Here is a 144179-nt window from a genome sequence, read left to right as displayed (position 1 = left end):
TCTCTTTCAGACTATTTTCCCACATAGATTATCACAGAATGTTGGGTAGAGTTTTTTGTGCTATACAACAGATCCCTTTTGGCCAATAATTCCATATACCTCAGTGTGCAATATGCCAATCCCAAACACCCAGTCTATCCCCTCCCATCACCTGCCCCCTTTGGTAACCATAAGTTTTTCAAAATCTGTGAGTCTGTTTCTGTTCTGCAAATAAGTTCATTTGTATCCCTTTTTTAGATTCCACATATAAGTGATGTATAATACTTGTCTTTCCCTCTCAGACTAACTTCACTTAGTATGATAATTTCTGTATTCATACTTATTGCCATGAATCATTATTGTTCAAAGCTGTCAGTAACTGGTATTTTTACTTCATAGAAATGAAGATAATAAAAAGGTAGGAGTTATTCTGCTTTACTTTGGGTCATGTGGTTTTGAAAAGGGATCTGGCATGGCAGCCCTCTCTTCTTGATCTTCCTTTTCAAGTACTTCAATAGATCCTACAGATTTTAGTCTACTCTACTTTGATTGTAGGTAATTTTTTTTAATGTACCCTCTCCCAGAAAGTGTACTTGAACCTCTGAATAAAATATTGCTGAAGAACGCACACATTTGTACCGGAAGTATATTCTCCAACTGGAGGTCTATTTTACTCACCTGAAAGAAAATTAACCTTTTTTCTGAATGCAGCTAGCTCTCATCCTGAAGTTTGAAGTGCAACTCCATGTGGAGCTAGTGTTGCAAGACCTCCTCTGTTCTTGCCTAGATTTTGATTTTTCTACCTTCTGAATTTATCAACAAAACCTTTCTAGGCATGAAAATTCTTACAGTGAGTCTTCAGCCAAAAGAAAATGATTCTTCCAAAGTGTAGAGAAAAATTGGCCAGGTTTGAGAGTGTTTTGGATTAAAAGTGGCAACTGTGTGCCAGAATCATAAAGAACATACACATCTCCCAAACTTGTACTCGTTTGCACATAAATTACAGAACTATGGCTGTGAATGAGTTGAACAAACAGAAATAAAGCACAGCTTCTCTGGCACTCTGTGTAAGAGGCTAGCTGCTCACTTACAGTAGCTACATTTTATACATAAGAATTTCCCTTCATGTTTTGTAATTTATCTACAGCATTTTGAACATCAAAACACATCATAATTTTGAAGCCATTCCATATCACCACTAATAATAGTTCTTTGTTTCTTATGCCAGCAGTTCAAGCTCCTGTTTAATAAGATCTCACAAACTGGTTGATCATATATCAGGGTAGAAAGACAGAATGGTTTCAGTTTTTACACATGGTCTTTTCACTAATAAAGAACTCTGAAATAACAGTCTTTAGAAAACCACTATCAAGACATCAAAGTTTAGAAAGCAATTCTTTTTTTGTGTGTTTTATGTGTATAGTGTTTTCAACTTAACAAAATTCAGTTACATTGAGGGAGTCCCCTGGTGGCACAGTGGGTTAAGGATTTGGTGTGGTCACTTCTGTAGTATCAATTCCACCCCTGGCCCTGGAACTTCTGTATGCCTTGGACATTGTCGAAAAGAAAAAAAAAAATTTGTGACTTGGAATAGCCCTAGTATAATAGTTTGCATTAGTATAATTTTGAGTGTCTAGTTTTAAAATAATCATTGAGCTAGGCTCATGTAATCCTCACTACAATTACATGAGGCAAGCTGTATTATTTCTTGTTCTGTGAAGAGAAAACTGAAGTCCATAGAAGTTTAATTGTATGACCAAAGTCACACACAGCTAACTGTAGTTACAAACAGAGCTTGACTATATTTTTATTCAAAATTTGATAACCTGTTTTTTTTTTTGACATTTTACCGCTATTCTCCAACTAAATATAACCCCCTTAGGAATTAATGCCAGTCTTATTTACAGCCAAATTATTTAGTAACACTGTAAAACATAATCCCTCCTAAGAAGATCTAAGAATTTCCCAAAGTGAGCTATTTGAAAAATTTCCAAATTATTTCTAACTGCTATATATTGAGCAATAAAAGGAATTAATTTCTTGTATGTTTTCCTTTTGTGTTTCTATACTTGCTCACAAAAATCCTTGCATACATAATTCAATGTAATAAGCTACAACTTGTAATGGCTACAAAGCTTTGCCCATGTGGAAATAGAACTGGAAATCCATTACTAGCAACATATCTTTCAAATGCAATTCAAGTTTGACAAGCATCAAAAAATTTGGACAGGCACTTGCAACCAATATTTCCTCTGAGTGCTTTTTAGGTGTTGTATTGTCATGCTATTATTCTAAAATGCTGGGGAGATTTAATGATTTCCTTCAGGTAAATCACAGTGGATTGAAATGACACACAGATGTAACCATTGTCGGTATTCTAATGGGGGAAGATAATGTGAGCTCCTGATTAACTTTTTTTTTAATGCTGGTTTTCCTGAAGTTCCATTTTCTTTGTAACTCCTAAAACTATGTTACCATTTGATTGTAATTTCAAATAAAATTGGTATTTTCCCTGTAAATAAACACATTATCACTTACTTATGAAAACATGTAATTGCTTTGTGGATCTGTTTCCTTGGGTATGTAACAAAATATTTTGTAGCTATCAAAGGATTTGAGGTTATTTCCTTTGCCAAAGAACATCTCACCTAAGAAATTAAAGTACTCTGCTTCCACAGACTAGTTTTATGTTCATTAAGAGGCATTCTTTAGGAGAATCTAAACAATCTGTTCTTGAAGTCTTCTCAAAGTCTTCTCTTGCTACTTCGTAGTGGAAGAAGTTCTTAGAATCTATTCTTCATTTCTTAGGAAAAAGAGCATTTATGATTGTCACATTTTTATCTTTGAAATGCACAGTGAGAGACCTTGGTTTTACCACTATTATCACAGTGAGATGATAAAATTTTTGATCTGTGTACAGGACATAACTAGGGAGATTCAAGAAAGGGATTACAGTAGAACATCGTCTCAAAAAGTATATATGTCTTAACCACATTTATTTATTTAGTGAGAAGAATTTTTCTTTCCTCTCCATCATTGCTCTATAGTGCTTTCCATATTCCAGATTTTGCTATTGCTTCCTTGTGATGTTGTTTACTATCTTTCTTCACCCCTTCATTTACTGTAGATTGATAGTTTGATATAGAGGCTTAGTTAGAATTCTTCAGCAGTTGTCTACTTTTTATTCGATCAGATCACCAGGCACATCCGGTTGTCTTTCCCTTTTTTGTGATGTTGCAGTGGATCCTATATTCTTCAACAAATAATCGCTCTCCTTGTGCTTTCTTCTCCCCACCCTTCATAAGAAGAGTGTACCTCCCATTCCATCAGTTTTGAGTTTAGCCATCTGACTTGCTTTAGTGTATGCTTTTTTTTTTTTTTTTTTTTTTTTTTTTAGGGCCACACATGTGGCATATGGAAGTTCCCAGGCTGGGGATCAAATTAGAGCTGCAGCTGCCAGGCTATACCACAGCCACAGCAATGCAGGATCCAAGCCATGTCTGCAACCTATACCATAGCTCATGGCAATGCTGGATCCTTAACCCACTGAGAGAGGCCAGGGTTTGAACCCGAATCCTTATGGATACTAGTTGGGTTCATTACCACTGAGCCACAGCAGGAACTCATGATTTAGCACATGGAATGTGAATGGACATGACATGTACCACATCTGTGCCAAGGCATCAAATATATTTGCAATGTCTAGCTTAGCTTTGTAGAATTCTTGCCTTCTGCCAAGAACATCATATGTTTCAAATAGAGCCTGCTTCTTTAATTTCTGGTTGCAGATTGTGAAGACAGATTGGACCTGAAAACAACTCACCATTTGTTGTTTAAGGCTCAATTTAACATCAGTTGACGTACAGATCCAGTCATTTCATAACCAAGAAAGGACTGTTTCTTATATGCTACTGAGATTCGTGATAATTTTAAAAAAATTATTGCAACAAAAGCTTAATGATGTAGACATAATATTGTTCAGTGGGTTGAATTGTTACAAGTCCTATGTTGCCATATTTTAACTTTGGGGACCATTGATGATTATTGCTTAGATCATTTATTTTATTGTGCTTTGCAAAGTAGTGATGTTTTAAGTCTTCTTTCCTTATTTGTGTATTACTCCCAGAAGGGTTTCTGAGGAGGTATTCAATTAGTTTATAAAAGAATGTCAGAGAAAAAATTTAATTCTTTCACTTTATTTGCTAACTTTAGGAAAAATGGACTTGTTCTCTAGCATCCTCTAAATTTGACTAATGAGATTTTGTTTTGCTTTGTTTTGTCTTAATATTATGTACTTATGAATTTCATCACTAAAAAATACATCAAACACTATTGGATGGATTTCCACCAACTGTTGATATAAATCTCTTTGATATATACTCTTAAAAGAGTATTTCTATTTAAATATTATTTTGTCTACTCATAAAATATTATTTCTACGTCAATCCAATATTGATAAGCTTCTTAAACCGTAGAAATAGAACCCTTCGCTTTTACTTTTCTAATGGAGCTACTTTTCCTTTCTCTAAAACTTAGAAAACACTAGTAGAACTGAGGGAGGGAGGAAAATTGCTGACAATAAAATTCCTTAATGGACTGATCAAAGGCAGGGGTTGATGCTCATTACAAAATCCCTATAGTGAGGTGCATTGTGTTGTCAAATATTTCAGAGATGCATTATTTAAGATTTAGGAATCTTACAGTTTATGAAGTTCTATTGGTAGGGGATCACTGACATAATGATGGCATCCCAGTTAAGTGATCTTCAATAAATGACAAATAAAGGATTAACTGCCTTGAGTATTAATCTCACTAATTCTGTATTTATAGCAGTTCAAGTTATTAGCTTTTTAATTAACACTGAAAGATATGAAAGTACTTAATTGTATTCCACTCTAATTATATTAACAAATTATACACACAAAAATTAAAATTCTGTTTTTCTAATATTCTCTTTAAGAATGTGCAAATAGATATTTTCTTAATAAATGTTATTATGTTTCTAAACAGAATAGAAAAAACGTCAATAGTGCTCATTTAAGTATGTTCCATTCAGTTGGGATTATAGAATTAAAACAGGCTTTGCACAAGGGTATTAGAGATATACCACATCCATTTATTTAATTCACTGTAATTATAATCTTCTCATTGAATTATTTAGCACATCTTTTTATAAAGGGCTTTGCACATTCCAGTTTGAATGTGAGCAAATTAGATTGTTACATTTAATTCCTTTAAGACAAAAATCAACTGGAACGGCTATTTCAGAACCTATGGAATAAACTTGATATAAAGTAAATACAAATTGAAGAGAAGACTCCTGACTCCCTGATTGCTCACTTGGGTTCAGCTTTAATGAAGTAGGTTTAGAAATTTTACTGAGTGAAGCCTCTAATCCTGAAATCTTTTAGTTCCTTTATTAAAATGTAAAGATAAGTTCTTGTTTTAAGATTGTTCTTTATGGTGTGTTTTATACCTTGAGGATACAAGCTGTCTGTGCTGGTAATAAAGTCTAATGGATATTTGATATCATAATCCAAATATTGGGTCAACTCCAGTGTGTAAGACCTGGGGGAAGCTTTCTGGGTTTGAATAGTTTGTTGGCTCAAGAGGATTTGTTATGACATGTGCCTGGTCTGAAGAGATGTGGCAGGATAATATGTTAAGTGTTAATGATGTTGCCTTTCTACAGCAGACTTAACAATTTTCTACTCTCTATCCTCATCTGAGATATGATATAAGAAGCCTGCACTTTTCTGCAAAAGCAGTAGTCACATAGTTAGAGAAGAAATAGTGTTTTAAAATTCAGAATCTTAATTCTCATAAAAGACAGAACTACTCAGGAAGAATCTTTGTAGAGTTAATCATCCCAACCTATTCTCAGTTACTGCCACCATTCTATGTTGAGAAGCAGGAAATGGGGTAGAGACAGAGGGTCTTACAATCCTGTATATTCCTTTAAAAGACCCCTACACCTTGCCTTCCTTACCCAATTAAATATATGCACTATTTGTTGTTGTAATAGTTTTAACTCTCTATTATTGCATGGCAAACCACCCCCAAATTAGTGTCCTAACACACCAACCGACTTACATTGATCTTAATTTCTCATTATTCTATACATTGAGTGGGTTCAGCTGGATAGTTTTATGTTCCATGTGATATTGATTTGGGCTGAAATTATCCATGGGTTCAACTGTGCTGAACCATCCAAGATGGTTTATTCATATCACTGGTGTGTTGACAGACATAAGACTAGGCTTAGGTTGGCTAGGGCACTAGGATGGCTAGGCATCTCTCTCTGTCCCTCTTTCTCTCTTAATCCCTCTCTCTCTACCTCCCTCCATATCTATCTACCTGTCTATCAATCTATCTTGATGTCCTTTTTTTTGCCCCCCATCAAATTAGCTGGGCTTCTACTATGGCAGCTTGAGGCTGCCAAGGAGATAAAAGAAGAGAATTCTAGTCAGTGACACTTTGGTGTCCATGCTTTGAAGAGGACTTCCAGAAGGGCATGGATGCAATATGATTCATTGGGGGATCAGCTTTGAAGAATAGCTACCATGGTAGTGGAAACCATCTTTAAATTTAAGGATCTGAGAATAGAAACAGCAGCACATGGCAGTCCCCACATTACTTCCACCCTGGGAATGTACAACCTAGATTTATGGATTTATTGGGCAGATGGACCTGAGACCTGAGTTTTGCCTCAAAGGGAGTCAGTGAACCAGAAGAGGCTTGCAGTCTTGGTGAAGGGATGCTGGATGCTGCATCTGACAAATAAGAATTTATACAGATAAATTTCTTATGCCTTGGTGGAAAGCTCATAGGTTATAAATGCCCACAAAAAAACATGTATTCTATCTCTCTCTAGAAGCAGAATTTGAGAAGGATTTGGAAATTGAGAAACTGATGTTCTATATAACTTGATCTATAAAGCTAGTCACAAATTTTAGATAATATACTTTTTTAATATCAACATGCTGGAAAACATAACTATTAAGACAGTTTTCTATCAAAATTAATTTATTCATTCAATATATTTCCATGGAGACCTTAGGCACTGCTTTAGGAGACACAGCAGTGCAAAGAATTTACTAAAGCCCAGACAATACCAAAAAAAAAAAAAAATACATATTATGTGTGTGATACGTGATATTAAAAAAAACAAAGGAGGGAAAAATTTGCAGTGTATGTGTGTGGAAGGATAGCAGATAGCAGTGGGGGCACTAAAATGTGCCTTGCTGAGATTATGCAAGAGGGAGGGGAGCAAGTCATTCAGATATCCATGGGGAGGGCATTGCATGTGGGAGGGTGGGGCAGCAAGTGCAAAAACCCAAAGGTAGAGCATGCCCAGTTTGTTTTTGGAATCAGAAGACAAGAGTGGGCTAGTATCAGCAAAGAGGAGAAAATAGAACAGTATGAGTTATGAGAGGTAAAGAACACAGTTGGAGGGTAAAAAGTCTGGCAGCCTCTCTCAACTCTGCAAGAGAGCTACACCATATAAAATGATTTGAGTGACTTTTTTGGTCAATTGTTTCTAGGATGGCACAGAAATAATATATTTCAGATGCATGAAAGTAGTAAAATATTATATGCAGTGGATACCTTACAATAGCTCAGTTTGCTCAGGGAATCCCAGTTGAGAAAGTCTGGATTTCTCGGCCATAACAGAAGGTCTTGATTTGTGAGTTATATGGAAATCTATGTTCTTTAATGTACATTTTAAGATCAGTGTGGATGTTTGCTAGAGTAAAAAAAATTTCCCAAACCTTTAGTCCTGTGTTTTAATGAAGTGGAAGGACATCATGTTTTCTCTACCTTAGTCCTCAACATATCTCAAAGTTTTTAAGAAAATTCATTAAATATGATTCTTTGTATGTGAATATGTTCAAAGAAAAAAAATATAAGTTTTGATCTAAGTTTTTGGTATGTATAGAAGCTTCTGTGGGAATATGTGAGAATAAATTTCTACATTTTAATAGTATTTTAGAATGTCATGGATCTAATTTATTTATATGCAGAATAATGGATATCCATTGTGCTAATTTATAGTATTGTACAAAACAGAAATGATTTCTATAGGAGAGAGAAAGAGAGAAAAGGAGTCTTTGTTCCTGCTCTTGGCTCCCATATTTCCATGTTTCTTGTTGTTTATATATATATATATATTTGATCTCTTAGGTGTCCCAGTGTACTTTGGATAACTTTGCAGTTTTGATTACTCTAATTTATAGTGGGTTATTTTTCTTACCCATGATACACTTTTGGGGAGTGGGTGAACCTGTGGCTTATGGAGGTTCCCAGGCTAGGGGTCCCAGGCAAGGGGTCAAATTTGAGCTATAGCCACAGGCCTATGCCACAGCCACAGCAATTCAACCTACTCCACAGTTTGTGGCAACATCAGATCCTTAACCCAGAGAGTGAGGCCAGGGATCGAACCTGCATCCTCATGGATACTACTCAAGTTCTTAATCTGCTGAACCACAACGGGAACTCCCCAAAAGTTTAACTCCAAAGTTAAAGAAAAGAACTCTTAGTTGCAACTTTCATTCTTGCAGAGCCACACATTTATGTGACTTCTACTTGTCATGCTGTATAGATAGAAAGGAGTTGACTGGGTGTGTTATTGTCTTCAACCCATTCATTCGAATGTAACCTAATTCCATAACAAGCTAATTGTGTTTGTTGGGTCTCAAATCACCATCAGCTGCCTTCTTTGCTTTTTAGATATTTGGAGAGAAATTTTCTTTGAATGGATTTCAAATGTTTGTTGGATTTTTCTTCTCAATCTTGAGTGACTTCTGAATATTGCAGTCATGATCACCTGCCAGGCCATGATAGTTTGTCATTATGAAGAAGGAAATATTTTGACATTAATTTAAATGATTATGCAATGCACAGATCCACTGAAGTGTACTATTCACTACAAAATGTTTGCCTGTTGTTCACATTTGGGGTGATGATGGCTGGGCTTATGATAAACAGCAGGGATATTCTACTTCTGAATTTTTTAAAATGCCTTTACAACTTTAAATTCTGGAGTCATTTTATTTTCATGCATTGTCAAGTTTTGTTTTGTTTTTAGTCAGTTTTAGTGGAATATAATTTACCTGCTAGAAACTATACAATCATGAGTGTACAGTTTGATCACTATTCATAAACACATTTGTATAGCCAGCACCCAGATGGGGAAACATAACATAGCCATTACTTCTCCCTCCAAGTGTAATCACATGTCTGTGTTCTAACACTTTAAATTAGTTCTTCCTGTTTTTTAACTTTGTATAAATATGGCTACACCCACAGCACATGGACGTTCACGGGGCAGGGACTGAATCTGAGCTGCAGATACAACCTATAACACCGCTGCAGAAATGCCAGATCCTAACCCACTGCACCAGGCTGGGTGGGGATCAAACCTGTGCTTCAGCAGTGACCCAAGCACAACAACAGAGACAATGCTGTTTCCTAATCCACTGCTCCACAGTGGGAAATCCAAGATGCACATTTTACTTTGCATCGTATAAATAGAATATTTTGTGTCTAGATTGTCTCTCATTAATAATTTATGAGATTCATACCAGTTGTTTTATGTTGTCATCATTTGTTTATTCTGATGTCTATATTCATATAGTATTCCATTGTTTGAAGAGGAAAACAATGCTGTGGATTGACACTTGATAAGTGTTATAAATAAAACACACTCGTGTTTATCTAGTTTCAGTTCACTCTTCTTCCAACCACAATAAACATTCTCTCCATAAAATGGAAGAAAAAGAGCATAAAATATAGCAGTAGAGCAGATGAGTACTTTGCCATTACTTTCAACCAGATGTGCATAAATTAAATTCAAATAACCTGGAGTTAACTTACACAGTGTCTTTTTTCCCAACTTTAATGCTGATTTTGTGTGTAATGAAACACATGTAGTGCACTTGCCCACTATAAAATAAGCCCCATGATAGGGACTTCAGTCACATTCATAGCCCCAGCACCCAAAGCTGGCTCCAGGCAGCTCAATAAATATTTGTTGATTGAATAAATGTATTTGTCAGCTTTCACAGTTATGAAGCACTTAAATAGTAACTGATATGCACTCAATAAAGCCAATCAGTTATCAATAGATGTGAAATATTGAAATTATTTGTACAAACTTAGAAAGCAACTCAGGAGTTTCTCCATTTTCAGAAAACTCTGAAGTTGTAGTGTCATACAAGATCACATACTTATGACAGATTTTTTTTTTTTTAATGTAAGGAACCCTTTTAAAAATGGAAGGTAACTTTCTGTTTCCTTTTGTCTCTCTCTGCTTTCTCACCCTTCCTCTTTTCCCTTCATCACTTATAAAAAATATGGTGGGAATAACTTCTGAGAGAATAAAACACCAAAGGAGTAAGAGACAGAGACTGAAGGGGAGAGTAAGAACCAGTCATGGTAACATTTCAAGGGGTGGCAGCCAAGGAGTAGCAGCCAGTGAAGAATTTATTTATTGTTAAAGTAGAGTGAACAAAAGGCCCCTTGTGAAGATGTTGACTGTGACATTTTTGTTTTAAGCAAGTGGAATAAATAATACACATACCCCAAACAGGAAAGAACTGAACTTAGAAAATCTCTTTGAGGATCAAAAAAAAAAAAAAAAAAAAAAAAAAAGTTGTGAAATTATGCTGCCTGGTACTTTCCTGGTTTTTTTTTTGTTTTGTTTGTTTTTTTTTTTTGCTTTTTTGCAGTGGCAAAAGTAATTGAATCCCATGGTCCTCAGCTTATGAGCATCTCCAAGGACCTCATAAATATCAAATTAATTTGCCTGCAGCCATTGCCATATAGTAAAGAAAACTGATGTCATTGATTCTCTACTACTGGATCATAGGACAGAAAACTGATCATTACTACAAAAAGTTTGCTTTGCTTTCTTTCTTTAGGGTTTAAGACCAAGTTAAATAACTACATAGGCACAGTACTTGCTAAGTTTTATCATGCCTAGAAGCTGGAGATGACCTAGCTTTCCACACTACTCCCTTCAAGTGTTTCTATAGCCTATGTTGAGAACTTCAGAGTTAAGTCAGAAATCCACTGCATCTTTTGGACAGCTCTCACAGTTGGAGGTGAGGCATTAGCTTATATTAAGCAAAAATCTGCTTTATCAGAAGTAATTTGAACCTACAGGTTCTAGTTCTGTCGTCTTGTAAATTTGTAAGAAGATTAATTCCATTTCCAAAACTAGTCTTTAAAATAATCAGGGTAAACTCTTCTTTTGGCTAAATAGCTAAATACTCCTTAGTTGCATTAACCATTTCAAGATTGATAAGGGCCACTCTATTCTGAAAAGGCATTTGTCAGCATCATTTTAAACTTATGGCTCTCAGGTAGGTCTAAATTCAGTGTCAGAGTTGGGCTAGGCAAGTTGTCTATACATATTTTTGCTTGTATACCTTATAAATATTAATTAAAATAATTGTTAATCTGAGTTCCCTCCATGGCACAGGAGGTTAAGAATCCAACTGTAGCAGCTTGTGTTGCTACAGAGATACAGGTTTGATCCTTGGCCCAACACAATGGTTATTTCCACAGCTGCAGCATAGGTCACTGCTGTGGTTCAGATTCAGTCCCTTGTCCTGGAACTTCCATATACCATGTGTGCAGCCATTAAATAAAATAAAACAAAAAAAATGTATTCCTTCACACATTCAAGATGACATCTAATTTAATGTTTGCTGTCGTGGCTTTATTAAATTAACATTCTTAAGTAGAACCTCTGGGTATCTGATGGTGAGCCGTGGTTCAACAACAACAATAGAACTACAGGGAATTGAGATAGAGAAGTTTATTACTCACAGGTCCTGGAGGAAGTACATGACATGCCTCTAGATGCCACATGGGGAGGTCAGAGAGGGTGTAGGTAGAGAAAGGGGAAGGACTTGGGACCCATGCATGTATTAGTATCCCTAGGTAAAGAGCTTTTGAGTTCCTGGTATAACAGTGAGTTAGTCAATGCATACCAAAAGGAGTGGGGTTTTGGTAAACTTCATAAGGGTCTTATCTAGGGGATGCACGTGGGAAAAGAGGATGCCTGGGAGGCAGAGATGCTTTATCACAGGGTCTTTGGTGACAACATATTAAGAACTACTCATGATTCCGTAGGCAGTAATCTAAAACATGTGCTTGCACAAGAGGCTAATGTCAGTTTAAGGCCTCCAAAGGTCACATGGCCAAATAAATTTATGCTGAGAGAGAAATGCCATAGAGTAACTCACTTAACTCTCAATATTTACAAATGGTAGTATTTAATTCCTAGTATATTGTTTATATTTGTTAAAAGCATCTTTTTTTAAAACTTTTAACTCTATGCTTAACTCATTCAGTTTATGGAAAATATTTACCATATGAATCTAAAGAGAAAAAAAAGCCAGACTTAATTGGCCAACCATTCAGCCAAATTAGTCCTTTTCTAACTGTGTTCCTTTTTCAAACCAAATAAAGGTGTCAATATGCCTCTCCTTTGAAAATAACCTCATCATTCATTTTTTTTTCACTGTATATTATCACTTTTATGTGGGATCTAAAAAACAAATCAAATGAAAGTGTGTAACATGGAAAACACAAAAAAAAAACAAACCACAGAAATAAGAAGCAAAACAGTATATACCAGAAAGGGAAGGCAAGATAGGGATATGGCACTAAACAATACAAACTACCATAAGTAATATAGATAAGAAAAAAGGATACAGGAGTTCCCATAGTGGCGCAGTGGTTAATGAATCTGACTAGGAACCATTAGGTTGCAGGTTCGATCCCTGCACTTGCTCAGTGAGTTAAGGATCCAGCATTGCCATGAGCTGTGGTCTAGTTTGCAGGCGTGGCTCAGATACTGCGTTGCTGTCGCTGTGGCTGGCAGCTACAGCTCCGATTCGACCCCTAGCCTGGGAACCTCCATATACTGCGGGAGCGGCCCAAGAATGGCAAAAAGACAAAAAAAAAAAAAAAAAAAGAAAAAGAAAAAAGGATACACTGTATAGCACAGGGAATTTTTTTGTTTATGTTGTTTTTGCTCTCTATTTTTTAGCTGACAAAATATTATTGAAAACTTTTGTTTTCAAGATATGCCAGCATAAAATTCTCATCAAGAAGCTAAGTCAAGAAATATGAATTTTGTTTCCATTTATTTTAGCTTTGTATTTATTAATAAAAAATCCTTATGTCAGGAAAGGTAACACACTTTAGGAATTATAATAACTATTCTTTTAATTTTTGTATATTTTCTGAGTATTTTGGGAAGTAACTCTTCTTTCTGACCATCAATGTTTTATTAACTGCAATTTTCAAAATTTCCTAGAAAAATAATGCTCAAAATTTAGCTATATATATAATGACTTTTTTCTATTTTGTCTGGTTAAAATCTTATGAAAACAGACTAGTAGATCTTCAACCAAAAAAGATTTCTAGAGCTGTCATGCTGGTCTTGTTCTTACATCTAGTAATAAGCTAGGAAAACCCAGACACTAAATAAAGCTCATGAGCATCAGGAATTTGCCACACTGCTTGTTAATATGATTTTTCCTTCTTATTGCAGTGTATTTTGCCTCAGATAATGAAACACTCACTCATGACGTTCCCCTGTTTTAACAGTTTTTTATTTTTTCGATTACAACTGGTTTACAGTGTTCTGTCAATTTTCTACTGTACAGCAAGATGACGAATTATACATATGTGTCTACATTCTTTTTGCTCACAATATCAGGCTCCATCATAAGTGACTAGACATATCTATACAGTGCTATACAGCAGGACCTTATTGCTTATCCATTCCAAAGGCAATAGTTTGCATCTATTAACCCCAAAGTCCCAATCCATTCCACTACATCCCCATCCCCGTTGGCAACCAAGGTCTGTTCTCCATGCAGGAGTTTCTTTTGTGTGGAAAGGTTCATTTGTGCCGATTATTAGATTGCTGATGTAAGTGATATCAAATGGTATTTGTCTTTCTCTTTCTGACATACTTCACTTAGTATGAGAGTCTCTAATTCCAAACATGTTGCTGCAAAGGACATTATTTTGTTCTTTTTTATGGCTGAGTAATATTACATTGTGTATATATACACCACTTTTTCTTAATCCAATCATCTGTCAATGGACATTTGGGTTTCCATGTCTTGGCTATTGTGAATAGTGCTGCAGTGAACACACGGGTGTATGTGTCTTTTTCAAGGAAAGTTTTGTCCGAATATATGCCCAAGAGTGGGAGTGCTGGGTCATATGGTAATTCTAGTGTATAGATTTCTAAGGTACTGTTCTCCATAGTGGCTGTACCAGCTTACATTCCCACCAACATTGTGGAAGGGTTCCCTTTTTCCCACAGCCACTTCAGCATTTGCTAATTTTTGACTTATGAATGATAGCCATTCTGACTGGTGTGAGGTGGTATCTCATGGTAGTTTTGATTTGCATTTCTCTGATAATCAGAGATGTTGAGCATTTTTTCATGTGCTTGTTGGCCAACCTCATATCTTCCTTGCAGAAATACCTATTCAGGTCTTTTGACAATTTTTCCATTGGGTTGTTGGCATTTTTGCTGTTGAGTTGCATAAATTGTTCATATATTTTAGGGATTAAGCCCTTATCTGTTGCGTCATTTGTGACTTTTTTCTCCTATTCTGTAAGTTGTCTTTTTGTTTTTGTCTTTTCATGTTTTCCTTTGCTATGCAAAATCTTGTCAGTTTGATTAGGTCCCATTGGTGTTTTTTCTTTTTTTTTCTTTTTCTTTTTTTGCTTTAATTTTTGTTCCCATGGGACATAGACCTAAGAAACAATTTGTACAGCTGTTGTCAGAGAATGTTTTGTCTATAATTTCTTCTAGGAGTTTGATGGTGTCCCGTCTTACATTTAAGTCTTTAAGCCATTTTGAGTTTATTTTTGTGCATGGTGTGGGGGTGTATTCCAGCTTCATTGATTTACATGCGGCTATCCAGGACTGCCAGCAACTCTTGCTGAACAGACTCTTTTTCCTGTTTTATATTCTTCCCTCTTTTGTTGAAGATTAATTGACCATCAGTGTCTGGGTTTGTTTCTGGATTCTCTATTCTGTTCCATTGGTCTGTCTGTCTGTTTTGAAAAAGTACCACACTGTCTTGATGACTGTGGCTTTGTAATATTGCCTGAAGTCTGGGATAGTTATGCCTCCTGTTTGGTTTTTTTTCCCCAGGATTGCTTTAGCAATTCTGGGTCTTTTTGTTGCTCCATATAAATTTTTGGATTGTTTGTTTTGGTTCTGTGAAAAATATCATGGGTAATTTGATAGGGATTGCATTGAATCTGTAGATTGCTTTGGGAAGTATGGCCATTTTTACAATATTAATTTTTCCAACCCATTAACATGGAATATCTTTCCATTTCTTTGCATCCTCATTAATTTCCTTGATTAATGTTTTAAAGTTCTCAGCAAATAAGTCTTTCACCTTCTTGGTCAGGTGTATTCCCAGGTGTTTGATTTTTTGAGGTGCAATTTTAAAAGGTATTCTTTCTATATTCCTTTTCTAATCTTTCATTGTTAGTATACCAAAATGAGGCTGATTTCTGAATGTTATTCTTATATCCTGCTACTTTGGTGAATTTGTTGATCACTTCAAGTAGTCATTGGGTTGAGTCCTTGGTGTTTTCTATACATAGTATCATGTAATCTGCATAGAGTGACAATGTTACTTCTCTTCCAATTTGGATACCTTTTATTTCTGTTTTTGTTGTTGTTGGATTTCTGTGGCTAGGATTTCCAATAGTATGTTAATAACAGTGGTGAGAGTGGGAATCTTGTCTTAATTCCTGGTTTTAGTGCAAAGGCTATCAGTTCTTTTCCACTGAGTATTTTATTTGCTGTGGGTTTGTTGTTAACAACTTTTATCATGTTATGGTATGTTCCCTCTGTACCCACTTTAATGACAGGTTTTATCATGAATGTATGTTGGACTTTGTCAAATGCTTTTTCTGCATCTATTGAGATGATCATGTGGTTTTTGACTTTTCTTTAGTTAATGTGGTGTATGACATTGATTATTTGCCTATGTCGAACCATCCTTGTGAAGCTGGGATGAATCCTATTTGTCTGTGGTATATAATCATTTTTATATGTTGTTGGATTCAGTTGGCCAAAAGTTTGTTGAGAATTTTTGCATCAATATCCATCAAAGATATGAGCCTATTGTTTCCTTTTTGGTGGTATCTTTGTCTGGTTTAAGTATTAGGGCGATTGTGGCATCATAGAATGTCTTTGGGAGTGTGTTCCTTTTTCCTCAACCTTTTGGAAAAGCTTAAGGAGGACGGGTATGTCTTCCTCTTTGTATGTTTGATAGAATTCACCTATAAAGGCAGCTGGCCCTGGACTTTTATTTGTATGGAGTGTTTTTATGACATATTCAATTTCATTTCTAGCTATCAGTCTGTTCACTTGATCTATTTCTTCTTGATTCAGTTTTGGCAGGCTGTAAGTCTCTAGAAAGTTGTCCATTTCTTCTAGGTTGTCAGATTTGATGGCATACAATTGTTCATAGCATTCTCTTATGTTTTTTTGTTTTTTTGTTTTTTTAATTTCTGCAGTATCCATTGTGATTTCTCTGTTTTCTTATTTTGTTTATTTGGGTTTTTTTCTCTCCTCTTCCTGGTGAGTCTAGCCAGAGGTTTGTCAATTTTGTTTACTTTTTCAAAGAACCAGCTCTTGGTTTGATTGATTTTGTCTATTGTTTTTTTTTTTCTTTTTTTTTTTTAAGCTATGTTTACTATTTTTTTTTTTTTTTATTTTCCCACTGTACAGCAAGGGGGTCAGGTTATCCTTACATGTATACATTACAATTACATTTGTCTATTGTTTTTTGAAACTCTATTTTATTGATTTCCTCTCTGATCTTTATGTTTTCCTTCCTTCTGCTGACTTTAGGTTTTGTTTGTTTTTCTTTTTCTAATTCATTTAGGTGGTGGGTTAAGTTGTCAATTTGAGATTTTTCTTCTTTTTTAAGGGTGGCTTCTATTGCTATGAATTTCCCTCTGAGCACTGCTTTTGTGACATCTCATAGATTTTGAGTGGTTGTATGTTCAATATCATTTGTCTAGAGGTATTTTTTGTTATTTCTTTCTTGATTTCCTCATTGACCCATTGGCTTTTAGTAGCATCTTGTTTAGTCTCTATGTAGTTAGTTTTTCTCTCATTTATTTTCCTGTGGTTGATTTCTAATTTCATACCATTGTGGTCAGAGAAGATACTTGAAATGATTTCTATACTCTTAAATTTGTTGAGTTTAACCTTGTGCCCCAGTCTGTGATCAATTCTTGAGACTGTTCCATGAGCACTTGAGAAGAATGTGTATTCTGATTTTTTTGGATGTAATGTCCAGAAAATGTCGATTAAGTCTAACTTTTCTATTGTGTCATTTAGGATCTCTTTTGCCTTAACAATTTGTGGTCTAGAGGATCAGTCCATAGATGTGTGTGTGATATTAATGGCTCCTACTATCATTGTTTTCCTATAAATTTCTCCTTTTATGTCTGTTAGTATTTGTTGGAGATATCTGGGAGCTCCTCTATTAGGTGCATATATATTGACAATTGTGATATCCTCTTCTTCAATGGATGCTTTTACCAATAAATAGTGTCCTTCTTTGTCTTTCTCTTTGGCCTTCATTTTAAAGCCCATTTTGTCTGATATGAGTATTGTGACTCCTCCCCTCCCGGCTTGTCCATTGGCATGAAATATCTTTTCCTCACCCCTCCCTTTCAAACTGTAAGTGTCCCTTGCCCTAAGGTGAGTCTCTTGTAGACAGAAGATTGCTTGTTTTTGCTTTTTTATCCAATATTCCACTCTGTGTCTTTAAATTGGAGCATTCAGTCCATTGACATTTAAGATGATTATTGATAGATATGAATTTATTGCCATTTTAAACTTTGTTTTCCAGTTGATTCTGTTTTCTCCATTCTTACCCCCCCCCCTTTTTTTTGGCTTGTTGATTTCCATTTATTTTATGCTTAAGTACTTTTCTTTTTAGTTTTCGTGAATGATATGTTTGGTTTTGATTTATGGTTGCACTAATTTTTAAATATGTTAATCCCTTCCTGCATCTGCTTGCTTTAGCCTCATGGTCATATAGGTTCAAACACATTATTAAAAAAAAACAGAGGCTATATTTCTGTACTTTCCTTCCCCACATTGTGTGATTTTGAAGTCTTTTTTTAACATCTTCATGTTTGTTCTTTTGCTGTTCCTTGTATTTATCATTGATTTTACAATACTTTTTATTTTTCCTTTTTTAGATCTGTATGCTGGTTTATTTAAGTGATTGCTTTCCAATTATGGTTCCCTCTGTCCTATTTCTTCTTACTTTTTTTTTATTTAGAGAAACCCTTTCAGTATTTCTTTCAGAATGGGTTTAGTGTTACTGTACTCTTTTAGCTTTTGTTTTTTGGAAAAAATCTTTATTTCCCCTTCTATTTTACATGATATTCTTGATGGATAGATTATTCTCAGATGCATTTTTTTTCAGAACTTTAAATATATCTTGCCACTATCTACTAACCTGTAATGTTTCTGTAGAGAAATCAACTGATAGCCTTATCTATGTTCTCTCATGATAGATGCTTGTTGTTCTCCTGCTTCCTTTAGAATCCTCTCTTCATGCTAACTTTTGCCATTTTTGTTATAATGTCTTGATATGGACCTTTTGGGTTCAACTTGTTTGGGGCCCTCTGTGATTCCTTAACCTTGATATCAGTTTCCTTCAAATTTGGAAAGATTTTAGCCATAATTTCTTCACATAAATTTTCAATCCCCTTTTCTTTTTCTTCTCCTTCTGGATTTCCTATTATGCATAGATTGTCCTGCTTTAGATTATCCCATAGATCTCTTATATTGCTGTCATGTTTTTTTATTTGGTTTTCTGTCCATTGTCCTGATGGGTGATTTCCATTATCTATCTTCCAAGTCACTAATTCGTTCCTCTGCATTATTCATTCAGCTCTTTAATGCCTTTAGCTCAGTTTATATCTCTGCAAATGAATTTTCTAATTTTTCTATGTTACTCCTTATAAATTCTAGTTTCTTTCTAAAGGAATCTGCATTAGTTTTTATCTTTGCTCTTAATTTGTTGATATTCAGCCTTTATTCCTTCAGTATTTTTGCTATCTCCCTTTTGAACTCAATGTCTGTCAGACTGCATAGGTCTGTTTCATTGTTTGCTGCTTCATGTGAATTTTGTTCCTTTAACTGGGAATGTTTCTGAGCTTCTTCATCTTGCTTGTGTTTTTCTGTGAGTTTAGGGAAGCCAAACTCTAGTTTTGGAGGGCTACCTCTATGCAAGTGGACCACTTTGTATTTTGCAGGGGGTTACTATTTATTTTTGGTGTGGGAGTTTGAATATTTGCTGTCTCCTTCTTCTGTGTGAGCAGGCTGTTATCCCCAGAGGGCTGAGTATGTTTTCAGGGATAATGTGGCAATGAGTAGGGCTAGTAGATAGTGTCTGGTTGGTGGCTTCTCAACAGCAGCAATTATCTGCATCAAGGTAACACAGGCTACTCCTAATTGTAGGGCCCTGGGAAGTGGTAATGAGCCTTAGGCAGATTTACAAAGTGCCCTGAGCATTTGGCTGTGGCAGCAGCAGGGTGTGAGTTCACAGGGGAGTGAAAGCAACAAGAGGTATTTGTTCGATTGCAATGCCCACCTCTGAGGCGATTGGAGCTGCAGGTTGTGCATGTTCAGGGATCCCTAGTTGTAGCAGGACATGCCTATGTCTGGAGTCAGTGATAACTGTGGTGGTTTGCCCCTGCCACTGCAGTCTATACAAGAAGAACCCTATCTCACTTTACCACACAGGGCATGCTGCACAGGCTGCTTCTAATTGTAGGATCCTGGGAAGTGACAGAGATCAAGGATGTGGGCACTGCCGAGAGTATCTGGCAGTGGCAGCAGCAGGGCCTGTGTGCTCCCAGGGATGCAAGAGCAACAAAAGGTGTTCAGTCACAATACCCTCCTCTGTGGTGCCCTTGAGATGATTTGGGCCATGAGTGGTGCCTGTTAATGGACCCTTAGTGTTAGCAGGCCATGCCCACCTCTGGAGTCAGAGATAACTGTGGTGGTTTACTCCAAACACTTGTAGACCATGTAAGAAGAACCTCCTCACACTTTGCTCCCACAAGATATGCTGCACCAGCTGCTACTAATTGTAGGTTCTTGGGAAGGGACAATGATCAAACATCTGGGCACTGCGCAGAGCATTTGGCAGTGGCAGCACAGGGTGGGTATGCTCCCAGGGAAACAAGAGCAACAATAGGCAGTTTTCCATCACAACATCCTCCTCTGTGGTGCCCTCTGATGTTGTTGGGGCTGCAAGTGGGTCTTGTTCAGGGATCCCCAGTGGTAGTGGGGCATGTCCACCTCTGTAGTCAGAGATAACTGTGGTGCTTTTCCTCCACCAGTTGCAGACCACTCAAGAAACACCTGGTCCTGCTTAGCTCACTCAGGTGGTGCTGCACCAGCTGTTCCTAGCTGTGGGATCTTGGGAAGCGACAGTGATCAAGTGTCCGAATGCTGCCCAGAGCATTTTGCAGTGGCAGCTGCAGGGCGGGTATGTTCTCAGTGGTGTGAAAGCAATAACGTGTGGTGCTTGGTTGCATTGCCCCCCCTTTTTTTCTTTGCTGATCCCTGAGGTGACTGGGGCCATGAGTAGAGCCCACTCACAGGCCCCTAGTGGTGGCAAACCCCCTCTGCTTCTGTCCTCTGAGATGACCCCATGGTCTGTCCCTGCCACCTGTAGATCATGCAAGAGGCACCATGTTGCACTTAGCCCCCACTGCCCTTAGCCCACACAAGAGTCTCCCGGCCACCTACAGCCTGCACAAGAAGCACCCAGTCTCTCGTAGCCTGAGCAAGGAGCTTCTTGCCACCTGTAGCCAGTGCCAGAGGTACCCTGCCCTTTGAGAGCCCACACAAGCCTGCTCAGGGAGATTCTGATACCATTCTTCCCCTATTCCTCTTGCCTTCCCCAATAATTGTGTCTTCCTTCTCCTGCAGGACCAGACCTTCTCCCAGATTCCCTCTGCCATGGTCTTCTACTCCCCAGCCCATAGCATACTGCTCCCCTGCCCACAGCCAACCCTAGTATTTTCCTCTGGGACTGACCTCCAGAGCCTAAGTCTCAGCACTCAGCACCCATCTCTCACTGGATTGTCTCAGGCTGTGTTGTCCAGAGCAGTGGTGCAGATGATCTGTGTGGCTCTCACTCTACTTTGCCCTCCTCAGTCCAGCTACTGTGCTTTTCTTGGCAACTTTGAGGTCCCTTCATCTCAGCTGGTTTCCTGGCCAGTTAGGTCACTTTCAAGGGTGTGGGTTCCTTTTCTTTTTCACAGTTCCCTCTCAGGAATGCTAGTCCATCCTGATTCCTTTTTTTTCTCTCTCTCTTTTAGTTTTGTTCTACCCAGCTATGTCAAGAATTTCTTGACCTTTTCAGAGGTTTAAGTTCTTCCACCAGCATTCAATTGATGTTCTGTGCAAGTTGTTTTACATTTAGATTTTTTTTGATGTGTTTGTGGGAGAGGTGAGCACAACATCTTACTCCTCCATCTTGATCTGCCTCAGCTCATCATTCAAATTTAACTATTAAAATAGCTAGGTAGAAAAGACCTAGAGTCTTGCCCTGTGTTTATCATGTGGCTGAAATAAGATACTACGATTGAAGTATTTCTTACCTGAATTTACTTTACTTTGCTTTTTTTTGGAATTTCTCTCAGAAGCTGTGTACTCTTGAATTGTTCCTTCATTTAGGATCCACAGGTTTTTCTTTTCAGGGTAGGACCCCACAGTAAATTTAAATTCAAGAATGTTTTAGAGGGGAATTTCCCTGGTTGTCTAGTGGTTAAGGGCTCCACATTGCTTCTACTATGGCTTGGGTTCGACCCATGGGCAGGGAACTTCTGCTTGCCATGGTCATTGCCAAAAAAGTAAAAAATAAAAACAAAAGGTAATAGAAATAAAAGAATGTGTGGGAAGAACAGCTCTTTCTATTAAGTGTGTGTGTGTGTGGTGTGTGTGTGTTTGTGTGTCTGAAAAGGATGACTAATCAGCAGATTTCAGAATATTACAATACCACATTGTAAGGTAGCATGTGTGCTCCTACTAGCCTAGATGACAGGACAAATAGGGGGAAAGGAGAAAAATGTGTTTTTGTTCCTACAACCTGAATAGTAGGGAAATGTCTCATTGCTTCATTCTATAGGAAACAATTTGTTCTTTGAATATTTGGAGGTGTCACATAGCAAGTCTGCCATATTTAAGTAATGTGGATCCAAGTGTGAGGCTCTAAGGAGCCAAGTATGAACATAAAACATTCTTTCTTCTGAAGAAGCTCAGAATCTAAGGTGAAAGAAGGGGTTCTATGAAGCTACTTGTTAGATCTAGGCCGACAAGAGTGTGGTGAGATCACAGAATATGAAATAAGATGAACCTGAGTCTGCCTCCCTGTTCTGCTTGTGTAGCCTTCAGATGTTTCTTTACATTTGTGGGCTTCTATTTATTTATATATAAAATGAGGTTATTAGTATTTTGTAGGTTAATAAGTGAGCTATACAACTTAATATATAAGTTCCTGGAATGTACTATTAATGTACTTGTTGTGTCATTGAGTGATTTTGGTTATCAGGGTGATGGTGGCCCCATAGAATGTACTTGGGAGAATTCCAACCTTTGCAATTTTTTGGAATAAATTCAGAAGGATCAATGTTAATTCTTCTCTAATTGTTTGATATGATTCACTGGTGACACCATTGAGTCCTGACATTTGTTTGTTGGGAATATTTAATCAAAACTTAAATTTGGTATAGTATCATGTCATCTGCAAATAGGGGTAGTTTACTTCTTCCTTTCCAATTTGGATTCCTTTTGTCTCTTTTACTTCTCTGATTGCTGTGGCTAGGACTTCCAAAACTATGTTGAATAGTAGTTATGAGAGTGGATATCCTTGACTTGTTCCTGATCTCAGAGGGAATTTTTTCAGCTTTTCACCATTGAGAAAGATGTTAGCTGTGGGTTTGTCACATATAGCCTTTAATATGTTGAGGTAGGTTCCCTCTATGCCCACTTTCTGAAGGGTTTTTGTCAGAAATGGGTGTTGGATTTTGTCAAAGGCTTTTTCTGCATCTATTGAGAGGATCATATGGTTTTTATTCTTCAGTTTGTTAATGTGGTATGTCACACTGATGGATTTGTGGATATTGAAGAACCCCTGCATTCCTGGGATAAATCCCACTTGATCATGATGCACAATCCTTTTAATATATTGTTGGATGTGGTTTGCTAGTATTTTGTTGAGGATTTTTGCATCGATGTTCATCAGTGAAATTGGCCTGTAGTTTTTGTGTTTTTTTTTGTTTTTTTTGTTTTTTTTGTTTTTTTTTTTTTGTTTTTTTTGGTGGAGTCTTTGTCTGGTTTTGGTATCAGGGTGATGGTGGCCTCATAGAATGAGTTTGGGAGTATCCCTTCCTCTGCAACTTTTTGAAATAGTTTCAGAAGGAGAGGTGTTAGCTCTTCTCTAAATGTTTGATAGAATTCACCCTGTGAAGCCATCTGGTCCTGGACTTTTGTTTGTTGGAAGTTGTTTAGTCACAGTTTCAATTTCAGTTCTTGTGATTGGTCCATTCATCTTTTCTATTTCTTCTTGGTTTAGTCTTGGAAGATGGTACTTTTCTAAGAATTTGTTCATTACTTCTAGGTTTTCCATTTTATTGGCGTATAGTTGCATATAGCAGTCTCTTATGATCCTTTGTATTTCTGTGATGTCCATTGCTACTTCTCCTTTTCCGTTTCTAATTTTATCTATTTGAGTCTTCTCTCTTTTTTTCTTGATAAGTTTGGCTAAGGGTTTATCAATTTTGTTGATCTTTTCAAAGAACCAGCTTTTCATTTCATTGATCTTTGCTATGGTTTTCTTTGTTTCTATTTCATTGATTTCTGATCTGATCTTTATGGTTTCTTTCCTTCTACTAACTTTAGGTCTTGTCTGTTCTCTCTCGAGCTGCTTTCAATGGAAAGTTAGCTTGTTTATTTGAGCTTTTTCTTCTTTCCTGAGGTGGGCTTGTATTGCTGTAAACTTTCCTCTTAGAAAGGCTTTTGCTGCATCCCATAGGTTTTTGAGTGTCGTATCTTTGTTGTCATTTGCTTCTAGGTATTTTTTTAATTTCCCCTTTAATTTCTTCAGTGATTCATTGGTTGTTTAGTCTCCATGTGTTTGTGTTTTTTGCATTTTTTTTTATTGTTGTTGATGTCCAGTTGTATAGTGTTGTGGTCAGAAAAGATGCTTGATATGATTTCAATTTTCTTAAAGCTACCAAGGCCTGATTTGTAGCCCAGGACGTGATCAATCTTAGAGAATGTGCACTTGAGAAGAAAATGTATTCTGTTGCTTTTGGATGGAATGTCCTATAAATATCTATTTAGTTCATCTGGTCTAATGCTTCATTCAGGCCTGTGTTTCCCTATTGATGTTTTAACTGGATGATCTGTCCATTGCTCTAAGTGGGGTGTTAAAGTCCCTCACTGTTATTGTGTTACTGTCAATTTCTCCTTTTAAGGCTGTTAGTAGTTGCCTTATATACTGTGGTGATCCTATGTGGGGTGCGTAGATATTTAAAATTGTTATATCTTCTCAGATTGATCCTTAGATCATTATGTAGTGACCTTTCTTGTACCTTAAAATATTCTTCATTTTAAAGTCTATTTTATATGATATGAGTATTGCTACTCCAGCTTTCTTTTGATTCCTGTTTACATGAAATATTTTCTTCCATCCTCTCACTTTCAATTTGTATGTGTCCCTAGAAGTGAAGTGGGTCTCCTGAATACAGCATATATATGGGTCTTGTTTTTATATCCATTCATCCTGTCTATGTCTTTTGGTTGGGTGTTTAGTCCATTAATATTTAAGGTAATTATTGATATGTATGTTCTTATTGCCATTTTATTAATTGCTTTGGATTTGTTTTTGTTGCTCTGTTTTCTTCCCTTCTTCTCTTGTTCTCTACTCTTCTGGTTTGATGACTATATTTAGTGTTATATTTGAGTTGATTTTTCTATTTGTTTGTATATAAATTGTAGATTTTTGGTTTGATGTTATTATGAAGTTTTTATGAGTATATATATATATATATATATACATATGATTGTTTTAAGTTGTTGGTCTCTTAATTACAAGTTCATCTCCAGTGTCCTGCATTTGTACCCAGGTCTTCTCAAGATTTCTGATTTTGTGGCATAATTTGCATGGATGATTTTGTATATTCCTTTACAGGTGAACCTTGTCATTTGTGATTTTTTTTTTTCCTGTTGCTGCCTTTTCTTTTCTGCCTTGAGAAATTCCATTAGTATTTGTTGTAAGGCTAGTTTAGTGTTGCTGAATTCTCTTAGCTTTTGTTTATCTGTGAAACTTTTGATTTCTCCTTCAAATCTGAATGAGAGCCTTGCTGGGTAAAGTAGTCTCAGTTGGAGGTTTTTTCCTTTCATCATGTTAAGTATATCATGCCACTCGCTCCCTTCTGGGGAGAGTTTCTGCTGAAAAATCTGCCAATTACCTTATTGGGGTTCTCTTGTATGTTATTTGTTTCTTTTCCCTAGTTGTTTTCAGTATTTTCTCTTTGTCTTTAATTTTGACTGTGTCTCAGTATATTCCTCCTTGGGTTTATTTTATATGGTGCTCGTTGCACTTCCCGGATTTGAGTGAGTGGTTCCTTTCCCATGTTAGGGTAGCTTTCGGCTTTTATCTCTTGGAATATATTTTCTGTCCCCTTCTCTCTCTCTTCTCCTTCTGGCACCCCTATAATACGGATGTTGGTGCGTTTCATGTTGTCCCAGAATTCTCTGAGGCTCTCTTCATTCGTTTTCAATTGTTTTTCTCTTTTCTGATCCGCATCCGTAATTTCTACTAATCTGTCCTCCATCTCACTTATTCGTTCTTCTGCCTCCTGTATTCTGCTGTTAGCTGCTTCTAGTCAATTTTTTATTTCAGTTATTGTATTTTGCATCTCTTCTTGTTTAAGTTTTATATCTTGTATCTCTTTGCTCAGTGTTTCCTGTAAGTTATCCATCTTTCCTCCAGTTTATTTCCAATGTCTTGAGTCATCTTCAGCATCAACAATCTGAAATCTTTTTTCTGGAGGCTTAAAATCTCCTGATCACTTAGCTGACTTTCTGGGGTTTTTTTCTTTCTTCCCCATCTGAGTTATAGTTCTCTGTCTTTTCATTGTTATAGGTTTTTGGTGTGGTGACCTTTTAACAGATAATAGAGTTGTAGCCTTGTGGCTGAATTTGGTATGGGGGCTTGCTGTAGGCTTCCTGATGGGAGGGACTGATGCTTGCTCACTGGTAGGTGGAGCTAATTCCTATCCTTCTGGTGGGTGGGTCTTTGCTCTGGATGGGAATAGAGGTGGTTGTCTTTAGGCAGCCTATTTATTAAGGGGTGGGCCATGATCCCCCCTGGATTGTTGTTTGCCCTGGGGCTTCTCTATGCTGATGGGTGAGGCCAGATTTTCCCAAAATGGCCACCTCCAGAGAAAGGCACACTGCTGAATATTTCTGAGAGCTTTGCTTCCAATGTCCTTCCCTCACAACAAGCCACATTCACCCCTGTTTTCCCAGGATGTCCTCCAAGTACTGCAGTCATATTTTACCGAGATTCCTCTGGAGACTTTGCTTTGCCCTGGGATCCAGTGCACATGAAACTCTGAGTGTGCCTTTTAAGAATGTGATCTCCTTTCCCCCAGTCCCATGGAGCTTCAGCAAGCTCCACTGGCCTTCAATTCCATATGCTCCAGGGGTCTTTCTCCCAGTGTCAGATCCCTACATATGGGAGTTTGATGTGGGGCTCATAACTCTCACTCCTCTAGGTGAGCCTCAGTGAATCAGTTACTTTCCCCTCTGTGGGGCTTCCCACCCAGGAGGTATTGGGTTGCTTAGAGCACATAGTCACCCCTCCTACCTCTTTATGTGGACTCCTCTTTGTCTTCTGGAGTAGGATATCTTTTTGAAGGTTTCCAGTCCATTTGGTTGAAGATTGCTTAGCCTTTAGTTGTGAATTTTGTTGCTTTTAGGAGGGAGGTTGAACTCCAGTCCATCTGTTCCACCATCTTAATCCACACTATACCTAGATAATCCTAAAGACTCTACCAGAAAACTGTTAGAGCTGATCCACAAATTTGGCAAAGTTGCAGGATACAAAATTAATACACAGAAATCAATGGCATTTCTATATAATAACAATGAAAGATCAGAAAGAGAAATTAGGGAAGTAATCCTGTTTACCATCATATCCAAAAGAATAAAATATGTAGGAGTAAACCTACCTAAAGAGACAAAAGACCTGTACTCTGAAAACTATAAGACATTGATGAAATAAATCAAAGAAAGAAATCAAAGATGACACAAATAGATGGAAAGACACACCATGGTCTTGGATCGGAAGAGTCATTATCAAAGTGACTATACCACCCAAGGCAATTTACATATCCAATGCAATCCCTACCAATTTACCAAGGACATTTTTTGCAGAACTCAAACAAAATATTTTAAAGTTTGTTTGGAAGCACAAAAGACCCAGAATAGCCAAAAACATCCTGAAAAAGAAAAACAGAGCTGGAGGAGTCAGGCTCCCTCACTTCAGACTACTACAAACCAACAGTCATAAAAACCATATGGTACTGGCAAAAAGACAGAAATATAGATCAGTGGAACAGGATAGAAAGCCCAGAATTAAAGCCATACCATTTCATCAGAATTACCTACAGCCAATTCATCTATGACAAGGGATGCAAGAAGATACAATGGAGAAGACAGCCTGTTCAAGAAGTGGTGCTGGAAAAAAGGGCAGCTCCATGTAAAAGAATGAAATTAGAACCCTCCCTAACACCATACACAAAAATAAACTCAAAATGGATTAAAGACCTAGATATAAGACCAGACACTAGAAAACTCTTAGAGGAAAACATAGGCCAAACACTCTCTGACATAAATGACAGTAACATCTTCTCAGACCCACCCCTTAGATTATTGACAGTAAAAACAAAAATAAACAAATGGGACCTAATCAAACTTCAAAGTTTCTGCGCAGCAAAGGAAACCCTAAATAAAATGAAGAGAGAACCCACAGAATGGGAGAAAATCTTTGGAAGTGAATCAACTGACAAGGGATTCATCTCCAAAATTTATAAATACCTTCTGCAGCTCCATACCAAAAAAAACCAAAAAAACCAAAAAACCCATCAAAAAATGGGCAGAATACATACAGATGGCCAAAAAAACACATGAAAAGATGTTCAACATCACTCATTATTAGAGAGATGCAAATCAAAACCACTCTGAGGTACCACCTTACACCAGCCAGAATGGCCATCATCAGAAAGTCTACAAATAATAAGTGTTGGAGAGGGTGTGGAGAAAAAGGAACCCTATTTGGAATGGTGGGAATGTAAATTGGTGCAACCACTTTGTAAAACAGTATGGAGATTCGTAGAAAACTAAATATAGAACTACTGTTTGATACAGCAATCTCACTCCTGGGCATCTATCCAGAGAAAACCATGACATGAAAAGACACATGTACTCTGATGTTCATTGCAGCACTATTTGCAATAGCCAAGACATGAAAACAAACTCAAAGTCCATTGACAGAGGAGTGGATCAAGAAGATGTGGTACCTACACACAATGGAATATTACTCAGCCATTAAGAGGAAAGAAATAGTGGTATTTTTAGGAACATGGATGGACCTAGAAATGATCATGCTAAGTGAAGTCAGCCATATAATGAGACACCAACATCAAATGCTTTCACTGATGTGTGGAATCTGAAAAAAAGGACAGAATGAACTTCTTTGCACAACAGATACTGTCTCAACAGATTTTGAAAAACTTATGGTCTCCGGAGGAGACAATTTGGGGGGTGGGGGGATGCACTGGTGTTGTGGGTTGGGAATCCTATAAATTTAGGTTGTGATGAGCATTGTGCAACTATAAATGTAATAAATTCATTGAGTAATAAAAAATTTAAAAAATAAAATAAAGTTAAAAAAATTCAATTTGGAACTTGTGATTGGTTCAGTCATATTTTCTATTTCATCCTGATTTGACTTTGGAAGATTGTACCTTTCTAAGAATTGATCAATTTCTTCCAGGTTGTCCACTTTATTGGCATATAGTTGTCTCTTATAATCTTATATTTCTGTGGTGTCAGGTGTAACTCTCTTCATTTCTAATTTTATAGATTTTTTTTTATATGTTTGAGCCCTCTCTTGCTATATCTTGATGAGTCTGGCTAAAGGTTTATGAATTTTGTTGATCTTATAAAAGAACCAGCTTTAAGTTTCATTGATCTTTTCTATTGTTTTCTTTGTTTTATCTATCTCATTTATTTCTGCTCTTATGATTTCTTTCCTTCTACTAATTTTGGGTTTTGTTTGTTCTTCTTTTTCTAATAACTTTAGGAGTAAGAAGAAGTTGTTTACTTGAGATTTTTCTTGTTTGCTGAGGTGAGATTTATTGCTATAAATTTCTCCTAGAACTGCTTTTGCTATGTCCAATAGACTTTGGATCATCATGTGTTCATTACTATTTTTCCCCGAGGAATTTTTGGATTTCTTCTATGAGTACTTCAGTGATCCAGTGGTTGTTTACTAGAATATAGTTTAGCTTCGTATTTTTTAGTTTTTTTTTCTTGAAGTTATTTTCTAATTTCATAGTGTTGTGCTCAGAAAAGATGCTTGATATGATTTCAATTTTCTTAAATTTACTGAGGCTCGATTTGTGGCCCAGCATGTGATCAATCCTGGAGAATGTTCCATGTGCACTTGAGAAAAATGTATATTCTGCTGCTTTCAGATGGAATGTTCTATAAATATCAATTTAGTCCATCTTGTCTAATGTGTAATTTAAGGCTCATGCTTCCTATTGATTTTCTTTTTGAATGATCTATCCATTGATGTAAGTGTGATATTAAAGTCCCCCACTATTATTGTGTTACAATTTATCCTTTTATGGCTGTTTTCTTTTGCCTTATATATTGTAGTCCTCCTATTTTGGATTCATATATATTTACAATTGTTATTTCATCTTCTTGGACTGATCCCTTGATAATTATGTAATGTCCTTCTTTTTCTTTTGTAATAGTCTTAATTTCAAAGTTTATTTTGTCTGACATAAGTATTGCTATTACAGGTGTTTTTTTGTATGTGATATTTTTCTATCCCTTCATTTTCAGTCTACATGTGTCCCTAGATCTGAAGTGAGACTCCTGTAGACAACATATATATGGGTCTTATTTTTGTATGCATTCAGCCATCCCATGTCTTTTTGTTGGCACATTTAATCCATTTACATTTAAGGTCATTATTGATATGTATGTTCTTATTGCCGTTTTGTTGATTGTTTTGTATTTGCCTGTTTTCTTTTCTTTTTTCTTTTTTTCCTTTTTTTTTTTTTTTTTTTTTTTGTCTTTTTGCTATTTCTTTGGGCTGCTTCCGGGGCATATGGAGGTTCCCAGGCTAGGGGTCTAATCGGAGCTGTAGCCACCGGCCTACGCCAGAGCCACAGCAACGCAGGATCTGAGCCGCGTCTGCAACCTACACCACAGCTCACGGCAACGCCAGATCGTTAACCCACTGAGCAAGCACAGGGACCGAACCCGCAGCCTCATGGTTCCTAGTCGGATTCGTTAACCACTGCGCCACAACGGGAACTCCTCTTTTTTTCTTTTTATTTCTTTTTATGGCTGCACCTGCAGCTTATGGAAGTTCTCAGGTTAGAGGTTGAATTGGAGCTGCAGCTTCTGGCCTACACCACAGCCACATCAATACCAGATCCAAGCTGCCTCTGGGATATATGCCACAGGTTGCAGCAATGTTGGGTCCTTAACCCACTGAGCAAGGCCAGGGATTGAACCTGGATCCTTAACAGACATTATATCAGATTCTTAACCCTCTGAGAAAGAACTCCTGGATTTGATATTTTTTCTTCCTTTCCTTTTTTGTTTTCTTTTTCTATGGTTTGATGGCTATATCTAGTGCTGTGTTTGGATTACTTTTTCTTCTTTGTGTGTGTATCTCTTGTAAATTTTTGGTTTGGGGTTGCCATGAGGTTTTGATACAGCAGTATCAAGATTGTATTAAGTTGCCGATCTCCTAATTTCAAATTTATTTCCAATATCTGGCATTTGTGCTTTCTTCTCATGATTATTTGTTTTGATATAATAGTTGTCTGTGGATGATTTCACACCTTTCCTTTATGTTTGCCTTTTCTGGTGAGCATTCTCATTCATAATTTTCTTTTATCTATTTGTGGCATTTTCTTTTTTATCTAGAGAATTTCTTTTAGCATTCGTTGTAAACTCCATTTGGTGGTGCTGAATTCTCTTACTTTTTGCTTATCTGTTAAGGATTTGATTTCTCTATCAAATCTGAATGAAAACCTTGCTGGGCAGAATAGTCTTGGTTGTAAGGTGTTTTCCTTTCACTACTTTGAATATATAGTGTCATTCCTTTCTGGCCTATAGTTTCTGCTGAGAAAAAAATCAGCTGATAATCTTATGGGGATTCTCTTGCATGTTATTTGTTGATTTTCTCTTATTGCTTTTAATATTTTTACTTGTTTTTAATTTTGGTCAATTTGATTAATATGTGTCTCAACATGTTCCTCCTTAAGTTTATCTTATGGCAGTTTGTGCCTTGTGGACTTGAGTGAGTCTTTCCTTTCATATATTAGGAGAATTTTGGGCTATGATTTCTTCAAATTTTTTTTCAGGCTATTTCTCTCTCTTCTTCTTCTGGGACCCTTATAATGCAAATATTGGTGCATTTACTGCTGTCCCAGAGTCTTTTAAATCACCCTCATTTCCTTTCATTCTTTTTTCTTTATTTGGTTCTAAGACAGTGAATTCCATCATTTTGTCTTCCATCTCACTTTTCTGTTCTTCTGTCTCATGGATTCTACTATTGACTCCTTCTAGTGTATTTTTTATTTCAATTATTTTATTGTCCATCTCTGTTTTTTTATTTAAATCTTCTAGCTCTTTCTTAAACGTTTGTTGTAATTTCTCAGTTTGTGCCTCTATTATTTTCCCAAGATTTTGGATCATCTTTGCTATCATTACTCTGAATTCTTTTCCAGGTAGATTGCCTATATCCACTTCACTTAGTTATTCTTCTTGGGTTTTATCTTATTCCTTTGTTTGGAACATATTCCTCTGCCATCTTACTTTGTCTAACTTTATGTGTTTGTGATCTCCATTCCAGAGGCTGCAGGATTATAAGTCCTTTTTTCTTCTGGTGTCTGCCCCCTGATGGGTGAGGTTGTTTCAGGAGCATGTACAGGCTTCCTGGTGAGAGCGACTAGTGCCTGCCTGCTGCTGCTGGTGCTGAGTCTTTTTCTTCTGGTGGGTAAGGCTGTGTAAAGGGGTGTGTTTAGAGGTGTCTGTGTGCCTAGGATGACTTTTAAGCAGTCTGCCTACTGATGGATGAGGTTCTGTTTCATCCATGTTGGTTGTTGGTCTGAGGCATCTCAGCACTGGAGCTGCCAGGCTGTTGGGTGGGTCAGGTCTTGGAGCCAAAATGACAACCTCAGGGAAAGCTCACACTGGTGAATTTTTCCCAGGGCCTCCACCACCAGCGTCCTTGTTCCCATAGTGAATCATAGCTGACTTCTGCCTCTTCAGGAGACCATCCATGAGCCACAGGTAGGTCTATGCCAGGCTCCTATGAAATCACTGCTTATCCTTGGGGCTGAGTGCACATAAAACATTGTGTGTTCCCTCTAAAGTGGAGTCTTTATTTCCCCCAGTCCTGTGGAGCTCCTGAACTCAAGCCCTGCTGGCCTTCAAAAAAATGCTCTGGGGGTTTCTTCTCCTGATGCTAGACCCTCAGGCTGGAGAGCCCAGTGTGGGGCTCAAAATGATCATTCTCGTGGGAGAACTTCTGTGATATTATTATTTTCCAGTTTGTGGGTTGCCCACACAGTGGATATGGGATTGTTTATATAATGAAAGCACTCATCCTTCCATCTCAGTGTGGCTTCTTCTTTGTCTTTGGATGTGGAAAATATTTTTTGATAGGTTTCAGTCTTTTTTGCTGACGCTTATTCAGCAGTTATTTGTAATTTTGGTGTTTTCATGAGAGGAGGAGAGCTCAAGTCCTTCTACTCTGCTATTTTGTTATCTAGAGGCGTGGACCATATGCTATGTGAGAAGTTCTTCCCAACATATTTCATATCATTGGACCCATATAAAATGACTGCCTTTCTATGGCCTGCTGGAGTACAGGATAACCTGGGTTATCAATTGCAAACAACTGAATTTCCAAGAACCTGAAAAGTTTGGACGTTTGGATTTAAAGGCAGAGCAAGAAAGAAACAGAAGCCTCTGTGTTAAATTAAGTTCTGCTTTTTGAAATGCTCAGTTTTCCTCTTTTGGTTTGGTATTTTTTTACTATTAAAGCAAACATCAGTAGAATGCCTCTTTTCTCCTTCTACTTCTAACTTCCTCAAAAACATATTTGCCATCCCACCTGCCCAACCAACTATATTGTTATTATATTCCCATATTCTACCAGATATTGCACTTTTAAACAGTTACTGAAATTAATAATTATGTGAATAGTTATGTGAGTATCAAAGAAAGAAAGGAGAATCCTAGAGAAATACCTGTATATAGAAATGTGGGATGAGGGCAAGGAGAGATCATGAGAAACAAACAAACAAACAAACAGAACAGAAACTTCCATTGCAGTCCTCCTTGTCAAGCACTTTTAATAAGTTATAGAAAGGTGTCTGTCTTTCCACTGGAATTTTACTTTCATCCCTGAATCAAAAACATAGTGTGATTTAAGACTATACTACCATGGATCTTTCTGCCTTCTTAAGGATTCAAATATAAATACATCTCCCTTCCACCCCATCCCCATATATGACCATTTAAGACTCAAGTACTTTTTCATATAGGAAATATTTGAAACCAGACATATTAGACAAGTTAAAACCTGTTTTGACACTTAAGGAAAACAAGAGTGTTAATCATCTCTCTATATTTTAAATTCCCAACTCTGAGATTTAACTAAGAGTATTTTAAGCATTTGCACTTTTGACTTACACTATAATAAGGCAAAAACAAGGTGAAAGGCCTCATTCCATTTGAAAATCATGTAAACTTTTAAATGTGTCCTAGGATTCTTAATATTAAAAGTGTATGAATTGAAATATTCAGCCTTTTCCAGTGAGGTGAGTAGAGGGGGGAGGTCACTTGACAAGAGAAATTTATGATAATTTATATATTCCTTGACTTTATAAAAAAGGAAGCCCTTGGAGCACACTGCCAATACAAATTTATGACATTTAGTTTAAAATCATTTCTGGTTTTAGCTTTTATCTGAGTTATACCAAAATTCCTTAAATAAGATGTGTATGTTCAGCTTAGTGACATAAGTGAATTATCCCAAATTTTGAATAGGTTGCATGAAATCGACCAGCAGTGCCATATTATAAAGAATAAAGGCTGGACTCTGGAATCAAAAATACTAGTTTTGAGTACAAACAGTATCACCCTATTGGGCAAGATCACTTCAATAGATTGCTTCTTCATCTTTAAAGCAGTAAGCATTTAAACCTCTACTGCTTAGGATAATTAGAAACCCTGAAATATATGCCTGGCCTATAACAAACACAGAAAATGTTAGCTATTATTAGTCTAGCATTTGATAAAATGCATAGTATATGAGAAACTCAGTAAAACTACAATTCAAAGAAAATTATCTAACATTTACTGTATACTTGCTGTAAGCCAGACACTATTCCAAGCATTTTATGTATAATAATCCATTTAATTAATTAGATTAATGAATTAAAATATATTAATCTATATTAATAAAGTGTTCTTATCTTTGAGCTATTCTTAATTTAAGGTGTCTGTGATACTTCAGCTATCTATGAAGTTCCCATTATGGCTCAAAAGAAATGAATCTGACTAGTATCCATGAGGACACAGGCTTGACCCATGGCCTTGCTCAGTGGGTTAGGGATCCAGCATTACCATGAGCTGTGGTGTTGGTCACAGATGCTGCTCACATCTGGCATTGCTGTGGCTGTAGTATATAGGTCAGTGGATACAGCTCTGATTTGACCCCTAGCCTGGGATCCTCCATATGCCACAGGTGTGGCCCTAAAAAAAAAGACAGGGGAAAAAATGAATCTACCAAATCCTTGAACATTACATAATTTTTCAGTTATATGTGTCTATACCCCTTTTCTGGAAAAAGAGGTAATACAGTCAGATTTTCAAAGAGGTTCTGTTAATCTCAAATTTGATAAGAATCACTGATACAGGTTATTGATTTGATGACCTCTTCTAATTGTGTGGAACAAGATGTGTGAAGTTCAGGAAATGGCTAATTAACTCCTAAACATGATCAGTTTCCTGGTTTCTGTGAGTAATATCACAAACACACTAACTTGTCTCTGAAGATTTTTCTCCCATTGTAGTTTGGTATTCACCTGAGTGTATTTCCCACATCTATCTCAATGTCTGTATAAAGTGGGAGATTTTAAGAAGAAAAGTAAAAGAAATCCTTCACTTTCCTGAGCATTTGCCATGAAAATGGAAAGTTGTATCAAAAGATATGACAGGTCAAGTCAGTATGTTTTCCATTCCAGTCCTTCATCTTTGATCCTTGTTACAAGGAACATTTGGGGGAAAAAACTAGTGGTTGCTCAAGTTGCTTTTCATCTCATACAGTTCTTGTCACATATAAGCTGCTCAAGAATTATTTATTGAAGAAATTAATGACTAAATAAGCCCTTAAATTGTAGTAATCCTATATAAATATCACTGTTAACATGTACCATTCCATTTGGGGGAAGATCAGGATTTATACAATTTTCTACTTACTGTGTTGATAATAACTGATACTAGCTGAAGAGAACTGAAATTGAGTTTGAAAGTTTTGACTTTATTTTTTTCTTTTTCTTTCTAGGGCCACGCCTGTGGCATAAGGAGGTTCCCAGGGTAGGGGTTGAATCAGAGCTGCAGCTGTTGGCCTACGTCACAGCCATAGCAATGCAGAATCCAGGCTGTGTCTGTGACCTATACCACAGCTCATGGCAATGCCAGCCACAGTGAGAGGCCAGGGATTAAACCTACATCCTCATGGATACTAGTTGGATTTGTTACTGCTGAGCTGTAATGGGAACTCCTGCAAAAAGGAATTGCTAAGTGGCCTGGTTTGGCTAGTTTTTCCTACCTTATAATACAACCTGTTTTATCATTCATTTCTGATTTTGTCATTGTAAACATAAATAATCTGTATAGTTATGTGAAAAAAAGAAAATAAAAATCACTTGAAATTCAATGAGTGGCCTCCATTAACACTTTAAAAATTGAGATATAGTTCACAATCTGTAAAATTCACACTTTAAAGTGTGTAGTTCACTCATTTTAATATATTTATAAGGCTGTGCCACCATCACCGCTATATATTCCAGAGCATTTTGATTACCCTCCAAAAAACTCTATACCCATTAGTCTTCACTCCTCCCCCTCCCCTTCCCCAGACTTTAGCAAAGATTACTACTTTCTCTCTCTATGAGTTGCCAATTGTGGACACTTCATATAAATGGGATCATACTATATGCAGCTTTGGGTTTGGCTTCTTTCTCTTAGCATAATTTTTTCAAGGTTCGTTAATATTTAAGTGACACATTTTAAAGGCATCTCTATGAGCTTAGGTGCATCCCTGTTTTAAAGAATCAGCTGAGCCATATTTAATATTGCTCTTGCAATAGACAAAACAAAATAGGACATTATAAGTGTGAATTGATAAAAATGTTCATCACTGACCTGAGAGTTCTACCTGACAGTTCAGGAGAATACAACTGGATACTGTTAAACCTACTGAAATGGTGTGTATCACTTACTTGAGTGAATTTACCAGGTCTGTCTCTTAGTCTTTTAGACTCAGAAACCTGATTCAATCTTTTCATGAAAAATAAACCCATTTCACAGGCAAAGGTTCATGTCAAGTGATCTCATAAAACTTATATTGAGACATAATGAAAATGTATAAATTCACATTGAGAATAAACTATCAAAGGGTTGGAAACATTTTGATTTATGTGTGGTCTCACTGTGGACACACTTAAATGTAAAACTAATTTTCTTTTTTTTTTTTTTTTTAACTGCCAAACCTGTGGCATATGGAAGTCCCTGAGCTAGGGGTCAAATTGGAGCTGAAACTGTGGTCTACACCACATCCATGGCAACACTGGATCTGGGCTATGTCTGTGACTGATGCTGCAGATTGTGTCAATGCTGGATCCTTAACCCACAGAGCAAGGTCAGGACTCAAACCCGCATCCTCACAGACACTATTAACATGCTGAGCCACAACAGGAATTCCTATAAGGCTAAATTATAATAAGAATATTGCTTAAAAAGAATCAGAGTAAAAGAAATTAAACAAATTGAATATTTAGTGGCTTAATACATGCACCTCACTAAAACAATAGTTTTACTTGTAAAATTAGCTAGCTAAGTTTTTATCTGCTTCTGGATGGATTTGAGGTGGACACTGTTGATCTCTGTTGCTTTCCTTGAGGCAGGCTAACATCCTCTTCCAATTGACATATTTGAAGAAAAAATTATCACAGTCTATCATATTATTGAGGAATCTGTGGCTTGTGAATTTTTGTTTCTTTAAGTTGGTGTTTGCTTATCTTTATGCTTGCTCACTGCCTATTATTTAAGAGAATGCAATCAGAGTTTTAAGTACTTAAGAAGACAATTCCCTATACCTTCCCAGTATCATGGCTACAACAGATGTCTGTCACAAAATGAACAACTCAAACCTGTAATTGCAAAGTATTTTTCTTCCAATTATAGCATCTCTGTGGCTGCAGGGGAAAAAAGTGTGTGTCTGAGAAGTATTGTAAGATATATGAAATAAACATCTGTGGTGGTGCTTGTGTCAATGCTGTATTTATATATATTCTGAAACAAATTGTTTGACTCTCAAATGTGTTAAATGACACTGAAGTTATCTCAAAAGCTGGTTGATATGAGGTAGACTTTTTAAATTAAATTTTTGAAAATAAAAAATGACAGTTTTTGCTAGGGCCATCTTTAACTTGATTAGATTCCACTAACAATCCTCTTACCGTTTTTGATTTGTTACCTGTCTGGTAGCAAGGATTAGGTCTCAGTAAATTCTCTTTCTACATTGCTAAGCCCAATGCCTGCAATATCATTTGTTCATATATGAATAAATGAAACTATAAATCAGTCATTACATGTTTGTGATGTCATCATGTAAAGGAACACTCCTAATTCTTTTTTAAGGAAAATATTGTTTATCTGTTTACAAATCTAGATTTTCATAAGGAAACTCTGTTATTTACTCTTATATTGGAAAGAGTAGTCCCCCAGCATTTATGTAAAAGAAGAATTAAGTATATATTCTATAATAAACTTGGTAATTTTCAAAATAATAATAAGAAAGGATTTAATGTAAACGTTACATAAAATAATCATACTTTGATCTCCAAGTAGACATTTTATGATTATACTATCACTAATATCAGCACCTATATGATTATATCATGGAAATGCTTAGTCAAAGACAGTTCTGAAAAATAGAGTGCTGACCAACAGGACATTTAAAGGATGACCAATAAAATAATCAAATGATTTCCAGTTGTAGAATGCATCAGAATCGCTTGAAGAAACTTTGTCTAGTCATTCTGAAATGGAAAGTTCTGGATGGAGAGGTGTATCAACTTCCATCTGAAAAGTCCAAGTGATGAGGAGGATAGCCTTGTGGGAAGACAGAGTATGTTGGCATTTCTATGGAACTAGAAAAGTATACTTCTGCACTTCTGAATCATAATAGTTTAAAAAATTATCAAAATAAAAGACCCACATTAGAGAATCCAAGTCTTATTCAGTGATAAAATTATTATTATTATCATTATTATTATTATTATTTTATGGCTGCACATGCAGCACATGGAAGTTCCTGGGCCAATGGTCAAATTGAAGCTGCAGCTGAGGCCTATGCCACAGCCAAGGAAACACCATATCCAAACTACATCTGCTACCTACCCCACAGCATGTGGCAACAGCAGATCTTTAACCCACTGAATGAGGACAGGTATCAAACTCACATCCTCATGGAGACAATGTTGGGTCTTTAAACTGATGATCCACAATGGGAATTCCAAATGGTGAGTCATTTTATTTTCAGAAGACTACCACAAACTATGTGATCAGTGATTCATATAGAATGTTTCAGAAGCTGTATGGATTTGAAACAAGTGATGAGGGGGATAGCCTTGTGGGAAGATAGAGTAGGTTGATGTTTCTGTGGTACTAGAAAAATCCAACAGTAGAAAAGAAACAGACATTGCTCACTTCATCTACCCACTGAGGTTTGAAATTCATATTCTAGGGAAAATTTTCATTGTACAATTAGAAATAACACTTAAACTCCTCTTCCAGCTATGAGAGAGTAAAAAGCCATATTTGTATTTCCAGCTCAAACAATTAGAATACTAGGCAAAATATATGAAATTGTTTTCAGACATTGAGACACAGGTTTTGCAAGAAACAGATCCTTGAGAAAAAGTCCCAAAGAAGGTGAGCCCTGTGATTATCCCAGTTTATACCTTGGAGTTTTCCAAACACAATTCAGGGTGAGAGAAGCCAAACGAAGTCTAAAGGTGGTCTGGCTGAGTTGAGAAAACATAATTTGGAGTTTGAGTGGGCCATTGCAGCTAGAATTTATAGATAAAAATCATCAGAGAGTAAAGATGTGGAAAACACACACAGAGAAATAGATAATATTGGAGATCTTCAGAGTATTGCTCTTGAGTCTTTGAGAACTGATGTGTACTTGTTAAGTGGAACAACCCTCAGAGTTCACACTGGGCTGGGAAAAGTTCCTAAGCTCATCATCCAAAGTGGGAAGAACTCATGTTCTATGGAGAATTAGATTCCTCAGAAGAGTATTCTTAAGTAAAAGGCTAAATTAGCCATGGGCTAAAATCTTCCCTGGATCTGTTCTAATAGATCTGAAACACAAACCTCAATATGGTCCAACTGGTTTGAAATATGCCAGAAAAAAAAGTATAATATTTTTTAAAAGTCCAACACTCAAATATGTAGAATTCACAATGTGTGTATCCAATCAAAATTTACCAGGCATTCAAGGAAACAGAAAATATGGTCCAGAGCCAGAAAAAATATCGATCATTGGATACAGATCCAGAAGTGTCATGGATGATAGAATTAGTAAACATGGGCATTAAAATCGCTCCCATTTCAGCCATCTAATTATACCTGGCTATGATAAAGTGTAGAGATACCAAATCATAGATGATACCAACTGTATACTTGGAGGAGTTACCAGCAAGAGCAAGGCAAGCAATAGGTAAGAGAGACTGTCTATACCAGAAGACACAGAGGATATCACACCTGAGGATTCTTTTTTTTTCAGGCTGCATGTGCAGCAAATGGAAGTTTCCAGGCTAGGGGTCAAATCAGACGTGCAGCTGCTGGCCTATGCCACAGCCACTACAATGCAGGATCTGAGCTGAGTCTGTGATCTACACCACAGCTCATGGTAACGCTGGATCATTAACCCACTGAGGAGTGCCCAAGACTGAACCTACATCCTCATGGATACTGGTCAGGTTTGTAACCTGCCAAGCAACATGGGAACTCCCATACCTGAGGATTCTGACTTTCTTTACCACCATACATTATCTAAGAAACCACATTCTTCTTTCCTCTTCATGGGAAGAAGGAGGGCATCTGAGAAATTTATACCCCAGAGACTGAACATTACCTGAAAGAGATTATTGTGATTTTAGAGCTAATGAAGATATTTCTTTTCTTTTTTTCTTTTTGTTTTTTTTTTAGGGCCACACCCATGGCATATGTAAGTTGCCCAGCCAGGGGTCAAATCAGAGTTGTAGCTTCCAGCCTACACCACAGCCACAGCAGTGTGGGATCCAGGCTGCATCTGTGACCTATACACAGCTCACGACAATATCAGATCCTTAACCCACTGAGCAAGGCCAGTGATACCTGTCCTCATGGATACTAGTCATGTTTGTTACCACTGAATCATATCAGGAACTCCTCTAATGGAGCTTTTTTAAAATAAATTAGAGTAAAATAATTGACAAATATTATATTAGTTTTGTATACACAACATAGTGATTTGATATTTGTATATATTGCAAAATAAACACCACAATAAGTCTAATTAATATCCATTACCACACATAGTTAAATTTTCTTTCTTGCATTGAGAACTATTAAGATCTACTCCCTTAGGATTTCCTGTTGTGGCTCAGTAGTTAACAAAACTGACAAGCATCCATGAGGACGCAGGTCCAATTCCTGGCCTCTCTCACCGGGTTAAGGATCTGGCACTGCTACGAGCTGTGCTGTAGGTCACAAACTTGGCTCCTATCCTTTATTGCTGTGGCTGTGGTATAAGCTAGTGGCTACAGCTCTGATAGGACCCCTAGCCTGGGAACCTCCATATGACATGGAGGCCCTAAAAAGACAAAAAAAGGGGAAAAATCTACTCTTTTAGATGGAACTTTAAATTGTACTGGATATTCATTGTGTTCCCTTCCCCCAAGCTAATCATTTCATAGGTAGTTGTGATAGTAACCAGCTTATTTATAAGGGGAAAGTAAAGAAGCTGTATTTTCTCTGCATATCCCCAGTTATGTTTGAACATTTGACAGCAGAGGTCATGCTGTTTCTCTTAAGTATGATCAATTCTGTTCAGATTGACTCTTTGCTTTGATGTTTTATTGGTGGAGATTCCTTGAAATTTTTTGTACCTTATCTCAGTTATTTTTATTTCTTTCTGACCTATAATTATATGTGTTGCTTTTTTTCCACTGTCCTATAAAAATTGTACTATGGTTAGTGGTGTTGTGAATAGGAAGTGGGAACCAGAGCTAGACTGATCCTTTATGAGATATACTACATTGCGGTCATCACACCTTCCTCCTAACTGCAGGGTTTTCTTACTCCAGGAAGCAGGAATACTTGGGTTTATGATCATTCACCAGTTCAGTGTGGTTTCCTAGAAAATCATGGCTATTTTTTTCATACTACTAATTGGACTTTACACTTAGGACTTGTTCCCCTTGAAATCAAGGACCAGTCATTGGACTTTTCATGATTTCTGCCTTGGGTTTTATTCTCCTGTATTTCTTTTGGACTGAGGTAGTAGAATTAAGAAAATTGTCAGAAAATTCTGTTTATTTCCTTGGTCACCACTTTTTAATTTATGGCAGAGACTGAGTTCCTTTTCTTGTTCCATAGCCACTAATAAATTGCTTTTTGAGTTTCAGTAATTTTTTTATTTACTTTATAATAGAATGATCATATTTCATTCTTCTATCTTTACCTATAATCTTTATTCTACTGTCTTTTGTTAAATGAAAGAGTGAAAGTTCTTTAGATGTAATTTTTGATATAGTGTAAAATCATTTCCAGAAAAGCTATGATGGATATTTATCCAACATCTGCTTTCACTCATGAAATACCCAAATGTTCCTTGCTGCATAAAATGGAACAGAAAATTCTTCTACAGTAGTTATGTCCTATGTTAAATTGCCTTGAACACTGAATTAGCCAATACTGAATCATCACTCCTAAGTGAAATAATATAGGTTAGATTTCCATCAGTCTCTGGCCACACTTTTAATTGATCAACATGTACATAGGCTTGCTTTATGTCTGTGTTATTTTTTAATACACATTTAATGTATATTCTTTATTCATTAACATTGAACTTATTACTCATGCCTAAACAAAACTCATCCAATCCACATATTTTCCCCTAACAAGAACTAAGATGACAAGTCACAGTCTTCTTAGGCTTAGGAACAATTTTAAACAGTAAAATCACCATTTAAAAATACACACAAAAAAAGGAGATGAGATTAAGATGGCAGATTAAATGGACTGGAGCTCACTCTCATAAAATCAACAAAATTATAACTAACACTGAACAACCTTCAACCAAATGGACTGCAACCTTTAAAAAAGATATCCTAACGCCAGAAGACAAAGAGAAGCCACATCAAGATGGTATAAGGGGCCATTAAGTGAAATAAGTAACCCTATACACACCGGGTGGGCAGCCTACAGACTGGAAAGTAACTGTATCACAGAGGCTTACCTATGGGAGTGAGATTTCTGAGCCCCACATCAGGTCCCCTTGCCTGGGGATCTGACATTGAGAAAAGAACCCCCAGAGCATCTGTCATTGAAAGCCAGTGGGGCTTGTGTGGAGGGGTTCCATGGGACTGTGGGAAACAGAGACCCCATTCTTGAAAGGTCCACACAGGCTTTCTCCAAAGTGCACACATTGTGTGCCAAGGCAAAGCAGAGACTCCTTAGGTATTTGGGTCTGACCTGACTGTAGTTCCTGGAGGATCTCCTAGGAAAACAGGGGGTTATTGTTGCTCATTGTGAGGGAAGGACATTGGAGGCTAAGTTCTCTGGAACATTCATCAGCATGTGTTCCTCTAGATGTGGCCATTTTGAGAAAATCTGGCCTGACCCATCAGCACTGAGATGTCCCAGGCCAAACAATAATCCAGGTGGGATCACATCCCCTCCCATCAGTAAACAGGCTGCCTAAAGACACCCCAGGAACACAGCCACATCTATTCTCACCCAGAGACAAAGCCCCACCCACAGAGAGATAAGAATCACCTCCACCTACCAGTGGGAAGGCACCAGTCCCTCCCATCAGGAATCCAACAGCAAGCCCCCATGCCAACTTTACCCACAAGGGAGGCAAACATCAGAAGCATGAGAGGCTACAACTCTATTTTCTGCAAAAAGGAGACCACACTAAATCTCTTTACAAAATGAAAAGGCAGAGGACTATAACACAGATAAGGGAGCAAGAAAAAAAATCCCAGAAAAACAGCTAAGTGATCAGGAAATTATCAGCCTCCAGGAAAAAGCTGTTAGACTGATAATAGTGAAGATGTTTGAAGACACTGGAAATAAACTGGAGGCAAATATTGATCAATTGCAGCAAGCATTGAGCAATGAAATACAAGATTTAAAGCTTAAGCAATCAGAGATGCAAAATACAATAACTGAAATAAAAAATTGATTAGAAGCAACTGATAGGAGAATACAGGAGGCAGAATAACGAATAAGTGAGATGGAGGACAGACTAGTGAAAAATCACTATGTGGAAGAGTAAAGAGAAAAAAAAATTGAAAAGAAATGACCATCTAACAGAATTCCGGGACAACATTAAACACACTAACATACGTATTATAGGAGTTCCAGAAGATGAAGAGAGAGAGAAAAGGACAGAAAAAATATTCAAAGAGATAATAGCCAAAAATTTCCCTGACCTGGGAAAGGAACCACACACTCAAATTCAGGAAACACAATGAGTACCACATAAAATAAACCTAAGGAGGAAAACCCAAAGACATATTAATCGAACTGAACAAAATTAAAGCAAAGAGAAAATATTGAAAGCAGCTAGGGAAAAGAAACAAATAACACACAAGGAGACCCCATAAGGTTACTGGCAGAATTTTTTCAGCACAAAATCAGCAGGCCAGACAGTGGCATGATATACTTAAAATGATGAAAGGAAAATACCTCAAACCAAGATTATTCTACACAGCAAGTCTTTCATTCGGATTTGAAGGAGAAATCAAAAGCTTACAGACAAGCAAAAGCTAATAGAATTCATCAACATTAAACCAGCTTTATAACAAATACCAAAAGGAACTTCTTTAGGCAGAAAAGAAAAGGCCACAACTATACACAAAAATAGTACAAATGATAAGGCTTACCAGTAAAGGCATATACACAGTGAAGGTAGGAAATGATCCATTCACAAATATGCTACCAAAATCAGAAATTGTGAGAATGGGAGGATAAAAATGAAGGACACTGGAGATGTACTTGCAATTAAGAGACCAATAACTAAAACAATATCATATAGAGAGAGACTCCTACATCAAAACTTCACCATAAATGCAAAAAAAATTCTATAATAGATACACAGACAAATAAGAAAAAAATCAACTCAAATACAACACTACAGACAGTTATCAAACCACAAAAGGAGAAAGCAAGAGAAGAAAGAAAGAAAAAAGAGTAAAAAATACAAACCCAAAACAGTTAATAAAATGGCAATAATTACTTTAAGTGTAAATGGACTAAATGCTTCAACCAAAAGACATAGACTGGCTTAATGGAAAAAAAAACAAGACCCATATATATACTGTCTTTAAGAGACCCACTTCACCACTAGAAACACATACAAATTGAAAGTGAGAGGATGGAAGAAAATATTTCATGCAAACAGGGATCAAAAGAAAACTGGAGTAGCAATACTCATATCAGACAAAATAGACCTTAAAATGAAGAATATTTTAAGAGACAAGGAAGGACACTACCTAACAAACAATCAATCCAAGAAGAAGATATAACAATTTTAAATATCTATGCACCCAACATAGAATCATCACAATATATAAGGCAACTGCTAACAACCTTAAAAGGGGAAATCAACAATAACACAATAATAGTGGGGGACATTAACACCCCACTTACAGCAATGGACAGAAAATCCAGACAGAAAATCAACAAGGAAACACAGGCCCTAAATGAAGCATTAGACCAAATGGACCTAACAGTTGGACCTATCCAAAATCAGCAGAATACACATTCTTCTCAAGTTCACACAGAGAATTCTCTAGGATTGAATCACAGTCTGGACCACATATCAAACCTTGGTAAATTTAAGAAAATTGAAATCATATCAAGTATCTTTTCCAACCACAATGCTATACGACTGGAAATCAGCAAGAACAAAACTGCAAAAACACAGAATGTGGAGATTAAACAACATGCTACAAAACAACAAATGGATCACTGAAAAAAGAAGAAATTAAAAAATAGCTGGAAGCAAATGACAACAAAGATACAACACTCCAAAAGCTATGGGATGAAGCAAAAGCTGGTCTAAGAGGCAAGTTCATAGCAATGCAAGGCTACCTCAGGAAACAAGAAAAAGCTCAAATAAACAACCTAAATTTGCATCTAAAGTAGCTAGAGAGAAGAAAATATGTAAATTTTGCAGAAGGAAAGAAATCATAATGACCAGAGCAGAAATCAATGAAATAGAAACCAAGAAAACCATAGAAAACATCAATGAAACTAAAAGCTGGTTCTTTGAAAAGATTAACAAAATTGATAAACCCTTAACTTGACTTATCGAGAGAAAAAAGAGAGAGGACTCAAATCAATAAAAACAAAAAAGAAAAAGGAGAAGTTAAACAGACATCACAAAAATGCAAAGGATCCTAAGAGACTACTACATGCAACTATATGCCAATAAAATGGACAACCTGGTAGAAATGGACAAATTCTGAGAAAAGTACAATCTTCCAAGACTAAATTAAGATGAAATAGAAAAGATGAATATACAAATCACAAGTACTGAAATTGATACTCTGATTAAAAAACTGCCAACAAACAAAAGTCCAGGACTAGATGGCTTCACAGGTGAATTCAATCAAACATTTATAGAAGAGCTAATATCTATCCCTCTGAAACTATTCCAAAAATCTGCAAGGAAGCAACATTCTAAAACTCATTCTATGAGGCCATCTTCACCCTGATACCAAAACCAGACAAATATACCATGAAAAAGGAAAATTACAGGCCAATATCACTGATGAACACAGGTGCAAACAACCTCAACAAAATACTGGCATACCAAATCCAACGACACAGTAAAAGGACGTACATCATAATCAAGTGGGATTTAATCCAGGCATGCAAGGATTCTTCAATATCTGCAAATCAGTGGGATACACCCCATTAACAAACTGAAGAATAAAAAACATATGATCCTCTCAATAGATGCAGAAAAAGCCTTTGACAAATCCAATATCCATTTTTAATAAAAACCCTTCAGAAAGTGGGCATAGAGGGAGGGAACCTACCTCAACATAATAAAGGCCATATATGACAAAACCAGAGCTAATATCATTCTGAATTGTGAAAAGTTGAAAGAATTCCTGCAGAGATCAGGAACATGTATCATATGTATGGAAGTTCTGTCCATGTCAATCAGAGAAGACAAGGAAATAAAAGGAATCTAAATTCAAAAGGAAGAAGTAAAACTATGGCCAATCAGAGAAGACAAGGAAATAAAAGGAACCTAAATTCAAAAGGAAGAAGTAAAACTATCACTATTTGCAGATGATGTGACACTATACCTAGAAAATCTTAAAGATGCTATCAAAAAACTGTTAGAGCTCATCAATGAATTCAGCAAAGTCACAGGATAAAAAATTAATACACAGATATTAACAGCATTACTAAACACTAACAAGGAAAGATCAGAAATAGAAATTAGGGAACCAATCCTAATCTACCATTGCATCAAACGTAATAAATATTCAGGAATAAAACTACCTATAGAGACAAAAGCCCTGTATTCTGAAAACTCTAAGATACTGGTGAAAGAAATCAAAGATGACACAGATGTAAAGACATAGTATGCTCTTGGATTGGAAGAATCAATATTGTCAAAATGAATATACTACACAAGGCAATCTACTGATTCAATTTAATCCCTAACAAATTAACAAGGACACTTTTCACAGAACTAGAGCAAAACATTTTAAGGTTAGGAAGCACAAAGACCCAGAATAGCCAGTCATCTTGAAAAAGAAAATGGAGCTGGAGGAATCAGGCTGCCTGGCTTCAGACACTACTATAAAGCTACAGTCATCAAAACCATATGGCGCTTTCACAAAAACAGAAATATAGATCAGTGGAACAGGATAGAAATCCCTGAATTAAGCCCACACACCTACAGTCAACTAATCTATGACAAAAGAGGGAAGAATGTAAAATGGAGAAAAGATATCCCCTTCAATATGTAGTGCTCTGAAAACTGGACAGCCCCATGTAAAATAATCAAATTAGCACTCTTCCTAACATGATACACAAAAATAAACTCAAATGGATTAAAGACCTAAATATAAGACCAGATACTCTAAAACTCTTAGCGGAAAACAGGCTAAACACCCTCTCCTACATAAACCACAGAAATATCTTCTCAGGTCCATCTCCTGCCTTTATGACAATAGAAACAAAAGTAAACAAATTGGATTTAATTAAACTTAAAAGTTTCTGCACAGCAAGGGAAACCCTAAACAAAACAAAAAGACAACCCACAGAATGGGAGGAAAATCTTTGCAAATGAAGTGACTGACAAGGGATTAATCTCCAAAATTTGTGAACACTGCCTGCAGCTCAATACCGAAAAAACAAACAACCCAGTCAAAAAAATCGGCAGAAGTTGTAAACAGACAATTCTCCAAACAGACGGCCAAAAAACACATGAAAAGAGGTTCAACATCACTAATTATTAGGGAGTTGCAAATCAAAACTACTATGAGGTACAATATTACACTGGCCAGAATAGCCATCATCAAAAAATCTACAAACAGTAAGCGCTGGGGAGGATGTGGAGAAAGGGAACTCTATTACATTGTTAGTGGAAATGTAAATAGTTGCAACCACTGTGGAAACCTGTATGGAGATTCCTCAGAAAACTAGAAGTAGAATTACCATTTGATGCAGCAATCCCACTCCTGGGCCTCTATCCAGAGAAATCCATGACTTGAAAAGACACATGTTCTCCAATGTCCACTGTAGCACTATAGACAATAGCTAAGACATGGAACGAAGCAAAATGCCCATTAACAGAAGAGTGGATAAAGAAGATGTAGTACATGGAGTTCCTACTGTGGCTCAGTGGCTAACGAATCTGACTAGGAACCATGAGGTTGCAGGTTCAATCCCTGGCCTTGCTCAGTGACTTAAGGATCCGGCGTTGCTGGGAGCTGTGGTATAGGTTGCAGATGTGGCTCAGATCCTGCTTTGCTGTGGCCCTGGTGTAGGCCGGTGCTGAGACCACCTCAGCAGGATGGGGCTGAATAATGGGTGCTGTGGAACTTAAGAAAAAAAGTTAACATGAAACAAGACACAGAGACATTTACCTTAAGTAAAAGTGGGAACCAGGGGACTCAAGGTCTCAGGGACCAAGAGCCCTGCCTCAAGAAACACGCACTGCTTTTATTGTGCTCTTGAGGATTACTTCAAGTGAAAAGGGGGTTGTAGGTGCATGATATAGGTTTTTTCTTAATCATTTTATAAGTTCTTTTATTATTTTAAAAGTCACTTAGCTGGTAGATGGTTAAACTTTTACTCTAAACTTTAGGCATTTACTAATCATTAGCATTTGAGTTAGCTATCTATGCAAGCATTTCAGAGAATCCTCACTGTGCTTCCACAAATGGCATGCCTATTTGCAGCAACCCTGTGTGCCTAGGTTTGCATCTTGGTTCCCTTTGCTAATACATGTTCTGCTAATGACCACTCATAAACCACTTGGCCATGAGGGTCCTCTTTATCTTATTCTTTAGAGGACATATCATGCTTGTGCAAATGGCATGCCAATCTGCACAGGTCTGGCATGCCTAGACCAATGTGTTATGTCCTCATTCAGCTGACCCCATGAATAACCCATTCCTTTAGGTCTTTGTTCTTAAGCTTTGTCATTTACCATCACCGTGACTGTTTCTCAAGCAGTAAGACGGGACAAAGTAAGGAAGGACAAGATGGAGTTTTTAGCAAAGACGCTAAGAGAATATTATAAAAACATGTCTCGCAACAGGCTGGCAGCTATAGCTCCAATTTGACCCCTAGCCTGGGAACCTCCATATGCATTGGGAGTGGCCACAAGAAAATGGCAAAAAGACAAAAAAAAGAAAAAAAAAAAGACAATGTAGTACATATACACAATGGAACATTACTCAGCCATTAAAAGGAAAGAAATAATGGCAATTGCAGGAACATGGATGATCCTAGATATTATTATGCTAAATGAAGTCAGACAGACAATGAGACACCAAAATCATACTTACATGTGAAATCTGAAAAAGGGACAGAGTGAACTTATCTTCAAAATAGATACTGGCTCGTAGACTTTGAAAAACTTATGATTTCCAAAGACAGGTTGGGGTGGAGGTTTGGAATGGAAATGCTATAAAATTGGTTGCTATGATCATTGTACAACTATAAATGTGATAAAAATCATTGGGTAATAAAAATAAATATAACAAAATAAAAATAAAACCACACACACCCAAAGAGAAAGTTGACACTAAATAGCCAAAGAATAGTAGTTTTATAAGAGCTTTGCTTTATGTAAGCTGATATTTTGTACCTCAGGTATATTGAATTTTCACTGTTCTGTGAAATGTGGGTGTCTAGGAACAGCTGCAAAAAATAATGTTGATTTTGAGGTTTCAAATAAATGTTTGCAAGTAGGCCTATCTGTAAACACAGCGTCTGCAAATGAGCATTGTCTGTATATTTATTTGCAACTGGATGAACAATGAATGATAGAATTGTGAATAGTTTTGGTTTAAAAATATGTGTGAGTTGATAAATTTAAAAAAACAGCCTAATTACATACTTTAATGTATTAATATTTATTAATTTGTTTTAGAATAAAATTAGTATAAAAGTATGTCTCTATATGATTTATATTTTGCCTTTTAATTTAATACATTGACTAGATAAAATAACTTTTTAGAAGTATATGAAAAATGTTATTTTTTACATTTATTATATTTTAATAGCATATATTAAATTTTACCCTTTAAATACAATTCTATTTCACTTTTCACTATTTTTATTTAACATTGTGAATAATTTTGTCATACTTAAAAGTACAAAATAGGACTTCAGAAAATAAATTTTAAAGAACTAAAGATAAATACATTATTACTGTTGTCAATGTAGTTGTATAGAACATATTTAATAGCTTGTTTGCTTGATTTACAACCTCTAAATAGTCAATATGAAGTCTCCACTTATACTCATGTTCTGGGACCCACACAAGTTAGTGGTTGATCTGCAGCCTAGAGAGAGGTGATGGTGGTGAAGAACGTGGAAACCTCCACAATGATTACCCTTCCTGTATATGGGAACTACTGTAGTGGCCATGGGAATAGCGAGGAATGGAAATTGGGAAAGCTGACATATATGGATGAAGGCTTTCAGGAAGGGGAGATTTGGAAGAAATGAAGGGAAGAAACTTGAAAGAAGTTCATATAACTATGCAAATGAGTTGTAAATTTAAATGCCTTATTACTGGGATTAAAAAGGAATTATCTTCAGAAATTCTACTCCAATTTCAGGGGCTTGTTATTTATGACACAGTTTAGATTAGCAGAACCATGGCAGAGAGCTTGCTTTCATAAAATGCTAATGAGTAATAATTGCTATCATAAGTAATACTACTCTTCATAATGACACCATAAAATACCTCTTTATCACATCTATTTATGATATCAGTGGACAGAATATAATGGGAAACAATTTTATGGTGAGACAAGAACACATAAACCTTTAAAGTGAACTGTCACAGTAGTGATAGAAATAAAACTATGTGAATAACAATGAAGATTTTGCCAGCAGATATACCTGAGATCTGCACCTAGGAATACCATTTGTTAGTAGGGACATATATTCAACCTTTGTGAGACTCATTTTCTTCATTTGTAAAAATGGGGATAATAAAAGCTATTTTACAGGGCTTGTAAGAATTAAATGATGTATAGAAAGCACTTATTATTGTGCCAAGAACAGAGTACTCAGCAAATCGAGGTAACTTTGTATTATTAATCTGTTAAAATAAAAGTCATATGATGTTACTCCTTTGCTCAAAGGCTTCTAAGGGGGCTAGTGCCTCATCTCAAATAGAGGAAAATTCAAATGCCGGAGGCCAGCTCCGGCGGCCAGGGAGCATACGCTTTATCCTGATCAGAGAGGGATGTGGCATTGGCGAATGTACAATTACAGAGACAGCCTCTTTGTCCCTTCTTTCAGGGCACTGGACTGCTCAAACTTTATTGGCAACAGTGGTTGAATATATAGACAGTTTTTCACTATAGATTACATTACAGTGTTAAAAGTACATTGGTTAACTATTACATGGTAGGGCAGATATGCATCCTGTTTTAAGATCTCTATCTTAACTAAGCTTAGTGCGTACTTTGAAGAGGCCATAAAACACAAGAATTTTGCATTTACAAACTTTGTTTGTAGACTGGTGTTTATCTTCAAAGCGTTATGGCAGGGAGACAGTGTGAATAAATATAAACCAACTTAATTAAACTAGCTATCACTAAAAATCTTTTAAAATCAAAGGCAAAACTCACAGCTAGGTTTTTTTGGATAAGATATGGCTAAATTCTATGGACCTCATTAAAATCCTAACTCTAAAGTTACTATATAACTAGTTAATAGATAAACACTAGGTTTTAACTAAGTTGGATTTAAATAGGGGAAAAGTCCTTCAGGATGAAATTTTTATTATACTATTGCTGTAATTTTGTTGTCACAAATCACCATAGGACAATAAGAATGGGAAATAAGAATAATAAGTAAATAATCAGGAAAGGCTGAGAAAAACTGAATAACAAATAAAACAGCAGGAAAGACTAAGTCACCAGAGAAACAATCCATGTTCTCCAGTGCAAACATGGAAATTGTTTTCCCAGGAAAGCCCCAATTCTTCCCCATCAACATCAAAGTGAGAGCTGTGTAAACTGAGGCCTGCCCTAGGCTTGTATCCTGCAGGCAGGCTTTTATCCTGATCAGAGGCCCACCTTTGGCATGCACCATTCAGGTGAGCTATTTTCCTGAGCAGAAGCCTACCTTCGGCTTGGGCTTGTACCATTCAGGTGAGCTCCCTTTCTTGGTTAAGAACCTGCCTTCAGGTTTTTCTGACATCAGACAAGGTCCTTTTTTTGAGTCTCTGCATTTTCTCGACTCCCCACAGTCAAAGTCTTGACAATGCCTGGGAGACCACTTACACTCTGGCCTCCATGACTTCTGTCCCCCTCTACCATCTCTGAAATCATAGCCTCCTCACTCACTGCTATGTCCATGTAGACCTCCCCACTGTTCCTCAACAAGACCAGGGCATATGCATTTGTTTTTTCTCTCTTGGATCCTTCTCCCCCTCCCATGCTTCCTGCAGGTCTTTTCACTTGCATATCCCCTCAATGAAGTCTTCCAAGACCACTTTATTTAAAATTGCAACCTTCCTCCTGAGAAGGCTCTATCCATTTGTCTGCCTTATTTTTCTTAATGCTGTTTTGGGGTTTTTTTTTGGGGGGGGGTGGAGGGAGTCTTTTTAGGGCTGTACCCACAGCATTTGGAAGTTTCTAGGCTAGGGGTTGAATTGGAACTGTAGCTGCCAGCCATAGCAATGCATCTGCTATCTACACCACAGCTCACTGCAATGCTGGATCCATTAACCCACTGAGTGAGGCCAGGGATTGAAGCTACATCCTCATGGATACTAGTTGGCTTTGTTACTGCTGAGCAATGATGGGAACTCCCTCAACACTGTTAATCATGTCATTTTCATGACATATTTCTTATCGTTTCCACTTTTTGTCTCTCTTCATTGGAAAATAAGCTCCAAGTCATAAAAGATTTGTATTTGTCTTTGATTGCTGTTATATTCAGAGTTAATAGTATACAGTCTGGCCCATACTAGGTACTAATTAACTATTTATTGGATGACAATGATGATATGTTTGATGAAGATGTATAGCCACAGCATCCACCACATTTGTAAACGTTATGTCTTATTCAGGAGATGAGAGGGAGAAATTAATGCTCCTGACTATTTGTTAAGGCAAAGTGGAAAGCAAAAAGAGTGAGACAATCTGAACTTTCACCTTGGTGATGCCATTATATAACCATATGTTTTGCATATTCACCACCACTTTGGGTTTTGGGTGCCACAGCAGTGGATAATTTGGAAATCAGAAGTCTTAGAGTCCTTTCATTCACCAGCATAATGTGAGCCTATTGTTTTGTTGTCTTGTGTTGCTGCTGACAAGTATATGTATATTACTATTTAAAATTTTTAAATAACTTTTATTTGTACTAAATATGCTTCTTAAATTCCTCACCTCATCTTTTCTTTCACTCTCCTGTTTTAGCTTAAAGCATTTCAAATCAGGTGTGTAGAAACTTTCTATCTCCTCAATATTCATTCTTCATTTTCTTTCTATAGTAATAGAACTTTAATCTGGCACATGGCTGCCCAGGGAAAGAATACATTTCCTCCTATTCTTTGCTGGTAGCCATGGCCATGGAACTAGGTCCAAATTCTAGATAGGGCAATGTTAATGAAACTGATAGGTTCCACATCTGGGTCTTGGCCTAGAGGGGAAATGCTCATGGAAGTGCATTATGGATGAGAGTGATTTATTTTGTGAACAGCATTCCAGGTAGGAGCAGCAAGTGCAAGGTCCCATTGCAAAAAGGAGCAGGAAGAATAAGAGATTAAAAAAGGTTACTGTAGCCAGACTATCATTAAGAAGATTGTGGTGGGAGATACAACGGAGAAATAAAAACCTGTATCTACTGAGTCCTGAATGAGATAGTAAAGAAGTGTACCTTTGAGTAATTAAAATGCTTTAAGAAAGGATTGTATAAAATCAGATATGCATATTAAAATGACCGTTCTGGTCTAAAGGTGAGAGTGAGATAATTGAATACAGTTGGTCCTTCAACCATACAGTTTTGAGCCACATGGATCCATTTAAATGCAGAATTTTTTTCAACAAATGCATACTGAAGTACTACTCAAGTTAATGTCGATTGAATTTGTGGATATGGAACCACATATATCGAGGACTGACTATAAAGTTACAAGGGGATTTTCAACTGCAGGGAAAACCCTAACCCTAGCATCGTTCAAGAGTCAACTGTATATTGGCTTCTGCCTTAGGTTCCTGGTAGAGAGCTTCTAAAACCCTTGTAATTCCCTAAGTGAAAAGAACATGAATGGGATCTCTTGTTCTGGTGTTTGGTCTTTGACTTGTGACAAACATAGGGCTACTAAACCTTGTAAACTCCTAAGTGATGAAAGCACTAGGAGCATCTTTTGTCCTGAGTGGGATACTGGATGGGGGCTGGTCACAGGGAAGACTAAATCATGATTAGAAGCTTGGAATTTTCTGCTCCAAATCTCATTCTCAAGAGAAGGAAGAAGGGCTAGAAATGGAGTTAGTTATTGACCATGCTTGTGTGAGGAAGCCACCATAAAATCCCAATGGTAGAAGGTTTGGAGAGCTTCCACCCTGTTGAATACATCTACACTGGGAGGGTGACACAGCACAACTCTATGGTCATAGAAGCTCCTGTGTTGGGACCCTCCCAGACCTTGCTCTCTTTATCACTTCACCTAGCTGCTCACTTGTATTCTTTATATATCCTTTGATTAAGTGGTAAATGTAAGTAAGTGTTTCCCTGAGCTCTGTGAGCCACTCTAACATATTAATCAAACTTGAGCAGGGAATCATTGGAACCTCTGATCTGTAGCCAAATTGGACAGTCCAACTTATGATTGGTATTTAAAGTGGGGTGGGAGCAATCTTGTGGAACTGGCCTTTAATATGTGGGACTGGTCACTATCTCCAGGTAAACAGTTAGAATTCAGTTAAATTTTAGAATACCCTGCTGGTGTCACAGAGAATTACTTAGTGTAACACACATTTGGTAACCTGAAGTAAATGATGTGCTTTATGAGTAAGGAGGGAAACGTGGTAGCAAAGAACTAGGTTTTTCCCTATATAGGAAGGAAAAAATTAAGTTTTTCCTTTACAGGTGAGATAATGGATTTTAGAGGTAAATGGCATGTTAGAAGACATTAAAATAAGATATGACAATAACTTGGATTAACATATTCTCAGCAGATATAAAGAAAAGAGGACAGATAAAAGATATTCAGGAAGCAAATTGAGATAATTTGATGAAGGCCTGGGAGAAAGTCTCAAGGTCTCTAGAGGTCTTTCCTTTGGAGCATATTACTACATTACTTACAACAGAAATAATAAACCATAACAAACAACACTGAAGTTGATAATAAATAAAAGTCATAAAATATAATAGGCACATTCATGAATTTTTAATAGGGATCAAGAAAATATCACATGTATAACTGATTCATTTTGGTGTACACCTGAAACTAACACAACATTGTACTCCAATAAAATTTTTTAAAAAGCCAATATCACAATAAAAAAATCATAAAAAATTGTTTACATTAGAACTGAATTTTAAATGATGCAGAATTTTGTTACTTGACAGGGTAAGAGATGCCTAAATGCTCCTCTTTGAGAAATCCGTAGTGGCTTCCATATTGTCTTCTTCCTTCTCTGCCCATAGGTCACCAGGCTTGGTTTATTAAAATACTCCTACCTTGACCCAAAGTGACTACATCCAAGAGCCTGACACAAAGGCCACCTGTAATGGCTTTCTTCTGATGTCTGGCCAACAGCATATAAATTGGTCTGGTGCCACCTTTGATCTAGTTCTGCATGAAAACTGGCTATACCAATTAGAATATCTCAACCAATTAGTCATTAGTGGCTGGCACATAGAAGTAGGTTGAAAATACCTCAGTCATTTTAATGGTGGAGTTTTAGGGTAAGGAGAACTGGATGCCTGTTATTAGTGACTAACTAGATAGCCAGGACTTGAGAACAAGCCTGGATGCTCTATAACATTCACTTCCCCATGAGGACTGACTTTGTAGTACTTCAGAATTTTTCCCACCTGACTTAAGTGTATATCTATTCCTCAGAGCAAAGTGACTAAGTTGATTCTGAATACCAGTTTTTAACCATTTTAATAATGTCTCCTCTTTTTCAGAAAATGCAAGATGTAAGAAGCTTTAAAAATGTCAAATATACTAATTTATTTTTAGTAGAATCATTTCAATATTTTAAAATTCAAAAATATATAAATTCATTTTAGCATCGACATTATAAAGTTTCAGAAATGATTTGAATGTGTGAAAATGCTGAAATTTTATTTTTTCCTAAGAATCCCTTGGTTACTGAGTTTCAATAGCTTGAATGCTGATAGAAGGAATCTGTACCTTCTAATCTGTTTCAGTACTTTGATGTTATACATTTCAGTGAGACTATCTAGCTTTTCAAATTCAAATATCTTATTAACTGTTTTAAAGAAATTGACTTTTCTAAAAAAATAAAGCTTTGTTCACATATAATTAATCCTCTACAAAGTATAATGTTTCCTTTGATATTAGGGCTAAATACTTCTAATTTTACCAGAAGTTATCATTATATATTTTCAGATTGGGGAAAATCTAAAATTATAGGAGTAAAAAGTTCCTTATCATTAATAACCAGAAACTATTTTATATATTAAATTTCCTCTTTGACCAATATTTTCACCAAGTTATAGCAAGATAATAATTGATATTCCAATGATCTTCTGAGTACTGAAAGTTATTAAGATTTATCATGCATGAGCACAAAGAATAAAGCTCACAATCTTAGCTGTGCTTTCATGCAGAGTCCACACAAAGTTAGGATGTTAGAACCTGGGTTTAAGAAACTAAGTCTTGGGGTTTCAGTTGTGGGTGCACTGGTTAACGAATCTGACTAGGAACTGTCAAGTTGAGGGTTCAACCCCTGGCCTTGCTTAGTGGGTTAAGAATCTGGCATTGCCATGTGCTGTGGTGTAGGTCACAGACACAGCTTGGATCTGGCATTGCTTCATCTGTGTGTAGGCCAGAGGCAACAGCTCCAATGAGACCTCTAGTCTGGGAATCTCCATATGCTGAAGGTGAGGCCCTAGAAAAAGACAAAAAAAAAAAAGAAAGAAAGAAATCAAGTCTTTTGTGTACCAATCACTTTTGTTATTAGTAGGTTATTATTTTGTCTGTATTTTGTCTATTTATATTTTCTTCCCTTTATAGAAAAAGGTAAAGAATCTCCCTTATTACCCTGTATTAGGTAATTCGTTGAAAGTTTCTAATAGAGAAGAAGTTGCTGTTTACACATTATTTATATTTCTTCATAAGTTTCTTTAATTTTTTCCTGTATTAAATTTATCCATATACAAGATTTAAGAGTTCAGATAGACATTAAAAAATGACACTTTGCTGCCTCACCCTTTGCAAGCCCCAATTTCTGCCCATTGCCTACCTACCAGCCACTTTGTTCATTTAATTTTTTTTTGGCTATTTTCTGTCTATATTTTGTAGATAATACATTCATATTATCATTCCTTGATTTTTTTCAATAGTAGACAGTATCTCTTGCCAGGCTTCCATTGGGGTTTTGTGCTTACATACAAACACTGCATACTCTTGCACATACATCAGCATTTCCTTTCCTCCATTTCTCCAATATCATTCTATGACACTTTGATTAAATCATGATTTAATCAATTATGATTTAATCACTTATGATTTAATCAATTATGATCATGATTTAATCAGTCATGATTTAATCATCAGTCATGATTTAATCAGTCATGATTTAATCAGTCATGTTTTAAGCAGTCATGATTTAATCATCAGTCATGATTTAATCAGTCATGATTTAAGCAGTCATGATTTCATCAGTCATGATTTAATCATCAGTCATGATTTAATCGTCAGTCATAATTTAATCAGTCATGATTCAAGCAGTCATGATTCAAGCAGTCATGATTCAAGCAGTCATGATTCAATTAGTCATGAATCATGATTCAAGCAATCATGAATCTTGATTTAATCAATCTTGATTCAATCAAGCAATCATGATTCAATCAATCATGATTTAATCAATCATGATTTAATCAATTGTGATTATGATTTAATCAATCATGATTTAATCAATTGTGATTATGATTTAATCAATCATGATTTAATCAATTATGATTATGATTTAATCAATATGATTTAATCAATTATGATTTGATCAATTATGATTTAATCAATAGTTTGCTAAGATACTTTACAGTTATTACATAAATAGTTCTCTCTGTAAATCTTTTTGTTTTTCCTAGAGTAAACAATTACTTTTTGTTGCTTAGTTTTTTATGGACTTATCATTAATTCTCTTAAATTCTTTGCCAAAAATGCAAAACTTATTTCAACATAGTCAAATACATCAGATATTCTATTACTTCATTTTCCTCTTGGAAATATCACTCCTGGAGCCCTGCATATCCTTGTTCCAAAGCAGATAGATTAGCTTCTGTGTAGCTATCATCCCAGGACCTGTTTTCACTTTCATCTTGGAATTATCTTCACTGTCTTTTTTGCAAACTATAAACTTTGACCATACCTCATGACATATACAAATATTAACTTTCAATAGTTCATAGACTTATATGTGTTAAAATTGTAAAGTTTCTGGAGGACAACATAAAAAAAGCAATTGTGACTTTGAGTTTGACAAAGAGTTTCTTACTTGTAACCTGTCACAAATAAGAAAATAAATAAATTGAAATTCATCAAAAAAAAGTTCTTGGAATTCCCTGGTGGCTCAGTGTCAAAGATATGACATTGTCACTGCTGTGGCATAGGGAACTTATACATGCCACAGATGTGGCCAAATTCTTTTTTCTTCAAAAGATACAGTTAAGAGAATTAAAATGCAAAGCACAGTATTTTGCAATATATCAATAAAAGAAAGTATAAGGAATTATTACTACTAAATAATAAGAGGACAGGTCAATTTGTAGGACACAAAAATTTCAATGACACTTAACCAAAGAAGATATACAGATGACAACAGTTATTCAAACATCATTACTCATTAAAGAAATGCAAACTAAAACCACAATGAGCAAGATGCCACTGCTATGCCAGTTATTAATTATTACTTCTCAGCTCCAAATTTGCCCTTCAAGTAGTTCCCCTCATGACACAGCAGAAAAGAATTGGACTAGGAACCATGTGGTTGTGGGTTGGATCCCTGGTCTCGCTCAGTGGGTTAAGGATCCAGCATTACTGTGAGCTGTGGTGTAGGTTGCAGACACTGCTCAGATTTAATGTTGCTGTTGCTGTGGTGTAGGCTAGCAACTATAGCTCCAATTGGACCCCTAGCCTGGGAACCTCTATATGCCTTGGGTACAGCCCTAAAAAGCCAAAAAGAACACAAAAAAAAAAAGAAAAAAGAAAACAAATTTGCCCTTCAATACCTATTCTGTGATAATGAATTGGATTCCTGTAATATTCTTGCTCTGCAATGAGCTGAGCATTAAGCTTGCTCAGTAGTGGGCTCTAGAGGTAATTTCAGGAGGAAGGGTCCTTCTTTTGCTGGTTCTAGCTGTTGCACTGTTGTTCAGTGGTACAGCCCTGGGCCCAAACTGTTTAAGCCCAGGTCTTAAACAGACCTGGAAATGTGTATCAAAATCAGTAATAAAGACAAAGGAGGAAGAGATTAAGTATTAGGATCTGGAGGAGTTCCCGTCGTGGCTCAGTGTTAATAAATGTGACTAGGAACCATGAGGTTGCAGGGGATCCCTGGCCTTGCTCAGTGGGTAAGGATCCAGAATTGCCATGAGCTGTGGTGTAGGTTGCAGATGTGGCCCAGATCCTGCTTTGCTGTGACTCTGGTGTAGGCCTGTGGCTACAACTCCAATTCGACCCCTAGCTTGGAAACTTCTATATGTCATGGGAGTGGCCCAAGAAATGGCAAAAAGACAAAACAAAACAAAACAAAAACAAAAACAAAAACAAACAAACAAAAAAACAAAAATGGATCTGAACCAAGAGGAACAAATGCTAGGTTAAAACTAGTATCTTCTATAGGAGTCAGTGAGTGCAAAAATCTCAGAAATTACCAGATGTAAGAGATTTTTGTCCCTAACAGATTATTGCATGTTTCTGACTATATATGTTAGGTGGGCCAAAACCATTTAAAGATCTTGGGTAGAATAAGACAGCTTAAGTGACTTAGATTCCTGCAGCAAGTGTGTAATAAAAAATTGGATTTGAACCTAGGTCTAGTAGTCTATGAAATCTGTCAGTATCACATGAAACTTGCCAGATTGTTTTTTCAGACACTTCTACTAAATGACAGTAGTCATTACATGGCAGGAAGAGAGATACCATTAGCAGCTAAGTTTAGGAAATGCTGATAAAATAGCTATCTTTACTTTTGGCTTTTTTTAGGAATATACTGGTTGCTAAAGAGGCCACGTACACAATATGTATTTCAATCTCAAACTTCTTTCATTAAAGGAGCATCTCTTGGAACTGGTGTTCTTCAGAACATAATTTGGAAATATTGCATTACAACTTGCAACCCATGATGATGTCATAAGTTAATTCTCCTTTCATGCTGTAGAGACATGTTCTCAAAACAATTTCAATAAGAAAACCAACTATCTGCTTATCCTGAGTATATGGTATTATACTCCAGCCTCCCACGAACAGGCAGGAGAATGAAGCTAATTTTCGCTTGGAGAAAAAAAAATAAACCTACAATGCCTATGGCTACTTGATCATTTGCTAATTACTATTCCTTGTGTAGGTTTCCTGGATGCTTAATAAGATATATACTGAATGCTATAGATGCTTTTATCTTATTGGTGCTTTATAACTAACAGCTTCAGATATTTCTAAGGATTGATAAGTCCACTCCTCTTCCAGTAAATATATATATTTTTTAAACAGCCACTTCTCCAGACCCTTATAAAGGTTTTCTACAACAGTTACTTAAGCTGGCTTTTCTATTTTCCTCTCAGTAGTTTCCAAGTACTTAGAGATACAACCTTTAACTCATAAAATCCTTTCAAAAAGTAATAGGTTTCAAAAGAGCTGGTAGGACATTGAAGAGTGTTGAGAAACAGCTCCAAAGAAGTGCAAACTCTATCTGATGTAGAAGGTGGTGACAGTATTTTAGCAATTTTTAAGCTTTGTTTTATTTTATAAAGTAATATAAATCCATTGCAAGCAATTTGGGAAATAGAGGGAAAACATATAATTTTGTTACTTTGAGTCAACTATAATTAGTGTCTTTGGGTAATACTTTTTTCCCTGTCATTTTTACCCTTGTTCTTAGCTGTGTTCCCTTCCAGTATTACATTCTGCTATTTCACCAATAAGTACATAAACATTTTTGATGCTGGTTCATGCTCTTAATAACCAGAACTTTAATGAATCAAAAATATCTCAGTAATTTATTAAATTATTCCCTTTTGAAGAATATTCAGATTATTTTATTTTCTCTGTAAATACTTCTGCAATAAATATATGGTGCATAAAATGTTTTCCCCATATTTTGAACACTTATGATAGTTTCTCCTAAGTGAAATTACTGGGTCAATGGACATGAACATTTTTATAGCTCTTATGCCTATTGTCAAATTATTTTATAAGAGATTATACCAATTTACAATGCTACTAACTATGTATAAAGCTGAATTACTTAAGAATAATCTTACTATTAAGGCAACTGTCAAGGATGATAGTTTATGCATTTCTGTACTTCCACATTTTATTGATATTAGGGGATTAATAGGGGATAGTCAAAACATCAGTAAATAGACCTCATTATATTCTTTTCTTTCCCTCCTCCAAGTCTGTAAAATAAATACAGTTAAGGGGAATTCCCTTCATGGTGCAGCAGAAAGGAATCTGACTAGGAACTATGAGGTGGCAGGTACAATCCCTGGCTTCACTCAGTGGGTTAATGATCCAGCTTTGCTGTGAGCTGTGGTGTAGGTCACAGACATGACTCAGATCTTGCATTGCTGTGGCTGTAGCATAGACCAGCAGCTGTAGCTCCAATTAGACCCTTAGCCTGGGAATCTCTATATGCTGTGGGAGTGCCCCCTGCCAAATAAATAAATAAATAAATTAATTAATTAAATAAATATAAGCAAAGCATTTCTACACACTCTTTTAAATGTTGGTTCTCTGAGAACTGCCACCCTGAGCAGGTAAATGTGTGGATTCTTCTTCAAGTCTTGTTTTGCTACACTGGCTCTCTCCTTCCTGCCAAAGCTTATGGGAGCAGAGAATGCTACCTGACCCAAGTAGATTTCCTCTTTCAGGACATGACTTAAGAGACCCAGAAGGCTTCATTCAGGCAGCATTTCCATGGAAGTGACAGTATATGAGGACTTGGGAAGGAGACTACTTAGTCCTTTGGAGGTCCAAATAGCTGATGAGCAGCAAGAAGAGGGTTTCTTCAGATTGAGAAGACACACAGCAATAAGATAAATGTTTTCTTTGTTTTTTTTGGCTTTCTAGTTTCCATGTTCAGTCCTTAGTATGACCAGGCTATTATGCCTATTTAGTTTTGCATGACACAGTCCTGTATTAGTTTAATAATTTTTTTTGCTTAAACAAGTTTGAGGTGTTATCTGTTACTTATAACCAAATGATCTTTGACACAGTGAGGCAGATAATAGACTGTGAAAGAGAGGATTCCTCTGCCAAGTCAAGGTGCCTCCCACAGAATTGAGACAGGAAGGAAGGGGGCAGGGCACAATCTTTAAAAGAATGAGGAAGGGGTAAAACCATTCAGAAAAACAGATACCACAAAAACTACCTGAACTGGGTAAAACCAAGATGACATCAAGGATGTCCTAGTTGGTCATTAGCTCTTTATACCTTCATTATATACTAAAAGTCACTCCCTCTCATGTGATGATAGTTCCAAGGATGACCGTAAAAGGCCAAAAAGTAATGATGGCCCAATTCCTGAGAATCCGCACCCACCCATATTAGAAATATTGCAATACTAGAGTATTCCTCTCACTCCCTCCTGTCATATGAAATCACCCAGCTGAAAAAAAAAAACTAACCACCCTCATACTCTGAGGCCATTCTCATACCCTTCAAGAAGGTGTAGTTTCTGCTTTTGGAAAGCATATATTCCCTTAAATAAACCCACTTTTTCTTATTCTCAAAAATCTTTCCTCACTTGGCAGCCTGTCCCAGGGATTCACCTGATACATGGGATGTGACCATTCTCTTGATTCTCCTTCTCTTGAAACAAAGTCAGTCTACTACCCACACCCCAGCACAGCAGTCAGGAGCCAGGGACAGCTTGGTGTTCTCTTCCCTTCAGGGACACACATTTTGGGATATAGTTCCCTGTATGATCAGGCTGAGGCTGAAACTTCCTCTGAAATTGCAAACTTCCTTGGCATATCCTTTTTTTTATATCCTTCTTTGCCCCTGTCCCCTACCAACCTTATCCTCCTTATAGGAGCATTTATAAATCTCTAGAACTCAAATCATTGGCTCAAGGTCTGCATCTGGGATAATTCATCCTAAAACAGTGGGTTGTCTTTCAAAGTCTAGGGACAGGGTAGATAATTACACAGTAAAGTGAATCAACTGCCAACTATCATAATGCACCGTTTGGTTTTCAGGGATGAATTACCTTGTTCTAAAGCTTACATTGGAAGACTAGCAATTAAAGCTTTTAATCTGAAAACCAGATTAAATTTTATGTATTAATTATAACCAGGCTTCTTAGTAATAAGTAAATTCGTGCCAGGATTGTCCATCGTGGCTCAGTGGAAATGAATCTTACTAGCATCCATGAGGATGCAGGTTCAATCCCTGGCCTCTCTCAGAGGATTAAGGATCAAAAGTTGCTATGAGCTGCAGTGTAGGTTGCAGACACAGCTTGGATCCTGGATTGCTGTGGCTGTGGCATAGGCCAGAAGCTGTAATTCCAATTTGACTACTAGTCTGGGAACTTCCATATGCTGTAGGTATGACCCTTAAAAGATAAAAAAAAAAAAGAAAAATTAAATTCTGTGCTATATGTTTTCATGGACATATGCATCTCTTTTGGGACCAGAATAAAATTTGATAAATGATGTATCCTGTGCTCTAATTTAACCTATTATACAATAACTGTAATGTTATCCATACTAGCAAAGGGCTAGCTAAGTTATTTCAGTATGTATTAGACTATTCATAACAAAACATATATGTATATATTATATATATATATATATAATATATATATTTTTCTTTTCTTCTTAGGGCTGTACCTATAGCATATGGAAGTTCCCAGGCTAGGGATCAAATCGGTACAACAGCTGCTTGTCTATGCCATAGCCACAGCAGCACCAGATCCGAGAGGCATCTGTGACCTACACTGCAGCTTACTGCAATGCTGGATCCTTAACCCATCTGACCAAGGGCAGGTATCATACCATGCATCCTCATGGATATTAGTAGGGTTCTTAACCTACTAAGCCACAGTGGGAATTCCATATCAACCTATATTTTTTAAAGTACTCTCTCTTATGTCATCACAACCCTGTATTATAAATTATTTTGCAGAAATAAAGATTGTGAAATAACTGATAGCCAACAGAATGTAAGTATTTTGAACTTAAACTCTTGGATTATTGCTCTAAATCATGATGTAGATTGATAAACCTGATCTTTCCTGTTACAGGTGTTGTATCACAAATAATGGGTTCATCAGGGAAGAAAACTGTTGATGGTCTCAAGGAAAGCTGGATAATACATGAAAAGAGGGGCATGTTGCTTGCTTTTGAGCTTACAATATAATGAAGACAGTCATTTTATTCATCTTAGTTGTATTTATTTATGTGTTCACTTACACCTCAATGAATTTCAAATCTTTCTTTGGGTAGTTTTTTCTCAAGAAATGAGAATCTGCCATAGTAAGATTTAAAGGCATATTCCCATTTTAATACTGTATTTAAGCATTAGTCTTCTATTCTGAGTTTCCACTTGCCTCCTACTTAGATAGGCATAGTTATATTGAAGGTTTCTATACTTCCTTAATCTCATAAGTAATTGCTGTCACATTCTCTCCAGTCAGAATAGTGACCTAGACTAAATAAGTAGTTAAATATATATTCTATTGGGAAAAAGCTTGCTTCTAGAGAAGTCCAGATTTCAATAAGTTTTCAAACTTTCTAGCTGAGTCTTTACCTTCCAAGCCTTAAAGACCTGTAAATAAATACTACAAGCTTTCATGAAAATACAACCCTCATTAATATTAAGAGAAGATGATACTTTAAATCTATTTCCTCTTCAAGTTTCTCTCCATTTTATTTTTTAACTGCACTTGCAGCCTCCCTCTCAATGCATTTTCTTCTATTTAATCTCTATTTTACCTCTAGGCTGTTAATTTGAAATACACAGTACCTGGAAAAAATGGCCTCAAGAGAAGATATGGTTCCTCAACATATTTTATGAATTTATGAATGATCTACAGGAGGAAGAAATAAAAATAAATTAAAGCTGAAGATTTAATGAAAATGAGAACAAATCATAGTGGAATACAGTCTAGGTATGAGCTACAAGCACATTAAGGAAGATTGAAGTTAAGTGTGCTTTATATTCCTAATATCTTGAGCACACTGTGATTTACAGTTGTATTAGAGATTATGCAAAATATGCAAAATTAATGTGCATTGAATTTCTTTTTGGTGGGTCTCCATTTTTTTTATTTTACTGTTTTCTGCCTCTGGTCTTAATTTACCTGTGCTGTTGGTTAGCTTGAGTTCAGAAATAGCAAAGTCAACCTAATTGACCTTATGATGGCTGAGTGTAACTCATTAATAGAAACCACATGGCAGACTGAAAAGCAATAGACTTTGGAATCATAAAGAAATGAGTTCATATTCTAGCTCCATTACATTCAGTTTTTCCTTATAAAAATCACCCAACTCTTTGGATCCTCAGGTTTTCATAGATAAGTATAAGTAATACCCCCTTATTTGTTAGCAGCTATTCTGATATGCAGTGAGATAATGCATGTAAATCATGTGAAATGCCTTGGACAGAGCCTAGAGTCTGAAGTATGATTGTCCTTTAACATCATAACAGAATGTTAATAATCTTTTTTTGGCCATGCCCTCGGCATGTGAAAGTTCAGTGGCCAGGGATCAAACATGTGCCACAATAATCAAAGCCACATCAGTGACAATGCCAGACCCTTAACCCACTAAGCCACCAAGGAACTTCAATTTTTAGTAATTTTTATAGTTCAGTTACTTATGATTCAAGATAAATAATCCCTACAATTTACAAAATATATAAGCATAAAAGTTAAGGGAAAGGGCTGCATTGTCCTGTGTATCTTCTCCATTCCTCAGAGTATTCTAGTCATACATTAGAGGCCTGATAAATAAGTATTGAACAAAATTTGAACCATAAAAAGTAATCATAAATTGGAGATGTGTATTGGATTTTTGTATTGTAATATTTTTATGCATTGGAAAAATGATACACAAGATTAACAATTTGAATCATTGCAAAAATATAAAGTAAAAATGAAATCACACAGTAAAGGGACGTTAGTGAAAAAAAACTATGAGATCTGAGTAAAATGGAACTTAGTTAATAGTAATGTACTGATGTTATTTTCTTAGCTATGACAAGTGTACCATTTGCGATAAAAGATGTTAAAAATAGAAGCCCATCAAAAATAGGAAACAAAATATTTGCAAGAATGTAGAGAATTAGAATTCTTATGAATTACTAGTGGGAATATAAAAATGTGCAGTGACTATGGAAATTTTCTCAAAACTTTTAATAGAATTACCATATGATTTAGCAATTTCACTTCTTGATAAATACTCCAAAGAACTGAAAACAGGAATCCTAAGAGACCTTTGTACACCCATATACAAAGCAACATTATTCACAATAACTAAAGCATGGAAGCAACCTAAGTGTCCATCAGAGAATGAGTAGATAAGCAAAATGTGGCATCTTAATATAATGGAATATTATTCATCATTTAAAAGGAAAGGTATTCTGACACATGTCACCATAGAATGAACCTTGAGGACATTATGCTAAATGAAATAAGCCAGTCACATAAAGACAATATTGTATGATTCCACTTATATCAGGTACCTAAAGCAGTCACGTCATTGAGACAGAAAGTAGAATTGTGGTTGCCAGGGACTGGGGAGATGAGGGAGTAGGAGATTGTTGTTTAATTGGTATAGAATTCAGATTTGCAACATGAAAAGAGTTATGGAGATGTATGGTAGTGATGGCTGAGCAATGCTATGAGTACGTTAAATTCAACTGAACTGTATATTTAGAAATAATTAAAATAGTAAATTTTGTGTTATATACATTTTGCCACAATAAAAAATTTGGAAAAAATAGGGGAAATTGGATGAGGGGTATATGAAAACTTTGTATTACTTTGCAACTTTTCCTGTAAATCTGACACTATTGCAAAATATAAAAGTTCATTGTAAAAAAGTAGCCTCCTTCCCAACCAAAATTCTAAACCCTCAGGCAAACTCTTGAGAAGTAACTACTGGAAACATTTCCATAAACACACACACAAACACAGTGAGAACTTTCAGGAAAATTCATGAATGGATCTGAGAAACCATTCCTTTATTACTACCAAAAGCCAGACAATGATGCTTCCTTCTTGTAGACAAGATACGCCAAACAAGCTTACTGGACATTTTCCTCTAAGTCATCTGCATAATGACATGAAGAAGATTTGTTTTAAATGTATTGTTTATATATTTTATTTGCAATGTTGTGTTAGTTTCAGGTGTACATATATCCATGCTTTTCAGATTTTTTTTTTTTGCCACATAGTTTATGACACAGTGTTGAGTATATTTCCCTGGCTATGTAGTAGTTCCATGTAATATCTATTTTATATCTAGTAATGGTATATATTAATCTTAACATCCTAACTAATTCCTCTCACCAATATTTCCCCTTTGGTAACAGAAGTTCAGTTTTGAAATATTTAAATCTGTTCTGTTTTGTGAATATGTTGGTTTGTATCATTTTTTATTAGATCCAACATATAAGTGATCACATATGTATTTATCTGACTTACCTCACTTAGTATGATAATATCAAGTTTCATCTGTATTGATGCACATGGCATTATTTCACTTTTTATGGATGAGTAACATTCCATTGTATATATACACCTTGTCTTTATCTGTTCCTCTGTTGATGGATATTAAGGTTGTTTCCATGCCTTAACTATAGTTAACAGTGCTGCAACAAATATTGGGATGCATGTAGTTCTTTCAAATTCTGATCTCTTTAGATATATAGCCAGAAGAGGGACTGTTGGATCATATGGCAATTCTATTTTTAGTTTTTAAAGGAAATTTTACACTGTTCTCCATAGTAGTGGTTTCAACAGCTTACATTGCCACCAACAGTGTAGAGGGTTCTTTTTTTATTGATATCCTCTCCAGCATTTGTTGCTTGTAGAATTTTTTTTATTATTGCCATTATGATTTGTGTGAAGGAATACCTCATTGTACTTTTATTTATTTTTATATTTTTTTAAGATTTTTTTCCCCACTGTAAAGCAAAGGGATCAAGTTATCCTTACATGTATATATTACAATTACAATTTTCCCCACCTTTTGTTCTGTTGCAACATGAGTATCTAGACAAAGTTCTCAATGCTACTCAGCAGGATCTCCTTCTAAATCTATTCTAAGTTGTGTCTGATAAGCCCAAAATCCTGATCCCTCCCACACCCTCCCCATACCATCAGGCAGCCACAAGTCTCTTCTCCAAGTCCATGATTTTCTTTTCTGTGGAAAGGTTCATTGTGCTGGATATTAGATTCCAGTTATAAGTGATATCATATGGTATTTGTCTTTGTCTTTCTGGCTCATTTCACTCAGTATGAGAGTCTCTAGTTCCATCCATGTGGCTGCAAATGGCATTATGTCATTCTTTCTTATGGCTGAGTAGTATTCCATTGTGTATATATACCACATCTTCCGAATCCAATCATCCGTCAATGGACCTTTGGGTTATTTCCATGTCCTCTCTATTGTCAACAGTGCTGCAATGAACATGCGGGTGCACGTGTCTCTTTTAAGTAGAGCTTTGTCCAGATAGATGCCCAAGGGTGGGATTGTGGGGTCATATGGAAGTTCTATGTATAGATTTCTAAGGTATCTCCAAACTGTTCTCTATAGTGGCTGTACCAGTTGACATTCCCACCAGCAGTGCAGGAGGGTTCCCTTTTCTCCACAGCCCCTCCAGCACTTGTTATTTGTGGATTTATTAATGATGGCCATTCTGACTGGTGTGAGGTGGTATCTCATGGTAGTTTTGATCTGCATTTCTCTTATAATCAGCGATGTTGAGCATTTTTTCATGTGTTTGCTGGCCATCTGTATATCTTCTTTGGAGAAATGTCTATTCATGTCTTTTGCCCATTTTTCCATTGATTGATTGGCTTTTTTGCTGTTGGGTTGTATAAGTTGTTTATGTATTCTAGAGATTAAGCCCTTGTCAGTTGCATCATTTGAAACTATTTTCGCCCATTCTGAAAGTTGTCTTTGTGTTTTCCTTTGGGTTTCCTTTGCTGTGCAAAAGCTTTTCAGTTTGATTATCTCCCATTGGTTTATGTTTGCTCTTATTTCTATTGCTTTGGGAGACTGACCTGAAAAAATATTCATGATGTTGATGTCAGAGAGTGTTTTGCCTATGTTTTCTTCTAGGAGTTTGATGGTGTCCTGTCTTTTATTTAAGTCTTTCAGCCATTTTGAGTTTATTTTTGTGCATGGTGTGAGGGTGTGTTCTAGTTTCATTGATTTGCATGCAGCTGTCCAGGTTTCCCAGCAATTATTGCCGAATAGAGTTTCTTTTTCCCATTTGATGTTCTTGCCTCCCTTGTCAAAGATTAATTGACCATAGGTGTCAGGGTTTACTTCTGGGTTCTCTATTCTGTTCCATTGGGCTGTCTGTCTGTTTTGATACCAGTTCCACACTGTGTTGATGACTGTGGCTTTGTAATATTTCCTGAAGTCTGGGAGAGTTATGCCTCCTGCTTGGTTTTTGTTTCTCAGGATTGCTTTGGCAATTCTGGGCCTTTTGTGGTTCCATATGCATTTTTGGAATGTTTGTTCTTGTTCTGTGAAAAATGTCATGGGTAATTTGATAGGGATTGCATTGAATCTGTAGATTGCTTTGGGTAGTATGGCCATTTTTACAATATTGATTTTTCCAATCCAGGAACATGGAATATCCTTCCATTTCTTTACATCTTCTTTGATTTCTTTGATTAAAGGTTAATATTCTCAGCATATAAGTCCTTTACCTCTTTGGTCAGGTGTATTCCGAGGTATTTGATTTTGTGAGGTGCAATTTTAAAAGGTATTGTATTTTTGTATTCCTTTTCTAATATTTCATTGCTGGTATACAGAAGTACGACTGACTTTCGAATGTTAATCTTATATCCTGCTACTCTGCTGAATTTGTTGATAAGTTCAAGTCATTTTGGGGTTGAGTCCTTAGGGTTTTCTAGGTATAGTATCATGTCGTCTGCATACAGTGACAGTTTTATTTCTTCTCTTCCTATATGGATGCCTTTTATTTCTTTTGTTTGTCTAATTGCTGTGGCTAGGACTTCCAAAACTATGTTGAAGAGCAGTGGTGAGAGTGGGCATAATTGTCTTGTTCCAGATTTGAGTGAGAAGGCTTTCAGTTTTTCCCCATTGAGTATTATATTTGCTGTGGGTTTATCATAAATGGCTTTGATTATGTTCAGGAATGTTCCCTCTATACCCACTTTGGCGAGGGTCTTGATCATGAATGGATGTTGGACTTTGTCAAATGATTTTCTTCGTCTATTGAGATGACCATATGATTTTTGACTTTTTTTTTTTTTTGTTAATGTGGTGTATGATGTTGATTGATTTGCATATATTGAACCATCCTTGTGAACCTGGGATGAACCTAACCTGGTCATGGTGTATGACCTTTCTGATATGTTGTTGGATTTGGTTGGCTAAGCTTTTGTTGAGAATTTTTGCATCTGTATTCATCAAAGATATTGGGCGATAGTTTTCTTTTTTGGTGGTATCTCTGTCTGGTTTTGGAATGAGGGTGATGGTGGCATCATAGAATGTCTTTGGGAGTATTCCTTCTCCAACCTTTTGGAAGAGTTTATGGAGGATGAGCACAAATTCCTCTTTATATGTTTGATGGAATTCACCTGTGAAGCCATCTGGTCCGGGATTTGTATTTGTAGGGAGTGTTTTTATGACCTCTTCAATGTCATTTCTAGTGATCGGTCTGTTCAGTTGGTCTGATTCCTTCTTGATTCAGTTTTGGCAGACTGTAAGATTCTAGAAAATTGTCCATTTCTTCCAGATTGTCAAACTTGTTGCCATATAGTTGTTCATAGTATTCTCTTATGGTTTTTTGTATATCTGCTGTATCCATTGTGATTTCGCCTTTTTCATTTATAATTTTGTTTATTTGGGTTCTTTCTCTCCTCTCTTTAGTGAGTCTGGCCAGGGGTTTGTCAATTTTGTTTACCTTTTCAAAAAACCAGCTCTTGCTTTTATTAATTTTCTCTATTGTTTTTTTGAATCTATTTTGTTGATTTCTTCTTTGATCTTTATAATTTCCTTCCTTCTGCTGACTTTAGGTCTTTTTTGTTCTTCTTTTTCTGATTCGTTTAGGTGGAGGGTTAAGTTGTCAATTTGGGATCTTTTTCTTTTTTGAGAAAGGTCTGTATTGCTATAAATTTCTGTCTGAGCACTGCTTTCACAGCATCCCATAGATTTTGAGAGGTTGTGTTTTCATTTTCATTTGTCTCAAGGTATTTTTTAATTTCCTTCTTGAGTTCCTCATCGACCCATTGGTTTTTTAGTAGCATGTTGCTTAGTCTCCATGTAGTAGGTTTTTTTCTCACTTCTTTTCCCATGGTTGATTTCTAATTTCATGGCATTGTGGTCAGAGAAGATACTTGAGATAATTTCTATGCTCCTAAATTTGTTGAGGTTAGCTTTGTGTCCCAATATGTGGTCGATTCTCGAGAACGTTCCATGAGCATTTGAGAAGAATGTGTATTCTGATTTTTTTGGATGTAGTGTCCTGAAGATATCAATTAAGTCTAACTATTCTATTGTTTCCTTTATGATCTCTGTTGCTTCATTGGTTTTCTGTGTAGAGGATCTGTCCATTGATGTGAGTGGGGTATTAATGTCTCCTACTATAATTGTATTCCCATCAATATCTCCCTTTATGTCTGTTAATATTGGTTGTATGTATCTGGATGCTCCTGTATTTGGGGCATATATGTTGACGATAGTAACATCCTCTCCTTGGATGGATCCCTTAATCATTAAGTAGTGTCCTTCTTTGTCTTTCTTTATGTCTTTTGTTTTAAAGTCTATTTTGTCTGATATGAGTGTTGCGACTCCTGCTTTTCTGTCGTGTCTATTGGCGTGAAATATTTTTCCCCACCCTTTCACTTTCAATCTATATGTATCTTTTGTCCTAAGGTGAGTTTCTTGTAGGCAGCATATTGAAGGTTTTTGCCTTTTTGTCCACTCAGCCACTCTGTGTCTTTTGATTGGGGCATTCAGTCCATTGACATTTAAGGTGATAGTTGCTAGATGATTATTTATTGCCATTTTGAACCTCGTGTTCCAGTTGATTCTATAGTTATCCATTCTTCCTTTCTTTTTATTTTTTTTTTCATTTTTTGTCAATGCAATGTTTGGTGTTGGCTTGTGGTTGCCCTGGTTTTTAAGTATGCTAACCCCTTCCTATAATTGTGTGTTTCAGCCTGATGGACCTGTAGGTTCAAACACTTCCTCCGGTTCGTTTGATCTTTCCAACAAGTTGGTGACTTTCCAAAGTGCAGGATCCCTTTCTCCTCCACAGTTCCCTTTCAGGAGTGCCTGTCCAGCTTGGATTCACCTTCTCTTACTCTCCTCTTTTCTCTTGTTTTATCTAGAAATGTCACAAAATTCTTGCCGTTATTGGAGTTTAGGTTCTTCTGCCAGCGATTGCTTGCTGTTCTGTGTGAGTCATTTATCCTGTAGATTTTTTTTTCTTGTTGTGTTTGTGGGAGAGGGTGAGCGTGTCCCCCTACTCTTCCTCCATCTTGCCTCCTCATTGTACTTTTGATTTGTATTTTTTGAATAATTAGTAATGGGCATATTTTCATGTGCTATTTGGCCAACTGTATGTCTTCTTTGGAGAAATGTCTATTTCTTCTTTTCTTCTGGTCACTTCTTTTTTTTTTTACTAAGTTGTTTAATATTTTTTCTTATAAAGCCATATGAGATGTTTGCATGTTTTGAAGGTAAAATCCTTTTTCCGTCACTTTGGAAAGATTTTCTCCCATCTGTGGATTGTCTTTTCAGTTTTTTTAATGATTTCCTTTGCTGTGCAAGAGGTTTTATGTTTAATTAGGTCCCATTTGTTTATTTTTGTTTTAATTTTCATTACTCAAAAAGATGAATCTAAAATGATATTATTGTGATTTATGTCAAAGATTGTTCTTCCTATGTTTTCCTCAGAGTTTTATAGTATCCCAGCTTACATTTAGGTCTTTAATTCATGTTGATTTTATTTTTATGTATGGTTTTAGAGAATGTTCTAATTCATTCTTTTACATGTAGATGTTCAGTTTTCCCAGTGCTACTTACTAAAGAAACTGAGCTTTCTCCATTGCATATTCTGCCTCCTTTGTTATATATTAATTGTGCATAGATGTGTAGGTTTATGTGTGGGCTCTCTATCTTGTTCCACTAATATGTATTTCTGCTTATGTGTAAGAACTCTACTGTTTTGATTATTGTAGCTTTGTAGTATAGTCTCAAGTCAGGGAGCCTGATTTCTCAAGTTCCATTTTTCTTACTCTGGATTGCTTTGGCTATTAAGGGTCTTTTGTGTTTCCATACAAATTTTTAATTTTGTTGTTCTAGTTCTGTGAAATGTCATTGGTATTTTGATAGAGATTGAATTGAATCTGTAGATTGCCTTGTGTCATATAGTCATTTTGACAATATTGATTATTACAATCCAAGAACATGGTGTGTCTTTCTCATCTTTACTTGTTAGTGTATACAAATGAAAAATTTCAATGTATTAAGTTTTATCCTGAGACCTTACCAAATTCACTGATGACCTCTAGTAGTTTCCCGGTTTTATCCTTTGGATTTTCTACGTGTAGTATGATGTCTTCTGCAAACATTAGATGTTTTGCATCTTTTCTAATTTGGATTCATTTTATTTATTTTTCTTCTCTAATGCCATGAATAGGACTTCCAAAACTATGTTGAATAAAAGTGGTGATAGAGGAAATCCTTGTCCTGCTGTCTTCATCTTTTGTTTTATTTTATTGTGATTTTGTGACTATATTTACTTTTTCTTTTTTTTTGTACGTTTGTCTCATAAATTCTTGGTTTTCAGTTTCTATGAGATTTTGATATAGCAGTTGCTGTATATACAAAATTGTTTTAAGTTGCTGGCCTCTTAATTGAAAATACATTTTCAATACTGTGCATTTGTACTTTCCTCACAATTGCTGGGTTTGATATCATATTTATATAATTTCCTACTTTTAATTTATGCTTTCTTTGCAGGTGATATTTCACACTCATAATTTGCTTGTTTCTAGTCATGACCATGTTTTCTGCCTGGAAAAATTTCTTTAGCATTTGTTGTAAAGCTTGTTTGGTGTTGCTTAGTTTTCTTAACTTTTGCTTTTCTGATAAGCTATTGATTTCACCACTGAATCTGAATGAGGGACTGTTGGCTAGAGAATTCTTGGTTATAAGGTTTTCTCTTTCATCATTTTAAATATGTAGTAACACTTCCTTCTGACTTTCAGAGTTTCTGCTGAAAAATCAGCTCACAACCTTATGGGGTTCCCTTACATGTTTTGCTTTTGCCTTTTTGTTTTTAATATTTTTCTTTTTATTTAATTTTTGTCAGCTTGACTAACATATGACTTGGTGTGTTCCTCCTTGGGTTTACCCTGCATAGGACTTTCTGTGCTTTCTGGATTTAGTGACTCTTTCTTTTCTCATATTAGGAAAGTTTTCAGCTATAATATCTTCCAATATTGTTTCAAGTCCCTTCTCTTTCTTTTCTCCATCTGAGATGGGTATAATAAGAATGCTTTCATGCTTAATGTTCTTTTAGAGGTCTTTTAGACTGTCCTAATTTATTTTCATTCTTTTTTCTGTTTTCTTTTCTGTGTCAGTGATTTCCACCACTCTCTCTTCCAGCTCACTTTTTTCATTCTTCCACCTCAGTTATTCTGCTATTGAATCCTTCTAGGATTTTTTTTTTTTTTTTTGTCTTTTAAGGCTGCATCCATGGCATATGGAAGTTTCCAGGCTAGGAGTCAAATCAAAGCTACAGCTCCCAATCTATACCATAGCTACAGCAATGCCAGGTTAGAGCCATGTCTGCAACCTACACCACAGCTCATGGCAACATCAGATCCTTAACCCACTAAACAAGGCCAAAGATCAAACCTGAATCCTAATGGATACCAGCTAGATTTGTTACTGCTGAGCTACAAAAAGACAACTCCCCCTTCTGGTATATTTTTAATTTCACTTACACTATTCTTCCTCTTTGTCCTTTGACTCTTCTGTGTTAAACATGTTTTGTAACTTCTCAATCTGTGCCTTCATTCATTTCCTGATCCCTTGGACTACGTTTACTATCATTATTCTGAATTATTATTATTATTTTCTGTCTTTTGTCCTTTAGGGCTGAAGCTGCAGCATATGGAGGTTCCCAGTCTAGGGGTCCAATCTGAGCTGTAGCTTCCAGCCTATGCTATAGCCACAGCATTGCCAAATCCGAGCCACATCTGTGACCTACACCACAACTCATGGCAATGTCAGATCATTAATCCACCGAGTGAGGCCAGGGATTGAACCCACAACCTCATGGTTCCTAGTCAGATTCATTTCCATTGCACCACAATGGGAACTCCTACTCTGAACTCTTACTTAATTCCTCTAAGTCTGAATTTCTTCATCTCCAAAATGATGATGGTGTTATTTACCTCATAGTTTTTGGAAAGAGGATTAAATGAGTTCTGCATTTTTTTTAGTAGCCATATGGTCTTTTATTTATAAGAGTATACTTTTTATTTCTCCAACAGAACATCTTGGAGTTTGCAATCACCTTTAGTGTCTTGGCCCTAACATAGTAAATATTTAATAACTCTTCTCCACCCCCCAAAAAGCTTAAGATTCTGGAATTATTCTCTTCAGGACTAAACAATTGGTTCTGTTTGTTTTAGAAAAATAAAAGCATGCATCACAGAAAGAACATGTCTTTCAGATATGCCCATTTGAACAATAAGAAATTTGAATATTGACATTGAATTTTCCTACTGAGATGAATAAAATACACAAACAGAATCTAGAGTTAGAACATTTGAGGAGTTGCTGATGGAAATTTCATAGGTTGATGCTATGTGGGTAAAAATTCCTTTTGTATTAGGTGCAAACTCTACAGGAGCAACTTGGGGAAAGCAGAGAGCTTAGTAGCAGTTGTTGATAAGGGGCTAAGTATCCTTCCCACACACCTTGATCTGTTCCAGGTCCAATACCTGTGTGATGCTGAAAAAGAAACTGTGTATACCTCAATATTAGGAATATATTTGATGTCCATATCACTTTTCTAGATCAGATCCATTTCAAACCTCTACTTAATTTAGAGCCTCAACCTAGAAGCTCTTTTCTTGTTTTGTTTGTTTGTTGTCTGTTTTAGTGTATGGTCTTATAAGAGGCAACATTTTCTTAATTAGAATAGAAAATAGATCCCTCCAACCAACCTTGGGAATTCTCTAAAAGTCCTCTGAAATATGCAGATATGCATTTACCTACACCACATGTATTTATACTTTCCTAAGATAACTAATAATAACATATATGTGCAAAAGAGTATAGAGTTGTCAAAGCATTTTATAATGCTTACATATCTAATTTCCTCCATGCTGGTCTCAAGACAGATTAGAAAGTTATTTTTTTTTTTGTATTTGACAAATGAGTAAAACTGAAAATTGTAAAGAATGGATTAACTTGCCCTAATTCATATAGAGCATAATATAACACTCTTTTACATTCTATTGCTTTTTAAAGTAACTTCATCCCTATTATTTATTTGATTTTTTCATTAATCCTTTTGGATTGTTACTTACAAAATATAATCTCTATTATATAATTCCTTGAGAACTGTTTTTACTTTCTAAACTAATTATTTTTCATCCTCCCCACTCCCCTACTCAAAGAACTCTCTGCTGATCCATAATTGAACTATTTACACAGGTAGAAATATTCAGTAATCAGGAAGCTTCACACCTGTGTTTTTTCACATTTTTTTTTCCAGGCTTGGATAACTCTTCCATTACTGAAAGGAGTCACTTATGTGATATGTCCACTGAACACCTTGTTTAGATTGCAAGCAGCTGTTCCCTAAGCACTTAAATTATGCCATTTACTTGAGTTGTGGTCCAAAGTTCTAATGTAAAGGCTTACTCTGTTAGCCTTTATATTATACTTTTCTTATCAATTAGATCTATCCCTATTCTATATAACTTCAACTCTTATTTTACAGACACAAAAATTGAGTTCCATTGTGGCCCAGTGGGTTAAGAACCAAACTGGTACCCATGAAGATGTGGGTTTGATCACTGGCCATGTTCAGCGGGTTAAGGATCCAGCACTACTACAAGCTGCAGTATAGGTTGCAGATGAGGCTCAGATCTGGCATTGTTATGTCTGTAGCTTTGGCTGTGGCTGGCAATTGTAACTCTAATTTGACCCCTAACCTGGGAACTTCCATATGCTGCGGGTGACTCCCTGGAAAAAAAATAAAAATAAAAACACAGAAATGGATAAGATAGCCATAACCTGAAGGCATAAATAAGTGTGAATTGGATGTTTAATTTGATGATATGAGGAAAAATATTAGAAGACATTTTTTCATTCTTGTTTGTTTTTCATATTTGGTCTTGGAAAGGCCCAAATTCAGTGAGATAATGTGTAAATTTTGAGCCATTGTGAATAAAAAACAGTAGCCCATGTCAGTGTACCTATCACTTGTGCCAAAAGCTTGAACCATTTTCAGAGATGTATCCCATTATCAGCTATGGCACACTTAGGTCCCCATCCTCAACAAGGGACTCTTACATTATTGATTTCAAACAATCAGAGAGAAGGACACCTAACCTCTATCAGTCTTTCATAACTATGAGTAGTCTTTGGGGCTAATCATTTAGACCTCAACATTTGAAGATTAAGAGCAGATAGTCATAACAAAGAATCTTCATCATAATAGCTGATACAGTATAATGCACAGTGCTTCCATGTGCATTGTTTATGACATTTTTACAACCCTAGCTAACTGGTAAGTAAATAGATTTGGGAGTAAAGTGCTTTGCCTGCAGAGATTGCTATAGTTAAGACAGTCTAACCACAGCCTGAATGGTTATTGTCCACCCATAGAGACAGTGCTTTCTTCTTATCAGAACCTACTCCTAGGGAAGGTGGTATTGTTTTGAATATCTGTACGTTCCCACTTTAAGAGATATTTCAATTTTAATCTATTCATATATTTATTCAACAAGTAGTATTGGTTAACTACATAATAGAGGCAGGAATATAGCAGTAAACAAACAGACATGTTTTTCCCAAATAATGTGTTGAAAAATCCTCAAGAGCAATTGAGGAAAAGACTAAAAAGGGGGGAAAATTAAGATGACACAAAGGGGTACAATATTGGACTCTATTCTTGACTCAGCAGATACGTTTGAGGCTTTAATATTCACATTGGGACTTAAAATATATGTAAATGTTTAATAGGCAAAGAGGGTGTGATGGATAGAGAAATATGCCATTGAGGCATGGGAATGTTGGGATTAGAGTCCCAGAAGTATATCCTGTGTAATAGTTTGCATTCACTCATGTGTGTGCGTGTCTTGGGCAATAACTTCTTTCCTTGGAGAGCACTTTCTACTCACCTCGAAGTTTCATGCCTGTCTCTTTCTAGAGCTTTGAATAGATGTAAAAGGTAACAGTTTTGACACAATCTCTGCCAAAAATTGGAATACAACATCTGCTCTGGAACAGGAATCCAGATATAAAGAAACAAACATGTCAAATAGTAGGAAGACTAGTGTATAGGCAAAGCACATAAGAAACTCATACTTGAATATTTGGACTCAAACCTTTTGCCCCGTACCTTCTATGTATTACTCCATGAAACTCCAAGATGATTATCATGACTTATTAATCAGATCTAGGACCCACTCTAAGACTACTTGACACATTGCTTATACCAGCAATAGCAATGTCATATAGATATAGAGCAAGGCTCATCTGAAGTCTCCAAACTACCAAAGAAGAAAGCTATCAAGTTTGAGAAACTTTCTATCAGAAGAATCAAGGAAAAGGATACTGGAGTAGAGAAAGAGTACAATGAGTAAATTATGAAGTTATTCAAGGAATTCAAGAAGTTCTAAGTAAAGGAATTAAGTGATGGATAATACATATTTTCTAAAAGCTTTTGCATTTAATTTCATAGCTTGTGATCTTCCATAACTGTGGGCAAGTCTGCTTTGCTGCAGGATGGTATTTTGTAGTTTCTGTGACTTTAACATAAGAGCATATATCACCAAGTAATTTTTGGATTCAAACAGACTTGAGGCTTCTGGAATTTCAGATTTCTCATCTAAAATCAATTTTGTTATTTTTTTTTTATGTACCATAAACACTTCTTACTACTGTTATATTTCTCCTCTTAAGTAAAGAAAAATCAAACCTCAATCTCTGCAAAGAACTGTTTCGTTTTCTTTTCACTCACAGAGTCTCCTTGCCTAACTAAAATACTGCATACTACTGCCACCAAAGAATTATTTTTTCATTCCCAAAAATTCAGCTGAAAATGTTATTTCTTTGTAATGAGTGAAAGGTAGTTTGGTATTAACTCAGACCTCCAACACCAGCTAGTCACTTGCACATGAAATGGAGTTTCATAAGCTGGAAAGGCCAGGAAATCCCCAGGCCATTGCCTCCCTTGGTCCAACAGGGGGATCCTTGATTTTTAGTCATTGTTTTGGGGCCATTTTATAGAGTGACAGATCTCTGATAAGGCCCAGAATCCAGTGACCTTCATTTTTTATGCCATCAATCATGTGCGCTACAGTTAGGTGGCAATTCCATTCCATAAGCATGGTGAGCAGATGCTGCTAATGGATTTTGGCCCTGTGTTGTAGCCACCAGAATCACTGAATAATGACAAGCATTTGAACTGTGTGTGTTAATGGGAAAAATCTTCCCATGTGAATAATCCATATTTTCCTCTCCTCAACTGCACAGAGTTGGCTAATTTCCTTAGCACAAAGCAAGTTTAATTAAAGCCAGTGGAGCAAGAGAATGCCACTGTCAAATGAATTTTTATGTAGCTCACACCGTCGGATCCATGTAAAATGTGAAATGTGATGATATAAGCTTGGTTTGGTAAACAGTCTCACTCACTCCAGGCATTTCCCTCAATCCCTGGAGCACTTTGAAGTATTTACTGACTAGTATTTTAGCTATTCCTCCTCTTATTTGCTGCCCCCAGTCTTTCTGATGTGTTAGCAACCAAACTATGCTTCCAAGAAGCATCAGGCAGAGGCAAAACTCAACAGGGAAAGTGGTTCCATCCTTGCCTTTGACAAAACTCTGGGCTTTATCTGTTCCAGCAGCCCCTTCTCTCTTGTTCCAAGTAAACAGGTGATTTCAGAGACTTTCAGGGATTTCCAGACCTACTTTGGTGTCCAGGCAACAGTGCTTGCCCACTTGCAAATAGGTCTTTTATTTTTCTTTCAGTAGCACCTGTCCATCTGGAAAGAAGAGGTATTTTATTAAGGTTAGAAAACAATAAATGGAGTTTATGCTTAATTCTATAGAATGGGATGGCTTAAAAGGAGAAAATATAATGGAAGTTTTCATTCATCATTATCTTTTTTCATATTCTATACTATTTATTTTGGCCATTGTATCAATTTTCTGTTTACTAATAATATTGTATTTCTAAATAAATTCAGACTCTCTATTAAAAATTTATTTTAATTTGATTTGGAAATGAGTAGATTTTTGCTTGTTTAAGCCATATTCTGAAATCAACTGGGAGTTCCCATTTTGGCTCAGCAGATTAAGAATCCATAAAGATGTGGGTTCCATTCCTGGCTTTGCTCACTGGGTTAAAAGATCTGGCGTTGCTGTGAGCTGTGTGTGGTGTGTGGTGTAGGTCACAGATGTGGCTCAGATCTGGCATTGCTGTGCCTGTGGGGGTAGGCATGTAGCTGCAGCTCCAATTTGACCCCTAGCCTCCTGAGTATTTCTGTATACCACAGGTATGGCCCTAAAAAAGCAAAACAACAACAAAAAAGAAAGAAACCAAATATTTCGGACACTGATGAATTCAATGTTTGGCAAGTATTTATTGAACACTAACGATGTGCCAGGTACTGCTCTGGACTCTGAAGATTCGGCATTAATAGAGGAACTCATGGAGCTTATATTCTAATTAGGAGAGACAGACGATAAAGAAAATAAGTGCTGTGGTAGGAAGAGTAGGGGGAGTGTGGGTTCAAGGTGGTGATTCTTTAAAAGTTGGGCAGACATCTCCTTCTGGAGAAAACAGTATATTCATGAAGACTTAGTGAGTTGTAGAGTAATGGAGATATCTGGAGTAAGCTCTTTTTAGGAAGATAGAAACATTCAGTTCTGGCCCTGAGGCAGAAACACTCAAGACATAAGTTCTAGGACTTGCATGAAGGCTATTAGGCCTGTGTAGAGGGAGTATTATGGGCTGAATTTTGTTCCCTAAGAAAGTCATATGTTGAAGTCCTAATCTCTCCTACCTCAGAAGGTGATTGTGTTTGGATATGTAGTCTTTAAAAAGGTAATTAAGTTAACATTAAATTGTTAGGGTGGGCCCTGACCCAATGAACCTGGTATTCTTATAAGAAGAGTAGATTAGGTTACAAATAAAAAGAGAGAGAGGGCTATGTGAAGATAAGGAAGAAGACAGCCATCTCTAAGTCAGGGAGAGAGGCTTCAGAAGACATCAACCCTGTTGACCTCTTGATCTCAGACTTTTAGCCTCTAGAACTATGAGAAAACTTATTTCTGTTGTTAAGCCACCCAGTCTCTGGTGCTTTGTTATGGTAGCCACCGTAAACTAATGCAGTCAGCAAAGAGTTATGTATAGGAAATGAGATCCAAGAAATCAAGGGGATGTGAATCAATTCAGGCCTTGAAGATCAGGTCATTGTCTTTCAGGAATTTGTGCCACATGATTCAGATATAATATAGAGCTTATGGAAGATGATCTTGGTTGCAGAGAATTAGCAGAGCTCTCACAGTGCCCTGAACACTTATTATACACAGAATGGGCCAAGCATAAATGTTTTATATGTACAAAGGTCCCAGCAGAAATGGCCTTCCCTAGCAAACAGTTTGGATATGAATCTGAGATTTATGAAAGGGAGAAGGGACCTCAGCTCTATAACTTGTTATGTATTTGTAGATTAGCCTAAAAGAGGCTGGGGAAGCCATAGTCTCTCTAAGTAACAATAACAAGGAATACCTCAAGGAGCTTTCTGACCAGAAACAGTGCTAGGGATTGTGTATGCAAAGTGCTAAGATCTGCACACTGAGGACATGGGGACAGTCTTACATTCTGGGAATTCAGACCATTCTAATCTCAGGGAATCTGGTTGTTGAACTACTACCAAAGTTAGAAGGACATGAGCCTCTAGGACCATTTGGATATTTCTCTTTCCAGAGTTAAGGATGAACCAAGGATTTTCTTGTGAACAACTAGAATTATATATTTGGTATTAGATCAAGATTTGTTTTGGATGTGGTAGATATAAAATGCTTGGTTAGGCATCTGAGTAGAGCTAGCAAGAAGGGAGTTAAATATAACAGCATAGATTTAGGGGAAAAGTTTGGGTTGGAGATTAAATTTTTGGAGTCATCAGCATAGAAATTATATTCAAATCATATGATATTAGGAAAATTATTGCAAAAAGTGTGAATATAAATGGGATAAGATGTCTAAAGGATGAACTTTTGATCACTCCATCATTAGGAGGTCTGGGAGAGGAAAAGAAGCTAGCAATGGAGACTGAAAAGGAACAGCCAGTGCATATGAGGCAAAGGAAAATATCGGGTCCTGAGAGTCAAGTGAATAAGATTTTTTAAGGAGGAAATTGATCAATGTTACATAGAATTAAAGATCTGGATTTGACTATTGACATCGCAGTGAGTCTGTCATAGGTGGCTCTGACATGATTGGATTCAGAAGAGAGGGGAAAGCAAACTTATTAGAGAAAGTTTAAGAAATAATGTGAGATAAGTACCTTGAGACAGAATATTCTTTCTACGAGTTTTGATATATGAAGAAGAGCAGACCAGTTGAGTGGTGGTGGGAAAGTGAGTCTTTGCCTGTTTATGGCCATGATATGGAAGCAGAAGGAAAAAATGATGCCGGAAGAGAGAAATGATGAAATGATGTGCTTAGGAGATGAAAGGGGCTATGGTTTGTTATGCAATTGGAGAAACATGAATGTTCCCTTCACGGCCACAGAGGTGCATCTCTAGAAATAAGATCCAATGATCAGTCTTGTTTAGATATGAGGGAAAGAATAACAACTTTTATTCCACTTAAAATAAATATTAGCCTTGGGAAAGAGGACAAGATGGCGGAGGAGTAGGGGGACACGCTTGCCCTCTCCCACAAACACAACAAAAAAAGCATATCTACAGAATAAATGACTCACACAGAACAGCAACCAATCACTGGCAGAGGAACCTAAACTCCAATAATGGCAAGAAGTTCGTGACGTTACTGGGCAGAACGGGAGAAAATAGGAGAGTGAGAGAAGGTGAATCCAAGTGGGACGGGTGCTCCCGAAAGGGAATTACAGAGGAGAAAGGGATCCCGCACCCTGGAAAGTCACCTACATGGGGGAAAGACCAAACGAACTGGAGGAATCTCCAGATGCAGAGAAGAGTGTAGCAGTAAGTTGGAGTACAGAAAAGCCGATCAAGAACCGAATGGACCATCTGAACTACGGGCACAGTCACCAAAAACTGAGACGCCTGGGTGGGGGTTGGGCACCAAATCCTCAGCTCCAGAGGTTAGTCACCGGGAAAGGGCTGGGGGACGCCTGGGTGGGGGCTGGGCACCGAGACCTCGGCTCCAGAGGTTAGACCCCCGGCTGGGCGGGCGGGGCAGAGCGGAAACTGCTTGGGAGGTCTAGAAACCATTTGATGGGGCAGAGATTGCCTGGGAGACAAGAAAACAAAGCTGTTGCAGAGGAAGGGAGCAATACTCTAGGGGCGGGGAAGTGGAAAGCCACATCAGAGGGAACCTGGGAGAAGAGCCTGGTCTGCGCCTGTGATGGGGAGGGGAGAGAAGAAGGGGTGGGTCCCCATAGAATACCCCCCATGCCACAGCAAGCTTACAGGCCCGCTAGCTAGCTGAAAGCTGTGCTTCCCAGTGCATCCCCTCCCCCAACCCCTGCCACCCCCTATGCTCTCGCTGAACCTGGGGCTGCCTGCCATCCAGGAGGGTTGGCCTCAACAATTGCCTGAAGCCTACCACTGCAGGGGCTGTCCCTACATAGGCCTGCTTGCCCTTTGGAGGGGCTACACTTCCGCAGAGCAGCATCAAACACCACCAACCCCTGAGAAAAGGCCTGCAGCCCAGAAAAGCTAGAACAAGCCTAGCCAGGCTGTGAATAGATCTGCCTAATTCTTGAACGGTTTTTCTGAGTCGGGCTGCCCCAGGGAGGAGCCTCTTGGATTTCCAGTGGCCCTGCTACCCGCCCAAGCCCCCAGGGGGTGCCCTAGTGGATCAGCTGCATAGGACTGCCAGCTCCAGGCAGAACCCCCTGCAGCCCAGAAAAGCTGCAACAAACCTGGCCAAGTCGGGAAAAGAACTCAGATGGTTTTTCTGAGTCAGGCTGCCCTGGGGAGGAGCCTCTTGGGTTTCCAGCAGCCCTGCTACCCGCCCAAGCCCCCAAGGGGTGCCCCACTTCTGCAGAATAGCTGTTCAGCATCAACATCCCCCTGGAAGAGCCCCTGCAGCCCAGAAAAGCTGCAACAAGCTTGGCCAGACTGTGAAAAGATCCGCCTACATTCTCAGGCCGTCCTTCTGAGTTGGGCTGCCCTAGGGAAGAGCCTCTTAGGTTCTCAGTGACCTAGATAGCTGCTCCAGCCCCCAGGGGGTGCTGCACTCCTAAGGAACTGCTGCCCAACACTGCCAACCCCCTGCAAGAACCCCACAGCCTAAAAACACCAGAGCAAGCTCTGCATGACCAAGTGAAATCTGCTACCATTGTGGTGTGGACCTCCCAGTCCTGTCTGCCCTCAGGAAGTCCTCCTTTTCTTCAAAGAAACACTGTTAGCCCCATCAACACTCCATAAAAGCCACACTGCCTCAAAAAAGATTGACCAACAATGCCAGCCCTCAGGAAATATTCCACGGCAGTGACAAGGCAAACACTGCCCGATCACGGAGAGTACAACTCCCTCAGGAGAAAGAAAACAACAAGCAAGATGAAGAAGCTGAGAAACCACCCCCAGTCAAACCAACAGGAGAACTCATCTAAAACAGTCAACAATGAAACAGATCTCTGCAGTCTGACAGACCTGGAGTTCAAAAGAGAAATAATGAAAATACTGAAGGAATTAAGAGAAGATATGAACAGTAATGCAGATACCCTCAGAAAGGAGCTAGAAAATATAAGGAGGAGCCAAGAAAAACTAGAACATTCATTTGCAGAGATGCAAACTGAACTAGGGGCAGTAAAAACCAGAATGAATAATGCAGAAGAACGAATCAGTGATATGGAAGATAGAATAGTGGAAATCACCCAATCAGGTCAGCAGACAGAAAACCGAATCAAAAAACTGGAAAGCAATATAAGAGACCTATGGGATAATATAAAGCAGGCCAATCTACGCATAATAGGAATTCCAGAAGGAGTAGAAAAAATAAGGGGATGGAAAATATATTTGAAGCAATTATTGCTGGAAACTTCCCAAATCTAAAGGATACTGGGTTCAAGATACAAGAAGCACAGAGGGCCCCAAAAAAACTGAACCCATAGACCCACACCAAGACACATCATAATACAAATGGCAAAAGTTAGCGATAAAGAGAGGATCCTAAAGGCAGCAAGAGAAAAACAGACTGTTACCTACAAGGGAACCCCCATAAGAATATCAGCTGATTTCTCTACAGAAACACTACAGGCCAGGAGGGAATGGCAAGAGATATTTAAAGTGCTAAAAGGAAAAAATATGCAACCTAGAATACTCTATCCGGCAAGAATATCATTTAAAATAAAAGGGGGAAGAAAAATTTTTTCCAACAAACAAAAACTTAAAGTATACAGCAACACAAAACCCAGGTTAAAGGAAATATTGAAAGAGCTTCTCTAAACCAAAAAGAAAGGAAGGAAAGTGAAGAAAAAAGAAAAGAAAAAAAAAAAGAAGAAGAAGAGGAAGATCTAGGACTGAGGAAAACGCAATCAGAGAGCAGTCACTCAAATAAGCCAGCATACAGATTTAATCATGAACATGCTTCAAACAAAATAAAATTAAAAAGAAAAAAATAAAAAAGAGTCATCAAAACCATAAAATATGGGCAAGGGATGTTAGGAAGTAAATAACCCTTTTTGTTTGTTTATTTGTATGTTTCTCTTCTTAATTTTAATTAGTAATGAAGTGTTTGAACTTACAGGGTCATCAGGCTAAAACACACAATTATGGGAAGGGGTTAGCATACTTAAAAAACAGGGCAACCAGAAGCCAAAAGCAAATATTGCATTTGCAAAAAATTAAAAAAAATACACTAAAGCAGATAATAACAGCAGACCACCCAACCAAAAAAAAAAAAAGAAGAAGAAAGGAAGAATGGATAACTATAGAATCAACTGGAACACGAGGTTCAAAATGGCAATAAATAATCATCTAGCAACTATCACCTTAAATGTCAATGGACTGAATGCCCCAATCAAAAGACACAGAGTGGCTGAGTGGACAAAAAGGCAAAAACCTTCAATATGCTGCCTACAAGAAACTCACCTTAGGACAAAAGATACATATAGATTGAAAGTGAAAGGGTGGGGAAAAATATTTCACGCCAATAGACACGACAGAAAAGCAGGAGTCGCAACACTCATATCAGACAAAATAGACTTTAAAACAAAAGACATAAAGAAAGACAAAGAAGGACACTACTTAATGATTAAGGGATCCATCCAAGGAGAGGATGTTACTATCGTCAACATATATGCCCCAAATACAGGAGCATCCAGATACATACAACCAATATTAACAGACATAAAGGGAGATATTGATGGGAATACAATTATAGTAGGAGACATTAATACCCCACTCACATCAATGGACAGATCCTCTACACAGAAAACCAATGAAGCAACAGAGATCATAAAGGAAACAATAGAATAGTTAGACTTAATTGATATCTTCAGGACACTACATCCAAAAAAATCAGAATACACATTCTTCTCAAATGCTCATGGAACGTTCTCGAGAATCGACCACATATTGGGACACAAAGCTAACCTCAACAAATTTAGGAGCATAGAAATTATCTCAAGTATCTTCTCTGACCACAATGCCATGAAATTAGAAATCAACCATGGGAAAAGAAGTGAGAAAAAAACCTACTACATGGAGACTAAGCAACATGCTACTAAAAAACCAATGGGTCGATGAGGAACTCAAGAAGGAAATTAAAAAATACCTTGAGACAAATGAAAATGAAAACACAACCTCTCAAAATCTATGGGATGCTGTGAAAGCAGTGCTCAGACAGAAATTTATAGCAATACAGACCTTTCTCAAAAAAGAAAAAGATCCCAAATTGACAACTTAACCCTCCACCTAAACGAATCAGAAAAAGAAGAACAAAAAAGACCTAAAGTCAGCAGAAGGAAGGAAATTATAAAGATCAAAGAAGAAATCAACAAAATAGATTCAAAAAAACAATAGAGAAAATTAATAAAAGCAAGAGCTGGTTTTTTGAAAAGGTAAACAAAATTGACAAACCCCTGGCCAGACTCACTAAAGAGAGGAGAGAAAGAACCCAAATAAACAAAATTATAAATGAAAAAGGCGAAATCACAATGGATACAGCAGATATACAAAAAACCATAAGAGAATACTATGAACAACTATATGGCAACAAGTTTGACAATCTGGAAGAAATGGACAATTTTCTAGAATCTTACAGTCTGCCAAAACTGAATCAAGAAGGAATCAGACCAACTGAACAGACCGATCACTAGAAATGACATTGAAGAGGTCATAAAAACACTCCCTACAAATACAAATCCCGGACCAGATGGCTTCACAGGTGAATTCCATCAAACATATAAAGAGGAATTTGTGCTCATCCTCCATAAACTCTTCCAAAAGGTTGGAGAAGGAATACTCCCAAAGACATTCTATGATGCCACCATCACCCTCATTCCAAAACCAGACAGAGATACCACCAAAAAAGAAAACTATCGCCCAATATCTTTGATGAATACAGATGCAAAAATTCTCAACAAAAGCTTAGCCAACCAAATCCAACAACATATCAGAAAGGTCATACACCATGACCAGGTTAGGTTCATCCCAGGTTCACAAGGATGGTTCAATATATGCAAATCAATCAACATCATACACCACATTAACAAAAAAAAAAAAAAGTCAAAAATCATATGGTCATCTCAATAGACGAAGAAAATCATTTGACAAAGTCCAACATCCATTCATGATCAAGACCCTCGCCAAAGTGGGTATAGAGGGAACATTCCTGAACATAATCAAAGCCATTTATGATAAACCCACAGCAAATATAATACTCAATGGGGAAAAACTGAAAGCCTTCTCACTCAAATCTGGAACAAGACAATTATGCCCACTCTCACCACTGCTCTTCAACATAGTTTTGGAAGTCCTAGCCACAGCAATTAGACAAACAAAAGAAATAAAAGGCATCCATATAGGAAGAGAAGAAATAAAACTGTCACTGTATGCAGACGACATGATACTATACCTAGAAAACTCTAAGGACTCAACCCCAAAACTCCTTGAACTGATTAATAAATTCAGCAGAGTAGCAGGATATAAGATTAACATTCGAAAGTCAGTTGCATTTCTGTATACCAGCAATGAAATATTAGAAAAGGAATATAAAAATATGATACCTTTTAAAATTGCACCTCACAAAATCAAATACCTCGGAATACACATGACCAAGGAGGTAAAGGACCTATATGCCGAGAACTATAAAACTTTAATCAAAGAAATCAAAGAAGATGTAAAGAAATGGAAGGATATTCCATGTTCTTGGATTGGGAAAATCAATATTGTAAAAATGGCCATACTACCCAAAGCAATCTACAGATTCAATGCAATCCCTATCAAATTACCCATGACATTTTTCAAAGAACTAGAACAAACAATCCAAACATTTATATGCAGCAACAAAAGGCCCAGAATTGCCAAAGCAATCCTGAGAAACAAAAACCAAGCAGGAGGCATAACTCTCCCAGACTTCAAGAAATACTACAAAGCCACAGTCATCAAAACAGTGTGGTACTGGTATCAAAACAGACAGACAGACCAATGGAACAGAATAGAGAATCCGGAAATAAACCCTGACACCTATGGTCAATTAATCTTTGACAAGGGAGGCAAGACCATCAAATGGGAAAAGGAAAGTCTATTCTGCAAGCATTGCTGGGAAACCTGGACAGCTGCATGCAAAGCAATGAAATTAGAACACACCCTCACACCATGCACAAAAATAAACTCAAAATGGCTGAAAGACTTAAATATACGACAGGACACCATCAAACTCCTAGAAGAGAACATAGGCAAAACACTCTCTGACATCAACATCATGAATATTTTTTCAGGTCAGTCTCCCAAAGCAATAGAAATAAGAGCAAACATAAACCAATGGGAGATAATCAAACTGAAAAGCTTTTGCACAGCAAAGGAAACCCAAAGGAAAACACAAAGACAACTTTCAGAATGGGCGAAAATAGTTTTAATTGATGCAACTGACAAGGGCTTAATCTCTGGAATATATAAGCAATTTATACAACTCAACAGCAAAAAAGCCAACAACCCAAAGGAAAAATGGCGAAAGACCTGAATAGACTGTTCTCCAAGGAAGATATACAGACGGCCAACAAACACATGAAAAAATGCTCAACATCACTGATTATAAGAGAAATGCAAATCAAAACTACCCTGAGATACCACCTCACACCAGTCAGAATGGCCCTCATTAATAAATCCACAAATAACAAGTGCTGGAGGGGCTGTGGAGAAAAGGGAACCCTCCTGCACTGCTGGTGGGAATGTCAACTGGTACAGCCACTATGGAGAACAGTTTGGAGATACCTTAGAAATCTATACATAGAACTTCCATATGACCCCACAATCCCACTCTTGGGCATCTATCCTGACAAAACTCTACTTAAAAGAGACATGTGCACCCAAATGTTCATTGCAGCACTATTCACAATAGCCAGGACATGGAAACAACCCAAATGTCCATTGGCAGATGATTGGATTCGGAAGAAGTGGTATATATACACAATGAAATACTACTCAGCCATAAGAAAGAATGACATAATGCCATTTGCAGCCACATGGATGGAACTAGAGACTCTCATACTGAGTGAAATGAGCCAGAAAGACAAAGACAAATACCGTATGATATCACTTATAACTGGAATCTAATATCCAGCACAAATGAAACTTTCCACAGAAAAGAAAATCATGTACTTTGAAAATAGACTTGTGGCTGCCTGATGGTATGGGGAGGGAGTGGGAGAGATCAGGATTTTGGGCTTATCAGACACAACTTAGAATAGATTTAGAAGGAGATCCTGCTGAGTAGCGTTGAGAACTATGTCTAGATACTCATATTGAAACAGAACAAAGTGTGGGGGAAAAAATGTATACATGTAAGGATAACTTGATCCCCTTGCTGTACAGTGGGAAAAAATAATTAAAAAAAAAGAAAGAGAAAGACAAATACTATATGATATCACTTATTATGGAATCTAATACATGGCACAAATGGACATATTTACAGAAAAGAAACAAACTCGGGGTGGTGGGTAGGGAGTGGGATGGACTGGGAGTTTGGGTTAGTTGATGCAAACTATTGTATTTGGAATGGATAAGAAATTAGGTCCTGCTGTATGGCACCCAGAACTAGATATCTAATCACTTGCAATAGAACGTTATGAAGGATGATGTGAGGAAAAGAATGTATATATATGTATAACTGGGTCATTTTGCTGTACAGGAGAAATTGACAGAATATTGTAAATTAAGTACAATAAAAATTTAAAAAACATGCCTTAGAAATTTTTATGTAGGAAATAATATAAGCTCTCTTTGGCCTCATATTGCCTCTTTAAAGTATAACTTTTCTAAGTAGGTTCACAACAACTTTTCTAAAAGTATTTTTTATAGTTGTTTTCTCCACTTTGTAATGCCAACCGCAGTTCATTCTCCAGTGTATTCCAGTTTGAGGTTCTGTTCATATAATTTTTGATAGTTTACTCTTTTAAAGTTGTTCATGAACTTATGATGCCAAATCCCACAATTGTTTTCTTTCTTCCTATTTGATCTCTCAGTAGCAATTGATATGAGTAATCTAGAACATTTTTTCTCCCTGGCTTCAACATACATATTCACCTGGTTTTCCTCTATCCTCATTGCACCTCCTTTTAAAAATTCTAAACATAGGTCAGTCATAGAGCTCAATGCAAGTTGCTTTTTCTTCCCTGCATACTCATTTAAGACATACTCATTCCCCAGATCTGTATCATTTAGCTTCCTAGTTCTATATATATATATTCATAGTCACTTCACTTTTTCTCTAATCATTTCTTCCCATCATTTCAGACTCTCATTCATTATCGAATTGCTAACTTGTTATATTTTCTCAAATGTATTCAAATTTAAAATATTTGAAACAAAACTATATCTTACTCCATCTCTACTATTTCCTCAAAGAGAACTTTTATTTCCTCCACCTATCTCTATGTTAGTAAATGAGAAAATACTAATCACTCTTTTGATTAAGCCAGCAATCAATGAATCATCCTTAAATCCCCCCTAACCACTAGTTCCAGTTTGTTATCCAGTTCTGTTGAATTTATTTCCAAAATCAGTCATTTCTCTCCACCTCCCTTCTGCTCTATCTCTTGGACTATTGCAATGACCCCTTTAATTATTCTGTAGATTTCCTTTCGTAATCCCTTTGTTCATTCTGTGCAGAGTTAATATTAAGTTAAAAATAAAATTAATTCAAGTGAAAACACCCTTTAAAATCTCTCAATTAATTTTCACTGCATGGAGAATGAAATTGCAGCTTTTCATTGTACAATGAAGTGCTGAGTATGGATTATAAGGAGATTAGTCAACATTCTCCAAAGGAAAATAAGTTATCAGATATGTATAAATATATAAGATATCTACTTTGAGAGTTGGTTCATGCAGTTTTGGAGGCAGAGAAGCTTCACAATCTTCCATCTATAATCTGGAGAGCCAGGAAAGCTGGTAGTATAATTCAGTCTGAATGTCTGAGAATCAAGAATTCTGATGTGCTAAGGCAGGTGATATGGGAATCCCAGGCTCAAGAAGAGAGTGAGAACTTACCCTTTCTTTGCCTTTTTGCTCTATTTGAGATGTCATGGTATTGGACATTACCTGTGTTCATTGGTGATGGCAGATCTTCCTTACTTAGTCTACAAATTCAAATGCTAATCTCCCCTGAAAATACCCTCACAGAAATAATGTTTCACCTGCTATCTGGCATTTCTTAGCCCAGTCAGGGTGATACCTAAGATTGACCACAAATTCTACCTTGTGCCCTGGCACTCTCTCCCTGCCCATCATGCTGGAGCTATGCTGGATTTCTTTGTTCTTAACTCTGCTGTGTTCTTTCTTGCATAACGTCTCTATAATTATTTATCTCTCTTCCTGGAAACAAGCTTCCCCAAGATCTTTGCAAGGATGTCATTAAAGTCTCTGCTTATAAATTGTCTCTTTGGAAAGAACTTCATGACCCCCTCATCAGAAGAAGTCCTGTTTTCTTTATAGCGGTTTCCACTACTTGATATTTTCTTTTTAATTTATTAGTTATATCCTGTCTCCTTCCTGTTAGAATGCTTGCTTTAAAGAGCATGAACTATGTCTGTCTTGGTCTCACATAAATTCTCAGAACTTCCAGGGTTGTCTGAAAAATCATAATCACTCAATATATATATATATTGAATGAACAATTGAATAAATTAATAAATTAATGAATTTTCAGTGCCAAAAGAACTAGTAAATAACTACAGGCTGCTAAATTACCATTACACAGGGAAATCATTTTTTTCCAATGCTGCGACAAAAGCCAATTTTTGTAAAATGTATTACTGATCTTCTTATGTCTTATACATTCTGCATTTTTTACAATGTACTTCCCAGCTTTGGAACAAAACAAAAATGATTTTTTTCCCTCCATAAGTCAGAGATCTGAGCCTACCCACCTAAAGCCCATTTCATTATAGAGTTGATAAATTATGTTGGAATTTTTCTGGTGAAACTACATAAAATTAACTGAGTTTTATACCATACATAAAATACAAAATTTTGTACTTGCACATTTCATGTGAAATCAAATATCTAATATGATAAAATGTAACCAGTTAGTTCAAAAAAACACTCTCCGCCAGATTTAGTTAATCTATATTTTTTTGATCATAGAGAATGTTTTTTTCTTTCGTTAAAGTTTTAAGAATAGTTATGCTCTAAGTAATTTTCCAATCTGTATCATATTTGGCTAACAAATTGAAATGGTGTTAGAGATACTGTTCTGTAAAGCATCAAGGGATTTCTATAATGCCATTTATTGGCTTTGATAATGCAAAATTCTTCTATATTATCTCTTTTCCTTCATAACCCCTCTTTTCTAGCACCTCATACATACCTTCAAGGAATACATGACTCCAGCAGTGGCTGGGGCATGAGAGGTATGCTGCAGAGAGTACACTACCATCACAAAGATTAATATAACAAAATGTTTATTTTTCATACAGAATCCACTACATATCAGAATGTGTGTCCAGAAAAACCTTCACCCATGTAGCAACTGAACAATCCCGGCTACTTCAACCCTATAGTTCTACTGCCTCATCAACAATTCTATTAGGTTGCTGAGGCAGGAAAGAGACCACCACAGAGTCAAGATCTGGCTGATCTATGATTTGGTTTAGAACTGACACATTACCATTTCTTCTACAGACCAATGACCCCAGTCAGGCACACCATTGCACTTAACCTCAGGGAGATTAAAGATAATGCTCTTGTCCTCTGCCCAGGAAAGGGGGAAAACTAAATAGAACTTAGCACAGGAGTTTCCTACTGCATCTCCCCAATTTTCTCCCCTTTTCCTGACACTAACCTCATATATTTGCTTGATTTATTCCAGATTAGGTGGACAATTAAACTTTTGCCCTGCTTCTTCTCTTCCCTGTTTCCAAAACCTGTGTATACTTTGGCAACTAGGTGAAAGACAGGGAAGGAATCTTGTCTGTTTTATTCATCAGTTTGTTCTTAGCATCTAGTGCCATGTCTGAAGGCCTTAGTGTCTCTATAAAATTTACTTAAATTAATGAAGAACTGTGCTTTTTTAGAATTTGACAAAGTCTAATAATATAATTTAGACTAATCTGCTAAATTATCAAACACCTTCAGCTTCTGCTGAAGCATTCACTTGATGGTCTAATGTAGGTGAAAGGAGCATAGAATATAATAAAAGGAACTATGATCTGATATTTTGTTCTTCTGTGATTTTTCTCTGAGTGAAGGATGGTATCTATAGTGGCAGGCATCTCTGATGCTATGTATGAATTTTGCAAGCTCTACTTTTATTATTCTCAAAGGGTCTGTAAAGAGTAACTAGTTGATGTGCAGAAGCCCTGGTATTCTCTATTGCTGGAAGAAATTAGTATGCTGAGAAAGCAGTCCTGAGTCTAAAGCTCTGCATTCCATTCCTGGTTATGAACTTATCTTCTCCTTGCCTGTTTTCTACCTCCTAACTCTGGCAACCTAGAGCATCTCCAGTTACCTTAAGGTTTTTTGAATTTCCAAAAAAATTGTCAACATAATATTAAAATTTAATTCATTTTAACTTAGCAAAAATAAATAAACATCAGCAGTGTTGCAAAACTGAACAATAGGCTATCACACCACTCAGAGGGCAATGAGGGAGGATCAAGTCTTGATGTTATTTCTCCAGTTGATTATACTGTCCCTGTATTTGGAAGGCAGCCTCCTGATTTATCACCTTGATATTCTTGGGCCACAATTTCTAAACATTCAGAGGCAAAAATATTTACATGCAGTTTTAAATAAGAAGGAAGAATGGTAGGAAATACAAAGGAGGAAATGATAAAGAAGACTTTTGTTGAGAACATTCCTTTATCTTTTCAAAATTTATACAGATATACAAATAAACATATAGTGTCAAGCATATATATGCGTGTATATATGTACATATACATATATACTTTTCCTTAAAGTTTTAAAAATAGCTGTGCTCTAAATAATTTTATGTATATATAATATATAATGTATATATACATAAATGTTATAAACATATGTATGCATGGATCCATGTGTGTAAAAGACCAACAGAAATCTATCTTTTTAGCTACACTTTATACATAAACCATAATTAATTTTAATTTTAGAGTTAAATTTGATTTTAAAAATTTTTAAAATTAAATTCAATTTTAAAAATTTAAGTTCAGTTTTAAAAATTTGATGTTCTCCATTGTCTTAGTAAGTCTCCCTAGCATAACATTATCAAAGTTAGCATAAAGCAACTTAATACAACCTCCTAATGGAAACTTCATATCTTATTTCTATTTTTGCTTTTGCCTACATTAATTTCTCCTGTGCTTTAATATAAGTAAGAATATCTATGTCAGAGTGAGGCTTTAATAACCAGCCTTTTATCATCCTTAAGTTCAAGTCACTAAAGGGTTTCAGAAGCATAAGATGGGGTAAAATGGAAACAAAAAGACTGTTCCACTTTGTATGGATGATTCATATCCTTTCACTTCAAGTGGGAACTTTATCATAGAGTTTGAGAAGCTAACCTGTCACCCTACTTTTGTCAGGAATGAATAAATTTATCTCCCCCATTACTACATACACTTTTTGGTGGGGAGTGAGGGGGATAAGAGCACAAGATCAACTGATTCTATGAGTTTCTATTCTAATTTTAACTCCAGAATGAATATTTAAATAAAGATATGGGAATTATTTTTTCCCTTTCTTTTTCCATACTCAATTGGAATCTTAAATTTCTGAGATGTCAGTAATGCCTTGGTGGTCTAAGTACATGAATCAACTGAAAACTTTAAATTGTAACTTAGCTCCAGGTTCTCAGTGGGGAAAGTGGCCCAAGATAATGGGTTATTCCAATGTAGATGAGAATTATTGATCCCAGAGAAGCAGAGGTGTTGGGAAGTCTATGGAATGAGACAAAGAGCTCTAGGAAAGACTGGTTGGGGCTGAGATTTTACCTTATTTGTAAAACCAAGCAGAGGTAAGCTTTGCTCTGAAGAGAGACACTATCTTGATTTCACTGGAGGATATAAAAACAGACCTCGGCTCCAGAGGGAGACACTATCTCCATCTTCCATAGTTCTTTTCTGTGCGATAAACTTTGGAAAAAGTAATTCAGAAGTTTCCATTAACTTAACCTGCTAAGTTTCCATTGTGGCTTAGCAGGTTAAGAACCCCACATAGTGTGTGGGAGGAGTTAGGGTCCTTTCCTGGCCTCGTTCAGTGGGTTAAATATCCAGCATTACTGCAAGCTGCAGCATAGGGTACAGATGCAGCTCAGAACTGGTATTGCCATGGCTGTTCATAGGCCAGCAGCTGTAACTCTGAATCAGCACCTAGTCTGGGAACTTCTATATGCCTAAAAGTGGCCCTTAAAAAAATTTAAAAAACAGGAAAAGAAAAATAGTTCAGAAAAAAAAAGAAGATGCAGAAGAGCCTCTGCTCCCAAGACTTGATGGAACATGAGAGACCAGTTGTCTCCCAAATGAGTGTGCGTAGCACCTGAAACAGATCCCACTTGACATAACCCTATTTCAGGATTTCTCCAATATTTCCATTATATTTTCATAAGTGGAGATATTTCCTACATATATATAAAATATATGTATCCATCCTGTGTTAATGATAATGTCATAAGGGCACATGCATCCATACATAAGCACACGTGCACACACCTATGCACACATGCACATATTTCTTTCTCTGTGATATCTCTGTATTCAATCCAAAATAGTTTAAAATCATGATTTTTTATTTTTGTCTATTTGTCTTTTAGGGCCACACCCATCGCACATGGAATTTCCCAGGCGAGGGGTCCAATCAGAGCTGTAGCTGCTGGACTATGCCACAGTCACAGAAAAGCCAGATCTGAGCTGCTTCTGTGACCTATACCACAGCTCACAGCAATGCTGGATTCTCAGCCCACTAAGCGAGGCCAGGGGTCAAACCTGCATCCTCATGGATGCCAGTGAGGTTTGTTAACCACTGAGTCATGATGGAAACTCCTAAAATCATGATTGATTGAGAAAACTAATTATTTATTTATTTATTTATTTATTTATTTATTTATTGTCTTTTTAGGGCCACACTCGCAGCATATGGAGGTTCCCAGCCTAGAGGTCTAATCAGAGCTACAGCTGCCAGCCTACACCACAGCCACAGCAGCACGGGGTCTGAGCCGCATCTGCGACCTATACCACAGCTCACAGCAATGCCAGATCATTAACCTCCTGCAAGGCCAGGGATCAAACCCATAACCTCATGGTTCCTAGTCAGATTTGTTTCTGCTGTGCCACAATAGGAACACCTTACCTCTTTAAATAATTGTTTAAAAGTTCAACACAGGCTCAGACAATCTAATTTGAACTATCTTATTCAGTCCATGCCAAAAAAGTGCTTTAAAATTTTTTATTAAGGCATGATTGGTGGATTAAAAAACTGTACATATTTAATGTATATAATTTGGTGAGTTTGGGCATAAGTACACACGAATGAAACCATCCCTACCATCAAGGCCATAAATGTATCTATCACTTCCTAAAATTTCCTTTTACCTTCTTCATTTTTATTATCATTATGTATGTAAAGAGAACACTTAAGATTTACTCTCTAATGAATTTAAAATATAAAAATATTATTATTAGCTATAGAGGCCCTTCTGTTTAGTAGATCTCTAGAATTTATCTTGCATAACTGAAACTTTGTAACTTTTGGCAATCACCTCCCTATTCCACACTCCCTCAAGCCCTTGACAACTACTATTCTATTTTCTGCTTCTATGAATTTGACTATTTTAGATTCCACTCATAAGATAATATAGTATTTTTTTTTCTATGTCTAACTTACTTATCTTAGCATAGTGTCCTCCAGGTTCATCTATTATTATCACAAATGACAGAATTTCCTTATTTTTTAAGGTTGATTAATATTCCACTGTATATATATACATTATTTTCTTCATTCATCTGTCACTATACATTTAGGGTTTTTTTCATATTTTGGCTACTATTCATAACGCTGCAATAACTCAGGAGTGCAGGTATCTCTATGAGATCCCGATTAAAATTCCTTTGAATAAATACCCAGAAGTGGAATCATTGGATTTTTTTTTAGGGCTACACCCATGGCATAGGGAGGTTCCCAGGCTAGGGGTCTAATTGGAGCTACAGCTGCTGGCCTATGCCACAGCCACAGTAACTCCAGATCCAAGCCACATCTGTGACCTACACCGGAGCTCACAGCAACACCGGATTTTTAACCCACTCAGTAAGACCAGGGATTGAACCTGCAACCTCATGATTCCTAGTTGGATTAATTTCTGCTGCGCCACAATGGGATCTCCTGGATTTTATTTTTTTTTTTAAGGGCTGCACCCATGGCATATGGAAGTTCTCAGGTTAGGGACTGAATGGGAGCTGTAGATGCCAGTTTATACCACAGCCCCAGCAACTCCAGAACCAAGCTGTGCCTGTGAACTACACCACAGCTCTTGGCAATGCCAAGCCCTTAACCCACTGAGTGAGGCTAGGGATAGAACCTGAGTTCTCCTGGATAATTGTTGGGTTGGTTACTGCTCAGCCACAATAGGACTCCAGGATTGCTGGATTAAATTATGGTAATTTTATTTTAACTATTTTAAGGAACTTCTATGTTGTTTTTCATAATGGGTGCACCAGTTTACATTCCTTCCTATTGTACACAAGGGTTACTTTTTCTCTACATCCTTGTCAACACTTTTTATCTTTTGTTTTTGTTTTTTTAAATTATCACCATCCTAAATGGTGTGAGGTGACACCTCACTGTGGATTTGATTTGCATTTCTCTGATGATTAGTGATGTTGAGCAACTTTTTGTATTAACATTTGGTATCATCAGTCTATTTATGCATTCATGTAAAGCTAAGGTGTTTCTTTTTAGACAAATGCAAACACACAGATAATGTGTCATACAATGTCAGAGACTACTGACTCCAAGAATCATGTTCATAGATAACTTCATCTCAACATCACTGGTTTTGTAAGAAGAAAAACTACCCCTCAAATATAGGAAAATCCAGATTTATTGACATTTTCTGAGAGTGCCATGTCCAAATTTCAGAATTTTCTACATAACAGGAAGATAGCAACCTTTGTTTCACCCTTATATTTGGATTTTTTTCTAAATATTAATAATTCTTTTTCTGCCTTTGCTCATAAAATTTTATGGGAAGTTTGGATTCTGTCCTTGGTGGTATAACTAGGAAACACATTCACATTGTATTAATATTGGATTAGTTATGCATATTTTAGTATAGGCATCACAGACTCTCTATAGTGGTCAGGCAGATAAAGTAAATAATAAAGCAGACTATCCAGCATACAAAGAATAATATGTTAGAGGTGAAAGATAATAGTGTGTGATGATAAAGAGTAAGTGATACTCAGCCTCAGTGTGAGGTGGTAATAAGCAGTGGGGACTGGGCAAATCAGAGTGTGCATGAAAGGAGGTATTGCTAATCAGCTATGACAAATAATTGGCCATGTTAAATACTGTCTCTGCCTTATAAGATATTCCTTTTTTTCAACAGAAGATGTAAATATATGTTTTTGTATGAAGTCTTCAATTTTAAAAATGTTTTAAACATTATATGGATAAAATGAAATCCATCTGTTCATCATATAAGGCCCATAGCATAATATATTTATATTTAGGTTATTAAGGTGAATGTGTATTATCCAAGAATCTACTTTAATGATGTTTTAAAATCTATATGGACTACATTTTAAATTCAAGAATAATGATTAAAATAAGGTTTTACTGACACATTGCATTAAGTGTTTTCTAACATGTAAAGTGTTTTCTTACACCTTAGCTTCAATTGGACCTTTGAACACCTAATAAATATTCAAAGCAGTAAAAGAATATCCCTGTTTGTATATAAGAAATTCAAAGTTCAAAGGAAAGTTATGGTTCAAAAGTTGTACAGCTAGGGAAGTACAGAGCGAGAATAAGAAATTGAATCTTAAGACTTCTGCTCAAGCATCATTCTTTCTGTCTCATTCTGTCTCATACAATAAATGAGTCCATGTTCACTATTCCAGAGGATATAACATTTACTGAATATCTACTACATGTCAGACACTATTCTTGGCATAACAAATTCATGTTCTAGTTGATAGGTTCCCATTTAACAAACACAGAAACTGAGACACAGACATTAATAAATTCAATCAAAACTGCACATAGAGGTGGTAGAGCCCTTCTTGGAATCACAGATCTGTCTGAATTTTGAGACTGTTCTCTGGCTAGAGAGTTCAGCAATCTCACAATAACGGTTGATGGCAGAAACTCCAGGAGAGGATATGTGTACAGGAGTAACACAACTTACTACTTCCTCTGTCTCTGTCAAGTTTTGGTGAATGGTGCCATTTGCTTGACTAGAGCTATAAACTATAACTTGACCACCACCAATCAGGGGGTTTAGATCCCATCCTAGGCACTGTGAACACAAAAAGAGGGTGGCAGCCTGAGCTCTGGATTTACATCTGACACTTTTTAGCTTTCATTTATTTCCTCTGCAGCAGAAAAAGCAATCCTTTCCACACTGCCCACATCCCCAGTGTTGAACAGTCTGCATCTCCCAAGCTCCAGTGAGACAGTGTTAGTACTATCTAATCCTGTTCCCTGTCAAAAGCTGATTGTTCTGAGGGAGGGAATCTCACAAAGTGGACTAATTAGGTTCTGTGTGTGTGAGAGAGAGTGTATGTGTGTGTGAGTGTGTGTGTGTGTGTGTGTGTGTGTATGAAATTGGGAGAAAAAAAGGAAAAACAAAACATTGCAGAACAGAGTCGATCAGTGTAATATCCTTGAGCTGAAAGGTTGTGTGGACTCAGGGCTTGAGACCACCAATTTGACCAATCTCAAAGCACCTAGTGAAAATGGGAGCGAGGGAGAGAGTTTGCACAAAGAGAAAGGAGAGGATGAATGTGTTTATATTGCTTACTATTTTCTAGTTTTGTTCAAATTATTTTCTGTATAGAGAACCAGAGAGGCTTACTGACTTGCCTGAGATAACACAGTTAGTAAGTGATACAGCAAGTATACAAACCAAAAATATGTACACATAATACCTATGCTCTACTCTCTGTTTAATTATACACTCTTCTAAATCCTCACCCTCTTTGACCCTTGCAACATCTACGATGATGACCTCTTCTCCTTTGACTTTCTTAATTCTTTACTAACTTAGCTGTCTTTTTTTTTTTTTTTTTGCTCCTTCAGTTTCCAAAGTTTGTATATATTCAAGGTCCTGACTTCTCTTCTCACAACTCTCTACATGATCTATATCTGCTCTCTCCTGAAACATTATTACTAAAGCAATGGCTTCCTATGCTCCTAAAATGTTAGTTCTTGTCTCTGGATTTGAAGATTTTGAGTCTATGGTACCAATATTTATCCTTTAGTTATTAATTTTCATATCTGCTCTAAAAATCAATATATACATAAATAGAATATCCATCCTCAAACCCTCAAACCATCTGTCAACTGCTGATTTTCCTTTGCTGTTGTTTTGGTTTTGTTGCTAATCATATTACCACCCTCTAGTTACTATTCCTTAAAAAGTCTTAAAAACTCAGGGGTTCATGCTCTTATCCCCCAATTGATCATCTGTCCCAAATTTTCACTAGGCTTATTTCTTTCTGCAAAAACTTGTCCATTCTTTAAGGCCCAATTCAAGTTCCATTTTATATGTAAATTTCTCTGTGTAAGAAGGGAAAACTTTCTTCTATCTAGACACCCATAGTGCCCCATGCTATGTATTGCCATAATTATTTTGCTGAATAAATTTTTTTGAATATGCACTGTGAATTTGGGTAAGTTCTGTGAGGATAAGGAATAAGGACTTGCTATAGCTATAGTTATATTCCTCACCGTGGTTAACACAATGCATTATAAAGATTGGTACTTATTACTATCATTATTATCTATGTGACTTTAAGTACCCACACCTTTAGGCAAATATGGTTTAAAAGGTAAATAAAAGGGGAAAAAAGGAAGGAAGGAAGGAGAAAGGAAGGAAGGAGAAACCAAGGAAGGAAGAAGAAAGGGAGGGAAGGAGGAAAGTGAAACAGAGGAAAAAACTGAATAAAGCAAAAACTAGTGAAGATAAAATACTTGTTGAAGTTACCTTGTCTTGGTGAATAAATCCCAAGTTTTAAACACTGGGATTATGATTGTCCTGCCTGGGACCAAAACAACATCTTATAAAAAGCACACCTATCATAATGCTTATTTTGGGCTCTACTACACATTGCATTGCATGATTATTATACAGATCCATACATTCTGTTTCTGGAAAATCCACTGAACATCACTGTGCTTCAGTGCATGTCGGGATGAAGTAAACTGTGGACCCTTCACGAGAGAGTTTTTAAAGTACATTAGGTATTGGGTTAGACAGTGGCATTTTGATTGAAGCCAAAATGCCAATTAGGAGCCAAAGGATTCTCACACACACCTAAGTCACTTGCTTGCAGTGCTGTAATCTGACTGCAGGATCTGTGGCAGTCCTCAACCTGTGATTTAACCACCCAAAATATATAGTAGCATCCATAACTACTTCCAATACTACCACCAAGTGATTTTTACCCCAGAAAATTAATCTGCAAATAAACACTTGTTTTCATGTCAGATCTGTAGAAAAGACTTAGACTAAGTTCTAGCTCAGAGTTTTTCTTTACAAATTAGAGGTGCCATCCAGGGGTTAGAGATAAGAACATTTAAATCAAATGGTCTAAGTTACCTGCTTGTTTGATAACATGCCAGTGTGACTTACTGCCTGTAATTCCTTGCTGAAGACCTGACCTGGGCCTGGCCATGCATGCTTTGTGTGAGGAGCCTCCATCACTTCATAGATAATCATACTCCTCTACCAAGGCACCATGGAGAAATTATAATTAAGACCAATTTAGGGAGTTGGTGTAATCCCTTTGGGGGACTGATTGTGCCCTATTCTTCTTAATATTTAAGTTTCTCTTGCCTAAAAAACTTAACCAATAGAATTTATTGCTCCTTAGTTAAGAAGTTTACAATGGTCTCCAGTTCTTTAGCCAGGAGGAACTTCACTGATTAAGTTAGATTTTGGTCTCTGATCCTCTATCATTTTTCTTCTTTGGCTCAAGCAATGTGGGTGTAAATTACATAAAACTTCCCAGCAATTTTTTTCTCTTTATATCAAATGATCTGAAAATGAGTTTGTTATCCTCTCTGAAATGTGAGTTGTGGTTGATACTCAGTAGAGACTCTCCGAATTGAGAACATGATTTTTTTTATTCTTATCTGCAATAGCTCAGAAATTGTCAGTGTAAATATGGTTCAGTATTTTCTGTCCACTTACGGGAACAGAGTTAACAGACACTGTGTTGGTTTACAGCATCTATCTTGCACTTATTTACACAACTATCTCAACATTTAAAGAAAAACAGAATTCCAGGGACAGGTGATGTGAATCTCATGTTCTGACTGTAGACACTTGACTGAAATATCAAAAACCTACATGAAATATATATTTTTAAAAAGGAAGCCAGGGACAGGCAAGATAGGAAGTAGTCTAAAGAAAAAAAAAAAAAACTGAGTGTTTGTTCATTACCTAAAATACACCAGACACCATGCTTGTACTAAAACATGCCATTCCATTTATCTTCTCAACATCAGTATACAATAACTATTGTCATGTTCCTCTTCAGATGAGGGATATCAATTCCAGAAAGGTGAAATAACTTGCTGAAGATCACACAGTAATTCAGTGTAAGTACAGGTAACAGATGACCTAAGCTCCAAATCCAGGCTATTTCACTTCATTCTTCTCCCTCAGTTATCAATAATCATATATTTTCCTGAGATATACTTTTATTTCCATAGTTTTACTGTGAAGAAAAGACAGTGAAATAAAATAATCATGTAGGTAAACTACAGTTATTGACCTGACAAGTCAGTGTCACATGGCTCTTTACTACACATATTAGCTCCCTCCCACACCAGCTTTCTGACTTAGGTTGAACCAGAGTCAGCTATTTATCTTGTCTCTCTCTTTTCTATCCCTTTCTGCCCCAAGATCACTTCCTTCTACTTCTCTTTAACTTTAAAATGTACTTGAACTTTATAAGCAGTTTTCAATCTAGTCCCTCAATAGATAAATAATTTGACATATATTGAAAAATAACAGAGGATGGGTTTGTTTTCTTTTTTGATATTATTTAAAGTAAAATGAGACTGAGGTTTAATAGACTATTTGGGAAACAATTAGTTTGTTTCATTTTTCACCAGCATGCCTCAACTCTAACTATTAACATATCTAATCACTTTATGTGTTATTTTAAAATTATTATTTCTCCTGCAACAGGGATAACTTCAATTTCTCTGTCACAGCCTTCTATCTCTCCCTGGTCTCAGACATAGGAATTGGCTTTAAAAGCACCATTCTGAAATAGAGCAGGCCTATCCATAATGCCCATTAATGCAGTGTCCTCTAGCCAGACAGCATCATTTATAACCCTAGAGTGAGGCTGAGACAGCTCCATATCTGCAGATTCAGCTCACCAATTTATGCAGCTAGAGCCAATGACTCAGGCAGTCAGAAATCTCACAAGGAACAGTGAACACACACTCACTCTTACACACACAAAATAAGAAATTGACATAGATAGAAGTATTCATATAAAGAAAATCAGATCAATGAGGATATAACCAACTTGAAATATAAAAATCCATGAAAACAATCAGGTCAGATCATGATTCAGTGTTTGAAGGACAAGAGAGAAACAAAATATTTCATAAGATTTCAGTGGCAAAGTCTTAAAGGGCCCTTTACTTCCTCAAAACATTTGGACTCAACATGTATATTTACATGAAATCCTTCCCCAACTCAGGGTTTATACAAAATAAATGCTTGATTAAATCATGTAAAATTATAAAAGGGAGTTATATATCACTGAGTGTTCACTGCTTAGCCTCTGAGAGGTCCAACACAGAAAAGGAGTGTTGAGTGAGAGAAACCTTAACTTACCCCTTTGGGAAAGTATTTGATGAAAATTAATAACTATAAATAATTATGCTTTCATTTTTGCTTCATAGAACAGTATGTTTGAATGTGCTTGAAGCACAATGAATAAATAAGAAAGATTTGTTGCAGCAGAAAATTGGGGAAAAAGCTGTGGCAAGTTCAATTACAACTGACTAGGAGTTCCCACCTTCATGCAGATGAAACAAATCTGACCAGGAATCATGAGGTTGTGGGTTTGATCCCTGGCCTTGCCCAGTGGGTTATGGATCCAGCATTGCCATGATCTGTGGTGTAGGTTGCAGATATGGCTCAGATCTGGCATTGCTGTGGCTCTGGTGTAGGTCAGCAGCAACAGTTCCGAATAGACCCCTAGCCTGGAAACCTCCATGTGCCACGGGTGCGGCCCTAAAAAAAGACAAAAGACAAAAAAAAGAAAAAAAAAAATGACTAGATGTCCACTGCCATCTTTATTTTTTTTTAACTTTTTTTTTTTTGTCTTTTTGCCTTTTCTAGAGCAACACCTGCGGCATATGGAACAAGTTCCCAGGTGAGGGGCCTAATCGGAGCTGTAGCTGCCAAGCCTATGACAGATCCACGGCAATGCAGGATCTGAACCGTTTCTGCAACCTACACCACAGCTCATGACAATGCTGGATCCTTAACCCACTGAGCAAGGCCGGGGATTGAACCTGCAACTTCATGGTTCTTAGTCGGATTCGTTAACCACTGAGCCACAACGAGAACTCACACTACTATCTGTAGTTAAGCCACTTCCTCAAAGTACTCTATTGATGCTTGATATTCTGATTTCTTGGTAAAGACTTAAGTCTTCAGATTAAAAAGTTCTGCCAGGAGTGGAGCAAAAGTAAAAAACACATCTAAACATTTTCTGGGAATTCCCTGTTATGGCTCAACAGATTACAAACCTGACTAGTATCTGTGAGGATGAGGGTTTGATCTCATGGGTTAAGGATCCAGCATTTCCATGAGCTTCAGTGTAGGTTGCAGACATGGCTCAAATTTGGCATTGCTGTGGCTGTAGCATAAGCTGGCATTCCTCCAATTCAACCCCTAGCCCAGAAACTTCCATATAACAAGTATGGCAGTAAAAAGCCAAAAAAAAAAAAAAAAAAAAAAAAAAAAAATCTGGTGAAATTTTTGAATCTCATCTATGATGAAAATAAAATTTTTAAGTTTTCCAAAAGAAAATTTAAAAACCTACAACAAAAACAGTTTACTGGAGTTCCTGCTGAGGCGCAGCAGAAATGAATCTGACTAGGAACCATGAAGTTGCAGGTTCGATCCCTGGCCTCACTCAGTGGGTTAAGGATCTGGCATTGCTGTGAGCTGTGGTGTAGGTTGTAGATGTGGCCCAGACCTGGCATTGCTGTAGCTCTGGCACAGGCTGGTGGCAACAGCTCTGATTAGACCTCTAGCCTGGTAACCTCCTCATGCCATGGGTGCGGCCCTAAAAATACAAAAGACAGAGTTCCCGGTGTGGCTCAGTGGTTAACGAATCTGACTAGGAACGATGAGGTTGTGGGTTTGATTCCTGGTGTTGCTCAGCAGGTTGAGGATCTGGCATTGCCCTGAGCTGTGGTGTAGGTCACAGATGTGTCTCGAATCCCACATTGCTGTGGCTCTGCCATAGGCTGGTGGCTATACCTCTGATTGGACCCCTAGCCTGGGAACCTCCATATGCCATGGGTGCGGCCCTGGAAAAGACAGAAAGACAAAAATAATAATAATAATAATTAATAGAAAATAAAAAGACAAAAAACAAAAACCAAAAACCATTTGCTTACCATGGAATGAGACTTGGTATTTTACCTACAATGTAGGATGAAGAAAAACAACAGAATGGTGGCTGCAAATATAGGAAGAGAAATAAAATGATGTTACAACATTCAGTTAAGGGGAGGAAATGAATGTATTTTTCAGACACATATAGTGGCTCATAAAATTTATCTGTGGAAAAAAAATAGAAAATGAATTCCAAAAGAACTAAAATTAAATTCTAGGAGTTCCCGTCGTGGCGCAGTGGTTAATGAATCCAACTAGGAACCATGAGGTTGTGGGTTCGATCCCTGCCCTTGCTCAGTGGGTTAACAATCCGGCATTGCCGTGAGCTGTGGTAGGTTGCAGACGCTGCTCAGATCCCACCTTGCTGTGGCTCTAGTGTAGGCTGGCAGCTACAGCTCCGATTAGACCCCTAGCCTGGGAACCTCCATATGCCACGGGAGCAGCCCAAGAAATGGCAAAAAGACAAAAAAAAATTAAATTCTAAAGAAAGAAATGGCATATAGGAAATAGTGGGACTCAAATTTAAGAAACATGGGAATTCTCACAATGGCTCAGTGGTTAATGAACCCTACTAGTATCTGCAAGAACTCGGGTTTGATTCCTGGCTTGCATTGTGGGTCACAGATGCAGCTCACATTCCATGTTGCTGTGGCTGTGGTGTAGGCCATCAGCTGTAGCTCCAATTTAACCCCTAGCCTGGGATTTTCCATATGCTGTGGGTGCAGCCCTAAAAAGACAAAAAAAAAAAAAAAAGAAAGAAAGAAACATGGAAGGAAAAAGTGGAGATAATAAAGTAAAAATGACCTAAGGATTTTGCTTTCTTTCAGGGTTGGGAATAAATAATAAAACATATCTGTTAATAGATGTTTATTAAAAGTATAAGGGGAACCAATAGAGAATTTCAAAGAATGTGTAACTTCCAAACCACTAAGTAGTAGAAAGGAATAGGAAAAATAAAAGTAATAGTAAAAATGAATGGTAAATAGTAAAAAATAAATTTACTTACATTATATTTCCCTTGAAACTCTTCCATGGTTTTAAAGAAATTTAGCTATATGCTCTTTTCTCAAGACACACTACAAATAAAATGATAGAAAAAAATAAAAATAAAGAGATAAGCAAAATCATAACAGGCAAATGCTAACACCATAAATCAATGGTGGAAATATTAATGAGATAATTTAGAATCATAGAAGAAAGCAATAAACAGGATAAGGTAGACTATTTTATATAAATTAGAACTAGTGTTGGCTAAGCAATTTAATGATAGTTCAATTTGACTCTTATGAAGAATTCTGTAAAGTTGATTCTATTATTATTTCATTTTTCAGACTCCTCTGTGAAAATAGGAGGCTCATAGAGTTTAATAAATGTATGCAAGATCACAAAGCTGGTGAATGGTATAGCCAAAGCTCTGTGACTCCAAAGTTCATATAATTAATCTTTGCATTATATTTTATTTAGGGAGAAAATCTGGAGTCTTCTAAGAATATTTTATCATGAATTATTGCCCATTCTAGAGGTGACTAAGCAGGAAAGAGAATGCCACATATCTTTAATCCAGGTACCAATAATATCCCAGCATGGAGGTTTTGATCCTTTGGGGAACATTGATTTGCCATATTCTAGGCCAGAAACAAGGGAAGGGCTCTTGCCTTCCCATATATGCACCTGCTCCAGATGGCCGGTGGTAGGTGGAGGACCCAGATGCTGGAGGGCCATGAATCTGTTTAATACAGAATCATGTGCTGGGCCTGGGTGTCTGAGGTTCTTTACTTACCCTGAGAATATTCCCTTGCTGGAAGGAGTGTGGCATTAAATAATAAATAAAAATCACCACGAAGGAGGGAGAGAAAAGAAAGACAGAGAGACTGTGGAAATAAGGAAAGTTTTATACATTTATTTTCTTTCACCGCACTTTTTGCCAAGTTTTGAACAAGAGACCTCTCAGTTTAATTTTGTGCAGGTCCTCACAAATTATGTAGCTGACCCTACTTTAAATAAATATTGTATATGCGAATATATTTGTTATTATACGTGTTACTATTTTAAGGATAACAAATGGAAAAGTGCCAAAGATCTTGCAGTAATTCCTTTGAGAAAAATTTATGTGTGATCAGAGAAAGGAAGTGGAAAGGGTAAGGAACAAGAGAAGTAATGAATTGGATCAACACGTGAGCTAAAATCAAGTGACTTTTGACACACTAGCCATGAGGAGAGAGTAAAGAGTCTGAGAGAACTCCAAGGTTTCCAGCTTTGGAGATCCAGGACAAAAAGTATTAGAGGAGGAATGTCAACATGGTGATTTCCCTATGGGTTATGATGGGATGAAGGTGAATAAAGAAAATATTGGATTCAATTGATCATTTGTTTATATCTGGAATTCAATTCAGAGAGTAGGGTTAGAGATAAAGGTTTAGGATTTATCACCATAGAAGAAAGAACTAGAACTATAAGAGGTGATCACTCACATCTAGTTTAAGAGAATAAAACTTGAATATTATAACAATATTATAATAGTGCCTTATCACTATTTTAACTAACATTTGTGAAGCTATGTCAATGGTAAGTGCATTTCCACACTTAAGCTATTTTGCCTTATCTATTTCACTGGCCAGTGTTAATATTTTTACCATGATAATGGAACCTGGACATTACTTACCTGGATATTAATAACATAGTGACAATTGTATGTTTTGGTGTATTGAAAAAAAAAAACAGCACCCTTTGAATGCATAAAGATGAAGTCTATTCATAAACCCTCCAACACAAGCTGATGTTTGATACTTGCAAAGTGATGTATTCCCTGTGTCTGCTAATGAAAAGGCTATGCCAGCTGAAGTCACTTGCTGGGAAAATAGCCAGATCCATTTTACCCTGTGTTCTTAACTAAAATCCATATAGGCATGAAACCAAAAGCTGTCTCAAAGATATGACAGGGCAATAATTAATAGAGGTTTTCATATATCTTTTTTTTTCTTTTTGATATGGCTGTCTTCCCTTCCTTCCTTCCCCAGATATGTCAGTTTTTGAGGAAATATGCAGCAAACAAGGATTGATTCTGAGCCATAACAATGAAATATTGTTTGTGAATATAAGCTATTGATCTCTGTGTGTAAGAAAAAGATCTCCTGTCAGGAAAAATCTAAGGATATTTTGCAAAGTAAAGTACTAATCCAAACCCATGTCTCCCTACACTTATAGGCAAAGTATTAGGCCTGCTGGGCATAGATTTCACTGTCTTGTTCAGTCTCACCCAGCTCCTAGTATAGCAGAGCCTTTTGAGAAACCAGGAGACTCCCCCTCTTTGTAGATGAGCCATAAACATCCCAGGTAGCCCTGGGTCAGTGAGTTTTGAGTAGGAAAAAATGCTGCATACAAATGCCTTCTCTGGCTCCTGAAAGGAAATTTCCCAATTATGTGCAGTTTGCACCATAGGGAGGAGAGTATATTTAAGTTTTACTTTTTTATAATTGAAAACAGAGTCTTTAATCAGTATGTACTTGTCAACTTGGATCACTCTCTCAGACTAATTACATCTATGGGAAAAAAATCCATCTACATATTCAAATTTTCCCCTGGAATCAAATAGCACATGAAAGGGACCATGAGATTAAAGGGGAAAAAAATGTGTAAAATGGGTGAAGTAATATTTTGTTGTTGTTAGATTGAGTTCACATTTTTTGCTTTCACTTGGTATTTTACTATTTGGAGACAAAGGATTGTCAGAAAATATCAATTGATTGATTGATTAATCACATTATAATAAATTTTGTCCTATACTCAACAACTCACTACATACTTTCTTTCTCTGGTTCCTGCCTAGGACAGTTGCTAAACTGAGGAGAATAAAGAAGACTTTCTTTCCCTAAGTTCTCTGCAGTTTACGAAAGTAATACATGATGGGTAATTCACTGCTGAGGAAGTCCACTACAACTGAACAATTTTGATGTCCTAGCGAATTTTATTTGTATGAATACTATGGGATTTTGAAATAAGCAAAACCACTAAAGATAATTGGTGAGCTAGAAGTCAGCATTAGGACGCAAGGCTTAGAAGCAGGTACTACAAATTAATTCCATTTACTTCTAATCCAAGGTCATGTTTTATGTTTGGGAATTGATTTTAAAGGTGGCGTTGGAAATATGAGAGGAAGCACATAAGCTTTTATCCTTTCATTCTGTCAGGGTTTATTAGAATGCCTCATAGCCATGGGGCAGACACCCAGGTTTTTGTAATGTGTTGTGGCTTATGACTGTGCACTCTTTATGACAATAACAACAATAATGATAATAAAATAGCTAACTATATGCTAAGCACTTAACCTAAAATAACCTGTTTAATTTTCTCAACAACCCTCTAAGGGAGGTACTATTATCATCCCCAAAAAGAATGTAATTTCCTCAAGGTTACATAGTTGTTTAGTAAATATATCAGCTAATTTCTGGTATGCTAGCAATTAAAAATAAGATTCTTAATAAATTAAATAAGAAGGTATATAGCAGAAGGATAATTGGGTTCAGGGAGTAGATAGTAGTGCTTCTAGGGAAACAAGAAGAACTAACCACAGTAGTAAGCCTCAGGTCAGGTTCATTCTACTAAAAAAGATGTTTCCAGTTTTCACATGTCTGCTGCACAATTGTATTTGGATGAGAAGAGAAGAGATCCAAAACCTAAATGTTCTTGGAGTTGGAAATAGGTATCTGTATTTATCATTCTGCCCAAAAAAGCAAATACACAAGGGAGAAGAGATTTATTAAAAGAAGTTCACCTTGTTCTTATTAAAGGGGGAAATGGATACTACATGGGCACACCTGATAATATTTTGTACAGTGTTCAGCAACACTTGATCCCTTTTCTAAAAGCACTTCCAGAATTTATATAATCATCCTTTTTACAGCTCAATGGTAAATTCTACCATCATTATATCAAATATATATCAAATATACATATATATTATTTCCCATAATTATTAGGAATATTTTCATCTCATGATAGAAGATTTATTTTAAAATTGAGCTCTTTGATTCCAAGAGTGAGACAGGATTAAGATGGCAGAATAGAAAGACTGGAGCTCAACTTCTCTCCTAAAAACAACAAAATTCACAACTAAAGACTGAGTAATCTCCACCCAAATGGATTGGAAACCTTAAAAAAGATACCCTACTCCAGAAGAACAAGAGGAGGACACATCAAGAGGTAGGAGGGGCGATTTTGTGATATAAACAACCCCATACCTCCTGGGTGGGACGCTCCACAGACTGAAAACTAACTGGTTCACAGAGAGAGACTCACCTACCAGAGTGAGAGTTCTGAGCCCCACATCAAACCTTCATGTGTGGGGATCTGGCACTGGGAAAAGGAGCCCTGGAGCATCTAGCATTGAAGGCCAGTGAGGCTTGTGCGCAGGAGCTCCACAGGACTGGGGGAAATGGAGACCCCACTCTTAAAATGCACACATGGATTTTCACATGCACTGGATCCCAAGGCAGAGCGAGGTCTCCATAGGAATCTGGGTCAAACCTGACTGCAGTTCTTGGAGGACATCCTGGGAAAACAGGGGTGAATGTGGCTTGTTGTGAGGCAGGTACATTGAAGGCAAACTCTTGGGAATATTCAGCAGCTTGCTTTTCTCTGGAGGTGGCCATTTTGGGAAAATCTGGCCCCACCCATCAGTCAGCACTGAGAAGCCCCAGGGCAAACAACCATCCAGGTGGGATCACAGCCCCACCCCTCAGTAAACAGGCTCCCTAAAGACCTCTCAGGCACACAGCTGCCTCTGATCTCATCCAGAGACTAAGCCCCACCCAACAGAGGGATTAGAATCAGCTCCAAATACCAGTGGGCAGGCATCAGCCCCTCCCATCAGGAAGCCTACAGCAAGCCCCTGTACCAAATTTAGCCACAAGAGGGGCAGACATCAGAAGTAAGAGAGGCTACAACCCTTTTATCTGTGAAAAGGTCACCACACCAAAAACCTGTAAAAATTGAAAAGACAGAGAACTATAGCTCAGATGAGGAAGAAAGGAAAAACCCCAGAAAATCAGCTAAGTGATGAGGAGATTCTTAGCCCCAAGGAAAAAGACTTTAGATTGTTGATGCTGAAGATGATGCAAGACATTGGGAATAAACTGGAGGCCAAGATGGATAACTTACAGGAAACACTGAGCAAAGAGATACAAGATATAAAACTTAAACAAAAAGAGATGCAAAATACGATAACTGAAATAAAAAATTCACTAGAAGCAGCTAACAGCAGAATAGAAGAGGCAGAAGAATGAATAAGTGAGGTGGAGGACAGATTAGTGGAAATTAAGGATGCAGTAGAGAAAAGAGAAAAAAGATTGAAAACAGATGAAGAGAGTCTCAGAGAACTCTGGAACAATGTTAAATGCACTAACATCCGTATTATAGGGGTGCCAGAAGGAGAAGAGAGAGAGGAGGGGAAACAAGACATATTCCAAGAGATAATAGATGAAAACTTCCCTAACATGGGAAGGAACCACTCACTCAAATCCAGGAAGCACAACAAGTACCATATAATATAAACCCAAGGAGGAATACACCAAGACACATATTAATCAAACTGACCAAAATGAAAGACGAAGAGAAAATCTTGAAAGCAGCTAGGGAAAAGAAATAAGTAACATACAAGGGGACCCCAATAAGGTTATGGGCAGATTTTTCAGCAGAAACTCTGCAGGCCAGAAGGGAGTGGCATGATATACTTAATGAGATGAAAGGAAAAAACCTCCAACCAAGATTGCTTTATACAGCAAGGTTCTCATTCCGATTTGAAGGAGAAATCAAAACCTTCATAGAGAAGCAAAAGTTGAGAGAATTCAGCAACACTAAACCAGCCTTACAACAAATACTAAAGGAACTTCTCTAGGTGTAAAAGACAGCAACAGGAAACGAAAATGCCACAAATGACAAGGCTCACCAGTAAAGGTATATATACAGTAAAGATACAAAATCATCCATGCACAATTTAACCACCAAAATCAGAAATCATGAGAAGAGGTGGGTACAAATGCAGGACACTGGAGATGAACTTGCAATTAAGAGAACAACAACTTAAAACAATCTCATATACATATAGACTCATATCGAAACTTCAGAATAACTGCAAACAAAAATCTACAGTTGATACACAAATAAGGAATCTCTGGAGAAGAAATATATCTCATAGTAAATAACTGCATAATCCACCCTGAAGGGGGTCATTTGACATCAGTCTTGGAATGCTGATGTCTTCTTACATTTGATTCTGATTTCCTCTCCATCAAAGAATTTATGTTAATTATAATTAAATAATGCAACTGTACAATAAATAATATAGGTCTACAATTGTATTATTAATAACCATTTATCTCCATGGTACAATGTAAGGTCTATAATGTCTTGTTTATTGCATCACCTAGAATGGTGTAATGCCTATATTGAAGAATCAATATGATGTAACAAATTGTGAGGACATATTTATATAGTTATACTGTTTTTTTAACCAATTTATGCATTTTATTTTGTACTCATTTTCAGAGGGTATATTATTTTTGTTATTCTTACCATTTAAGTTATTCTTTTTATTATGCTATATAAAATATTTAATGGTAAAAAAAAGAATTAAGTAACAATAGCTTGTACAAAGTATCATGGAGGGCTCTGGATGAAATGAAACTTTGGTTTGTAAATGCCAAAACCTATGATTACTAAGATAATAAATAATTAATTTGATTTAATCATATTTAAAACCAAAATAAATATATTGGTACAAGTTCAGTAGTGCTACAGATGTTGCCATTCAGGTGCAGTTTAATGATGAATTTGAATTAGCCTCCGGAAGGTTACTAAACAGGATCTCAAAAAGTGTCTAATTCATTATCACAGTGTGGAATTTTTGTTTTCCTACCCTTACAAGTATGGTTCATTTTTTAAAGTGTTATATGGTTCTTGAATATTGCAGAAATAGACATTTTCTGCATCAGCAGCACAGGTAGACACAGTCAGCAAATAACTTAAGTTACCATATTTTTCTTGTTCAACTCAAATTAGACTACAGTGAGGTCATTTAAAGAGTTAGGGATACTTTATAGTAGATACAGTAACTACAGTTTGGGGGGTTAAAATATGCAATTTTTAACATAATTTAAAACATTTAACTTACGTTAATGTTTAATGTTACCAAAAGTCCATACATCTGTTCTTGAAGTGCTGCTGTGTGTCCTTTTATTTTTTAACATTGTATCAGTCCAATATGTATGACATAATGATTTGATATTTGTATACTTTGTGAAATGATTACCACAATAATTTTGGCTAACTTAATACAGTTATGATTTTTTTCCTTGTAATGAAGACTTTTAAGATCTACTCTCATCAACTATATTTCAATAAAGAAATTTAAATTAAAAAAGAAAAAAAAGAGATAAATTATGAGGAAGCTTGGAAACCATCTTTGTCCTGTCCTCTCAGTGTGTGAATCACTCTGTGTCAACGTTCAGAACACTTTCACATGAGAAGCAGAGATGTAGAATGAACTGAAGAATCTATAATATTCTCCATATGGTCCTCTTTCCTCCTAGAGGCTGGAACAGCTGAATTGTTCCCTCTGAGAAAGTATGAGAGATGGGATCATATATCACTCTATCAATTACCAAAAAAAGTGAATTTGACTACACTGTGAAAATCAAAGGCAAGATGAACACAACTCTGAATTAAATGATTAGACCTTATTGAAATACAACATGTCATTCCTGTTATATTTAATTGCTGAGTTTTCCAACATGTTTTCTATACTTTGTTATGAACAAATTTGGAGCCATGACATTATAAGAAAGCACACACTTATAAGTAACATTAATGCTATAGTATATCTATATAGCACTTGATAATTACCAGATTACTTTCACATACATTATTACATGATTATACTTCTTATAATTTCCTATAGACGTTACACATGCCTATTATTGACAAATCAATTTTAAGTGTGAGGAAAGGAGACTCAGGGAGATGTTAGAGATTAGCTGAGATTATTGTAACTAGAAGTTTTCTGAGTTTACCTGGTTTTCATGGTGCCCTCTATTTTATTTGGTGCTCTGCATACTATGCACTTTTATAACTAGGACTCTGTTGATCTCCACACAAATCTTCCCTGCTTCCCAACCACTTACATACAAACGTAAAATCTGAGATAAGTGTATGCTGTTTTGGACATAACAATTATAACACTTTATGTGTTTTTCCCCTAGTTTAAAAAGTAGGCCCTGGAGTTCCCATTGTAGCTCAGTGTATTAAAAACCTGGCTAGTATCCAAAAGGGTATGGGTTTGATCCCTGTCCTTGCTCAGTGCATTAAATCTCCAACATTGCTACAAGCTGTGCCATAGGTTGCAGATGTGGCTTAGATTCCACATTGTTGTGGCTATGGCTGTGGATGTGGCTATGGCCAGCAGCTACAGCTCCTATTTGACCCCTAATCTTGGAACTTCCATTTGCTGCAGTTGTATCCCCCCAAAAAATCCCTCAAAAAACAAGTAGGCTATAAATCCCATGAGGATGGGAACTGTACCTTGGTATTATGCTTTTATTTCTCCAGTCCTACTTACTTTATTAAGTACCATACATGCTGCATTTAAAGTGAGTCACTTAAAATTTAACATTTTAATAATCTGAGAGCATTTCATTTCTAGAAAGGTAAAGATAGCTTTAATATTTATAACAATACATTATACTCATTGAATCTAATAAAGAATTATTAACTTATTTCAGGCAAATATATCTCTCTCAAGGAGAATATGACTGGATTGCACCTACATAGTCCCAACTTTCCACACATAGATACCCCTTTATCAAACTGTTTCTTTTTGTTTTGTTTTGTTTTCACCTTTATCATGATGGCACTTTTACTACCTCCTTTCTGCAGATAAACTCAGATTATGGGACTTTGTTGTACAGCTTGTCAAGGGAAAAGAAACATAGACATAGGCTGTATAAAAACTGATGCTTAATCTTAGTACATATTAGAATCACCTAGAGAAAATTCTTAAAATCAAAATTCCATACACATTGTATTTTAATTAGTCTGGGGTGGGGCCTGCACATCAGTATTCAAACTTCTAAAATCTAATGGGTAACCAGAATTTAGAATCTGAGTTTCTTAAAATTGTATTGTACCAGTATCAAATAAGATTTAAATTTCAGGAAATTCACTGGATGGCAGCACACAGAACTCTGGTTGAAGTGCTCACATTCAGTCAAGAATTGACTGGGACAGGAGCTCTCTTCATAGATCAGTGTCTAATGAACCTGACTAGGATCTGTGAGGATGTGGGTTTGATCCCTGGTTTTGCTCAGTGGGTTTAGGATCTGGTGTTGCTGCAGGCTGTGGTGTAGGTCACAAATGTGACAGGGATCCTGCATTGTTGTGGCTGAGGTGTAGGCCAGGAGCTGCAGATCCAATTATACCCCTAGCCTGGAAACCTCCGTATGCCATGGGTGCACTTTAAAAAAAAAAAAAGAATATATTGTCTTACGGGGCAATGCACCAGCTGGGGAGAGGAATCAGTCTCTTGCTAAATTTGATTGCTACATAAAATATTAATAGAGCCATTTACCCATCAGAAACTCTTCCTGTATTATTCCTTCTTCTTTATGGGTATTTTGAGTTCTACTCAGTTGCTCAACCTGGCTCATCCAGCTCAGGATACCACAAAATTTCAACTATAACACAGAATGTTGGTTGGGAGATCATGAGGTAATTTCTGGATTCTACAGTCATGCAGTCAGCTTACTTTGACCTAGAGAGTATTTTAAGGAAAAGAGAACTCGAGAGATTCCAAATGAGAGTAGTTTTGACATTTGGGAAAGGTATGGTTATATCCCAATTAATCATAGGTACACAAAGAGCACAAGCATAAAAATAGACAAGCAAAAGAATTTCCCTTGACAACAAAATTTTTTACTCTGTAATCTCATCCAGTTGTTGCTTGCTTTGTAGTTCTTTCAAGAATGTGAGCTTTCTAAACTGCCAAACTGAGGAAAATATCAATTGTCTTTGTACAGATTTTAATAATTTAAACAGATAATTATGAAAAATATCTGACATATCTTAGTTCCATATATAACACCTTTTGAAAATACTTCATTTTACTAGGAAAAAGAAAGGAATTTGTTAATAACTTCAGTAATTAGGAAAGCAAAATTCAGAGAAAATGGTCCCATTTGAAAAAATTTCAACGGGTGTATTCAAACAGTTGCTAATCAGAGCAGGCTGGGAATGCAGAAAAAAAAAAAAGAGGAGCAGTCAAGAAACAATAGTACAGGATAGGGCAGGACCCTAGTTGGAGGAATATACATAGCAACACATCTTTGAGTTCTTCTGTAGGAACTAAGGCCCCAACCCAGGTAGGGGATGGTAACTTCAGCCTAAGCACAAGATTCCTGGGGCACTTCCCTGCTAATTCACTGGCTACAAATAAGAAAAAAAGTCTCCACAATGTAAAAGATAATTAAGACTTAGCCTCCCCAAATGATTCTTCCGTTAAATTCTTTCATGGTAGAGTGGAATTTTGGCATTGGCTCTTTTACAGAAGTCTGTCTTCTCCCCACTTTACCAGCCTCCTAAATAAAGAAATCTTTCCTTTCCAATCAACAGCAGTGTCTTCTATATTGGCTTTTGAGCAGCAAGCAGTCAAACCTGAGTTTTTTAACAGTAAGAATTAAATATTAAATAAACAAAAAATCGAACACATAATAAGATTTAGAAGGCAAAATTTGTGAACAATATCAAATAAGAAAGATTTTTTAAAAATACATTGGTGAGGATTTTTTACTTAAAAAACAATGCACAACCTGAAAGTTGAGAGATAAGTTTTGTTTGAGTCAAAATTAAAACTTAAGCCCAGGAGACAGCATTTCAGGTAGTCCTGAGAAAACCTCTTTGAGGAGGTGAGGGGGAGATAAGCCATATAGGAATTTTTGCAACAAACAGAAGGTAGTAGGAAAAATAGATATGCAGAAAACCAGATATAAAGAAAAAGATTTATAGAAAACCAGTTTCTATGGGAAGATGTAAAGGTCTCTGGGCATATTGGAATCACTCCTTTGATTTGCATCTCAGCTATTGATGTGGGCACCTCATCCTCCTGAAAGAAAAGATATATTCCTTATGCTTCTTTTAGAAATGAATACTTTAAAACTGAAAAGCTTAGAATCCTTCCTTGTCCGTCTTAATTGCATCCCAAACACCATCACCCATAAACAATAAATTAGACACAATTGCCTGTGGGTTAAAGATTATTAGCACATGATGTTCTTCAGGAACTTTCCTAGTTTGTTCTAATCTCTGATCAATATGCCCTTTGTGCAAATACTGTTATTCTAGGCAATAACCCAGAAGACCACCATCATGAACATCTCCTGACTCCAGATTTGATGACTAAGATTCCCCTAAAGAAAGAAGAATGCATGTTTGTCCCAATCCTGATTCCTATCTGAAAACATGTTTTTCTCCTTTTTACCATAAAACTCCTTTCAATTCTTTCTAAAGAGGGGGCACAGTCCTTAAGTCCTGCTGTGACCCTCCTTTGCCTGGCAAAATAATAAAGCTATTTTTTTTTCTCCTTTGCACAGATTTCTGTCTCTGCATTTAAATTCAGCACTGGCAGTCAGAGGCTGAATTCTGGCAACACTATGGGCCAGTACTCTTAGTTTATTTCCTGAGTACGCTCAGTGCTCACCTGCTCACCCTTGGGAGTAGCTGCATTCACAGATGATTGTAACATCTTTAGTTTTGTCCACTTCACTATAGCCCAGGAAGCAATATTTCAGACAGCTCTGAAATATTAAAAGCAAAGGGGAAATATCAAGATATTTCCTCAAAAAGCAAAGGGGAAATATCAAGATATTTCCTCAAAAAGCGAAGGGGAAATATCAAGATATTTCCTCAAAAAGCAAAGGGGAAATATCAGAATATAAATGATAAAGGTGAAGGGGGAAGTGCATGCAGCCATGCTCACATTTTACAGAACTTTGTTGCTAGTCTTGTGAAAGTTGCTACTAGTCTCAGATGTCAGTCATTATGATGGATTTTAGTATTTTTCTAGATATGAGGAGATGCAAGAATCAGGTTCACAAAATTTTCTCCTAAAAATATCTGAAGATCTGCTCTTCCCCAGAGCACAGAGAACCTCACTCCTGGTCTTCACCTTGAAATCTTTTTAGGGTGTGCTGTGGGTTGGCAGCTGCGTGGCTCATGTTTTAATCCATGTATAGACTGGTGGCAAGTGCCAAACTTCAATTCACAGGCTGCAAAAAACAAACAAAACATTAAAAGAGCAAATCAAGGAATGTTTCTCACATTCATGTGAAAGGGAAAATAAAGGAAGAGATGAGATACTAGAAGACAGAGCCAGGGGATGCAGAATTAGAGAAAAGAGCAGACTGAATGTGACACAATAAATGAAAAATCATCAATGAACACAAAATTCACTTTACATGTAAAGATAAAAGAAAGATATGTTAAGATATCTTAATAATTTACATTTTTCTTTATCATCCTTACAGAATATGTTTTATGTCTGTGCAGCCTTGAGAGCTAATGTAAGTTCTGTCAGGTATTATCTTTCTTTTTTCTGTTCTAATTCTATTTTCATATATACAATTCAAATTTTCCTGAGAAGGGTAGGGAAAAAAAAGATACATTGAATAACAGGTGTTATGAATTAAAGGAGACTAAGTACATATAGACATGCAGGTGAAGTATTTTCCTTTAATAAAAAATTTCTAATCTTACACATGGAAACAAAAAACTTAAAGAAAAGAGAAAAAAAATATTGGCATCATGTTCTCCATATTTATAACTCTGAAAGCTAGACTCTATGAGGACAATTTCTGGAGTATTCAGAGTAAAGATCTGCCAAGACCAGCTCAGCAGGATTGGCTGAAGAACGGGTGCTGTGAAACTTAAGAAAAAAAGTTAACATAAAACAAGACACAGAGACATTTATCTTAAGTAAAGGTGGGAACCCAAGGGACTCAAGGTCTCAGGGACAAAGAATACCACCTCAAGAAACCACACTGTTTTTATTGTATTCTTTAGGATTATGTCAAGTGAGAAGGGGGTTGTAGGTGCAGGATATAGTTTAAGTTATTTTAAAAGTCACATAGCCAGTTGCTGATTAAGCTTTTATTCTGATCTTTAGGCATTTAACAATCATTAGCATTTGAGGAAGCTTGGCATCAGCTATCTATGCATAGCATCTAGAGACTTACCATGGTGCTTTTGCAGATGGCATGCCTATCTGCAGCAACCTAGCATGCCTAGGTTTGCACCTTTGTTCTCCTTGCTAATGCATATCCTGCTAAACCCCTTGGGGCCATGAGGCTCCTCTTTCCTTTTATTCTTAAGAAGACATACCAAGCTGTGCAAATGGCTTGCCAATCTGCACAGGTCCCAGGTGCCTATACCAACACATTAAGTCCTCATTCAGCTGACCCTATGAATAACTTGTGCCTTTATGTCTTTGTTCTTAAGCTTAAGTCATTAAGTCAGCACTGCAACTGTTTTCCAAGCAGGAAGATGGGTAAAGTAAAGCAGGACAAGATGGAGTTTTCAGCAAAGAGGCTAAGAAAATATTGTAGAAACATGTCTCATGACAAAGATTATGAATGGAAAAAAAAAGTCTATAAACAAGGTATATTTTGTAAAAGTGTTGCTGCAACCCACTGTCTGTGCAACAACACCAAATTCAATCTCAGAGACAGAGTTTTGGGTCAAAAGAAAAAGAATAGCTTTATTGCAAAAAGGGACACAGTGGGTTCATGCCTTCAAAATCTCTGTCTCCCCCTCCTTGCAGGATTTGGTGAGGATTTTTTTTTGTTTTTTTTCTGTCCTTTTTAGGGCTGCACCCACAGCATATAGATGTTTCCAGGCTTGGGGGTCAAATTGGAGCTATAGCTGCTGGCCTATGTCACAGCCACAGCAATTTAGGATCCAATCCACATCTGTGACCTATACCACAGCTCATGGCAATGTCAGTTCCTTACCCACTGAGTGAGGCCAGGGATTGAACCTGTGTCCTCATGGATGCTAGTCAGATTCATTTCCACTGAGCCATACCAGGAACTCCAGGTGAGGAATTTTACAGCAAAGTTTCAAAGGCAAGATTGCTGATAAGTATCAGGTTGTGTACAGGACCTGTATTCCTTTAATCCAGTCTCAGGTGATCTCCAAATGTACTTCTGTAGTTCAAGGTTATCTAAATGTGACCTTTCTGAAATGAAGGATTCATCAAATAGTTAACATCTTCCATTTGTTGTGGGTTTTAGTTCTGCAGGAGAGCTCAAGGGTATTATGTATATCTATTTCCAGCAGTCATACACAGGGTCTTTATAATTTTCATCCCCCTCTTTTCTCTGATATTGCTCAGTCTTGAGGAGAACAGATGTTGGACAAGAATACTCATTTTGGATAGAGACATTACTCATAAACTCAGCCGAGGAACTCAGTTTTAGGGGGACTTGATTTTAACCCCCCCCCCACTTTTAACCATTCCCATGTCTTTCACAGAATGGGACAATAACTTCTCTGGCTTCTTCCTCCTGAAATGGGGCATAGTCCTTCTTTAATTTGAGGGAATGGATACTGAATCTGAAATATAACTGAATTCCAAATCCTGGAGTCTATGATAGTGATCTCAAGTTCAGGAAAACTATGACAAAGGCTTGCCATCAGATTCTGCTTTGTTGGATTTCTCTTTTCTTGAACTTCCCAGAATATCAAGATTCTTGCAGATGCCAAGAGACAGGTTTTTTAGACTGTTCAGAACCCAAGAGTCTCAAATTTCTAGAGGTAGAAGGCAGAGAGAAGAGAAAAATATTTCAATTTTGCCCACAGAGGTATAATTTACCCGATTGTTCTAAATCATAAGGAGATTGAGGGGAAGGGCTTCCCTATGTCTGGAAAATGCAGATTAAAAGCAGTAATATTCCAGAAAAACAAATTATAACCATACTCATCAGTTCATTCATTTTGTAAATAATCCATTTTGTTATCTGTTTTAGGAAGCCATCATATTTTCTTCAGGATTTTGTAATTTTTAAACTCATTCCAGAGGTATTGTCTGAAATTTATCCAAGTACTATACTTATAAACCTTGAATATAAAGAACTTTCTCAAAGGCAACAGAGTACAACAATAACTGACACAAATAAATGTCACAAAGACTTAAGAGGGCATGATTAAGCATCTGATTAAAATGGCATTGGTAAAGAAACATAATCAGAATTAAGACTTTAGCCTTATATGTCAGGATATATCCAAATTTTAGAGATCCATATAATTTCTAGAATGTCTATATTAATGACATTTACCTACAGTGTAATCTAAATAGGTTTATTACTCCTGTGATAATGCTCTTCATGTAGTTTAACATACGTAGAAAATACTCCTGGTTAATTTAGTATTTCTCTAAGATGTCTAAGGGTTTCCCTGGACCATCCCAAAGTTATCTGGAGGTCAAAAGACTTTTAACTGAAATTTGGTATTTCAGAAGTTTATCAAAAAGTTTCAAAACACTTGAACAAATAAGATCATGGGTCATTATGAGACAATAAATTTTCCTTAATCAAAGATACCAGAGATATTAAAAGCAATTATGGATCACCTAAATGCAAAGAAACCCAGAGTGGCTGGCCCAGAGTAGCTTAATTCCCACAAAGGAGTGAACCCAGAGTGGCTAGCTGAGATGGAGTGGAGATAATTACCAGCCTTTTCTATTCCTGTGAAAAAAACAATTCTAACTGAGGAATAGTGTAATAATTTAGGCTACCATTCAAAAACTGTCTTTCCTCATTTTCAAGATTATACATTGGCCAAATGGAATTACAGTAGAATTTAATTCCCTTTCAGTCATGTGTTTGTAGCTACAGGTTGACCGGCCTGCCAGAATTTTTCCAGGGATCTATCAGATGGAAACTAAGAAGGAGTATCTCCCACATTCAGTCATAAGTGGACTCATGAGTGGACTGGAAACGCCAGAAGCCTTGCCATCAGTGGAAGCCTCAGACCAGAAAAACAGAACAGAGTCCAGAGCTCAGAATGGATACCAAGTCACACTAGGCCTGTGACCTTAATCCAAATGGTATGCCTTTCAGATGGGATTTACAAAATGGAGGATCCCTAGACATGAACAAAAAATTCCCCAGAGGACAAGATTGAAGGGTCCTTAGAGGTCATGCCAGAGGACTTGGCAGAGATGTCACAATGTCTAGGTGTGTATTTCCTCCCTCCCTAAAATAATTCTTTGGAGTAGGAATTTTGGGTCAGTATGTGCAGGAGGAATAGAGAAATATCCTCAAGGTGAAGATAGCCTTCATACCTGTGAGTGTGAACCCTCTTCTACCTTCCATCCCTGTTTCACATTTCCAACTGATGGAATTGTAGACGGGGTATGAGTGGGGTCTCAGCATTTTCAGCCCCCTCATGGTTGACAAATTTGTTGCTGAAAACTGAATTCTGTGTATCAATGCCAAATTGAATCTCAGAGACAGAGTTTTTGGTGAAGGAGAAAAGAATAGCTTTATTGCTTTGCCAGGCAAAGGGGGACACACTGGGCTTGCTTTCAAAAATTGTGTGCCTCCTCACTGCCCCCTGGAGGATTTGATGAGGAGTTTTATAGCAATGGTTCAAGGGCAGGATGTCTCATAAGGATCAGGTGTGTGCAGGGCCTGAATTCCTTTATTCTGGCATCAGATATTCTTCTGATAAGTTTCTGTGAATCAAAGTTATCAAACTGTGATCTTCTCTCTGGAATTAAGAATTTTTCATCAAGTACTTAACATCTTCCATTTGTTGATTTGGTTTGTTTGTTTTCTTTTTATGACTGCACCTGCAGCATGTGGAAGTTTCTGGGCTAGTTGTCAAAATGGAGCTGCACCGGGGGTCTATACCACAGCCGTGGCAACACTGGATATGGGATGCATCTGCAAACCTTGGCCATGTCTATGGCAATGCCAGATTCTTAACCCACTGAGCAAGGCCAGGGGTCAAGCTTGCATCCTCACAGATACAAGTCAGGTCCTTAACTTACTGAGCCAAAATAGTAGGTCCTGTTGGGGGTTTTAGTTCTACAGAAGAGTTCAAAGATATTATGTATATCCATGTCCAGGAGTCCCACGGGGTTCTGCTTGATTTCAAAGGTGATGATGATAGTGACTATTTTTGGAACATTTCCAAACATTTCCCACAAAAAGGCAGAATACCCACATACACAGATCATATCTTACCAAAAAAAAAAAAAAAATTAAGCAACAAATTTTGTTTCAGAACCAAGCTTGGGTCCACTCACCTGAGTGCAGTAAAGTCAGTCTACTGATGTCAGGTTATGGTGAAGGGAACTATAGTGTTTATTATAAGGTACCAGGCAAAGAGTCCAGGGCAGTATTAATGCTCAAAACACCTGAACTCCCTGGTATGTTTCAAGGAGGCATTTTTAAAGGCAAGGTAAGAGAAAGGAGTCAAAATGTGTGTGATGAGTCTGTGCACAAGCCTCTAATTGGCTGATGTTGAAGTATCAGGTTAGTGTCACAGGGGTTAAAGTTATTAATCTTTAGGTGCCAATAGGTATAGAGCTATGTGATCATTGTCATCAAATAGTTAACTTCTTCCATTTGGTGGGGATTTTAGCATCTGTAAAACAGCTCAGGAAATGTGAATCATATACTGTTACCTACTTACTTCAACTAATCTAGAAAGATTACTAGAGTAGAAGAGCTGGAAAATTTATTTTTAGATCTGGAAGTCTTTGAAAGCTAATATAATTTATAAAATCATGTGATTCACATAAAGTTGTTGTACCAAAAGTAAGGATAAGGAGTGGAATATTGTCCACTATAGACAGTGAGATCATGCTACCAATATATGCACATAAAACATATAAATTTCAAACTTAATATTTCAAAGCAAGCCAAAAGTGATCCAAAACATAAAACAATAATGTAAATCAGAATTAGGAAAATTCATAGATAAAGTGATAGAATTAAAGGAAGATAAGAAATTTGAAAAAATCATTTCAGAAATAAAACACTAAACTAAAAGTTACACAGCCTTAAGATAATATAAAAAGACAATTTAAACACCAAGAAACAAAAGAAATAAAAATTCTGAAATAAAGTGTCAGATAAAGATAATTAAAATTAAACATATATATGTAATACGTCAACAAAAAAGAAAATGAAATCAATGAAACAGAACAAATGCTATGATATGCGTCAGAAAAATGTTACTAAAATTTTAAGAAGAAAAAAAGCCTCCAAATTACATATTAAAAAAACAGTATCTTTTAGGGAATATTATGCCAGAGTGCTTCATTTTGAATGAAGCCCTGAAAAAATAAACAAATCTCGGACAAAATAGCAAAATAATTACCATTTAAAGGACAAATAATATGATGATAAGAGTTTTATTGACAATAAAAAAATGCCAGAAGATAGTGAATAGTTTTTGATATACTTGATAATGTAACTACCATATAAAGATGTTATTTGTATGACAATTATAGCATAAAGGAGGAGGGAGAGCCTGAGATTATACAGGAGCAAAGATTTTGTATACTATTGAAATTAAAATGACTTTTATCTGAAACAAATTATAAATTAATATGTGAATTGTAACTCTCAGGGAAACTACTAAGAACACAACATGAAAAGAAAAAACAACAACAACAAAGGAATTAAAACAGTATACTAGAAAAGAATATATATATATATATTCTGAGTGGACCATGGCTCTAACAATTAAATTATAATTGTAAACTGTTTCTTAAACACACATATGATTTTTATTAAGGTTCTGGGAAAGTAGGATTTTGAATGGCCTCTCAAAAAAGGTTTACTTCTTTTCATTAATAATTCTATTATTAATAGGCTTTTACCAGTTTATTTTCTTATCTTCAAAAAAGACTATCCTCACTGCTGCTATTAGAATTTCATGATTTGTCAGTCTCAATAACATATTTTCTGTTTTTAGCATTACAAAAAGACCCTCAGGGCTCTTTGGGTAGAACCTGAATGTTTTCTATCTCACTAGTCCTATATCTTGACAGAATATGAAGAAATATCACTAATTATCTCAAGAGGTCATATTTGGTTTTCATGTATAGCTGGGCAAACTCAACATTTTATGCATTTTATCAAAAAAGTGCAATTTCATTTTGCACACTTTATATAACATGCAAATTAAGTAGAATTGCAAACACCATTAAAAGTATATCATTCTTTTATAACAAGATTGAAAACTGTGAGAATGCCAGGGTTACTAGTCAGTTTTCTCTGGGAAACTATTATATTTTATATAATAGCATATAACCTTTTGAATAACACTCAGTTCCTTTACTTGCATTAGTGAGGAAAAATTCCCAGTTAAAAAAGATGGTAAAAGCAGTGTCAGAAAATAAACTTTATAGTTTAATTTATAATTAGCTAACAGTAAAATATCTAGGAATAGTCTCAAGAAATATTTTAGAGCTGATTTGATCTGATACTGAAACAAACAAAAAAAGAAAGGATAATTATACTACCAGAAGAAAACATCAAAAAAATGAAGACTATTTTATATTCTCTACAAATAATTCATGTGCAATTAGCAAAATTTAGTTCTTTTTTTTCTCCAATAGATGTATCTCCAGCTATACTGAGCATGCACACAATTACTTTAAATAAATAAGTAAATAAAAAGAGAACTACAGTAAAAGAAAGATAAATTGAAAAATGACTAATACCATGAGAGGAAACTTTCAATGGAAAAGATAATGTTTTTCAACTTGTATTTGTGTTCTTATAAAAAAAATAAAATAAAATCCCCATTATAGAAAATATTTCTACCATAAGGAAGCAGATTAACTGAAATCTGATATTTGATGATTCATAATATAAGTTGATTTAAAACTTTTTAAGCCACTGAACCCAGACATTAGCTCTTATGAATTTTTCTTAAGGAAACCAGAAAAACTGCATAAGTTTGGACCACAAAATTATTCATCACTGTGTTATTTGTGATATGACTAAAACAGAAGAATGAGCACATAAATTATAGGATACTATATATTGAAATGTTAATTTGATGAAAAAGATTATTTAATGGAGTGAGAAATATTTGTGCTCTGTAATTAAGTTAAAGATGTAGATTGTAGCACATATACAGTATATGTATCATTGTATAGAATATGCACAGTTGTACCTAGAAAAAATGATAGAAAAGTACAAACTAAAGTGGATGTTATGGTAATTTGTAGTAAGGATAATTTATATGTATTTTGGTTTTCCTGTTTTGTTTTTTTCCATATTTTCAATATTGCTGTAATAAACATTTATTTCTATAATAAAAATAGTATTTACAAAATAGCACCTGATTATACTTTCATTTTTACCTACAATTAAAAAAAAATTCTTGAGAAAAGCTGACACTTCATAATGAGTGCTTTAATCTTTTGGAAGCCTTTCATTTGAAACACTGGAAATAGTGAGTCAAATTATAGAGCCATGTTGTAAGCTGTTAATTATATTCTTTCAAATCTTGTAGCTTGAGGTTATATCATTAGGTAATTCTTAAATATTTTGTGTTGGTTTTTAAAAGGTGTTATATATGTTTCAAACATATTTTCAATACACAAAATATAAGAGAAGGATTAGAAAGAATTAGAGAAAGCCTTTGTGGAATACATTCAGAGAGTGCAGCATGTGTCCTTGCCACAAAAAGAACAGTGAAATGATATATGTTTCCCCCTAGAAAATCTAAAAGGCCAGAAATGATCTGTCTAGCTATTGTTATGCCTGAGTGAAGGAAAGGTAGTTAGCCTCCCAGAATTAATGGGAGCAAAGAAGGTATGACCCTTCCTATGGTATAGATATCAGCTACCTGCAATTTTTTTTGGATTATATCTATAAATATCCCCTGGAGGGGCAAAGAAAAATCAGCAGCGATAACTTTAAGGTTATCATTTAAGGTGCTTCTATACTCCTACAAGCCAAAGAAGGAGTAATTTCCAGCCTGAAATGAAATGCATACACCATGCCAAAGAAACTGTAATGGAGATATAGCTAAATATGACAAGCAGATCTTCGAAGAAACCATGACTGAAATGATTAGTCAGTTTTGAACATATTTTAAGAATGATGCTCATGACCAGCATAGTATCAATCAGGTCCGTCAAGTCTTCTTATGTGTTCTTATTTCTCTAGCTGCCATCCTCTAGGAATTAGAAACTATTGGTCTATAGTAACACCTATTGGAAAAACAGGTCAGTGAAAGTGTCAGTGAGAGACAAAAACAATGTCATTTACAATGATACCCCAGAGATTGGGCTTGTTCAGGAAACTGCTTTTTACTAGGAAAGTGGTAAGATTACTAGAAAAATAAATGAATCCCTGTTAAACTTAGATTTCATATAAACAATGGATGATTTTTAAGTAGTGCTAAAAATGTTGCAAGGAATATCAGTATACTAAAATATCCACTGTTTATCTTAAATTCAAATTTAAGAAATTCCAGTATTTTCATTGTTTAAATCTTTCAGTCTTACATTCTTTAATACTTTTTTGACTGCAAGTCTTGCTTGATTCCAGAATCATTGCCCTTTCTTTTTATCATATTTTCCTGGTATATTTTCCCAATCATTTAACTTTAGCCATTATGCATCACTGTATTTTTAGATGTGTCTCATGTACACAGTAAAGTATTGGGGTTGTTTGTGTATACCAGTCTGATATTTTTTTTTTCTTACTGAGATAAACTCATTTAGATTTATTAGTATTTTAATATATTTGGTCTCAATTCTTCCATATCATGTTAATATAAAGTTATTTCACACGGTTGGTCTTTTACCTTTATATTCTTTCTGTAGAGGATTATATTTTTATTCTAAAAGACTTTTATACTGATTATTCTTTGGCTCACTCCCTGTGGTGTTGCTATGAGCTTTCTGCTGCTCTTAACCATTAGGTAATAACCTGATGGCTCACTCCCCCTGACTGTCTCTGGCTTCAGGTTTTGGTAACTGCTGTTTCACTTCAGGTGCAGTAGAGGAATAGCATATTGCTATTATTAGTGCCAGAGGATCCACTTTTCTTTGTGGTTTTCTAATAGATCAAACATGCGTCTCTTCTGAAAACTTTTCCTAAACATGCCATATTTAAGAATGCCATACATTTCCTGCCAACACTGACTGATAGGCAAAGTAAGTAATTCATTAACAAATGAATAAAACAAAAGTCATCATAATGGGTGATTATGGAGAGAAAGAAGAAAGGCTATTGAGTATAGAAGATACTTCTGAAAAATTTCCCAAAAACAGAAAGGAAGAGATAGAGATAAAAATAAGAAAAGGTAAGATATAAGGTATGCAGACCATAGAGAGAGATATGTATAAAATCTGTATATTTCAAAGAAAAGAACAGAATGATTTAAAAGAATGAAATAATAGGAAAGGTGACCTGAGGAGAAAAGAGGTTGCTAATTGAAATGGACACCAAGATCTAGGAAGATTGGAGTTCCCATTGTGGCTCAGTGGTTAACAAATCTGGCTAGGAACCATGAGGTTGTGGGTTCAATCCCTGGCCTCGCTCAATGGATTAAATATCCGGCATTGCCATGAGCTGTGGTGTAAATCGCCATGAGCTGTGGTGTAAATCGCAGATCCAGCTTGGATCACATTGCTCTGGCTCTGGCATAGGCTGGCGGCTACAGCTCTGATTAGACATCTAGCCTGGGAACCTCCATATGCCATGAGTGCAGCCCTAGAAAAGACAAAAAGACACACACATAAAAGATCTAGGAAGATTATTGAGGAAATACTTCCTTAACTTTCACTGGAGAACACTCAGTAGATATGAGGCATATTATACTGAACTAATCATGGACTCTTTTCCCAAAAAATTCAGTCTCATAATTCTTCAACATAGCCCAAGAGGTAGCCATTAGAAATTCATGAGGTTTGGAAGACCAGATGAAATCTTCTTAATAACAATGAATTTAAGATAAATAATGTTTAGAAGAAAAGTAAATACTATTTTTCCAAAGATGTAGGCTGAAAAAAATGTAGCTCCTTATAAAAGGTAAATCTACATGACAAAAATGTCTATAAGGGTAATAATCCTGCCACCTTGGTTACTGTTTACCAGCACCTAGCACCCTGTGAATGCTCAATAAATGTTTATTAGAGGAAGGATAAGAACAGACATGAGGTTGGTCTCAGAAATATCAGTGACACTAAAATGTCAGAAGAAAATTGAATAACATTTATAGAGGAACATAAATGTGACCCAGTTACTCTGTAGATAAAATATTTCTGAGATATGGTAGGTTCAGAAAATGCCTTATCTAAATATTCTTCCTAAAGAAAGAAAATAAAAATGTTTTATGCAAAAAAGTTTTAGATTAGAAATATGTGTCAGTTCAGAGTATTACGTATAATGATGGTAGTATAATTTTTGATTATAAAGATTTATAAGCACAAAAATTTTTATCATAAGGAAATATTAAATGGAGTGCATGATGTTCAAGAAAGCAATAATTGGTATATTGGAAAATATAAGAATAATGATTAGAATTTTTAATAAACTGTGGCAGAATAATGTTAGATTAATACGAGGTTATTAAAATTGTATTTTAAAAGATTATTAGTTGCCTATGTTATAGTTTAATGTTAATTGAAATGAGGATACAAAAAAAACTAGGTGAGTTTTGGTTTCAGACTCCACAGTATTCCATATTTCATTAGTTGCAAGGTATTTAGATATATACATTTTTAATATCCTGCAAGAGACACCCATTTTATAGGGGTGTGATGGGATCTTATAATGATTTAAATAAATTATTTATTTATGACAAATGGAAAATAGTATAATTTTTTTATTTGAAAATATAACATATATATTAAATTTTCTCAGAGCCACAGGTGTAGCATATAGAAGTTCTCAGGCTAGAGGTTGAATTGGAGCTGCAGCTGCTGGCCTACACCACAGCAACAACAATGTCAGATTTGAACCTCACCTGCAATTAACTCCACAGCTCACAGCAATGCCAGATCCTTAGCCCACTGAGCAAGGCCAGGGATCAAACCTGCATCCTCATGAATATTAGTTAGGTTCATTTCTGCTGACCCAAAATGGGAACTTCCCTGTTTAGTTGAAAATATTGATTAAAATTATTGGTCAAATCTTACTGGCCTTTGTAACCCTTCCTCCATACACCTGAAATGCTGTTAAATTTATAGGTACTCAATGTATAAAGTTATTGTTGAACGACTGACATAATTTGCGAAGGAACATTCATTCTATCACATTTTATGCTTTAAAAGTGAGAAGTTCTTCAGCATACTAATATATTTTTTTCATAATCAAAAACAAGTGAATGGTAATTTTAATGGTAAAAACATGCTAAAATTTGGAGAGAAAAAAGAAAGTGAAAACAAAATACATTGATAAAATGATTTCCTGAAGAGAATGTTGTAAACAGTGCCTTTAAAACAAATATCACTAAGGAGTTCCTTCTGTGGAACAGTGGGTTAAGATCCTAGCATTGTGTCTGCAGTGGCTCAGGTTGCTGCTGAGACACAGGTTCTATTCCCAGCCCTGTTTATAGGTTAAGAATCTGGCATAGCCACAACTATGGTGTAGGTCACAGCTGTGGCTCAGATTCCATCCCTGGCCTGGAAACTTCCATATGCCATAGGTGCAGCCAAAAAAACCAAAACCAAACAAAAATGTCAGTGAACTTAAAAAGATGACATTTACACCATTTAACCTTTTGATTCCAATTTCACTGGTTTTGTATTTAGTTGGAAATATAGACCCAAAACTTTCCAGAGACCATAAATACTATAAATTCTCATTGTATTTTTTTACTGCTGACTCTTCCAGCACTATGTTAACGTTACAGCTATTGATTAACAGAACTATAGGAAAGATTAAAAAGAATTTTTAAAACTTAAATCTTGTGCTGTTTGAAGATGATTTTTACCTTTGAAGTTCAAGAAAATAATAATGCAAAGTAATGTCTTTTTATTCTTTGTTTAAAACTACGCTTTAAAATCTGGGAGCAATGTTACAGTTCAGAAACCTTAGGGTATATTATTTCTTTCTATTTAATTTTTGGTAAAAAAATCTTGACTATCCTCAGCTATGAAGTTACATTCAGTTTTGATCAATATTCTGTGTGGAAATCCAGATCAATATTCTGATCAATATTTTGATTAATACTCCATTTGCCAAATTTAAAATAAAAATTAATATTAGTATCTTGACATCTAACCATCAACATGTCATGTTTAATATAAATTTACATTAAAAACATGTTTTGCTGTGAATGATCTGTTTAGTTTTAGGTAAAAGGATATCATCTTAACAATCTGCTTAAAAATACATGATAGCATATGATGTGTGATATATAGTGGATAGTAAATTTTCTGTACTATATATACTACCTTATATAAAGTAAGACTGTAATGTTAAATCTAGTTTTAGATCATATAATTGTTTTCATGTTTAAGGTACTTAAAACTTTTCAAATACAGGATTTAACTTCTCAAGGCCCAGACATGCCACATGTCCTCATTACAGAAGACATCCTGATGGAAGAGAACATTTAAATTTGAAAGGAGCTTTGAGGAATTCCCTGTTGGCCTAGTGGGTTAAGGATACAGCATTGTAACTACTGTGGTTTGAGTTTGATCCCATCCTTAGCCTGGGAACTTCAGCTTGTTGTAGGGGTGTGGCAAAACACACACATAAAAAAAGAAAGAAAGGAAGGAAGAAGGGAAGAAAGAAGAAAGAAGGAAGGAAGGAAAGAAAGAAAGAAAGAAAGAAAGAAAGAAAGAAAGAAAGAAAGAAAGAAAGAAAGAAAGAAAGAAAGAAACCTTTGACAAAATCATAAAGCCAAATTTTGTATTTAGTTCCCCGTTGTTGAGCCTTTATGTGGTCAGCTTTTTTGATATCCTTAGACCTTCTGCAGTTGAAGGTTGCTGTGAAGAGTAACCCTGGTCTATGCTCTTATTTTGACAAATGGGCTTTGACATGAATCTCAGTTTTGGAGAACTGGTGGGATAGATTTCCTGAATTCTCAGGCCCCTCTAAGAAATAGATCTCTGCCTGGCTTTTACCAGTCTTATCTCAGAACACCAACTTGAGAGATATTGAAGTCATGATAACTTCTGACAGAATTCACCAATCTTAGTTAAAAAATAATCTGCCCAATTTTTCCACTATCAACTCCCCAGATTACCTGTCAAATTGGAATGCAAAATTGGGAAGACAGTTGTCTGCCTTGGGCCAGGATTATTGATTCTTGCTCTGAACTGAAATCAGTCATTTTGTTTTTGCATAGCTGACATCATGTCACTTGGTTGTCAGGCAACTCTAATTCCCAAGTTAATGCAAATTTTTCCTGATATCTTCATACAAACACTAGAAAAATATTATTTACAAATCTCACCAAATAAAAATTTATAGTCAAAGAGAAGAATTATAAATTAAGGTATAATATCCAGGGAAGAATGGAAGGCCTTAAAATTTGACAAACAATCTTAGGAAATCAAATTGATTAGTGATACCAAAATATGTTTAATTGTTTTTAATTATTATTATTATTATTGCTTCTTTAGAGCCACACATGGCATATGGAGATTCCCAGGCTAGGGGTCGAATTGGAGCTACAGCTGCCAACCTATGCCACAGCAATGCAAGATTTGAGCCACATTTGTGACCTATACCACAGCTCACAGCAATGCTTAACTCACTGAGCAAGGCCAGGGATAAAACCTGAAATCTCATGGTTCCTAGTCAGATTTGTTTTTGTGGGAACTCCCAAAATATGTTTAGCTTATTTTTGCATCAAAAAAAGGAAATGCCAAAAAAATTGTAAAATGGGCAGAAAATCTAAACAGACATTTCTCCAAAAAAGACATACAGATGGCCAAAAATCACATGAAAACATGCCAAACATCACTAATTATTAGAGAAATGCAAACAAAAACTACTGTAAGGTACAACCTTACACCAGCCAGAATGGCCATCATCTAAAGGTCTATAAGCAATAAATGTGGGAGACAGTGTGGAGAAAAGGGAACACTCTTACACTGTTGGTGTGAATGTAAATTGGTGCAACCACTATGTAAAACATTATGGATATTCCTCAAAAAACTAAAAATATAACTACCATATGATCCAGCAATCTCACTCTGGGCATCTATCCAGAGAAACATGTATCCCAGTATTCATTGCAGCACTATTTACAATAGCCAAGACATGGAAGAAACTTAAATGTCCATCAGCAAAGGAGTGAATAAAGAAAATATGATACATATATACAATGGAATATTACTCAGCCATAAAAAGAATGAAATAATGGCACTTGCAGCAACATGGATGAAGCTAGAAATCAACACCACTAAGTGAAGTTAGTCAGACAGTGAGAGACAAACACCATATACTATCACTATATGTGGAATATAAAAAAATGGACAAATGAATTTATTTGCAGAACTGAAAGTCACAGTCTTTGAAAAACTTATGTTTACAAAAGGGGACAGATTGGAGGAATGGATGGACTAGTGGTTTTGGATGGAGATGTTCTAAAATTAGGTTGCAAAGATGGTTGTACAACCATAAATGTAATAAAATTAATTGAATTTAAAAATAAAAATAGCATGGTAAGCTATTTAAAAAAGGAAAGTCTTCAACTAAAACTTGTTTGGAAAATAGTGAATAAGTTGTTGAAATATGTTAAAGCTCTATGTGTTGAATGGTAGAACTGTTATTTCCTTTAAATATTTCTAGGAAAAAATATACATAAGTATGTTAAATGTAAGGGATAGTTTCCAAAAGGAAGACTTTGAATGTTCTTTTTTTTTTTTCTGCTATTGCCACTACTATTCAACATAGTTTTGGAAGTCCTAACCATGGTGATCAGAGAAGAAAAAGAAATACAAGGATTCCAGATTGGAAAGGAAGAAGTAAAACTATCGGTATTTGCACTTGACATGATACTATACCTAGGAAATCCTAAATACACTGCAAGAAAACTGTTAGAGCTTATCAATACATTTGGCAAAGTCACAGGATACAAAATTAATACACAGAAATTGACTGCATTTCTGTATACTAACAATGAAAGATCAGAAATAGTAATTAGGGAAACAATCACATATATGATCACATCAAAAAGAATAAAATACTTAGGAATAAACCTAACTAAAGAGACAAAAGATCTGCACTCTGAAAACTGTAAGACACTGCTAAAGGAAATCAAAGATGACACAAAAAAAATGGAAACATACCATGCTCTTGGATTGGAAGAATCAATATTGTCAAAATGAATATACTACATAAGGCAATCTTCAGATTAAATGTAATCCCTATCAAAATACCAAGGACATTTTTCACAGAACTAGAACAAAATATTTTAAAGTTTGTTTGGAAGCACAAAAGACCCAGTATAGCCAAAGACATCCTGAGAAAGAAAAATGGAGCTGGAGGAATAGAGCTCCCTGATGTCAGACTCTACTACAAAGCAACAATCACCAAAACTGTATGGTACTGGCACAAAGACAGAAACACAGATCAGCAGAACAGGATAGAAAGCCCAGAATTAAACCCACACACCTACAGTCAACTAATCTATGACAAAGGAGGCAAGAAATTACAATAAAGAAAAGACATTCCCATCAATGAGTAGTGCTGTGAAACCTGGGCAGCCCCATGTAAAAGAATGAAATTAGAACACTTCCTAACATCATACACAAAAATAAACTCAAATGGATTAAAGATCTAGATATAAGACCAGACACTATAAAACTCTTAGAGGAAAACATAGGCCAAACACTTTCCAATATAAACCACTGCAATATCTGCTCAGATCCACCTCCTAGAGTAATGATGATAAAAACAAAAATAAACCAATGGGACTTAATTAAACTTAAAAGTTTCTGCATAGCAAAGGAAATCCTAAACAAAACAAAAAGATAACATACAGAATAGGAGAAAATATTTACAAATGAAGCAACTGAGAAGGGATTAATCTCCAAAATCTATAAACTCCTGCAGTTCAATACCAAAAAAAAAAAAAAAAAAAATTCAAAAAATGGGCAGATCTAAAGAGACAGTTCTCCAAAAAAGACATACAGATGGCAAAAAAAAATATGAAAAAATGTTCAACATCACTAATTATTAGAGAAATGTAAATCAAAACCACTGAGGTACCACCTTATATCAGCCAGAATGGCCATCATAAACAAGTACAAACAATAAGTGTTGGAGAGGGTGTGGAGCAAAGGGAAACCTATAACACTGGTAGTGGGAATGTAAATTGGTACAACTATTTTGGAAAACAGTATGCAGATTCCTCAGAAAACTAAAAATAGAATTACCATTTGATCCAGCATTCCAACTTCTGGGCATTTATCCAGGAAAAAAAAAAAACATGTGTCAAAAATACACATGTAGTCCAGTATTCATTGCAACACTATATACAATAACCAAGACATGGAAACAACCTAAATGTCCATCAACAAACAAAAGAGTGGATAAGGAAAAAGTTGTACATACACACAATGGAATACTACTCATCCATTAAAAGGAAAGAAATAATGGCAATTGCAGCAACATGGATGGACCTAGAAATTACTGTGCTAAGTGAAGTTAGTCAGACAATGAGACACCAACAGCAAATGCTATCACTTACATGTGGAATTTAAATAAAAAGGCACAATGAAGTTTTTTGCAGAAAATATACTGACTCACAGACTTTAGAAAACTTACGGTTTCCAAATGAGTCAGGTTGAGGGGGTGTGGGATGGGCTGTGGCTTTGGGAAAGAAATGCTACAAAATCAGGTGTGATGATTATTGTACAACAATAAATGTAATAAAATTCATTGAGTAATTAAAAATATAAGAAAAAAGAACATTAGAAAATTTAAAAATAAGATCAGCAATAAAATCTATATTACAACTAGAAATAAATTTAATAAATGATGACTTGGGGATAAAAAAATTTATTGATATACATGAAAATTTAACCTAAGTCAAAAATACCATGTCCATAGTTAGAAAATGTCAAACTATAAAATAAATGTCCTCAAAATCAAGTATATCAAGTATTAAACTTAAATAACTGGAGGAAGGAATACACAAAAATGGAGCAAGAAGACACTTATAGACATAACAGCTGATATTATTCCAATAAAATATAACCCCTCCATATCTTAAATACAAACAAATTTTACAATAAAATGGTCAGTATTTTAGGAAAATAATATCTATGAAAATCGACTAAAAAAAGGGATGTAGAAAATTTGGTTAGAATATAAATCGAAGAACTTGAAAATTCAGTAAATTATTTATTACCTCCAAAAGCCAGCAAATATGATTTCATCAGAAAATTGTACCAAACATAATTTCTTTCATCAAAATTCTTTTGAATTCTGAAGAAGATAAACTTCTTAGCAAATTAGCACAAATTTAGGATATTTTGATACACTGTCCTAGCAAGAATAACACACAAAAAAGTACAGATCTATATTTTCCTTTTCTTTTTTTTTTTTTTTTTTTTTTTGGTCATTTTAGTGCCACACCTGTGGCATATGGAAGTTACTGGTCTAAGGGTCTAACTGGAGCTGTAGCTGAAGCCTATGCCACAGCCACAGTAAAGGGGATCCAAGCTGCATGTGTGACCTACACTACTGCTCTGGCAACCCTCAATTCCTTTAACCCACTGAGCAATGCCAGGGATAGAACCTGCATCCTCATGGATACTAGTCAGATTCTTAACTCACTGAGTTAAGAACTATGGGAACTATCCAGAGCTATGTTTTTCAATTGTGCAATCTATTTTACCTCAGAAAAATCTGAGGGTTTATTTATTTATTTTAAAATTTTTATTAAATTATAGTTGGTTTACAATATTCCTTCAATTTCTGCTGTACAGTAAAGTGACCCAACCACACTTACAAAACCATTTTGTTTTCATTTTCCATCAGGTTCTTACCCAAATGACTGGGTATAATTCCCTGTGCTATGTGGCAGGACTCCATTTCCCACCCATTCTAAATGTGACATTCTGCATCTACCAACCCCAAACACCCCATCAGTCCCCCTCTCTGTCCTGTCCCTTCAGCAAACACAAGTCTGCCCTCCATGTCCATGATCTGTTTCTGTTTTGTAGATAGATCATTTGTATTTCATATTCCTAGACTCTAACTCATTTCTACAGAATCAGTATCTTTGAAATAAGTGGGAATGAGTGTAGGCATGTGTGAGGCTAAGGAAGTAGGCTCACATTGTGATTCTGATGCATGTGTGTTGAATTTTAGAACCACTGCTATATGAAAATTTAAGTGATGGATATAGCAATACGTATTCTACAATGATGGAGGGGCCTCAAAGTCACCAAGAAAAGCATAGCAGCTGGACTGGGAAGGGCAAAGAAGAGTGAGAGCTGCGCAGATCATCTGCACCACTGATCCAAACACCAGAGCCTGAGATGCTTGGGCAGGGTCTGGGCACTGAGACTCAGACTCTGGAGGTCAGTTTCAGGGAAAGGACTAGGATAGAAACAGCTCTGAAAGAACACATAAAAACATAAACAATCTTTATTAAACAATCTTTATCACTGGACAGTACTTTGAGAAATTTCCAAAGAACTCTAAGAAGATTTGTATGTGGTACAATATTAATATAATCCATAATATTATTATTAGTCATAAGTTGAGATTTGGAAAACTATATGTTTATGTTGAAATTTTATTTACTAGCATTGATTGTAATTTAAAGTGTTTATTGTAGACTGAAAGAAAACATACTTGCATTTCAACAAACTGAGGTTATATAGGGGAGAAAAAATATTGGCACCATGGACCTTAAAATTTGTCATATATGTGTTTTTCATTCCTATTTTGTAGAACTAGAATCAAGGATGATCTATGTAAATTGAATTAAGTCAATTCTGTTTCAGGGGAATAACCAAAATGATATTTAAATGCCTCTTGCATTTCCAATTTTAAAATTTTCCCATTACGTTTAAAGTCTTAACAGCAAATGAGAAAATCTGTATTGATCGGATTGATTTTTTTTTTTTTTTTTGTAATGAAGTGAAACATTTTACATTCTCCAATGCTGCAAAGTACTATAAAATAACTATGTTGAACATTTCCCTGATGAATGATTTCAAATTATCCTAATATGTCTCTAAAGTAGATTTTATGTGTGAGTATACTACATACCTTGATGATTCAGATAGTGGCCAAAACTGTTATAAGAAGAATTGTTAATATTTTTTTAACTGTTTGCCATGTGCCATTTACACCTACCGGACATAAGTTAGTAAAAATTGTATTCAATTTTCTTATTACCTTATTATTCTTTGTTGAAGAACATGTTTTATTGAACTATTTACATACTTTGCTAGTAGACTTGCATATAGTCCCCCTGCCATCTAGTACCTTAGATTAGAATCAGTCTAGATAACCTAGTTTGTGAATTATCATCTTGAAAATAAGGCCTGAAGAAGCTTGTAATTGGGGTGGGCTCAGTGGAGGGTGTAGGGTTTGGAGGTAAAGGATATTTGTTTATTCTAAAATCATAAGGAGGGGGAATCAAGACGGTGGAGTAGTAAGACCTCATGCTCACCTTCTCTACAAACACATCAAAAAAACACATCTACATGTAGAATGATTGCACAGAATATCTACTGAATGCTGGCAGAACTTAAACCTCCAAAAAGGGGAAGAAACCCTCCACATAACTGGGTAGAACAAAAGAAAAAGAGAGGGAAAAGGAATCAGGATGGGACTGACATTCATGAGAGGGAACTGTGAAAGAGAAAAGGAATCCACACCCTGGGAAGCCACCTAACTGATAGGGAGATCAACTGAGATGGAGGGACCTCAAAGTCACCAAGAAAAGCACAGCAGCTGGGAAGGGCAAAGCAGAGTGAAAGCTGCACAGATCATTTGCACCACTGACCCAGACACCAGAGACTAAGATGCTTGGGTGGGTTCTGGGCATTGAGACTCAGATTCTGGAGGTCAGTTTCAGGGAGAGGACTAGAATATGTTTTGTGGAGACAGCCTGATGGGTTAGGGAGCAGTGTGCCTCAGACTGGGGAGCAAAACACCACAGCCAAGGGATCCCAGGAAGAGGTCTGGGACCACAGAAGAAGTAAGCTGTGATTGTTGGGAAGGGTGAGAGGAGGAAGGGTGACCTGCCATAGGAATCTCCCTGCGCAGGCATGGGCTCTCAGAGGGTGGGTCACCTCCGACACAGGATACAGGTGCTGAGAGGCCACTTGTTCAGGACTCGGGAGACCAGCACCTCTTGTGTGGGCTAAGGGCCTCATGGAGCTAAGCTCAATGCAGTGCTTCTTGTGTGATCTATAGGCACTTGAAACAAACCACAGCAGTCATTTCAGAAACCAGAGGGAGTTGTGGCCTGCCACCACTAGGGGTCTGTGAGTAGGAGCCACCTGTGGCCTCCATCACCTTAGAAGTCAGCAAAAAACAGGTCACTGCAATTGAACACCACTTATCATTGCCCTCACTTCCCTGGGAACACACCTGCTCTGCTGCTGCCACTGCCAAATGCTCTGGGCACCTCCCACATGCTTGATCATTGTCACTTCCTGGGAGACTATAACTAGCAGCAGGCTGTGCAGCACCTCATGCATTGGGCAAGTGGGATGGGGTGTTTTTTGTGTGGTCTACATGTGGTGGGGGCAAACCACCACAGTTATCTCTGACTTCAGTGGTGGGCATGGCCTGCCACACTAGGAGTCCATGAACAGGAACTACTTGTGGCCCCAATCTCCTCAGAGGGCATTACAGAGGGAGGGCATTGTTATCAAAAACCACCTGCTCTTTCTCTCACTCCCCTGGAAAAAACTGCCCTGCTGCTGCCACTGCCAAATGATCTGGGCACTTCCTATATCTGACCAAGGCACATTACCATTTCCCAAGTCCCTGCAACTTGAAGTAGCCTGCCCTACATGATCATCTCAATTGATACAGAAAAAGTATTTGACAAACTCCAACATTTCTTCATGATAAAAACTCTCACCAAAGTGGATATAGAAGGAACCTGCCTTAACATAAAGCCATTTATGACAAACACACGACAATATAATACTCAATGGAGAAAAGCTGAAAGACTTCCCACTAAAATCTAGAACAAGACAAGGATTGTCCACAATCACCACTATTATTCAACATATTAATGGAAGTCCTAGCCACAGCAGACAGACAAATGAAACAAATAAAAGGCATCCAAATATGAAGAGAAGAGGTAAAATTGTCACTTTATGCAGATTACATGATTCTGTATGTGGATGACCCTAAGGATTCCACACAAAAACTACTCAAACTGATCAACAAATTCAGCAAAGTAGCAGTGTACAAAGTTAACATTCAGAAATTAGTTGCATTTCTGTATACTAACAAATAGAAGGTATACAAAAGTACAATACATTTTAAAATCATACCCAAAAAATTAAATACCTGGGAATAAACCTGACCAAGGACAAGAAAGACTTATATGTTGAGAACAATAAAATATTAATCAAGGAAAGTTAAGAGGATTCAAATAAGTGGAAAAATATTCCATGCTCCTGGATTGGAAGAATTAATATTGTAAAAATGGCCACACTACCCAATGCAATCTACAAATTCAATGCAATCCCAATCAAATAACCCAAGACATTTTTCACAGAAGTAGAATAAAAAATCCAAAAAAAATACATGCAGCCATAAAAGACTCAGAATTGCCAATGCAATCCTAGGAAACAAAAACCAAGCAGGTGGCATAACTCTCCCAGACTTCAGACAGTATTACAAAGCTACAATA

Source organism: Sus scrofa, chromosome 12 (genome assembly GCF_054392235.1).
Source record: "Sus scrofa isolate SSC_HxYL_T2T_F1_AM1 chromosome 12, Sscrofa_HxYL_maternal_Yorkshire_Landrace_v2.0, whole genome shotgun sequence".
In the NCBI taxonomy this organism is placed as follows: Eukaryota; Metazoa; Chordata; class Mammalia; order Artiodactyla; family Suidae; genus Sus; species Sus scrofa.
The sequence above is the reverse complement of the archived record's forward strand: the minus strand, read 5'-3'. Positions refer to the sequence as shown.